General features: G+C 36.2%; 7 protein-coding genes across 18 annotated transcripts in view; 2 read left to right on the top strand and 5 right to left on the bottom strand.

Annotated features, from left to right (window-relative positions):
• Window positions 1-6,064: 6,064 nt before the first annotated feature.
• On the top strand, window positions 6,065-7,477 carry prss59.1 (serine protease 59, tandem duplicate 1). Its single transcript, XM_067408585.1, has 6 exons — window positions 6,065-6,221; window positions 6,331-6,481; window positions 6,561-6,811; window positions 6,911-7,047; window positions 7,137-7,238; window positions 7,327-7,477. Exons 1-6 carry the CDS (start codon window positions 6,182-6,184, stop codon window positions 7,372-7,374), a joined length of 729 nt encoding a protein of 242 aa, XP_067264686.1. The 5' UTR covers window positions 6,065-6,181; the 3' UTR covers window positions 7,375-7,477.
• Window positions 7,478-10,685: 3,208 nt separating this feature from the next.
• mrpl17 (mitochondrial ribosomal protein L17) lies at window positions 10,686-12,989 on the top strand. The gene is made up of 3 exons (XM_067395147.1): window positions 10,686-11,062; window positions 12,480-12,548; window positions 12,668-12,989. The coding sequence occupies exons 1-3, from the start codon at window positions 10,889-10,891 to the stop codon at window positions 12,926-12,928; spliced, it is 504 nt and encodes a 167-aa protein (XP_067251248.1). The 5' UTR covers window positions 10,686-10,888; the 3' UTR covers window positions 12,929-12,989.
• Window positions 12,990-13,699: 710 nt separating this feature from the next.
• tmem145 (transmembrane protein 145) lies at window positions 13,700-37,218 on the bottom strand. Its single transcript, XM_067408560.1, has 15 exons — window positions 36,907-37,218; window positions 33,184-33,258; window positions 31,389-31,466; window positions 30,894-30,980; window positions 30,515-30,616; window positions 27,081-27,165; window positions 25,936-26,007; window positions 25,642-25,710; window positions 25,321-25,401; window positions 24,378-24,456; window positions 24,024-24,117; window positions 21,819-21,991; window positions 19,587-19,707; window positions 19,309-19,494; window positions 13,700-15,660 (listed from the first exon to the last, which is right to left on the bottom strand). The coding sequence occupies exons 1-15, from the start codon at window positions 37,000-37,002 to the stop codon at window positions 15,424-15,426; spliced, it is 1,635 nt and encodes a 544-aa protein (XP_067264661.1). The 5' UTR covers window positions 37,003-37,218; the 3' UTR covers window positions 13,700-15,423.
• Window positions 37,219-37,419: 201 nt separating this feature from the next.
• lipeb (lipase, hormone-sensitive b) lies at window positions 37,420-67,732 on the bottom strand. 3 transcript variants are annotated; one of them, XM_067408529.1, is made up of 13 exons: window positions 67,617-67,732; window positions 56,652-56,893; window positions 56,033-56,317; window positions 54,793-54,883; window positions 53,206-53,351; window positions 52,116-52,301; window positions 51,314-51,466; window positions 48,138-48,282; window positions 46,566-46,793; window positions 45,160-45,300; window positions 43,013-43,257; window positions 41,434-41,694; window positions 37,420-41,349 (listed from the first exon to the last, which is right to left on the bottom strand). In XM_067408529.1, exons 1-13 carry the CDS (start codon window positions 67,702-67,704, stop codon window positions 40,942-40,944), a joined length of 2,619 nt encoding a protein of 872 aa, XP_067264630.1. In that variant the 5' UTR covers window positions 67,705-67,732; the 3' UTR covers window positions 37,420-40,941. The 3 variants fall into 3 exon arrangements, with proteins under 3 accessions (XP_067264630.1, XP_067264640.1, XP_067264648.1); XM_067408539.1 differs by lacking the exon at window positions 67,617-67,732 and adding an exon at window positions 64,887-65,618; XM_067408547.1 differs by lacking the exon at window positions 67,617-67,732 and adding an exon at window positions 61,386-61,404.
• Window positions 67,733-68,184: 452 nt separating this feature from the next.
• On the bottom strand, window positions 68,185-71,092 carry cd79a (CD79a molecule, immunoglobulin-associated alpha). Its single transcript, XM_067395136.1, has 5 exons — window positions 70,978-71,092; window positions 69,937-70,266; window positions 68,804-68,919; window positions 68,629-68,688; window positions 68,185-68,538 (listed from the first exon to the last, which is right to left on the bottom strand). The coding sequence occupies exons 1-5, from the start codon at window positions 71,018-71,020 to the stop codon at window positions 68,422-68,424; spliced, it is 666 nt and encodes a 221-aa protein (XP_067251237.1). The 5' UTR covers window positions 71,021-71,092; the 3' UTR covers window positions 68,185-68,421.
• Window positions 71,093-71,263: 171 nt separating this feature from the next.
• Window positions 71,264-121,504, bottom strand: arhgef1 (Rho guanine nucleotide exchange factor (GEF) 1). 10 transcript variants are annotated; one of them, XM_067408481.1, is made up of 33 exons: window positions 121,194-121,504; window positions 106,977-107,041; window positions 101,657-101,743; window positions 99,490-99,603; window positions 98,630-98,728; window positions 97,100-97,142; window positions 96,886-96,991; window positions 96,565-96,705; window positions 92,616-92,645; window positions 90,080-90,197; window positions 89,923-89,974; window positions 89,576-89,608; window positions 88,780-88,953; window positions 84,561-84,705; window positions 83,559-83,570; window positions 81,258-81,413; window positions 80,876-81,066; window positions 80,608-80,754; window positions 80,391-80,473; window positions 80,134-80,259; window positions 79,799-79,913; window positions 79,402-79,502; window positions 79,067-79,141; window positions 78,897-78,972; window positions 78,625-78,792; window positions 77,056-77,143; window positions 76,807-76,926; window positions 76,611-76,669; window positions 76,373-76,516; window positions 76,178-76,285; window positions 75,461-75,633; window positions 74,169-74,269; window positions 71,265-74,060 (listed from the first exon to the last, which is right to left on the bottom strand). In XM_067408481.1, the coding sequence occupies exons 2-32, from the start codon at window positions 107,001-107,003 to the stop codon at window positions 74,195-74,197; spliced, it is 3,186 nt and encodes a 1,061-aa protein (XP_067264582.1). In that variant the 5' UTR covers window positions 107,004-107,041; window positions 121,194-121,504; the 3' UTR covers window positions 71,265-74,060; window positions 74,169-74,194. The 10 variants fall into 10 exon arrangements, with proteins under 10 accessions (XP_067264577.1, XP_067264576.1, XP_067264575.1 ...); XM_067408489.1 differs by lacking the exon at window positions 121,194-121,504 and adding an exon at window positions 115,449-115,525; XM_067408476.1 differs by lacking the exons at window positions 106,977-107,041; window positions 121,194-121,504 and adding an exon at window positions 115,449-115,671 and having other exon boundaries at window positions 71,264-74,060; window positions 75,461-75,630.
• A 2,190-nt stretch (window positions 121,505-123,694) lies between these two features.
• erfl1 (Ets2 repressor factor like 1) overlaps window positions 123,695-124,082 on the bottom strand; it is an 8,111-nt gene continuing 7,723 nt past the window's right edge. The window contains exon 5 of the mRNA XM_067395129.1: window positions 123,695-124,082. This exon is cut by the window's right edge and continues 436 nt beyond it. Coding sequence (XP_067251230.1) covers window positions 123,695-124,082 — 388 coding nt within the window.

Genomic DNA, 124,082 nt, shown 5'->3' with positions numbered 1-124,082 from the left:
ACTATAACATCTTGACTTTCTTGTTTTTTGCACTGGAGTTTGGAGTGGTTTAGATTTTATCTTTCTGTCTGTATTTTTCTGTCCACCTTGGGGATTTTATATCCTCCTTGGCATCACTCTCATCCTTCAGATTCTTGGGCCTGTCTTTCCTCTTTACATGCTTCCCTAAGAGTCCATTTTTAGGAAGTATGGCATCTTATTTCACTGTTTCACTGTTACCTTGACTACTAATGGCATTTATGTAGATATTAGCCAGGCCTCCCTAACACATTTGCACATGGTACAGAATGCTGCTGCTCATTTGCTAACAGGAATGTGCAAGCAAGAACATATTACACCAATATTGATCTCCCTTCATTGGCTTCAATTTAGATTTTAGTTTTAGTATTTAATTTGTTAAATGAACTAGCACCAAGATATCCTTCTGATTTAATACAGCCACATGCTGCATCAAGACCACTTTGCTGAGAGTTTACTTTTAGTCATCCCTTGAGCAAGGCTGTAGAGCATGGTTGATCGTGCTTTTGCAGTTGCAGCCTCAGAACTTTGGAATAATTTGTCTCTAAGTGTTAAAACGTGTATTTTTACTCTGTAGCTGTTTTATGATTTTGTTCTTGTTTTATGTTTTGTTGTATATGTTTACTGTTTTATTCTAATTTTTGTACAGTATTCTGGCAAACAAAGTGCCTCTATAAATAAACTTTGAGTTTGAGTCTCTCATAGTCTAATCTAATCTGGCATCTTACTTGAACAATTACCTCAAGTATTTTTTACATTTTCATGGTTTAACAATAATTGCAGCAATAATTACATAATGAATAATGACAAATGGAAATTGTACAGCTCTATACAGTTAGATCAGAGACAGATGAAGGGCATAGGTTTGATTGTGATATGATATTGGTGGGACCACCACCCCACCCCGCCCGCACTTTTTTGCCCGCAATTTGATGTCATCAATAGCGAATATGGCAGCCAAGCCAACTGACTCAAAACTAATAACATAATTTTGATTGTTAACCAACAACATTAGCTACAGTTTAGCTTTGTGTACTTTATGATATAATATTTGAACAGTTCAAGAAAATGATGAAAAGGAAGCTTTATTAAATTTTACTTTATTAAAGTGCAATTGTCAACATCTCTTATCAGCATCCGAGTAAATATACATCATTTAGGCAATATAGAGCACTTACTGCAAATTACACAGTGTTTTTGGGGTGTCAGAGCACTTGTACATCACTTTGTTTTAATAGTAAAAGACCTGAACCAGTGATGATTCTGAAAGAAAATGTGACCAGTAGTCTACTGTTTCTGCAGAAACAAGCACAACTTTCACACATGCTTAACCGCACACTCTTTTTTTCAGTGCTGTTTTGTGTGTGTGTGTGTGTGTGTGTGTGTGTGTGTGTGTGTGTGTGTGTGGATATTTCTGCTAGCAGTTTCCTTTGTACATTCAGTTTAACAACATTAAATTAAAGTTTAAGTCTACTTTAAAAAGTAGGCTATATGTCCTTGAAGGAGCGCCGTTGTCTTACATATTTACTTTGGCTTCTCTGGTATGAACCATTTCACATGTGGCCAAAATTACAACAGCAGTGGTTACATAAATATATTTCAGTTCAAAATTATTGCTATGGACAATTCATTAGGCACTGGATATTGTCAGGGACATGTCACGAGGCAACGCAACTAAATTCTATGCCCTTGGATGGTATGCTGTTTCCGTGCTCTTTGTTAAAACTATTGTAAAAGTATGAGATATGCCTTTCACAAATATCTAAACTGACCAGATTAGAAATGATAACCTCAAGGGGGAATTTACAAGGAAGTTTTAATTTGCACTCACTGATAGCACTGTTATGCACGCACTGTGCTTGTTATTTTAAGGCCCAATTCTCCATCTTGTGGGTTGAGCTCTGCTTCCGTGTCTCTGTTGTAACAATGTGCTCCCCATATTAAAGTGTTACTGAAATTGCTAGTAAATTTCACAATTATAAAGAAATGGCAAGTATCACATTGAATTAAACATTTTTAAGTAGAAACAGTATTTTCTTATAAAACATAATCCAATATTACTTTTTATATACAACTTCAAAATTATTATTATTATTATTTTACAGTGTATTAAGGCCCCCAAAAGGGCAGCTCACAACAATTAATTGAATAAAAATAAAATGTGTTAAACATTTTTACTTTGTGCAAAAAACATTATCCTGGGGACTAACACTACCGAGTAAATGTAAATGTTTTTGATTGTGTAAATAGATTTCTCCTAAGCCATCTAAACACTATTATTTACAAAGAACAAACTGTCTTACAGAGATTCTGAATCAGACTGCAGATACAAAAAACGAACAAAACAAAAAAAAAACCTTCTTTCAGAGTGCAGAATTCACCATTTCAGAATTTAGCACATCTTTAATAATTTTCAACATGAGACTTACTGACACCTGCTGCATGTATGTTGTACTGTAACTGTGCATGTGAATTGCCTTGACCAAAACTGCTGTAAAAGTATGACTTATATGTGTTAAAGACATCTGAACTAACTGGTCTCAGACAGGAAAACTTGCTGGAAAAGAGAGAGTTTATGCAGTAAACTTCATTCCATTCAGACTTCATAAGTGTTTTAAAAGAAACATGTGACAAAAACATGCCTTAAAGATGCAAATAATCTGCTTGCCAAAGGCTTTCCTGACAGATGGAATAGCCTTCTGCTTACTGTGTAATATGTACACTGAACACAGTGAACAGAACTTATTTTACATAAGTTGACTGAAAAACAATATTAAACATAATTGTAAGATAATGCATAACAGGTCCATTTGAGTAACATGAAACTAGGCCTGTATAGCCCTTTACAACACAAGCAGTCATATATAGGATATATTAAAAAATACTATGAATCCCTTGATTTATGATCTGAGAATTTATGATTTAAGTTTAGAGATTGAAGAATATTTGCACTTTGTCAGTATGCTTCTCTAAGAGGTTTTGACTTTTGAGAAAGTCAGTTGTGAACATTAACCTAAATGTTAAGTTAACTGCTGCCTGGGGTCTAATGGAGAGTCTCATCAGAGAGTCAAATCTTAAAATTAATGGCAAATTAAAATAGAAAAGCTATTCTGAAAGCTATGTCCCTGGATACTAGAAAATGGCAAGAAAAGACTAAAGCCTACTGAATTTTTGTTCTTTTGTTTATTGGTTTAATATGAAAAGCACTGAATTTACTGAATTCTGTCTCCCAATACGAATCCACTTGTAGGAGTAAATACCCAACATTTCAAGATAATATAAATATAGAGATCTTGCCTCTTACCCTGTCCTTGGATTTTTCCTTTGACTTTAAAAACAGCATCTGGGTGTTTCCCAGCTTATAGTAGAAATTTGGATCCACATGTTTGGTAAAGCCTTTTATAGTTTTACTACATATAGCCATTTCTACAAAAAAAGGACTAACTATATGTTATTTATATTGATAATAAGGATTGTTAAGGTATTTTTCAGCAACAATATATTTTAACTTTAAAATAATAAACTACTACTTTTAAAGTAAAAATACCTGATTCTGAGAGGAGACAGTAGTTTTGGAATTTTAGATTTCAATATAATTTTTTTTTAAACATATTAATTAACAAATTAATTCTCAAGTACATTTTGATGTACTTCACTCAGCATAATTTTATACAAGAGCTAGGAACAATACCTGATAGTAGTTCAGCGCGTTAAAAAAAAAACTTTTATTTTTTTCATTAAGAAAAAATATTGAGTGCAGCTACATGTGACAATTTAACAAATCTAATCATAACCCATTTTTCTATGTATTGTCTGAGGTCTGTTTGGGTGAGCACAACATTCCTGAATGAGGGTTCTGAGCACTTCATTGACTCTGAATGTGTCATCAGTCACCTCCTCAGTTATGACTACTGGAACATCATCAGTAGCCTATTGCTCTGCCCAGCATCATATGCCCCTGCAGGCACCATTTACAGTGTAACTGGGGGAAAGACCATGAGCTCCATGTGAGTAAAAGCTTTGAGTCAGATTGTTTCCAATTATGAAGTGTTAAGATTGTTTATTATAGAGTAGACTCACTTTTTTTTTCTTTAGCTGCTCATTCCAAAAAGGCAGTGTCTGACATTCCCATCAGGCTTTACATGACTGTGCTGTGCTGCATATACTTGGAGGAAGACAAGGACTCTTGTCAGTTAAAGAACAAGAGTCATTCATAATACATTTAAACACAAAATGATTTGCTTTGAACTGTTTGCCTAGTTAACCTACCAAAAAGGACCTTAACAACCACGAAATACATTTTAGATTTAATCCACGAATCCTGGTGATCCTCGACTTTATATTTAAAAATGTGACCAGCAATGTCTTCCAAAGTAACTAAAGAAATAATAAAGAATAAACGTATTCCTGCAGACATTTGTGCACTTTTTTCTTTTCTCCAAATAATTAGCAGGAAAAATTCTGCACACTTTTATAAGATAAAAACAAACAATACAAAATGTAAAATATATAATTAATTGTAACTATTTTATTGTTCTAGAGGAAGTAAAAATAATGCAATGAACACTGATGTTAACAGTGTGGAGCCAAGAAAATAACAGAATATTATAAGCAAAGGGTCATTTACTCTGCCATTACTGCACTCGAAATTTTCAAATAGACCTGTACATCTATTGTTTCTAGATGATTTTATTTGTGCTACTTGATAACCTGTGTCAGGCTTTAGGGCACAATGCCATTAACCAATTGTCTTATGCATGTTGCAAATAATTTTACAATAATTATTAAGTGAAGGAGCTGCAATGAATCTGTAATGGCAGTGAACTAAATAATTATAAGTCTTGGTAATTAATAAGCAGGTGCCTTTGACTAAACTTAACAGACAGGCTATAACTGTGCAAAATCAAAAATCTGAAAATACACTGAGATCAAAAGTGTTTTGCAGGAATCTTTAGATCGCATGTTTTACGTCATGTGAATATATGCACATATAGTTTACAACAAACTGAAAGAAAAAAACACATGCTGCATGATTATATCTCTCCTGCTGAGGTGACTCTAGTTGAGTCTATTAAATTAATTATTATTTTAATTTTATTTGATAAATGACTTCATAAGTTAGATATTGCAAAAGATAACATTGTAACAATCTGTAGTGTAATTTCACAGATAAAATAATCTATAGTTAATAAGATTAGCATAAAAAAGCCACAACAAATAGTTGCATGCAGCACAAATACTGAATGCATTTGATTTAAACACAAGTAATACACATCAAGAACATAAATGACTTACCAACTAGCAATGAAATCAATGACAGAAACATTACAAGCAAAACAAACTGGCCACAAATATAATTGCATGCTTGTTAAATTGATGATTGCTACAGGACCTTTAGAAATACTGCTCTATTAACTTAAAAGCAGTTTTCGTGAGAAATATTACCTGGAAAAATTTACTGGTTTCTGACTACATTGTGAAATAGTCAGGGAGAAGTACAGATGTAAACCTGGGTGAGAAGATGGACAGCTGTTGAAAACTTGTTTCAGAGTGGAAGCCTGCGGTCAAGGTTACAAAGCCAACAACACAGCTGCTGCATCTCCCTGGTTGTATCCAAAACTGACATACCGTCTTCTCTACACACTGTCAGCACTTTTTTCAAAATGTAATTTTGGCCACTAATATGTTTCTCAGAATGTTAACACTTCTGTACTGCAGGTAGATTTTCACTGTTAGGTTAAGTAGGTTTTAGGAAAATGTATGACATAAATATTTTACCTTTGAGAATATACACTAAGTAACCATAAAAGCAATATATTTTGTTACTTTACATGCTCTATTCACTCGAAAAAATGCTGGTTTGTTTCAACCCATATTTGACCAAAATATGGATTTAATCAACCCAGCATTTTTTAGAGTGTACACTGGGTGACATTAGAGTGCCAATGCAGCCCCTAACATGTTCTAACATTCAAGTAATCAAGATGTAATACTGTATGTCTTCATGGAAACACAATGATATTGACTTATCAGACTTCAGATAGGTCTTTTGGAGCTGATTGGTCAATGGCAGACCCCTGGGGCGTGGATCTATAGGCTGACAGTCTCATAAATACTGCGAGTGAAGAGCGAAGCTATCATCGAACAGATTCAATCAGCAGTCATGAGGTCTTTGGTGTTTCTGGTGCTCCTTGGAGCTGCCTGTGAGTAAAGAGTCCATTTTATAATAGCAATTATGAACTTTGCACATTTTACGAGTAATGATGGAAAAGGTGAGTGAATATACTGATGATTCTCTCTCATTGTATGTAGTCGCTCTGGATGATGACAAGATTGTTGGGGGATATGAGTGCGAACCCTATTCCCAGCCCTGGACAGTGTCTCTGAACTCTGGCTACCACTTTTGCGGTGGCTCTCTGGTCAGCGAGTACTGGGTTGTGTCTGCTGCTCACTGCTACAAGTCGTAAGTGGCGTCTTCTTAGAGTAGCTCATGTTCCGGTCCATTGGTTTCCTCAGTTCTGAACAGTAGTTTTGTCTTTCAGACGTGTGGAGGTCCGTTTGGGCGAGCACAATATCGCAGTTACCGAGGGTTCTGAGCAGTACATCACCTCTCAAAAGGTCATCCGCCACCCCAGCTATAACTCCTGGACCATTGACAGTGACATCATGCTGATCAAGCTTAGCAAGCCTGCCACCCTCAATCAGTATGTGCAGCCTGTGGCCCTGCCCAACGGCTGTGCCGCCGCTGGCACCATGTGCAGAGTCGCTGGCTGGGGAAACACCATGAGTTCCAGTGAGTGACTGAGTTCATGATGTCACTTCCTTTGCACTTGATGTTCATAGCACTTGAGTTTACTCTTTCTTCATTGCTGTTTTATTCATTTCTTTGTAGCCGCTGATTCCAACAAGCTTCAGTGTCTGGAGATCCCCATCTTGTCCGAAAGGGACTGTAACAACTCCTACCCTGGCATGATCACCAGCACTATGTTCTGTGCTGGATACCTGGAGGGAGGAAAGGACTCTTGCCAGGTAGAGGATGAAAAGAAATAGTGTTGTCACACAAATATTATCTGTGAATATCTTAAAAATAACCATCGGTTATCTTTCTCTTTTTTCAGGGTGACTCTGGTGGCCCTGTGGTGTGCAATGATCAGCTGCATGGTATTGTGTCCTGGGGTTATGGCTGTGCTGAGAAGAATCATCCTGGTGTCTATGGCAAGGTAATATTGTTAATCATTGTTACAAAACAATATTTTTGGTATGATATGAAGGACTTACAAGATTTCTATGAATTCTCTTTTCTTCAAGGTCTGTTCATTCAGCCAATGGATCGCCGACACCATGAACAGCAACTAAAGCTGATCCAAAGTCACATACCCTCCAAATCTGCATTCCATCATTTTTTTTTTCTTTATTTTGGAGTTTAAAACTTGTGTGAAAATAAAAGCATTTAAAAATATCCTGCTTTTTCAAAGTGCTTCATTCATATTTGTGCCAAAATACTGAATATATTGTTGTAAGGCCTATATTTAAATGTACAGTGCTCTCAACAAACAATTGCTATATCAAAGCAACACAATTTTGTTTTTACAGGAATCTTAAAGTTTCTAATACTAATAATAATTAAGAAAAACTATTTATCAAGCCACAGTTATTCCACAAAAAAGACATCAGGAAAATTCTTACAAAGGAATTGTTAAGCAGCTATCCCAGCAAACTGCAAAAAATGCTTTTCTTACTTAGAGTTTTTGTCTTGTTTCTAGTCCAAATATCTAAATCTTAAATGAAGAAGCATTTTCTAGACAAGTAAAAAATGTCTTATTTTTAGAAAAAAATAAGTCAAAATTAAGTGAGTTTTTCCTTAAAACAAGCAAACCATTACGGAAGAGGATTAGGGCCAAGCAATAATAAAAAAATAAAACCATCTCGAGATTAAAGTTGTTAAATTTCGAGAAAAAAGTCAAAATAAAATGTTGAGAATAAACTCGTTAAATTACAAGAAAAAACTCATTAAATTTCGAGAAAAAGGTCGAGATAAAATGTTGAGAATAAAGTCATTAAATTACGAGAAAAAACTCATTAAATTTCGAGAAAAAGGTCAAGATAAAATGTTGAGAATAAAGTCATTAAATTACGAGAAAAAACTCGTTACATTTCGAGAAAAAATGTTGAGATAAAATGTTGAGAATAAAGTCATTAAATTACGAGAAAAATGTTGTTAAATTACGAGAACAAATTTGTTAAATTTCGAGAAAAAAACCCGTTAAATTTCGAGAAAAAATGTTGAGAATAAACTCATTAAATTATGAGAAAAAAGTTGTTAAATTACGAGAACAAATTCGTTAAATTGCGTAATTTAATGACTTTATTCTCAACATTTTATCTCGACTTTTTTCTTGAAATTTAAATAGTTTTTTCTCGTAATTTAATGAGTTTATTCTCAACATTTTATTTAGACTTTTTTCTCGAAATTTAAAGAATTTTTTTTTTTCTCGCAATTTAACAACTTTTATTTCGAGATGGTTTTATTTTATTTTTTATTTTTATTTTTTTATTATTGCTTGGCCCTAATCCTCTTCCGTACTACCATGCCAATGGGGTAAGCAAAATAATCTTGTTTCAAACCAAAAAAAAAAAAAAAGATATTATTTTGTTTACCCCATTGGAAGATTATTTTGCTTGTTTTAAGGACTTATTTTTTACTGAAAACAAGACAATAGTTTTTACTTGTCTAGAAAATGCTTCTTGATTTAAGAATTTTTAGATATTTGGACTAGAAACAAGACAAAAAATCTAAGTAAGAAAAGCATTTTTTGCAGTGCAGAACTAGTGTTGTAGTCAAGACCACCTAAACAGAGACCAAGTCGTACACTTTTACGGTATGAGCCTCAAATGAACTATAAAAACGAGAAAAAAGTCGTGTCTGAAAGCTGCAATCAAATGTTTATTGGTTAAAATGAACAGAGAATGTCTCGTGTTTTTTTTCCGTGAGTGCTCCACACGGAAATGCTTAATCATGCCAGAAGAGGTCCCAGATAGGCGAAAACTCATTTTCCCTGAGCCACTGAGGCAGCAGCAGAAGTCTCAAGCTTCTTTTTTTTCTCAGAGAACGCTGCCTGACAACATATCAAAGAGGCAAAAACTAAAAATTCCTGAGCCTCTGAGAGGAGAGCTTATGCAGCTCAAGGTTCTTCTCTTCAGGGAACACCTGTGCCTGAAAAGACCTCAAAGCGGAAAAAAATATAGATTCTTGAGCCACTGAGATGAGAGTTACTGCAGCAGAAGCTTCAAGTTTCTGTTCAGGTAGCACTGCCTGACAACATCTCAAAGAGGCAAAAACTCAAGATTCCTGAGCCTTTGAGACAAGAGCTTCTGCAGCCGAAGTCTGAAGCTTCTTTTTCTTTTCAGAGAACGCTGCCTGACAACATCTCAAAGAGGCAAAAGCTCAAGATTCCTGAGCCTATAAAACGGGAGCTGCTATGACAAAATCCTCAAGCTTCTTCTCTTCAGGGAACACTTGTGCCTGACAAGACCTCAAAGAGGCAAACATTAAAGATTCCGGAGCCACTGAAGAAGGAGATGCTGCAGCAGAAGTCTGTCAGTTGCATACAGGGAGCACCCGTTAATGACAAGATCCATCAAAGATCCAAAAAACTGAAAATTCCTGAGCTGCTAAGAAAGGAGTTGTTACAGCAGAGGTCCCATACAGGGAACCATGCCTGCCAAGTCACCACAGGATACTCCTATACCTGACAGGACCCCAGTGGGAGCTCCTGTGCATGCCAAGACCCCACAGGAAGCTGCAGTGCCCGTTGGGTCTCCAAAGGGAGCAGACATCCCCTCGAGGATCCCAAAAGGTGCGCTTGTGCATTCTGAGACCTCACAAGGAGCACTTGTGCCTGCAGGTTCCTCACAACAGGTAGAAAGCTTCATAATCCAAAAGCAGCAGAGGCAAAAGCAGAGAAAGCAGCAGAGAAAGCAGAGGCAACAGAATATCCCAAAGGGAGCATCTGTGCCTCCCAAGACCTCGCAGAGAGTACTTCTTCCACCTTGTTCCCCACAAGGAGTGTCCAAGTTTCAACAGGAAGCACTTAAGGCTGCCAGTGCTCCACAAGCCGCACCAGTGCCTGTGAACCTGCCCCTATTCCAACAGGGGACCCCTCAGGGAGCAGCAGTGCCCGATACCATAAGGCAAGGGAAATGGTGAATTCAGGTTGATTCTGACAATTTTTCCCAGTAATCTCAGTGGCAAAAAGTGTCCCAATCACCCTGAATTCACCCCTTTATAAATATGCCACTTTAAGCCAAAATAGATAATCTTCTGTCTCTGGGCTGATTAAATGTTAAAAAGAAGCTATACATTCAGCCAAAGGATACCATTGTAACAACATATATAATTCCTATTTTCTACAATTTATGGCTGAAGAAAATGGTTGTCTTAGAGGAGAACTTTTAAGCTTTGGGCTAAATATTTTCTGAATAAATGATGATAACATTTAGTTATCTCAGTTCTACTCAATATATGACAAGAAAAACTGACATAAAGCTTTTCAGTGGTAAAATGTAACCTTATTTAGTGCTTTATGTAATCGCTTTTGTCAAAGCTTGCATGCGGAACCTTATTCAAGTCTCGTTTTTCATTCGGGACTCTTCAGACCGACGTACCATCACACATGTATCGCTGCTGTGCTGTCATCTGAACGTACAACCTTATACTCTAGGTGAAATAAATGCACTTGTTTATCAACAGTGGGTGCAGTCACTGACCACAGCAGTGCTCGTTTGGTTTTATTTGTTTTTGCAATATATACAACATTTTGTAACAAAGGGGATTTATTTTCTGGAGTAGTGTCCTTCATCGCTTCTTGAAATGCGACTCACCCTGCGGGCTTTGATTTCCCATGGCCGGGTGGCTCGTCGAATGGGGCTCGGACCTGAGTCCAGAATCAACATTCTTCGGAACATACTCACTGGTCTGGTTCGACACGAGAGAATAGAGACAACAAGAGCTCGAGCCGATGAAGTTCGCTTTTACGCTGAAAAGGTGAGTACAAGAAGGCTACAAGTTTTCAGTACCTTGCTTTTCCATTTTTCACTGAGGAACATTTTTGACTAGTTTTTTTTTTTTTTTTAAATAAATGAAACGGCGTCAAACTGTTTCATCTAGGATTTATGAAAAATATTTTGACAGAATAAAGATTTGATCGCGATCGTAAAAATGATTAAACTAACTGCTGGTCTGACTGCCATGAGATCTTGTCACATTAGAATAATAGAATAAATATGAACTTTTTTTTTTTTGTAGTTTCTGGGCATTTAAGAATATATGTATGTATATATATATATATATATATACACTACCGTTCAAAAGTTTGGGATCGGTAAAAATTTTAATGTCTTTAAAAGAAGTTTCGTCTGCTCACCAAGGCTGCATTTATTTAATTAAAAATACAGTAAAATCAGTAATATTGTGAAATATTATTACAGTTTAAAATAACTGTTTTCTATTTGAAAATATTTGAAAATGTAATTTATTCTTGTGTTGGCAAAGCTGAATTTTCAGCATAACTACTCCAGTCTTCAGTGTCACATGATCCTTCAGAAATCATTCTAATATGCTGATCTGCTGCTCAAGAAACATTTATTGTGTATAATTGTACAAAATATTTGTGTACAATATTTTATTTCAGGATTCTTTGATGAATAGAAAGTTCAAAAGAACAGCATTTATTTGAAATATAATCTTTTGTTATATGTCTTTACTGCCACTTTTGATCAATTTAATGCATCCTTGCTGAATTTTTTTTTTTAAATTTCTTTAAATTCTTCTCAAAAAAATAAAAATTCTTACTGACCCCAAACATTTGAATTGTAGTGTATTAATGTTACAAAAGCTTTGTATTTCAGATAAATTATGTTCTTTTGAACTTTGTATTCATCAAGGAATCCTGAAAAAAAAAGTATACAACTGTTTTTAACATTGATAATAATAATAAATGTTTCTTAAGCAGCAAATCATAATATTAAAATGATTTCTGAAGGACATAACTTTTCTATTGGAATATAATATAAAATGTAATTTTAAATTGTAATAATATTTCATAATATTACTGTTTTTACTGTATTTTTAATTAAATAAATGGAATCTTGGTGAGCAGACAAAACTTCTTTTAAAAATCTTACCTATCCCAAACTTAGAACGGTAGTGTGTATATATATATATATATATATATATATATATATATATATTTCACACACACACACACACACATACACAAATGTCCAAAATTGTGAAATTCTGAAAGATTTAACATTTGAAGAAAAAATTAGAAAAAATAATTAGAGTTTTGTGGTTTTAACACAAATAAAAAGTCCATTTGAATCTGTTCTTTAAAATGACTATTGTTTTGTTTCTATTTTGGCTTTTTATTTTTTTTTAACATTTGTGTTCTTTTTTTTAGTTGATTGATTATGCTAAAAAAGGAGATACTAATGAAAAGTCAATGAAAATGGCTGATTTCTGGCTAACGGTAAGTTTTCAGTCATTATTTAAAAAGTTCTAACAATGTTCTGTGTTTCTAACAATTAAGTGTAAAGCAAATCTACATTGATTTTGATTTTTAACATTTTTTTATAATACTCCATTCAGGAAAAAGATTTGATCCCCAAACTCTTCAAAGTTCTGGCGGCAAGATTTGAGAATCAGACAGGTGGATATACGCGCATGGCCCGCATTCCTAACAGAGAGAATCTGGACCGCGCAGCCATGGCTGTCCTGGAGTACAAAGGCAACCCTTTCCCTCCTCTGTTCCCTATGAAACGAGTCAGTGAACTGAGCTTGGTAAACCAACTTCTGAAAGGATACCGAGAAGAAAAATCTCAAATGGTCACTGAGAAAAAGGACTTATAATCTTTCACTGTATTTGTACATTATTTTTCATGAAATAAACCTTAATTAAAATCTCTGTTTTGTTCTCAATCTTGTGTCTGAATGATTGATGCCTAACATGTCCATGATTTTTTTTAGAATAAATATAACTGTATAAGATAAGTGTGTCTGGGGTCCTGTAACTGGTCATAAACATCTTATTTTCACCATTTTTAATTAGCATTTTGTCTTCACTAATTCATTCCAGATGGTCCTGTGTTGTGACAAGTGAATGAGAGGATACATATTCCAAAACGCTGTAAATATTCATAAAAAAAAATAATGCTTGACACATTTCAAAAGAATTAAAATAATGTTTAGTATTTTACACAGCAGAACATGTCAACTGTCTGTATAAATATTTAACTTGGCTCCTGCAGTTCTAAAAAATGTGGGATGAAACGGGCTTAAAAAAAAAAGGGTTTGTATGAAGATAGTATTTTGGATGAATCTGTTCATGTTCTCATTTTTGTTTGGGTACAGCCCCCTGCTTTTTTTTCCCCCTTGCCTTCCAATATGGGTCAAAATGCTCGTTTTTATTATGAATATTGTAAAATTTAGGATTCACTTTGATGAATAAAGGAATGTGAGACTACATAGTTTTTAACTGATTTTCAGCCACATAACAATTTGTTCAGCAGTTGTATGTACTTTAGTAGAGTAGTAGGGTTACAATTAGCTACCTTCATTGCTAATGTAAATGCAAAATGAAACAAACAAGCCATTGTAATAAAACAGACCATTTTAATTTGGCAAAAAGTGTATGCACTGCCAAGTCATTTGACACTATTAAAATGCATTCAGTATGAACAGTGCAACAGAAATGTGCTTAACTGAATCTTTCTGTGCTCCCGAATATGATGTGCTAATATCTATCATACATTCAAAAAGTGTGCTCTCTCTTCTCTGCTAGATGTGCACACTCACTGAAGAGATGGAAAAATCATGGCAAAGCTTTTTAGAATAACCTTTTCTGGTGGCTTCCAGATAAAATCAATTTGCAAATCAAGTGTTTCAGGCCCAAGTCTTAATGCAAAAAAACTAAACCACAAGAACCTAGCTTTAATGATTCTTCAAGTATGGTTCATCTCTTAAAAAAAAAAAAAAAAAAATATTTTGAATATAAATATGTCATTATATACATAACCCAGGATTATATTTAAAACAAGTCAATTTCAGATGGAGATTATATAGGATTTGTTGATATATATAACATAAATACGATCCAGTTTGTTTTGTTTTTTAAATAAAACAAATACAGCAGTGATAATGGACATTTTACAAATAAAACCTTCAGATTTTACCTGTACATTTGTCATTCACTCTATTGCATTATGATTGCATTTTCAAGGGTCTCCGATGGTAATGAAATGCGTGTTTAAAAACAGTAAAGTGCTCCATGCAGTCAATACAAAGTGTTTCTGTAAGAGCAGAGCTATATTTTCATCAGACACTCAAGTAAACAAACCTTACGACAACCCCAGTGGACTGAATGATTCTACTTTCTACTCACAGACAGAATAAAAGTATCTGCTCCATGATCGCTGTGAGCATTATCACATGTACAAATGTATAACAAAGTTTGCAAAAAAAGGAGAAAGAATCTGAACTCCACAAACCTCTGCACTGTATTATCTGAACTAAACTGCTATTATGGAATACACAATACAGAAAGACCAGGATGAATATGAGGATGTCATTATTCATTGTCTGCTATAATATTCTCTACATACTGTGGCTATAAACAGGGTGTACTGTATACAAAATTAAGACTGCTAGTTGTAAAAACTAGACACACCCAAAATTACATTGAATATATCAGAATGTAGACAGAGCACAAACATGCATGGTATACAAATACTGCCTAATTGTTCCACAGTTAACTTGCCATTGCAGTTTAACATCAGTTTGCAAAGTCTAGCTGTATTCAATGTGAATAAAAATATATAAACCCTAAATTATCTCAACTTTACAGACAAAATTTGTAAATAATAATAATAATTAAAAAAAAAACATTAAAAAATTAGTGAGGGAGATGAATACTTGGTTCTGTTGCATTAAAATGGCAAGGAAATACAAATATTAACGGCACCACTTGAAATGAGCAAAGCATTAAAAAAATATGTCAAGAGCTCACTGTACTGTTACTGTACACATCGCTATCCTACCGTCACATTAAGCTTGAAATATCTATACTCTAGATTCACCGTCGTGTCCTGTCACTCCATTGCACTGCCTGAATATTATCTCTCTCCAGTGACTCTCTGTCTTCTCGCTGAAATATTTATTGCTTCTTATTTTTTAGGAGCACTGTGAGCAGGTTATGCCCCACTCTCTTGATGTTCTGCAGCTTGCATTTCTCTTTACAAATTCAAAGATACGGATGTTTGGTAACTTTTTTTGAAAATGGCTTTACTTTTTCACGCTTGCCTTAACCTAATCTATTGAAATATTGAACCCTTTTCCACCTCATAGCTCTAGGCATTGGAACCCATCCCCGTGGCCCCTTGCATACTAAAATACTCAGTGAAGTGGGACGTTAATCTAGGAGGAGGAGGAGGAGAGTGTGCAGAGCTGCGTGGTGGAATGGGAGGAGGAAGAGGGGAGAATGTAGACGACAGGTCTGCCGTCGTGGTGATGATCTTGTGCTCGCTGTTCCTTGGCACTTCTTGTCCCTTCCGAGCCACCGTCTCATCTATCGTCTTGACGGGGTCCTTAATAGGGAAACATGACATGGAATATAAGAAATAACACAATTGAACACTTAAAAATAAAGGATCTTCATTGGCATCTATGGTTCCACGAAGAAACTTGGCCCATGGAACATTTCCATTCCACAAAAGGTTCTTTATAGTGGAAAGAAGTTCTACACTTGAAAAAAAATGGTTCTGTTAGAGGATTAGTTCACTTTAAAATGAAGATTAACACAAGCTTTAATTACTCATCCTCAAGCCATCCTGTATGTATGTGACTTTCTTCTTTCTGATGAACACAATCAGAGTTATATTAATAAACATCCTGATGCATCCAAGCTTTACAGGTGCTGGTCATATAATTAGAATATCGTGAAAAAGTTCTTTTTTTTTATTGTAAATTATTTTTAAAAATAAAACTTTCATATATTCTAGATTCCCTACATGTAAAATAAAACAATTTTTTTTTATTTTGATGATTAGAGCGTACAGCTCATGAAAGTCCAAAATCCAGTATCTCAAAATATTAGAATATTTCCTAAGATCAATCAAAAAATGGATTTTCAAAACAGAAAAGTTCAAGTTTCTTTAAAGTGTGTTCATTTGTACACTCAATACTTGGTCAGCAGCACATATTACAGCAAATGACTTGCTCCTAGCACAAATTACAGCATCAGTGAAGTGTGGCATGGAAGTGATCAGCCTGTGGCACTGCTGAGGCACTACTGAGCCTTCAGATCATCTGTATATTGTTGGATCGACTGTTTCTCATCTTTCTCTTGAAAATATCCCATAGATTCAGGGGTCAGGCATGTTGGCTGGCAATAAAGCACAATAATATCATGGTCAGCAAATAACTTGGAAGTGGTTTTTGCACTGTGGGCAGGTGCTAAAGTCCTGCTGGAAAAGGAAATCAGCATCTCCATAAAGCTTGTCAGCAGATGGAAGCATAAAGTGCTCCAAAATCTCCTGGAAGATGGCTGCATTGACTTTGCACTTGATAAAACACAATGGACCAACACCAGCAGATGTCACGGCCCCCCAAATCATTACTAACTTCAGAAACTTCCCACTAGACTTCAAGCAGCTTGATTCTGTGCCTCTCCAGTCTTCCTTCAGACTCTGGGACCATGATTTCAACATGAAATGCAAAATTTACTTTTATCTGAAAAGAGGACTGTTCACTGTCCAGTTCTCTTTCTCCTTAGCCCAGCTAAGATGCTTCTGACGTTGTTTCTGTTTCAGAAGTGGCTTGGTAGTCCTTTTCCTGAAGATGTCTGAGTGTGGTGACTCTTGATGCGCTGACTCCGGCTTAATTTGACTCATTGTGAAGCTCTCCCAAGTGTTTGAATCGGCTTTACTTGACAGTATTCTCAAGCTTGCTGTCATCCCCGTTGCTTGTGCACCTTTGCCTACCCAATTTCTTCCTTCTAGTCAACTTTGCATTTAATATGCTTTGATACATCACTCTGTAAACAGCCACCACATTCAGTAATGACCATCTGTGACTTACTCTCTTTGTGGAGGCTGTCAATGATTGTGTCCTGGACCATTGCCAAGTCAGCAGTCTTCCTCATTAGTGTGGTTTCAAAGAACAAGAGATACCCGGAATTTATACTGTAGGGATGCTCATTTAATGAAACTCAAATGTAAATATTCTAATATTTTGAGATACTGGATTTTGGACTTTCATTAGCTGTACGCTCTAATCAACAAATAAAAAAAAAAAAAAAAACTTTTGAAATGTTTTTACTTTACATGCAGGGAACTTTTTCACGATATTCTAATTATATGACCAGCACCTGTATAATGGCAGTGAACGGGAAACAACAAGTAGCTCAAGAAAGTGCATCCATTCAAAGCAAAACGTACTCCACACGGCTCTGGGGGGTTAATAAAGGCCTTTTGAAGTGAAGCGATGCATGTGTGTAAAAAGAAATATCCATATTTAACAAGTTATAAGGTAAAATATCTACCTTCCACCTTCTGTATTCATCTTACGAAAAAAAAACAACGCAACTGACGTTGCATCAGTTACACTTTTTTTGTAATTTGAATATGGAAGGTGTAGGACGTAGCGTAAGCATTTTAAACTGCGAAAGGCATTATACTTCTTCTTAAGTTGAATACAGAAGGCAGTCTGTTGGAAGCTAGATATTTTAATTCATAATTAGTTAAATATAGATAGTTTTCTTACACAAACGCATTGCTTCACTTCAGAAGGCCTTTATTAACCCCCATGAAGTATGTTTATGATGGTTGGGAGCACTTTCTTCAGATTCATATGCGGTCTTATGTTCATCAGAAAGAAGAAAGTCACTATATAAGAGGTCTTTGTTCCAGTAAAACATCCTGCAAGTTTCATAGCTTAAAGGGTTAGTTCACCCAAAAATGAAAATAATGTCATTTATTACTCACCCTCATGCCGTTCCACACCCATAAGACCTTCGTTATTATTCAGAATGCAAATGAAGATATTTTTGTTGAAATCCGATGGCTCAGTGAGGCCTCCATAGCCAGCAATGACATTTCCTCTCTCAAGATCCATTAATGTACTAAAAACATATTTAAATCAGTTCATGTGAGAATATTTTTGGTGCGCCAAAAAACAAAAGAAAATAACGACTTATATATTGATGGTCGATTTCAAAACACTAAAGCTTCAGAGTGTTATGAATCTTTTGTGTCGAATCATGATTCAGATCGCGTGTCAAACCGCCAAACCGCTGAAATCACGTGACTTTGGTGCTCCGAACCACAGATTCGATACACTGATTCATTATGCTCCGAAGCTTCCTGAAGCAGTGTTTTGAAATCAGCCATCACTAAATAAGTCGTTGTTTTGTTTTTTTTGGCGCACCAAAAATATTCTTGTCGCTTTAACATATTAAAATTGAACCACTGTACTCACATGAACTGATTTAAATATGTTTTTAGTACATCAATGGATCTTGAGAGAGGAAATGTCATTGGTCCCTAAGCAGGCCTCACTGAGCCATCGGATTAACAAAAAGATCTTAATTTGCGTTCCAAAGATTAACGAAGGTCTTACGGGTGTGGAACGACATGAGGGTGAGTAATAACTGACAGAATTTTCATTTTTGGGTGAACTAACCCTTTAACATGTTGTCCTCATTATAAACAAAGCATTTATTTCATCAAGCTCCAAAAATGGCTCGTTTGGATATTGTAGGATTTGTGACATCACACAAGCAAATATAGGCCCCGCCCACTGGCATTCAGTTTCTTAATGGCTGACATTTGCCTACACTGGATGTGAATGCTGATAATTAGTTTCTAATATAATCTGTCGACAACAGGACAAATGGAAGAGTGAAAGAATGTTCGTTTGTGTGGCTGTAGAGACTTCAGAAGGATCCCAGCAACAGAAACAAGTGGATGGTCTATTTTAATGGCGTCACGGATCACGTCGGAGGATTACGTTTGTGTGGAGTGTTTTGTTTTTTAAATGAGGCAGTGTAATGGAGAGTTCGCAAAGAAACATCAAGGAACATATTAAAATAATAAATAAATCCATGCCATAACCCCTTTGAGAGTGTAGCTTAATCATTTGTAAAGCTGCCCGGCCTGATTATATTATCATTAAATTAAGTTAATTTATATTCAACTCATATTTAAATCATTCCAACTACAACATCTAATACTCACCGAGTGGATGGAAAAGAGCTCTGTGAAGTTTGGCTGAGAGTCTCCCAGGAAGGAGCTATTCCCATAAGCATGATGTGGGAAGCTTTCTGCCCCCATGCCTTTAGGACTGGAGAGAAGGATTCCTATCTGTGACGTCCGCACATGGTAAGGAAAGTTCTTATTGGCTGCTGACGGACGTGTGATGGCCTAAAATTACAGTATTAGTCACATGCAGGGCTGTTTAATCATACAATTCACTTTAATAAATTAAACAATAAACAACAACAACAAAATCTTACAAGGAAGACAATATGGGCATAGAGATGGATGCCAAGTTGGATGCCGTTCACAATCTTTTCCCTGGCCCAGCGAGAGATGCCAAAGTTGGCAATTAGAGCCATGACTGGCACAGCAAAAAACCTATGAGTGAAAAAGTAATGGATGAAAAGTGGAACAGCAGCTTTATACTTCCAGTCTTCTTTTACAGATTTACAAAGGCTGTGGAGAACTATCACAAGATTTTTTAGTCAAAGTAGAGACAAACAGTTTCAGCCTGGTGAATATGAATATCATGAATATGTATACTCATATATACATTCTTGAAAATGATAATGTGCTACATTTTATTGTGATTTACATATGAAATGTCTACCAGGTAGCATCAAAAATGATTCAAACCCATGTTTTTGCCATTTACTTGTGCACTATTCTATGCCGTTTTTTAGTATAAATGGTGTGAGTAATGCATTTAAAAAGTGCACTTCAAATACCTGGATGATGCACTTAATTAACTGAAAATGAAGTGTGGAATGTTGGACACTTCATGCACTCAACTGTCGCAGCTTTCCTTGCATAGCGGAGGGAGGGGCTATCAGACTCTGATGTTGAACAACAAAATGTCCTTATAAAATTCATAAACTTGATGGTTGAGTACACAGTGCATCATGTAAGTGCACAGTGCATAGTATGTATTTTGGGACACATCTAAGACTTGCGTGAGGTGTTGAACAAAATATTTAGATTGGAAAAGTTCACACCAAAGCCAAGATATTGTATTTGCTCAGGCTGATGTTTTCGACTGTCGTCAATTCAACTGTAATTCATGTAATGAAAATACTATACAATAAGTAATGTTTAAAACTCTATTAAAGTCGCAAATGAAAGTAGCGACAAATCTTTTCTTCCGTATTGTGACATACATCCAAGTGAAACGGATATCAGAAGAAAAAAAAGAAGAAGGGTGGGATCTATCCATCAGTTGTTGACTGGATGGAAGCAGAACTGAATGCGAGCTTGCAGTCATTGTAAGAAAGGGGCCGTCTTTAAGCAATTAAATGACTGGAGAAGTCCCGCAAACATGACTAGAGTCAGTCTGTCATTTCACCAGAAGATGAAATTGACAACATTTTGATTGAAAATTATGAAGTAAAAAAATAAATAAAATAAATAAAACGTGCACAGTTCACTTTAAAAGGTGCCGTAGAACGTCTATTCAAAAGATGTAATATAAGTCTAAGGTGCCCCCTGAATGTGTCTGTGAAGTTTCAGCTCAAAATACCCCATAGATTTTTTTTGTTAATTTTTTAAACTGCCTATTTTGGGGCATCATTAAATATGAGCCGATTTAGGCTGCGGCCCCTTTAATTCTCATGCTCCTCCGCCCCCGGAGCTCGTGCTTGCCTTAAACAGCATAAACAAAGTTCACACAGCTAATATAACCCCTCAAAATGGATCTTTACAAAGTGTTCATCATGCAGCATGTCTAATCGCGAAAGTATGGTATTTACTTGGATGGTTACATTTGATTCTGAATGAGTTTGATGGTGCTAACATTACACACTGTTGGAGAGATTTATAAAGAATGAAGTTGTGTTTATGCATTATACAGACTGCAAGTGTTTAAAAATGAAAATAGCGATGTCTCTTATCGCTCCATCTGCTATTTTTCACTATTGTCCATGCTTGCTTACCTAGTCTGATGATTCAGCTGTGTACAGATCCAGATATTAATACTGCCTGCCCTTGTGTAATGCCTTGAACATGGGCTGACATATGCAAATATTGGGGGCGTGCATATTAATGATCCCGACTGTTACGTAACAGTCAGTGTTAGTTGAGATTTACACAAGGAGGAGGAAACAACGGTGTTTGAGACTCACTGTATGTCATTTCCATGTACTGAACTCTTGTTATTCAACTACGCCAAGGTAAATTCAATTTTTAATTCTAGGGCACCTTTAAGACCCATAAAATGCATTTAGAAAACATATAGGGTAAATTTCATTTCATTTCATGCTGATTTTAACCAATCATGTTAAAATGGGAGTAAAAGTGTTTTTTAGAGCCATTGGACATTGCAAATATCAAAACAGTATGTTTGTAACCATTTATGTTTCCTCTTGCCCATTTAATGGCAAGGTTTTTTTATATTGAGTAAATTAAGCAAAGCACCTAAAAATATATTAAAATGAGCTTCTGGTATCTGTACATACACTATATTTTATTTATGGCATCTTTATAGCAGAACTCACCACAGAGTGTACGCAGTGAAGAAGGGGATGTAGAAAGGTTGTTTTTCAGGGTAGTGTTTGAGGGACACCAGCACAGCATAGCAGAACCAAACATAGGCAAGCAGCTGCAGACCCATTAGACCGTACCCTGCAGGGCTGTCATAAGCATACAGCACCTCGCCTGGATCAAAGAACTACAAACACACACGCAGTGGGAGTGGGAACAGGGAAATCGCCGCCCTTGGCATCCCATCTGTATGAGTGATGGTTTTAAATCCGACCATGGCACAATCTGTTAGGCTGCATAAGTGGAAACTGGCGGAACATTTCTCAAATCCAAACATCTAAAGCTGCATTAGACTAAAGGGTGACACTGACACAGGATGCAACAGGAGCTGTTCCATGATACTGCACAAGCTTATCTGGGTCATTCTCTTTACCTGTCTTTCCCTCGCTCTATTTATCTGTCTATCTGCTGGGTTCCATTACACCAGGCTACAGCAGAACGACATGCTCTTGCTGAGTAACTTCATCTCACAGCCTTACATTATGTATAGAGCAGAGTAGCTCTCGGGTGCAGCATGAGAAAATGCAGTTGATAGTGTTGAAAGGTAATGAGTTTTACACATTATGTAATATGGAAATTAATAGACATTTTGAATATATTTCTGGTATGATATATTCTGATATCTACAGTACTGTAACTACAAAAATTATAAACCTCAATATTTTTTAGCATTATTTGATATATACATATTTAAAATGTATATTATGAACACATTAATATTTTAACAAGTTTCTTTTATAAATCATATTATTAATTTTTAAATAGTCAGTGTATCAAATTATATTCAAAAATGTATGGAAGAGGATTAGGGCCAAGCAATAATAAAAAAATAAAACCATCTCGAGATTAAAGTTGTTAAATTTCGAGAAAAAAGTCTAAATAAAATGTTGAGAATAAACTCGTTAAATTACAAGAAAAAACTCAATAAATTTCGAGAAAAAAGTCGAGATAAAATGTTGAGAATAAAATCATTAAATTACGAGAAGAAAGTCGTTAAATTATGAGAACAAATTCGTTAAATTATGAGAAAAATGTCATTAAATTTCGAGATAAAATGTTATAAGAATGTAAAATGTAAAAAATGAATGTAATGTAAAAAATGTTGTAAGAATAAAGTCATTAAATTATGAGAATAAAGTCATTAAATTACGAGAAAAAAAGTTCATAATTTAACGAATTTGTTCTCGTAATTTAACGACTTTTTTCTCATCATTTAATGACTTTATTCTCAACATTTTATCTCAACTTTTTTCTCGAAATGTAACAAAATTTTTCTCATAATTAAACGAATTTGTTCTTGTAATTTAACAAGTTTTTTCTCATAATTTAATGACTTTATTCTCAACATTTTATCTCGACATTTTTCTTGAAATTTAACGAGTTTTTTCTCGTAATTTAATGACTTTATTCTCAACATTTTTCTCGAAATTCAACGAGTTTTTTCTCGTAATTTAACGAGTTTATTCTCAACATTTTATTTCGACTTTTTTCTCAAAATTTAACAATTTTTTTCTCGAAATTTAACAACTTTAATCTCGAGATGGTTTTATTTTTTTTATTATTGCTTGGCCCTAATCCTCTTCCGTAAAAATGTAATGCAAAGACTAAAATACAATAAAAAAAACAAAAAAAACAAGGCATGCTTAACTGTATTAATTACTGCCAGCAAAACCATCAGAAACACACTACCCTTCAAAAGTTTGGGGTCATTTTTAAAAAATGTTTTGAAATAAGTTGCTCATTTATTTGACATTTTAGTATTACAATTGAAAATACCAGGTTTCTATTTTAATATATTTTAAAATGTAATTTATTCCTGTGATGGCAAAGCTGAATGTTGTGTCACATGATCCTTCAGAAATGATTCTAATATGATGATTTGCTGCTCAAGAAACATTTCTTATTATCAATTTCGACTTTTTTTCAAGATTTTTTGCTGAATATTAAGAATGGAATTTATTTTTAAGAAATCTTTTTAATGTAATGTTTTTACTGTCACTTTTGATCAGCTGAATGCATCCCTGATGAATAAAATACATTTCTTTAAAAACAACAACAACAACAAAAAACGGTAGTGCACTGTATATTATGATTCTCGAGCATATTGCCCAGCCTCAGCATATGATAAAAGAAAAAAGATAAATGCAAGCAGGTCTTACCTCTGCTTCATATATGAAGAGAATGATGTGGGTGATGGTGAACACTGTCATATAAATGGATAGTTTAACAGAGCCACTGTGACTTATTCTTGCCCTGGGAAGCAAAAAAAGAAACACTATCATGTCATTTTCTTCGAAAACATGAGTCAAAAGACACACTGGCAGATGTAGTATCACCTGCATACCTAAAGAACACCAGCATCAAGAGTTAAGAAGCACGTTCATCACCTAATTCAGTACACACTCTGAATGTTTGGGAATTTGGATACAGAATTGTCTTCACATCTGGGTCACATTAACATGATTAACCTTGTAAGTCATTACCCACATTATGTGAGAAGTAAGGCCTCCTACCTGGTGACTGTGAATCCCTTCCCCAAGAGAATCAGCATGAGCAAGAAAATCAGGAAGCTCACAGAAAAGAGTAATTTCCCTGGTGAGAGGGAGAGACCCACAAAGAGATACACAAGTGACCACAAGTAGGTTACGAATCAGGTCAGCATTTAAGAATTAATACAGTCTCACTCACGTGTGATGCTAAAACCAAGTATGTTTAGATATTGTATTGTAATATTGTTTAGCACATTATTTGTCTGGAATACCTCATTCTCATTGGTCATTTATGGTTTGATCAAATATTTTTACAAAACCATGTTCCTTAAAACAGACTTCAAACACTTTAGACATTCAACTGACTATAAGCAACTTTGCAACTACATGTCAACTAACTGTCGTTAGAGTATTAGTCGTCTGTTTGCTTAATAACTGCTAACACTTTATTTTGATACTCCTCCAACAGACATTCTACTGACTGATAAGTAACTTTACATGTCAACTTATTCTACTAACCCTAAGAGTCCTAAGAGTCGACTAATACTCTAATGAGAGGTAATTGACATATAGTAATAATAATGAAATTATGTGTGGAAATGGCTCAAGGGCAGATTTTTTTCTAGCAGTACAACAAAACTTATGTGGCAATGTGTTTTTTAGGGATAGCATCATTACGCGCACCATTTTATTTGTAAAAGGCCAAATGGAAGGAACAAAACAGACTGGAAACAGCAGATTTCGCAAACTTTTTTTACAGATCACTTTGTCGATAAAAACTGTATGGCTAATGAAAAAAGTGCATTAATATAGAATGCCAATTAAACTGACCTGGAACCTATGCATTAAATGGTTTTACTGCACACCTTCCAGCCAATCAGGATGGAGTATTCAGACAGACCATGGTATAATTGCGATGATAAGCACCTGACTGTGTAGTATCCTTTACATGCAGTGCTTTCCTCACCTAATATCTTGAGGCTGCCATTCCCGACGCCATCCCTGGCATAAAGGCCCCAGTAAATGCAAAAGAAGAGCAGGCTTAAGACTGAGAGGAAGGAATCAGAAAGTGAAAGAAAGGATGCCAGTGATAAGAGAGAAGAGAGAGAGGGAGATAAGTCACAGTAGCAGCAGTGAGAGCATAGAAAAAGAGGGGAGGAGATAAGGATGAAAGAAATAAGGGATGACACAAGAGATATTGTTATGCATCCAGTGTTGCAAAGCCCAGTGTCATAAAAAGTGTGCGCTAGTGTTTATCTATATGAATGTGTTCAGTGGCCTTTCTCACCCTCCACTCCAGCCGCAGTCATAAACATCTTATAGGTCGTATGGAGCAGCTGTCTTCCCTTTAAATTATCTTAAAGGATTACACAGAGGGAGAGAGATTCAGAGGAAACTAATAACTTAAACAGAAAGACTAAGAAAAGAGAAGAACCATAGAAACATATCTGTATGTTGTGTTATCTGGATGATGGAAAATGGCTAAGAATAGCCTTTAATTTAAAACTAAATAATAAAACAAATTATGTACTGAGACTAACACATTTATGATCTTTTATACCTCCAGGACATGGAAACTCACAAGCAAAATAACAAGACAGTGTAAACACAGTGGCGAATATAACCAAGAATGTGATGTCAGTCTCCAGGATGCCTGAAACAGAACAAAACAAGAATAGCATTCAGTCACAGTGTAAGCATGATGAATGTCTTAAAGGGTTAGTTCAACCAAAAGCTAATTAAGTACTAGTGTCCCTCTAAACCTGTGAGACCTTCTTTCATCTTTGGAACACAAATTAAGATATTTTTTATGAAATCCAAAAGGTTTTTTTATCCCCCATAGAAAGCAATGTAATTATTGTCATTCAAGGTCCAGAAAAGTAGTAAAGACATTGTTAAAATAGTCAATGTGACTACAGTGATTCAACCTTAATGTTATGAAGCGACGAGAATACTTTTTGTGCGCAAAAACATAGCAAAAGTTACGTTGACCGTGTTAACGATGTCTTTACTACTTCTGTAGACCGTAAATGTGGTAAATTCGTTGCTTTCTATGGGAGATAAAAAAAAACTCTCGGTTTTCATCAAAAATATCTTAACTTGTGTTCCGAAGATGAACGAAGGTCTTGCGGGTTTGGAACGATATTAGTACTTAATGACAGAAATTTCATTTTTGGGTGAACTAACCCTTTAAAGAGAGTTTCAAACCGATATGACTTTCTTTCTTCAATGGGACACAAAAGGAGAAGTTTAGCAGAATGTTAACACTGCTATTTTCCATACAAAACATATTATTATTTATTAGATGTTTAATTTATTAATTAAGCAAATATTTTGTTTGTTTCTTACACAAAGCTGTCTTATCATTTCAGAAAACCTGGAATATAGTGCAAAATTGTATAGACTAACATTATGGTGCTGTTTTGCATTTTTGGAGCCTGCCAACTACTGCATTCACTTTCATTACAGATGAAAAATGACACTGGTTTGGAAAGAGGGGTAAGTAAAGAGGGTAAGTAAATATATTCTTTATGTTTCCTATTCCTTTAAGTCTAAATCGAAGATCACATTTCAATGATAACTGAACTGGTATTTTTCATATGACCAAGTTTAAGAAATCGACATTGTTTTTCATACTATATATAGTAAAATATATATAATGAATATATTTTGCCAATCTTTCACATAATACAAAATAAATTCCTTCCTCTTTGAGCTGTGTCTCACCAAATTCATCTGCAGAGAAATGCTGGGTCCAGAAGGACTGTCCATTGGTTAATGTCATTTCATATTCCAGCTGCAGCCCATCTCCCTGTGTTTCGTGGCAAAAGAGAAAAAAGGGGAATTCAGAGGAGGGGAAAAGCAGGAGGTGTAAAACTGATAAAAAAATCTGAGTGGGGAGCTGCAGAGACCATACAAACACTGAGTGCACAAATAGATCTTTGGGCTATAAAAGACTTCAAAGCAGCACAGTTTCTAGCTGTTGAGAGGATTTCGGCCCAGCTTAATAAAAGAGAAACACTTTGATTTCACTTGGTAGGAAAAACCCATTCCCTTCCCCTCACTCCAAAAAGGTTAGGCGCATATGAAGCTTGCCCTATCACCAAATCAATGTGGCCAGAGATGGAGAGGCGAGAGAGACAATGAGCTACAGAGGGACAGAGAAAAGACTGTAATATACAAAGTGAATGAGCATAAAAAAAGGCCGAAGTGAGTAATCAAAAACTGGAACAGAAGTTGCGAGGTACAGTAGTATACGGCTGGCCAATGAGAAGGGAAGTATGAGGGAGATGAGAAGAGAAATTGGCAGCAGGCACAGAGAAGCTCCCTTAGGGGCAGAGCTGAGAGCTTGCTGCTCGGAGACAGTGCTTTACTTTAGTCCAACAGGATTTAGCTTTGAGTCCATCAGCCTGCCTCCATCCATGAAACAAGCCTTTACATTTTGCCCCATTTATCTGCCTAAAATCCCTTCACAGCGTGTACCTCTCCAACACTACATGTGCATCACTTTAAACAGCTATAACAAGAATCACTCACTACCTCCTATAGAGAGCCCAATTCAGCACTGAGGTCCCGTTTACACCTGTTATTAGGATGCATTTTGGTCGATCGGATCACAAGTAGACACCTGGTGTTTTAATCTGTCGCTTTTGGCCACTTGCTTTGTTGATTTCTTTGAGAGGAGCGTTTATTGGAGGGGTAAATGTCCCATACATGTCCCATACCCCCTTTTTAAGATCTTTCAATCTAATGGATGAAACAAGCTCACGAAATTTAAATATGAGCGTGAAAGGAGACAACTGAAAAACATACTGGAAGCAGCAACTTTAGTTTCTGCTCTGATAGCCGAAAGACCACGATGAACGCAGTGACTGTGTTAGAAATCAGGAATGATGAGAGAACATTGTGCTTGGTACATTTTTGTCTTCAAACTAGGGCTGGGCGATATATCGAATGCTTTTGTCACGCGCATTTCTTCAGTAAAGCCGGTTCCCTGATTACCACTAAATCGCCATCACCTGCTTTCAAATGAAGCGGCATTTAATAGACAGAGCCGTAGTTCACTGATAAGCCACGCAATATCGCATTCAATATCGACGGCGATTCATATCGATATTGAACGCGATATTGCGTGGCTTATCAGTGAACTACGGCTCTGTCTATTAAATGCCGCTTCATTTGAAAGCAGGTGATGGCGATTTAGCGGTAATCAGGGAACCGGCTTTACTGACGAAATGCGCGTGACAAAAGCATTCGATATATCGCCCAGCCCTACTTCAAACCAAACTTGGGTCTTCAGCCGACAAAGTTTAACCCTTTGAGCGGTACGGTCCCACATATGGGATTTTTATTTCAGTGCCCCTGGGCGTACGGTACCACATATGGGATTTCGAACGTTCAGCGACGTCACATAACTGCCAGATTCAAACTGTGCTTTCGCGCCCTGGCTGTGAGACAGACGCGCGCACTCTTGTCATATATCACAGCTATGCAGTGTTTTCAGCCACATAATGTTTATTTTAAGGTTTCAGACATTTAAATATGCATAAGCACCATTAAAACAATACATTAAGCGTTTATAATTTACACATTGATGTCCGACATCAGTGGAAGCAGCAATAACAAATATAATTTGGCGACATTTATTCATATCAGACACACATAATGGGCCTAAGTAACTATAAAGTTTACTCTATTATTCTTCCAGTTCAACAGCCACTTACTTGCTTATATTTCGGGAGAAACTGATGAATTAACCTGCTGTAAATCCGACAGACAGGACTCTGTGAACTGCAGCGCAAACTAAGATGGCGGCACCCATCTCGCATTATAGATCAAGATAAAGATCATTTATAAAGGTTTTAAAACGACAAAACACACTCACTTACACATATTTGAGGATCGGAATATCAGATAGTTGATGACATGGTAAGCAATTTTGCGAATATTTTAAATAAAAAAGGAAAAACTAAATAATAGCGATCAATCTGTCATACAGTGTTATTGTTGCTGCGCTCAGCGCTCGTGACACGCAAGACGCGTCGCTATGGAAACATTAAAGGCGAACGTTCTAAAATAACGGTCGCCTTAAAAAAACTCACTCTGGGGGGACAGTTAGAATATTTTAAACTCACGATCGAAAGGGTTAAATCCCGTCTGGCTAGCGCCTTCCCATAATGTTTATGCATTAGGTCAGTAGGCGAAGAGTAGGCAGTCTTTTGTGGCTGTTTGAATGCATTTGAACACATGAGCGATGTGTTTTTGACTACCTCTGGAAGTGGTCAAAAGTGGACAAACTCAAAACATTTTAGGCCCCAATTACACCTGTATTTAGATTCGTCCACTTGTGATCTGATTGACCAAAACACATCTTAATACCAGGTGTAAACAGTACCTAAGCCTCTTTATCCATCAAGAAATCCATTGAAACAACTTCTCTTACATGCCATATATGGAAGCAGTGAATTATATTGTAAATTCATAATCATAATAAAAATGGAACCTGTAGAAAAAGCATATATTGTAAATGTAATGTCTATTCAAGCAAATATTTTAGTATTAACGGCCCCTCAGTATCTATCTCTCAGTATTCAGACAGAATCAAATGTTGGCCAGAAGTGTGTTAACATTTTAGAAATAATTCTAAGCCATTTGTAGTTCCCATTTAGCAAATATACCTTTATCTGAAATAAATAAATGTTAAAAATGATCAAACTAAAATAAATAGATTGTAACCCCAGAAGAAGTGTTATTTTAGTCATTTTCATATACTTGTATTATTTATTAAAACTTTGAATTAGCTTTTTTTTTTCAAAAGGCGAAAAATATGTATGATATAGTATCTTATTTTAATGTTCAGATTTTTCAGAGTCTCGCAGTAAAAGGAGACAGCAACACGGTCATCCGATTTGAATTACATTGTCATTTTCATTCACAGGATACCATACCACTTTATTCATTCTGGCTTCACAGACTAACCATTATGTTTTTTGTTCATTAAAAATATTGTTTTGCCCTTGTCCCATAATCAGTCAAACGTATTATTCAGTAGAATTAGCTATTCATTGTGAAGTCATTAATCATGCCTTTGTGAATAAAGTATTCCGCTTTAGGCACATTCTTAGTCACTACATATTGTTTACTGTATCACCACCACTCACCCCACACTTGCTGAGCGCAATGTACCACCATCTCTCTCTGACAGAACGAAAACTTCGACCTCCTACACAACTCAGCATCTCTTCATTACCTTCACCTTCCACCTGATAGAAACAGATATAAAGAAATGAGATTACAAAAAGCAGCAGCTCTTCATTGTGTAATTGTACAGCACTGATTTAACAGAGAATGCTTATAATTTGATGTGTGTAATTCATTTATTTCTCCTAAGCCAATTATAAAACTGTGAAAACACAAATCAATATGCATGCATTTTGTTTGTTTGAGTTGGCAAACAGGCAGTGTGTTTGGGAAACTAGTTTGCAGTATTGTTTGGTTGTGCACACAGACTACTATATGTAAGACTAGTTTGTTTCTTACCATACAGCCAGACCAGGTGTAGCGGGTGGTCAGGTTGATGACCTGGTTATTTTCAGGCCTCAGTACAGACTCTTTCTGGTAGCAATCCTGTAGAGCACATAAACCCTCCATTAACAAACATGCTCTCTGTGGGATTTCAGACCTATAACAATATCAAGCTGAAGTACTAAGTAGCAGATTATGACTGAAGGAGTGTGATGAAGAGCAGGGGCTTCCTAGAGTCCCGCAATGCAGATCCTGCCACAGAGGGAGAAAATGTGCTGTATTTAAATACACACATGCACTAACACTCGTGTCTTTTTTGGAGACTGGATTTGGACTCCTAATCCACAGAGCCCTGCTGACACTTCTCCTTTAATCCTCATACTTTCTACTTCTGATGTGTAACACACATTCATACTCTCTGTTTGTCCACACACACACACACATGCAGTTTGTCGGTACATTCAATATTTTCACACACACAAACACAAAGTCTGTCAGTGTGTGTCTCACCTTGTCCGGCCTCTTGTACACAGCTGGCCACTGAGAGCTTTCATCAAAGTAGAGCAATATGTTCTGACAGCATCGGGACTTTCAGTGAGCAACAGACATAGTGAGAGAGAGAGAGGAAGACAGGATAGATGGAGAAATAGATAGAGATAGGGGGAGAGATTAATACTGGAACTGTCTATGTCACCTAGAAACTTAAAAGATCTATTGGATCTACGGAGAGAGTGACTGATATATACACAAAGAAGAAAGGCGCAGTGTGTCAACATAATTTAATAGTTACATGTGTATAGGTTTTTTTTACAGTGTACATTTGGTAACACTTTATAATAAGGTTCATTAGCTAACATTAGTTAAATACATTAGTTAACATGAAGTAATAATGAACTGCACTTCTACAGCATTTATTAATCTTTGTTCATTTTAATTTCAACATTTACTAGTACATTAAAATTAGTTAATGCACTGTGAACTAACATGAACAAACAATGAACTGCTGTGTTTTAATTAACTAACGTTAACAAAGATGAACAAATACAGTAACAAATGTATTGCTCATGTTAAGTAAGCAATAAGGTACTCGAGGCTAGTGCTGTACCGTGAATACAGCACAGCATTCCGCTTTGCAATGTGCCTAACAACGCCCTTCAGCCGTGACTTATGCACAATACAGCACTAGCCTCAAGTACCTTATTGCTTTTATAAAATGTTTACCACACAATACAAATATCAAAGCCAAAAATATCCATCAATGCAACTTTCATGAAGTAAACTCTTACTAAAAGCCTTCCTTCGGCCGGAAAAAAATAGTCCCTGACCATGAATAGCAACAGAAGTTATATTATTACGCCATTAGATGGCGGCAAAGACTGTCTTTATGAGTGTGTCAGTCGATAGCGAAGACTTTTACATTGAAAAGACTGAATTGTTGTGAACACGGAACAAGACGCAACTGACAAATGCTCTGACTAGCGTTGTCAGTCACGGGAAAAACCTTTAACTGTTAAAAGGACAAGATAATACATCTGACATTTAAACAGATATTTTATTATGAACATAGGACTGACTTGAAGGAAAATGCAAAATCTGAATGCAGGTAATAAACTCGCTCACTCGATCTCTTTCTCACAATACTTTTCTACATCAGTAAGCTTCAATGAACAATATCAATTGAGAACAAACAGTTTACATTGCTAAGAGTGGTAGTGATACATAGAACTACTGGGTGAAGCGGTCATAGTGTTTTATCGTGAATAAAACACAGCTATTGACCAATCAGATTTAAGGACAGGAACTGACCATTTTATGACTTATGTTAACAAATGAACCTTATTGCAAAGTGTTACCGTTTATTTACTTCTTTTTTTCCCCCAGATTTTCTATCGGATTCAAGTCTGGGCTCTGACTGGCCTATTCCAAAACATTAATCTTTCTTTGCTAAAGCCATTCCTTTGCAGATAGTATAAGCAAGCAAATTATGTCAGAAAAATCTTACAAGAATAACTTAGATTTATTTGGAGTTAATCAGAGTCACTTCAGGTGAAAACAGGTGTGTATTATTTCACTTTTTTTATAATGTATTTTTTTTAAATGTAATTTTCATATGAAAGGTGCAAAAGTTCAAATATGATTTCTCTTGGTTTCCTTTTCTACAACAGAAAAACCAGCTGTTTTCATAGGGGTGTGTAGACTTTTTATATCCACTGCATCATGCATTTGAGAAAGTATTCAGAGATTTAGTACAACATCAGTAATCCGGTCATGAGTGAAAAATTCAAATATAGGTCTTTAATCTTACCTTGGGGTATCGGAACTTAAAGTTCAATCGGCCAAAATCGGTCAGGAAGCAAAACCTTGTGAGGAAAACCCAGTCCTGTGGAAAAAAGGGGAGGGTAACAAGTAAGGAAGTAAGAAGTTATGTAGTGGCCGCGTCTGGATAGTAACCCTCATTTTGTGGAGAGTCTTGTGGGATTCACTAGCGACATTCATGCACTGTTTAATTGGAGTCCCGCAGCAACCGTACCCCTGCTAGCAGCAAACACAAACCTTGTGGGACTCACAGAATGGCGTCATCATCTAGACATGACATCATTTGGCAGACAAAACAACTAACAGTACATTTATTAGAAGGATATTTTCCCTGGAGCTCGCTCAACAACACAATAATGATGGCTCACAGCTTGAGGGATCAAACCAGCAATCTTCTCCTTCCAAGCCCTGAGCTTTACACCACATAAATTCATAAATTCAATCTTATCTAATAGAAGTCTGATCTAATGCACTGATAACAGTTTAAAGACCTCCATATCACATTATATGATAATAGTTGCAGGGTTAATGAAGTTCCCGCAGTGTTTAAGACTTCAGCTGGGCTTCATCTCACACACTCTCTCGAACTTGCGCTGACATGCAAGCAGTCAGTGAAGTGTAAAATGGCACTAAGTGCGCTCTAGCTTTCAGCTCCTTGTCCATATTAACTTCCCCTTCAGTGTCTGCTGTTAGTGGTTTCTATAACAACAGGTTTCCTTGACAATACAGACAGCAGCCCTAAGACTCTCTGACCCAGAACTGAGCCCAAACAACCATTAAGAGCCAGGCATCACATGACCGAGCTTCTGAAAGACCACCTTGTCTCTCTAAAACAGAAGTTAACGTAAAAGAGCACCTATGGTCAGTCAGCAAGTTAAACACCCACTGAAAAAAAAAGAAAAAAAAAAAGCCCTCACTGAAACAAAAATCTCAGTACTATTGTCATGGCAACGGACACATAATGCACTTTACAGCTACTATAGAAACCAGGAGAGGCCCGACTCTGTCTAAACTCCCTTATAGCAAGAACGACTGTCATCTAATCCTGATTTTTAAAACTAAAGGACTTCATAACATTGTTTTTTCCTTGTTCACATTCCCATCTGTTACGTTTTCTATGTGATTGCACAGCCAGAAGCATTTATGCGTGTTAAAAAAATACTTTCATTTTTGGTGGTTAAATATTCGGGGTTCAGTACAAGTTAAGCTCAATCGAGAGATTTTGTGGTGTAATGTTGACGACCACGAAAAATTGACTCATTCCTCATTTTATTTAAAAAAACAATCCGAATTACAGTAAGGTACTTACAATAGTGAATGGGGCCAATACGTAAACGTTAAATAGCCACTATAGTCGCGAGATGTGAACAATACAGTATGTGTGTTAGCATGATGTAAAAATGTGCTTACCAACCTTTTCTATGTAAAGCTATATCCAATTTTACTATTATATTGCTACGACAATGTAATAGTAATAATAACTATTGCTTATAATGGGTTACACTTTATTTTAAAGTGTTCTTGTTACAGTGTAATTATACATTTAAGTACTGAGTAATATTAATTAACAATATACTATAGGGTTAGGGTTAGAAGTAGGGTTTTTTGCATGTAATTATGTATAATTTACTATTACTACAGAAATTAACACATGTAATAAGGACACTGTAGCAAAGTGTTTCATATAATTGTACAGGTATAGTAATTGTTAATACATTAACCCCAATTCACCATAACCTTGATTTTTGCCTTTTTTAAAAGAAAATGAGGGATGAGTTCAAACTTTTTTTGTGTGATCAACATAATGCCACAAAATTCTGTTGACTGAGCTTAACTTGTGTTCAAGAAGATTGAGAAGATTGTATATGTTTATAAGGGTAAACTCATACTCGTATACTGGCTGGCTGCACAACAGTATGTGTGTGTTGTGACGTAGAATGGGCCATAAAGAACATCACTATTAATCCTTGCCATTCGTCTTATCCCCCACAGATACTGCATTGTAATACAAAGTCAATGAATCAGCCAACGGGAGGATAAGAGACACGGCGCACAGACCCTACATTAAAAAAACACTATACCCAGATGCGGTATCCGGTCACTTCACCGAATCAGTGGTGGCCTCACCTCTCACTGTCTTTCCGGATCTCTGTCCGCTCGCTAAGCCTCATTAAGAATTAATCACCAATCAACTATAGTCATGTCACCCCAGGTCCACCGGGTTTTTAAATGATTCATTACTTAAGTTACACAACGGAGCAACAAATAAATACACTCACATGCGCTTACACACATACTGTATACACTAACACACACAACACGTCGACCTGAGTTCCCCTAGAAGGAGTCTTATATGCCTGTGGCAATGTTAGTTACCCATAAGCAGTTACCTGCACTACCTTCTGGCTAGACACAATTCAGAGATTTGCTGGAATGATGTAGTATTACATTTATGTTAAAATTAGAGCTGTGCACACACACACACACACATACATATTTATGTTTTAAAAATTAAAATAAAGAAAGGACAATTATGTTTTGTCTCTGTCTCCAATTAAGTTTTGATTAAAGGGGCAAATGTCTCACACAACCAAACAACCGGTAATGTATGTGCGCATGTGTGAGTGTGTGCATGGCAGTGTAAAAGAACGACCTTGTAAGGAAATAAACAGAAGTGAGATTAATGGACTGTTTGACCATCTCACAGAGACCCAAAACAGAGCAGGATCAGCATTTGGATACAGGCAGGAACAGGTTGTTGTTACTTTACCCACAGGAAACAGAAGACAGAGCTCATCCACAAATGCCACATTTAAATTGAAGAAAGAAAAACCTACTTAAACATGATTTGAATGACTTTAATTCAAAAGAAGTATCTATGGAAGTTTTTAAGAAATAAAAAGTCATTTTAAGCAGTTCTTTCTGTACTATAGGCTTCTATGCTCTGGATTTTTAAAGGAAATGTAATTGTTCCCTCATTTCTTCATTTTTGTTCATCAAATCAATGTGATGACTATTAGCCTACTTTTTGCAGAACAGTCAGAAAATTTACTTTTTACACTACGTATGCGTCCATCAAATAATAATAGCCAGTAATTAATTAATAATTGTAATAAAACTGCAAATAATTAAAATAAAACAGCTATTAAGAAAATGACGTACGGTAAATATGGACAGCAATATATGACTCAAATCGTCTGCTGTGCCTTATTTCCACGTGAATGTTGTGCAGAGTTGTTGTTTGAATTATGTCGAACATGCACATTAATGCACATCACTTATAAGCACAGCTAATCAACCTTAAATCAGTTTGGACACAAACATCAGTATGCGATAAATGTCACAATGCTCTAATGACACCATCTAACACACAGAAGAGCATCTTGGTCGACACACACCTGTAAAAGCGGATGGGAGGGTGTAAGTTGGCTGTCGGCAATACGCCGTTTAAAATGTTTTTTTTTTCTTCCGTGCCTTGAGGAGGAATTATTAAGCTTTCATCGGCTCAATAGCGGCGAGTGTAATGATCTTGGAAACGCTTAGCCTATTAAAGCATCAGGCTTCCAGATGCGCGCGAATGCAGAGGCGTGAATACACACTTGCTATAAGAGCCCATTAATAACAGACATCAGAAGATGCGCAGCTGAAGAACGCCGGAAAACTCAGAGCCATTACCAGCATAAGAGTAATAAAATGTAAACACTATACTCACCTCTTTTGTGTTGACGATACCTTTGACGTATTTCCCCAAAACCGAGCCGACACATAACATACTGGATACCACGGCGAGTCCTAATACTTTCTCCATCTTTACCTGTCCACTGTAGCGTTTCCGCGCTCTCCTTCCTATATCGTGTAAGCAGGAAGGCTGGCGGTGATCTGCCTAGTGTGGCTGCCAGACGCGCGTCCTCGTTCTTCGCCTCAAACGCATGTATCCCCCAGAATTTTCGCCGGGAGCGCGCCTTGTATCGCACGCGCTTTGTCGGGAAAGCGTGAAACGCGCGCTGCCGATATTTTATTGCGACATAACATTACACAAATATCTACTCCTTATAGGCACTTTTTATCGTTTTAATCCCGTTTAATTCCATTACAGAATTATTAGCCATGTTCTTGCGTTCTCCATCCGTCACAAGGTAAACACAGAGATGCAGAGAAAATATTTATTCAAATATAAATCAACACAGGGAAAATACATACTGCAGAAAAAATACTCTCATTTATCATTGTAACATTCCTACAGTCCTCACAAGTCTCAAAATACTCTTTTAACAAAAAAAAAAAAAAAAGACAACTTAAAAAGTATAATTATGGTCTATACAATTAATGTCATCTATGCATATACAGTACATTCCAAATACACAGGTTTGCACTTACGGTGTCTTTACATGAGGAAAAAACATATTAATAATAATAAATATTATTATTATAAATATTACTATTATTATTAATAATAGTTATAATTATTACAAATAAAGAATCATATAATCATAAATTAGCTAACTCTCAGTTCCTGAATGGCAGTGAGGGCACCTGAAAGCTCCCTCACACGCCACCACAGATGCTGCTATAGACTGAACTATAAAGTGCTTATTAGCTGAGATTGTCCTGAAAACATCACGTCTGACTGAATGTGAGAAAGTTCGCCTAGGACATACAGTGCAGTTTGTATCACTCAATATATCACTCATTGGATTTTTATCACTCAGTTACGGCAGTGAAAATGAGGAGAGAATAGACATCAGCACCCTCGCAAATGATACTGCAGTGGTCATTAGAGCCTGCACTTAAAGTGAGCAACATCACCGTCGGTGGACTTCAAGAGGACAGGAGCTCAAAAACCACTCGCAGCAAATCCATTCCGAGACAATGAAACAACCTACCGATTAAAGCCCTGAGTCAGTGACAGATTGACTATAACTCTTGAGAACAGATGTTAAATGCAATGACATGACTCAGTGGACTTGTGCCTCTGATGGGAGATGATGCAGCACGGTTTTGGCTGCTTACACCTCAGTAATAAGTGCAGGTATGGTCGTTTAAACAGAGGACTAAATTAACATAGTGTTTTATATAACACCCTTGAGATGAATGAGTAATCTCTCTCTGAGGGAGGCGGTTTGAGAGTCACACACACACACACAAAAAGAAAAAAAAAAACAAGGTGGAAATGCTCAAGTGCATTCAAGGTTACATTGTCCTACCAAAACTAAAAAAAAAAAAAAAAAAAAAAAAGGCTTACAGAGACAACTCGACTGGAACGGATAACCAGAGGGTGGCAGAGTGTCTTATCGTTCCTCTCCCAGTTCTGATTGTTTTAGTCATGGTTCCATGAAGGGACTACACATAATGTAGAATCAAGAAGCACAATGGCATTGAGAAGCTTTTCCAGGCTGAGCTGACATAACTATAACACAAAGTGTGACAAACAGACAGTTTCTGAACACAACACATACAGAATCAAGCTGACCAAAACAGGCTGACAAAAATACCTAGACAAGTATTACATATGAGCCATAACAAAAACTGCAGAGTAACCAAGACTTGTTATTTCAAATCCATCACCAGAAGGGAGCAGCTTTGACATGGTGAAAAGAGCAAGCAAGCAAATCTTTTTATATCGTGACACTCTAAGAAACTGACTCTCAAATGCTGCAATCAGCAGTAGATGGAGTATTGTTTTCTCTCAGCAGATAAAGCCTCACTTCAGCTCTGGCTTAATCCAATCATAGACACACCGATAAAGACCATGCCTTTGCCGAGGATATATACAGTCCCAAAAGACATGTCGTGCTGTGCCGCTGAGCACAGCGAATCTTAAAATGACAGCAAGTGGAATTATAACCCATTGTTGTTTCAATAATAAGGTCGACAATACTTTAAATAGGATATGTGCGCTATATAAACACGCTGCGGGAGGTCAGGCCACTGTCACGTAGCAGAGCTGTGCACACAAAGGTCCAAACCTCCCATATAGCACTAATACATTTTATGGAGGGCCAAATTTTTGATTCAGAGAGTCAATAGAGTCAATTAGTGCCAGAGAGAGAGGAGACCTGATTCAAATAGAGACATGCTAATCACAGCGGTATGTATCACACATGTGCAGGCTGAAAGATTTCATTGGTTCAAGGTTGCTGGGTGTTAAGGGAGTCTGCTTAAAATACCTCTAGGACGAGCTGGGTGAGAATTGAAAAGTGTGCTCAAAATGGGTCAGCATGCACGGGGAGAGACGACACGACTGTGAACAAGAGGGAAACAAACTGACTGAAGGAACGAGGGAGATGGAAAAATAATGGAAGCTTGCGCTGACATGCCGACTAAGAGGGAAAGGCAGTGATGTAGAGGTAACAGCCCGTGTTTTTTCTCTCTAAGCTCTTGTCCAGTTTTCAAACCAGTATATATATTTTTTTTAATCTAATCTAACAGATAAATAATGCGATTATAATATGATTATAATAAACAATCAAATCTTAATAAGTCAAATATGCTATTTCAACGCCACTTGTGACTTAAAGATGTAATTCATCCAAATAATGAAAATTCTGGAATTATTTATTCACCCTTGTGTCGTTCCAAACCTGTATGACTTTCATTGTTTCGTGGAACCAAAAAAAGAAAAAGAGAAGATATTTTTTTTAAAAATTCTGTTTTTTTTCTCTTGCTCATACAATGAAAATCAATGGGGTCCCATGTTGGTTTGTTTAAGACCCCAGTGGTTTTCATTATTTGAGCAAAAATAGCTGAAACGTTCTTCAAGAAATAGCCATTCAGGTTTGAAACAACATAAATTATGACAGAATTTTTGTTTTTGGGTGCACTAGCAATTTTAAGCAAACATTTACAGACAATAAACACAATTCTCCATGCCACTACAAAGACAATATATGAAAGTAGCAAAATAGACTTTTATCTTGACTATAACAAGACTGGACACCATAGAGCACAAGTAACACTATATCACAAATTCGGTGCGGTTTTGTGTAACTTGAGCTTTCCTTCCACAGAACGCTTGTGGAAATTTGATCACGATTAATTGCATTTACTAATCATTGAACTCTATGAGGACAAAGCAGCATCAGAAATCCCATTCAAACACTAGTCACACAGAATGTCCTCTAGGTGCCAACAGACAGATAGATTAATAAAGGGTGATTAACATACACAGTAACACCATATTATAATTTGGTGTCATAAATATTTCAAAAGCTACTATATAAATTCAACCATTAATAAATGCTTTCGTCAGTTAGCCCCAGGATGCCTAGCAGCAACGCATTCTACGGAGTATAAATTCTAACACACAGGTATAATATTGAATCACAGTTTTTAGACAGATTTCATTATTGTATAAGAACATGTAGTGCTATAAGGAGTGAGGTTTGGGTTTATACATCCATTTGTAATAATGACGTTATGTGCTGGGATGTTTTTGTAGAACAAGGCAGGATATTAGTTTTTGTGCTGGTATAACGCAACAAAAGGCAAAGTGGTATAATAGATGTAAAGGGAGTGCATGTGTACGCAATCACATTTGAATAATAAAGCTAGAGGTGTATTAATTTGATTTTTTCCTCTCTACAACTAAATATATTTCATTGTCTCTTTTTTAAGTTATCAATTAATAATTGGTTAATTACTTTATTTTTCTCTCTATACTCTTATCCACTATAATCATTCACATAATATGACCTTACTCTGGTCTATGCATCTCTTATTTGGTATCATTCAGAAACCAGTCCAAAATCTAAGCTTGAATCTTTTCAGATTCAGAATTAGTGGGAGGGTAAAAACCACTAAGTCCCTCCTCATCCACAATAGAAGCCTCTCCCCCAACAGATAACCCCTCTTCCTCCAGCACGGTCACTTGTGAAAGTTGAATGTGGTCTCTTTTGGTAGCAGAGGGCATCTGATTGGTCCGTTCCAATTTGCGGTGTTTGCGCATCTCTGGCGGAGGGTCTTTCATAGTGAAGACATCCTTGATTCGCTCCATGCATACGTTAGCAGCTTCTCGAGTCTCCCTCGAGAGCTGTGACAGGCTGAGGAAGCCATGAGGAAGGTCATCCACGACGCATAGGGTCACTGGCTGACCGACATTTCGGAGCCTTTTGGCAAACATCACAGAGTCGTCTAGCATGGGATCCAGATGACAGGCCTGAGAAAAGGGGGATAAAGAGGAGTCTTAAACTTAGGCAAACAAAAAAAATGAAGTACCAAGCACATCTTCGATCAGTCTTACCACTATGTGTATGGGAGGTAGTCCCTTTAGCATGCTGTCTGGAGCCAGAAGGGGGGACATGTAGGGGTTTCTGACGATGGGAGAACTCTGTACGTTCATTTCTGCTAATTGCTCTGAGCGCAGAGGCTCAAAGCCGTCTGGAAACTCCCGGGGTTCCTCAGAGTCCTCCTCACCACCAGGGGGTGGAATGGCCACAGTAGAAAAGGATTCTGACACAGCGGGATCCACCTCTTTGCAAAGGAAGAAACTCACATCCTCGGGCTAGGAGAGAGGTGGAGGTAAATAAGATGTGAACATGAGGCGACAAGGTTCATCCAGGGCTGATGAACAAAGTGAAACATTACCATGACCTGAGCTGTTCGAATTTCAAACATTTCTGCATAATGAGTATTATGTTAAAAAATTGGGGTCGGTATTTGATCACACATACAGAAACTGTAATAATATTTCACAATATTACTATTTAAAATAACTTTTTTATTTCAATGTATTTTAAAACGTCATTTATTCCTGTGATGGCAAAGCTGAATTTTCAGCATCATTACTCCAGTCTTCAGTGTCACGTGATCCTTCAGAAATCATTCCAATATGCTAATTGGCTGCTCAAGAAACATTTCTTATTATTATCCATGTTGAAAACAGTCATGCTCATTTTTTTATTTCATGCATTATATAGGGCAGTGGACATTTGTAAGGAACATGGAGGAACGGAGATGGGGAATGGGTTCAGGAGAAGCTGAGATGACTCATTTGAAACAGGCAGTAAAAATTAGTGTTTCAAATCCAGCAATTATTCACACATCTGATGTCATCGTATCATGGGATTCTCAGCAGGATTTTAACACATACTTGAACAATGGCATACAAAATCCAAGTGACATCATTGCAGCATAATTCTTTGCAAAGAGTTGCACAACTACTCTCCGCACTACCCTTTCCCAATCTGGATAGAGGGGAATACAGTGAAATAATTGTGTAGAATCAAAAAAGCTCTGTGATTTATTTGCACACAGTGTTCCAGACTAAAATAACCAGATCAACAATTTACCGCAAGCTATTAAAATCAGGCAGCGTTAAGAGGCCAGTTAATTCTGTGCATTAGACAGCCTGCGTTCTGCCACAGCTCTGACTCTGATGCTAATTATGGCATAACAAACTCCTGTTTTTCTGCCACCAATGGCAATTTAATCCTCTGTACGAACATCTGTGCTGCACTCCAGCAAACATACCAGATTCTTACTAACAATGGCACTGTCTGTTATTTAAATGCGATGTTTGACTATGATATAAGCAACACTGTTTAATTGTTGAAGGCTAGGTCATTCTCACTCTAGAGCAAATTAATCAGCGCAAATATTGGCATATGTTTCACATACTCATAAAGCCATGAAAAACAGCCTGATGGATGCTGTGTAGCAGAGATTGGCACCCTAGTAGAATGCAAATCAGTCAGATGATTAATATGACTCACTGTTGCAATCTGTAAAAGAGAGACCTTCGACACCAAGGGAGCTTTAGGAACATGGTGGAAACAGAAATTTGATTAAATCCTTCTAAAGCACAAGACGAGGAGCTGTACCTTGCTCTCGGGTGTCAGCGTGATGTCAAGGATGGAGCTGTGGTTGGTTGTGGTGGTGCTAAGATGGTTGGCAGTCTGGCTGTCATTTTTCTGCACGTTGCTGTTAGCGTGGGTGCCCAAGTCCTGGCATGTCTGGCTCCTCTGAGACCCTTTCCCCTGGGAGTACTCAGACAGTTTGGCGGATACCGGAGGGTCTGTGTGAGGAGAGGTCAGAGACGCTTCTGAAACGCTCTTTCTCACAGAGTCTGAAAAGAAAAAAGGGGAGATATTTAGAACGTTTTTAGAGGAAATACCGACAATGAATGTCATTTCAAGGTCATCCTGGTGATGTGGATGTTTTAAAGTCACATATATTGACTGACGTTGCACTCCTGTTATTATTTTGTAAGATAATGTCTACGTGAGATATTAACGGGCCCAAAATGTGATGGTGGAAAAAGAAAACCAACAAAACTAAGGTAATCTTGAATTCCCAAAGCAAGTTTTAAGCACGCTATCAGGAAGAGAGAAAATTCCTCTTCAAAATCTTAGAGAGCATATATGCTTCCAGAAACATTTCTTAATGCAAATATGTAGAAAGGCAAAATGAGAAAGTAAATAAATATAAAAACGATTACAAATGGACAGAGGGTAGGAATTTTAAGCAAAAGGGGTGGGGGATTACAAAGACCCTCACACAGACATTGGTGGAGGCTGTTGGCGAGGAAACAGTTGCCAGGGAGAGGTAAGGCATGTGACTGTCTGGTGTGAAGTGCATGTGTGTGGCATTAAACAGACATTCAGGAAAATATTAAGGCCCTCAAACTACCATACAAACAGACAACTGACCAGCCACAACACAGCTGTCTTCCCCATAGCCATAATCTTTTGAAAAACTATTCTCAGCTATGCTGGCATAGTTAATAATGAATTCATGGCCATCATGAGGCAATTAGAATGCTTTGTGTTGTGTGTGACACCACACTAATGATGCCTTTTAGCCACACTGCATTGACATCCTGCACAGCCCTACTCTTTCTCTCTCTCTGTGTGAGCTAATGAACTCAAATGATATGAGATCTGGGGTTGATAGTAGCCCATTTAAACCATTGACTTAAAAACCGATGAGAATGTGGCACAACGCAGTATGTGAAGCCATTAGAAAGGGCTTTGATTGAAATGGTTATTATCAGCTTTTCAGTTCAGCTGTGCGACTATGCAACCAAAACCACAATAAAACAAGAATAAAAATGCAGATACAGTCAGAGGTGAGCATTTGTGACACATATCAGTACAATATCCATTATTGGCCAATATTAGAGTTTTTTTAATTTATCAATATTGCATATTAAACTGTGCCTGCTCATTTAGATAACCTTTGCTGTCATCTAATCACATATTTAATAACACTGTTATGTAATCTTTAGCAAATATAAAACAATTCTTATACTGTAATATTGTGATGCCTTTAGTGTTTAGTGTTTTATTTTTTTATTTTCATATACAAAACAGTATAGAATTTTAATATAATTATAACAAATTTAAAGTAATTTAAACAGTAATTGGTAGCAACCAACTGAAGCGGGGGAGGCGGGGCTGAACTACAGGTGTTGGAATATCATGGGGAAGATCATGACTTGCTGAGTTAGTAACAATTAATACTACTGTAGAGAGAAGAGGAAGGAATTGTGTAGTTGTGGCACAAAAGGCAATTGGGTTGTGGGACCTTGCATACATTAGCCTTCCAGGTATCCTTTAACAGCATGTTTAGATGATGGATACAGACTGAATCAGGGCCTCCGTTCAAAAGCATTCAGTCAGCACATGCTCAGAAGGACCACTTTCCACAAAACCATCTGTGGGTCACGCACCACAAGCTGGAGAATGAGTTCAGAAGCTACCACATATAGCTCTGAACAAATGGCTATTATCACCATGGAGCCAATTATATCAAGCAAAGCAGAGTGCTACGAGGGATTTGTGTGCCTTAATTTAAACCTAATTAAAACAGATCAAATAATTAGCCAGCTGCACTATTACAAAGGCATCATCATCAGTGTATGTAGGGATTATAATCATAAAAAGACATATTGATAATGCCGCCTTAGACACACTCTGCACAATGAGTACACAACAGAATAAACTCTATTTCAGCCCTATACATGTACCTGCACTCCCTTTATCCAGCAGAGAATGGATCCAGTTGGAGGCCCCCTGTTTGAAGTCTCGAAGCAGCAAGGCAGTATCTCTCCTCACCATGCTAAAAGTGCTCACCTTCTCCACCTGCTTCTCCACCTGCGGATCTGTGCCTACACACAGCAGAGAAGGACAAATGGGAAAAAGCAAATAACTTACAGTAGGATACAAAAAAAATCCAAATCGAATGTGTAGGATTCAATCAATCAATATATAAACAAACAAACAAATTAAAATGAAATTAAAAACAATATATAAAAATATAAAATAAAGGAAATGACATAAAAATAAATAAATAAAAAATTCTGCTTTGTTTCTAGGACAGTAATGAATTAACAAAATTTGAGACATGCATATGTACTAATTTGAACAAAAGGAGGCCTTTTGCCAGTATTGAGGGTAACGTATTACAAGTAACCTGAGTTAAGTATAATCAGATTACATTTTCCAAGTAACTAGTAAAGTAACGCATTACTTTTTCAATTTACAACAAAGTATCTGTTACTTTTTCAAAAACATTCAGTATTCCTCAAAATGAATAAAAACAGTGAAATGCAATCTCAGAATTGTATGCAAAACTGTAAATACGCATTATATTTATTTCACTTTTGGTGCAAAATGGCCTTTAAATTTATCAAAAACATAACTGTTTTTGTTGTTATTAAAAACAAACCCATTACTTTTCATTAAAAATGACTAAGTAACGAAATTAGATACATTTTTTAGGGAGTAACGCAATATAGTAATGCATTACTTTTAAAAGTAACTTTCCCCAACACTGATTTTTGCTTCTGCTGAAGCACAAAGTGTTTTTTGAAGCATTCTCAAATTATGCTGGAGAACATGTTCATTAGGTTTTACTCAATCTTGTGGAGATCATACAGCTTGAGTGTTGCTGTCATTAAAGCAAAAAGGTGAGCAACTAAATGCTAAGACATGCTGATATTATAATCTGTAGAAAAAATTTAAAAAATAAATGTAAAAAAAAAAAAAGAAGCATTTTAGATACCATAGACATTAAATATCCAGTATTATAACAGAACAATATTGTTACAGTTCACCTGCAGAAGAAAAACAATACAAGCCGTGGGCCACTGATTTGACTTCACCATTACTATGATTGAAAACACTACTAATCGAATCATTTATAACAAAATACAAAGCAATTAATCTATTCCTGACGTGTGTGGCTTCACTTAACTTTACTTGTTGAAATCATTCATCATCATTAAGGTGTCTACACTCCCTAAATTGCGAATATGCTAAACTTTTAGCAGCGATAAATTATGCGTCGGACCTGACCATTCCAGCTTGCTAATAACCCGAGTCACAACACAGCACTATTTGTCATAAAATCCTATTACGGTTCCAGACTGACCTGCGTAAGCACTGAGGCAGCGTGAGAGAACACTGAGGGGTAACAGAGGGTCTATGAGGGTGAGCAGGCGGGATGGCGAGGCATACACGGTGAGCAGGGTGGCGGGGTACGCGGCAACGATGCCATCCGGCATGCGCACGCCGTGAGCAGCGGCCCGCATCGACACAGTCACACACAGGTTTCCTCCTGCGCTGTCACCGGCCAAACACACACGCTCACCGGTCCAACCTGAGGAAGAAAGGGGCCAAAAGAAGAGATTTAGGAAGGAGGCACAAGCAGAAGAAGAAGTAATGAGCAATAGATCAAATAAAAAATGATTTAGAGAATCAAGAAGATAAATACAGTCTATAATTCTTAAATGAGGTCACATATTTATCACTGATGTGGTGTGGTTTTCACACCAAAGACACCAAAAGGGAATTATTAGAAGCGCGTGATCTGCGTGATGATCCTGAGATAGATAGCAGAGGTGAGAGAACACTGAATGATGAATATGTTTACGCTGCTGTAGTCAGACCGAGTGTGAGCTGAGTTTCAATAGGCATCTTTGTTCCCTGTGGGATCTCGACACCAGCACAGTACAACAGTATGAAAGATCGTCAAGTCGTCCAATTTCACTTGTCTTGTACCTTAATCAGTTTTTTTAAGGACTAATCAAATGACTGAATGATACAAAAAAATTATGAAAAAATAAATAAACTAAAATTTAAATGAATAATGTAAAAAGCAGTCTGGTAGATGGATGATGCAATTACTATAAATGTTGTATTCAGTGTTTCATTAAAGTGGTAATAAAACTAATAAAAATTAAATGAATAAAATAAAATATTTCTCCACAAAATGTGTTCTGACATTCTGTAGGAAACTCATTTATTTATGCGAGTAGGAGTGCAGGTTTTGCACTCATAAAAGCTGAAGGACCACGTAAAAGCTAAATGCCGTTTTATCGGTCGTGAATAAAATCACCTCCGATTGGTCAATCATGTCAACCATGAAAAGACAATCATGCCTGATGTGTGCAAGCAGTCGTGCATGAGAAAGAAAAAAAAAAAGCTTGACAAGTGCTGCCACCTCCCACTCAAAATGAATGAACTGTGTACCATACAAAGGAGGTTTAAAATGGGCATGCAATGAAAATTCACTCCATTTTCATCTGTGCATGTTTTATCTTTTAAAAAAATTTGACCTGTCCTCATAATGTTTAAATCAAAAGGTCATAACCAGACCTTCTGCTGGTGACATGCGTATCACTTTTCAAATCATTTAGTTTGCTTAAACCCCACTCCTGCAAGCTCACGTTCACCTGCCTCCACTTTTCACTGCAACACAGACATCCCAAAATCCAATCAACAACCAATGGATAGAACCAAGTCCCCGCCCAATATTTTTTTCTTGTTTTGACAAACTGTTACATTTGGATGTACATTACAATACAGAAAATAATATCTGTCGCTACTTCCATGTCATCACGACTTTAAGAAGCAAATATAAATCACGATATCATGGGAAAGTATAGGGAGTATAAGGAAGTATAAGCATAAGGATGTATAAAGAAGGGGCTATTCTTCTCACCAAGCAGGTTGTGGTTCTTGATGGCCCAGCAGTAGGCATAGAAACATTCCTCTAAAGCCCGAGGAAATGGGGCCTCAGGGGCCAGAGAATAGTCCACTGAAAGGACGGGGGCATTCAGGTCTTGAGACCAGCTCCTCAGATATGGCTGAAGAGAGAGAGAGAGGAAAAATAGAATCAAAACTGCTGCATTTTTAGGTATTAGAAATCAAAGACAATGTCGAAAAATTCACACTAGGATTTTCAGGTTTAGTTATTTCTTCTTTTTTTCCTTCTCGTTTTATATGGGACATTTGTCGTTTTATAGGGCATTTGTTTGGTTTAATGTCAAAATCAAAATTGACAATTCTTATTTTTTATGGAATGTTGCAGCATTTATATTAATTTATTTTTTCAGTCCACATTGCTTTAATTCATGTTAAAGGGATAATTCACCCAAAAATGAAAATTCTGTCATCATTTACTTACTCTTAAGTTCTTCTGCTGAACACAAAAGAAGATATTTTGAAGAATGGGTAACCAAACAGTTGATGGGCCACATTGACTTCCATATGGGAAAAAAAAATACTATGGAAGTCAATGAGGCCCATCAACTGTTTGGTTACCGACATCCTTCAAAATATCTTCTTTTGTGTTCAGCAGAAGAAAGAAATTCATACAAGTTTGGAACAACTTAAGGGGGTGAGTAAATAATGACTTTCTTTTTTGAGTGAACTATCCTTTTAATGTTTTTTTTTTTAAATCAAAAACATTAACATGCCCTCCCCCTCTGAAAAACATCCTTGATGATATGTACTCCGGTGTGGGGTCTGGCCCATAAGTTTTCAATCCCTCCCCTCCAGCAACCTGTCATTCCACAACCACAATTTACTTAGAAATATGCCACAATAGTGAAGAAATGTTTGTTGTGATTTACAATTCATGCTGACTTTTTGTTTAGCATTTAATTGCCTGTTTTACATTAACTGAATCTCTCAATAAATGGCTCCAAATCCTCAACACTGTACTCACTTATCCTGAGTCTGAATATGGATACTTACTTGATAGTATGTGAAAAGCAATACATAAAATGTGTAGCATGTCTAAATATGCGTCTATTTCAGTGGGCATACAGTATGTAACCCAGATTACCTACTTTTCCACCAAGATTTTGAAGTGTGTACTCAATGGACACTATTATCCACATGAGGCCACATGAGGTGCGTTGTCTTATTTGTAAATAGCAGGGAACAGTGTCACAGCTACAATTGATGATAATGCCAACATATCACATGTAGTATGTTCAAATTGTAATTGTAGTGCACTTTATTAATGAACTAAAAGTATGTTTTTTTCTAAAAAATAGTACATATTATGATTATATTATGGCTTTATTTCACTTCTGTCAATTAAGTAGTTCTAGTGTTACTAAGTGATGGCAAAGACCCCTATATAGACATAGGCATAGACACCCCTAATTCCTTTCTGAATCCTGACCTCCTGTAGTTTCCAGCTTTAAGACAGTGGTTTCAGTGTGACTGCAACTCCTGAAAAAAGCCTGAATAAGGGTCCTCAACCCTAAATGCTCATTTCAAATAGCTTCTGTCATCCTGAATATCCATCTGAATGTGCCTCACCACCAAGCATTAAGAGAAAACATGGTAACACTTTACAATAAGGTTCATTAGTTAAACATTAGTTAATATTAACTAACACAAACTAACCATGATCAACACATTTGTTACTGTATTTACTAATCACACAGTTGTTCATTGTTTGTTCATGTTAGTTCACAGTGCATTAACTAATGTTAACAAGATTTTAATAATGTATTAGTAAATGATGAAATTAACATTAATAAAGATTAATACATGCTGTAGAAGTGCAGTTCATTATTAGTTCATGTTAACTAATGAGGTTAACTAATGTTAACTAACGAACCTTATTGTAAAGTGTTACCGAAAACACAGGGAATGAGCATATTTCTTCTCAGACATTTCAGTATCTTTGCATCTTTTTTTTTGTTCTCACTCTCTCAGTTTTGTTTTGTAGTTTAAAGAAATGATGCGTGCTGACAGGCGTCACAACATGTTGCTCTGACTGCCAGTTACATCTCATATCAACGTGTCCATTGTTGAGTGGCGCTCGTTCAAGCAGCTAATGCAGTATGTCAAGAGCACAGGCTCCCGCTGGTGAGACTTTGTGTGAATTTTGCATGAGTGGAGTGATAACATGATACTTTAACAGAGCAGAAGTCTTATACTTTGCACAAGACATGGGACACAATCAAATACAAATGACCAATATCTCATACTGCTTGCCAAGAAGCTACTCAAGGAGAGGCACTATTAAAACCACTAAATGAATAATCAGACATAAAAGTGGAATCCTGAGTGACTACAATCAATGTTTAAAGACAATAAAGTATTCAAAATTGTAATAAATATGCTGTGAACAACTTAAGTCACTTAGGATGAATCTAACGGTAAAAGATGCTCTGTAGACTCTAGCTTCTTGATATTTCTTTAACTATGGTCACCTTTGTGAAAATAACCTCTTATAAACAATTTAATTTGTCCACTAACAATGTCCAACAGTGGACATACATGAATCACAGGAGAATTAAAAATTCTCACCACAATGTCATTTCCACCACAAGTGACGTATTGTGTTAAATTACATTCTGTTGGAAATGGCACTTTAAAAAAAAAAACACTTTTACACTTTTAAACACTTGTAAACTTTTATTTTGCTACTGCTAATTTCACAGCTAACATTTCATGTATCATAAATACACAAAATTACATAATTTTTCACATTTTTGCATCATTTGACAAAATTACAGCTTAAAATGACACACATAAATATATGTGATTTTACCTTGATTTCACTTCACTGGTCTCATTTTTCATATCAAGACACAGTTATCACAATAGTAAACAAATATTTCTTTTACAAATAGAAATTATTAGGGGAAAATTGTTGTGGTGGAAATGACTGTCTTATTTTTTTTTTTTTTTTAATCATATGAAATATAGCAATGGGTTATGTTTATTTCACAGTTTATTCCCACCCCAAGGCTCTATGATATTCTGCTTCCTAGATTTAAAGTAAGTCTATAAGATTTGTCTGCCTTATTAAAGGTAGGATAAAAAAGGGGACATATAGAGAGTGTAAGGAGAGAAGAGGCGAAGTGATACCTCATGTGATTTGGAAGTCTGTGCCACAAAGCCTCCTCCGTGGAAGTGCAACACCAGCCATGGGGAAGGAGGACTGCGCTTCGGCTTTAGGCCCAAAGAAAGAGATATCGGGCCCCCCTCTGAGCGACACAGTGCTAGTAATTTCTCACTGTCCTGAAGAAAATAAAAAATAAAATGGACCACAAGCACCATAACAATGAAGAGAAACCAAAAATTGTAAAAAGGTGAAAATTTCAACTTCCTGAATAATACTTCATTTGAATCTCTTTGAAGCTCTGTGCCTCACACAAAGACAAAAAGAGATGTGTAATTAAACGCTACAGACGCGTGGTTCTTAAACACGTTTACGCCTCAGCTGGATCAATAGGAGTTCAAAGGGTGTGAAGCAAAGTCAAATAGGCTTTTTTAAGCACCATTACATCTTACTCATCTATATTGCAACCAGTTCAAGTCCTCCCATGACACAGAGATGTATATCAGGAATTATAGGGCTTAAAGTAAAGGATACAAGGAGATAAAAGGATAAAAGCTCAACCACTTCATTTAGCTAAGCACACCTCATTATGAATGGTGGTGATTTCATTCATTCCTTGCTATCTGTGCATAGTTATTTATTTATTTACTGTCAAGATAAGAGCATATAGAGTGGAAAAATGACTCTCTTTCAAGAACGAGGTCAAATTAGGATTCAAATGAAAAGTTCATGTGTGAGGAGGAGGAAGAAACATAAGTGAGAGATGATTATCATTCAAGACTAATTTAAGATGGTCAGTGACATCAGTATGAACTGTTCAGTATGTACCTGTCCTTCTCTCAGCTCATATGAGATCAACCTCATCAGCACAGGGCCTGGGCCGATATGAGCTGCTGGAGGAGACACGGTCACCATGTGGGTGGGATCCGCCACCAACGGCAGGTCAAAGGGCATAGGGGGCACAGAAAGAGCTCGATTCACCTTCACTGTTGTGGCCGTCATAGACATCAGACCCTTGATAGAAAGAAAGAGAGATAGAGAGATGAGATAAAGCACAGATTTATTGCTGTTTCACTACTATGTGAATTGAACTTTGCAATATGAGAACTTGGACAGGTTATTATTTGATCTGATCAGCTGTAGCAAAAGATTGTCAAGTATATTAAAAAGACACTGGTGCATGGAGTAGATGTCAGTAGAGTTTTACCTGACAAACACTGTTAATTCAATTTGAACTTTTATAAACAATTGATAGCTCTTGTTTCTGCTGAAAGAGCTAAGACATCAAGACCAAAATGTTTTGCCCACACTCTGCTGTCAATATACTTTAAATCTGTTTAAAATTTAAATGTTTAGAAAGAGAGAGAATCCACACTGGGCCTAAATTTCAAATTGGAGTTTTAGGTCCACTTTAGTTGTGATAGGAATTCAGCCAATGTGGAAAATTAATATATTTTGTCGACCCCAAGTGGACATTTTTTTAATGAGCCTTATTTAGCTTTACATTCACTTTATTAAAGCCCAGTTCAAATATAATATAATATAATATAATATAATATAATATAATATAATATAATATAATATAATATAATATAATATAATATAATATAATATAATATAATATAATTAATATAATATAATATAATATAATATAATATAATATAATATAATATAATATAATATAATATAATATAATAATGTCCCACTTTATATTAAGTGGCCTTAACAACTATGTACTTACATTTAAATTAATCATTTGATACAATGCACTTATTGTGTACATACATGTTTTTATATTGTACTAATATTTTAAAAACACCTGCATGTACTTACATCTGTAATTAATTTCTGTTATTACCCATTTTCTTTCAATTAATTGTGATGCCCTAAGTGAAACACACAGATTGTCAATACTAACTGATAAAACTTCAGTCTCTGTAACGTTCCAGAATGTCTTCCAAAAATGAACATCCAGGTTCTGAGTGATGCGTTCATACTCCTGACCTCTCAGTTCAGGGTCAATGGCATACTTCCCAGAGGTGAGGAAAGAACTTGCTGCTACACCTGAGAGAAACACAGACAAATAGACAGTTAGATGAATGCCTGTCTACATAACTAGCATATCACACCAGGACATCATACTTAGACAGTGATACAGAGGGGAAAGAAGTGAAAGTGGGTTCCCGACAAACAGAAACACACAAATAACAGTGACCTCGATCATCTTACCTTGCAAACATGCGTAAGCAATTAGTTTAACATTTACAAACATCAAGACATAAAAAAGTAAAAACTGATCTGTAACCATTCCAACCAATTCCCGTTCTAATGCTGATGCACAGCTTAGGAACTAGGGGTGGGAGAAAAATTTAAATATATTCTCAGATGCACAACTGTTCTCTTTTCGCACTTCAGAATTGCTCCAGAGCTTAGTTCCCGCCCCCCCGCATATGCATGATGGCACTAGAGCAGGGGTTCTCAACTCTGGATCCTCTTTCCTGCAGAGTTTTGCTCCAACCTTAATCAACCACACCTGAATAAGCTAACCAAGCTCCTTAGGATTACTAGAAATATACAGAGAGGTGAGTTTGATCAAGGTTGGAACGAAACTCTGCAGGAAAGTAGACCTTGAGGGCCAGAGTTAAGAACCCCTGTATTAGAGATAGGCATATTCTGCCTGCTGCCAAACACACACACACAAAACCATCGGAAAGTATATAAACTTGCATAAAGTTTCATGAACGAAATGCAAGAGGTTGGAATCGGAATAAAAGGGCAATCGCAGGCTTTGTTGCACAGGATATGCGCTGTTAGAAATGTATTTCAGTATACATATTTCAGGGTTTTCTTTTCCAAATTCTCTATGAAAGCATAATTTACGCTGATTGGAATGCAGTATATATTCGATACAAAACCCACTTACCAACAGGCAACTTCTTTTAAATGCTTATTTTAAAGTACTTATAATTATATAAGTAATTTGATAAAAATGCACAAATAAATTTGATATTTAAAGTCGGTAAACTAATTAATAAAAAAAAAAAAAAAAAAAAAAAGAGATCACAAATTGTTTTGGAATCAGATTGTGATTCCCAGAATCAGAATCGGAGGTGCCTAAAGATTCCCACCCCTAGCAGGCACAGGCACTGTTCATCTCTATAGAGGAAAAAGGTAATCTACCAGAAGAAAGGATGACAGGTTTGGTAAGGACACAAATTTCTCTCATCCATGCCGCCCTCTATAAGAGAGCTACTCACCATATGGTGCAATATCTCCTGCCTCCACTAGGGTGCAGCATTGAGCACAAGAGACAATATTAGAATGCCTCTGCAGGTCAGAATGTATGCAACTGCACTTTTGTGTCCTAAATTAACACAAGAGGAAAACCTGCTGTGCAGACACTCGCAAAGATAAAGCAGCGTGAAATAGTGACCTGTTCCCATAAATCGGGAGGCACATAAAGAAAGGTTTATCAGACTAGGCTGAATGTGACAGCTCTACTGACCTATGCCTGACTGATGCTTCTTGTAGTTGTCTCCAAAGGCAACCAGGCTAATAGCAATTGACTGCAGGAATGGACGGATGGCAGGAGTAAACTAAAAGGAAAGAGAACAAGATATTCACCTTAAAACATGACAAATATGGAAGAAAATTCCTTGATATACCAAGGCTGAAATACAGTAAAAACAGTAATACTGTGAAATATTATTACAATTAGTGTTACAAGATCCATCAGAACTCACTCTATTATGCTGATTTGGAGCTCAAGAAACATACACTCAGATATGATACATTTAAACAGCTTTCTTTGGTGCTCAAGAAAAATGTATAAAATATAAAAATTGCAGTTTATTTCTTTGTCTCATTATATTATAAAAACATGTATGGGAAGACCTGTCGTAATTACCTTAAAACAGATTTCTGGTTTTAGTTCTTACATTAAAAGTCTCTGGTGTCCCCAGAATGTGTCTGTGAAGTTCCCTCTTCTGGAAAGCAGCTCCGGGCCTCTTTCCAGAAGAGGGTGGAGCTTTAACGACTCACGTTTCGGTTGCTCAACAACAACAAAGCTGGAGAATCTTACGCAGCCAAAACGACGGTTGTCAGTAAAAGTGTTCCGCCTTACATTGTTCAAACTGGAATCGGACACTGATGGAGAGACTCAGGAAGAAGTTACAACTTATAGAATGCATCTGGATGTTTCTGAAAGGTTAGTGGATAAATTTATGTAGTTGCTGCTGTGGAGTTGATTCAACTCATCGACTAGCATGTGCCTGACCCTCGTTTGTGAAGCAGTCTGGGGTAAAATGGCGGCATGGCAACAACACTCTACTACAACAACTTTTCTTCTTCTCTAAAGCAGCCCAACATGGCCTAGCCCCCTTTGTTGCGTGTTCTCAGGGGCAGGGTTTATGTAAATTTTAGAGTTAGTGATGTCACCAACCCGGGAAGAAGTAGTAGTTGTTGTAGTCCCTACCAGCCGTTTGTTGTAGCCCTTAAACGGAATTCTTTAAAAGAAAATATCTACCTTTTCATTGAACTTTGAGCGTTGTTACTTTGTTGTTGCTCTAAAAGCAAAATGACACACTGACTAAAGTTAAAAAAGTTAAATCATAATCAACCACCCCAACAACAATGTTTTTTTTTAAATTACTTCAGATTCCAACCTTGAACTAACAGTAGAAATGTGATAAACATTTATCAATGGAATCCTGTGATCAATCACAATCTCGTGCTCTTAAACAAACCTGAAATCCAACACAGCGGCCATAGAAGCAACCCTTATGCATGGAGGCATACTCTCTCAGGAAGCTCTGACTGAGGCCACTTTCCTCCTGGAAGAAGAGGTTGCCATGGCTATTGTCATGAAGCAGTCTCTGAGCTAGATAGAGCAGCGCCCTGAGCTGACACAGAGCGCTACAGTATGCTTCCATCTCTGCAGCATTGTGGCTGGCACGGAAAAAGATGCTTCGCCTGTTGGATGTGATATAGCGCCCTTTGTGGATGATGTGGAGGAGGCAACAGCGCACCACCTGAGGAACAGGATGACAGAGTGAGATGAATGGACGAGTATGCTGGGAAACGTACGCAAATGCATCATGCAGGAGAAAGAAAGTGCAATGTAAAAACTGCTTATCGAGAGAAACGTCATAGAAAGGACAAGAGTGGAAGGACTAAAGAAACATTCCCTCTGCGGAAATGAGCAGAATATGCAAACCAGATAACGGTGATGACTAATTGCTGAAAATGATGCACTTGAAGCAGCTATTTTCAGCAGAGAGTGAACTAAGAAAGAGGCAGGTAGGGAAGACTTCTCTTGCCCTTAAGCTAACTCATTAAAGTCATTAAACACAGTCAGAAATGCACCTTAACAAGGGAGCGATATCCATTGGCGGGTATATGAGGATCAAAGTCAAAATGGTGGTAGATGGCAGCGAATCCAGAGATGACAGGCTCCAGGCTCCGGGCATGTTCCTGGATGGTGCTCATGGCGTCCACCAGGCGCTGAGCTGCATCCCCAGCTTGGCCCTTTGTGGCCCCAGAGAAAAAGGCGACATTTTCTTCACAGACGTCATACAAGGCAGTAAAAACTGCCTTGGTGTCCATCACTAAAGTGGATCAGATGGGATAAGGACAGAAGAATTACTTCAAATTGGCACATATACCGAAATACTTTAAAGCCAATATAGAGTGATTAAGCTCAGGACAAAAGCCAAACATTTGTGTAGACTGTGGTTACAAACAGCACTATAAACATTTTATATATCAATCAATCCCTCAGCCAAAGTATTTCACTTCAGAAAATCATTTTTTTCCATCAGTACTTTGTCATGTTTCCAGCACAATAGCTAAACATCCTTAAAACAAGATAAATGTGCATGAGAAAAATTTGATATTAGGGGTTGTTTTTAGAGCACACTACTGTTCAAAGGAATCAGTAAGATTTTTTTCTTCAAGAATGTAATAGTAATTTAGTGGGATAGAATGTAGTTTGTACAGTACAAAAAACCATTACGCCTATGGAATGTCCTCACTTTGATAGCAAAACAAACCTCTGTGTGTGTGTGTGTGTGTGTGTGTGTGTGTGTGTGTGTTTTGTATTGCTGGTGTGGTGAAAGATTGTAATAAAATTGAACATTGTTACGAAAAAATCTATTTCAAATAAATGCTGTTCTTTTGAACATTCTATTAATCATAGAATCCTTAAAAAAATGTTTTAGATTTCAACAAAAACATTAAGCAGCACATCTGTTTTCAACATTGATAATGGTAAAAGGATCACATGACACTGATGATTGGAGTAATGGCTGCTTTGTAAATGAAAATAAATTACATTTTAAAATATATTCAAATAGAAAAAAATTCAAAAACATTATAAAATGTACCGACTGTAAAAAAGAAAATCTACTGCCCTTCAAAAGCTTAAAGTATAAACCTCAATAAACTTTATTACTGTAGATTTAGCGATTTTAAGAAAATGTATTGTTTTAGGGATGTTTTCACTTCAAAATAAGACTAAAATACTGTTTTAAAAAAAATAATTTTCACTGTCCAGTGTTTATGAAAACAAAAACATACTTAGCTAAAAGGTACTACGACTATCACACATACAACAACACAACCAATAGCCTCTATCAGAACACATTACAATACAACACACATCTTACAGATGCTGACTGCTAAGAAAACTACTGTTGCTTGTTTTCTCTACACGAAAATAAGAAACAGTAAGTGCAGCAAGCTACACAGGACAGAAGCTTCAGATAAGATCACAGGACATATTACTGAGTAACCAGTGACAGGTGGTCATGAGCCAGCTACTGTACAGTCATTCATACACTCATGCACATTTATCTGATCAAGATTGACATGCCAGATACAGAGACAATACAGGTGAGTAAGGTCTCTCAGTGACGAGATTATGACAGGTGACTACAGGTCAATCTGTTGCACTCTGTGTGAGCAGCCTGACAACTGAGAGAGTCACAAGCAAATTCACAACAGCAGGTAATGCCAGGAATAGCAGGACCCTAAACAAACCTTCAGATTTATATGATTTCATACAAAACCACAAATCATTTTCTTTTTTTCTTTTTTTTTTTTTACATACAGTATATAATTAAAGATCATATATAATCATTTATATAATTAAAGAAAGGGCATTTCCCCACAACTAAGGGTGATCAAAACCTAAGCAACAGTTAAAGACAAACATACAGAAGCTTGTCTTACTTGCCATTGTGGTGGCAAGATTTTTTATAAACAGCAAAAACAGTTGGGCTTCAAATGTCTAAATCCAAAAGTGCTTACTTTGTCAATGCAACATTTTTTTCTTACATGCATTACATTTCCAGTGTTATTTAGAGCTGAATTCCCAAGATATCCTCTTATCTGCTGTACATTTGGGTTTAAACAAGCCCTGGCCCTTTGCTTTCTGCCCTTTACCCCAGATAACCCCACCCATCAAACGTCCAGTCATTCTCTTCTCAGACTTTCCAAACTCTCCCTTTTTCAACTGACAAAGTGTCCTATGTTGCGTCTCTAACTGTTAACTATTCCCTTCATTGGCAAAAACAAACATTACATCTTCCTCCCTCAAAAAGAACTGACCTCTCTTCTCTTCTATTTCTGTACCCTGTCCTTATTCTAAAGGCTGTAGCCAGACCCTGAGAGATTACTGTCCTAATCTGCATGGGAAACCAAGTATGATACTGTGTCACCACTCAAATCTCTTCCATTGAAAGACAATAACTACCGTAAAACTAGTTTGAGTCTTGTAGTTTGAGAAATGACTTTCACAGCTGTGATGGGTTTCAGTTCAGAAGCTATTCAAGCATTGACTAAATGAACCTCATGGTTGTTGTGGATTATCTAAATCTTTCATTATGGAAACATGTGCAACAAGAGAACCTACCACCCAATCCTTTTGCTTAATGATAGACTCCCCTGTACCAGTTTACCACAGCAAAACACACACATGTACACCTGAAAACACTCTACACTTAAGAATTCAAGGCTCTTGGCCCATTTATGAAGGAAAAAGACTGACAAATCTATAAAAAACTATTCACTTTAGAGTAATGTTGAACGTTATATATGAAATAAGCTCGATTTCAATCCAATTCATCCAACAACAAAAAAGTTATTAGAAATGCCCTAACAATGGAAGTCTAAAGGCAATATGGGGTGCGTTGTCCTCATAGAATTTCTTTGTAAGCTTGTAACTGCCACCACACTGTTTTAATGCTGAGAGAGTAAATCTATACAAATTTAGATTATAGTAGTTACATTATAAAAGCTATAAATACATGTCACTTCATTTATACTAATATCTTACAACTTTAACTGAAAAGTTTGGGGTCTTTGAAAGATGTTTTTCAAAGTAATCCCTTCATTTTCAGTAGCCATTACTACGGTCTTTAGTGTCACAATATCCTTCAGAAATCATTCTAATATGCTGATTTGCTTCTCAAGAAACATTTCTTATTATTATCAGTGTTGAAAACAGATGTATTTTCTTATTATTTTTATGGAAACCATGATACATTTTTTAGGATTCTCTGATGAAAGAACCACATTTATTTGAAATATAAATCTTTTGTGTCATCATAAATGTACTGTCACTTCTGATCAATGAAATGCATCCTAGCTGAATAAAAGTATTAATTTCTTTTGAAAAATCCTGCAATGGCTGCAGATGATGCAGAACTGGGAACTAGGTATGTGCAAGACTAGTCGACTAGTTGATTAAACTAGGGCAATTGTGGCCTAATGGTCAGAGAGTCAGACTAATTACCTGAAAGTCGCAGGTTCGAGTCTCAGTACCGGCAGAAAATATAGATGGGGGAGTGAATAAAATGTTTCAAATCAGTGGTTCGGAGAATGTATCAAACTGCCAAAGTCATGTGATTTCAGTAAACGAGGCTTCGTCATGTCATAAGTGTTTCAAATTTCAATGGCTCAAAACTGGGGGGCGTGACTTTGGCAGTTTTGATACACGCTCCGAACCACTGATTCATGAAGCAGTGTTTTAAAATCGCCCATCACTAGATACTATACGTTACTATACGATACGTTATTTAGTTTTTTTTGACGCACAAAAAAATTCTTGTCACTTCATAACATTAAGGTTGAACCACTGTAGTCACATGAACCGTTTTAAATATGTATTTAGTAGCTTTCTGGGCATCTGAAAGTGTTAATTATCTTGCTGGCAACGGAGGCCTCACTGAGCCATCAGATTTTTATCAAAAATATATTCATTTGTGTTCCGAAGATGTACAAAGGTCTTACAAGTGTGGAATTAATGACTGAATTTTCATTTTTGGGTGACTAACCCTTTAAGCTTGCATATAGGCTTGTTATACTACCAGTTATGAGGAACAATATGGTATGAAATTTTACATCGGATTAAAGGAGAAACATTATGAATGAAACTTACTTGCTGCTATATTATCCTACTGAAGAGAATATGCTTAAACAATGTATAGTTGTCAGTACACATCAAGCTTTTGATTCGATTTTTCCACCCGTCATGTGTACAAATTTCATAGTACAAGAGAAGCGTGTTCAAACCCGTTTAAACGTTAAAGAAATTAGTCGTTGCGCATATCCCTATTTGCTACTGCTGGCAAATTCAGTTGTTGGACAGAAGATGGTAAGTAGAACATTTATCAATCAACACTATTCATTCCAATTAGTACCACAACCCCACTGGATCAATCAATCAAAGAACAAAGACAAAAGCCAGAAAAACAAAGAATCATTCATGCTTGCAAAATAGTCATCTTCTCAATTCATCCAAATACAGTACATAACCTACAGCCAAAGCCTGGCCTAACCAGCTAAGTCAAACTACTGCAAGGACACCTGCTACTGCAAGGGCACCTGCTTTTTCAGTGACATTGCGTTAAAATACATGAATACAATTTACCCATACAGCACAACCCACAGCAGAGGAGCAACAAGACACTTGTAAGGGATACAAGGGGCTAAAGCAGAGCTTAAGTGTGAGAATCTACAACCTAAGAACATGCAAAACAGAGCACAAACACACACAAAAACACACAGGGACTGATCCCCGGAGAATCTGAACATTACCCTCTTCTGAACTCATGCTGGAGTCCTTGTGCGTCCTGTCCCCTCAATACCAGCACAGCCATGGAGCCAGGGAAATAGAGACATGGGAAGGGGGAGGTAAATAAAAGGGGAAGACAGTAAGATAGAGTGTTTCGATTGGACGCTCGCACTCGCCCTCCCTCCCACCTGTTCGCCCCCTCAGAACATGACAGGACATTCTGTCACTTTCTATTTCATCGCCTGTTCTTTTTGGTGTACTTCTCCTTCCTTTATTCTCATTCCCCTCATTCCCTGGAGAGAACAGCTTTGTTATTTTCTGCCATACCAACTGTCCCTCTGTTGTAGTGAGATGGCTTTTCACCCAGTGTGCAATGAAAACAAATTACTCACTGCAACATGCACACATGTGCCACACACACAGTGTTTGCAGTTTAAAAGGATCCAGGCTAACTGTGTCCTAAGACCACAAACCCACAATTGCCTAAATAACCTTTGTTTCTATCGGTTGTATCATCCGGGGGTGGCCACTGGCCAGTGCCCTTCACCCTAACTGGACGATCCAAAATTGGTCCAGACAGACACAAACAATGACCTCTAAAAATATATACGTATTTTTTTTTCTCATTGCTACACCAGAAGTTGTGGGTTACATACCAATTTCAATTAGGTCATTTAGCAATGGTTGTATTACATCATATGGCGAGACAGTAATATGCATATCACAATGTATATTAAATTAATTATTAATGATATTTAAAATAATGTTAATTAAAAAATAAAACAAATTAATTATAAAAACAATGCTACAAGCGAATTGAGGCATCACAATACATTTTAAATGAGAAAAAAGGGGATTTATACAAAAAAATTCATTTGACATTGTTAATAAATTATGTTTTTTTAAAGATTAACTTACTAGGTTCATGTTAAATAACAGCAAAAGAAGTCAAAATATAAAGTTAAAAATTCTCTCTTATGGCTATCAATAAAAAAAAATAAAAAAAGCTGTATGTATGTTCTCTGTGTGTTTAACATTTCTAATCATGTATCTAATGATGTCTGACCTAGCTAGAAATGAGAAGTATACTTTTTTATTCAAATAGTAGAAAATTAGAAATTTATCTAATTATTGTTTAATACATATACAAAAGGTTTGTGTCACTTTGCTCACGTAATGTAAAATGTATGCACCATTTCAGTTATAAAAGTACTTTACTGGAGATTAGTTTCTAGCAAATCTGATTTCTTCAGATTTGTTGCGGTACAAACCAAGTTTATTTTTAGCATAAGCTACAAAAGGCTTTTACAGTTAACTTGCATTTCCCATCCTCGTGGTTCAAGGACCACACATTTCTTCTAAGAATATCTGGCAGGGACATTAAGACACGAACCAAAGTAAACTGACAAGATCTGAGCTTTCTCTTTTTGTTCTACATGCATCAAGAACCACTTCCTTTATTCATTTGGCTGGAAGTAAGGAACAATGGAAGGATCTGAGCAGACCTTTGTCCCAGATTATTTTGTAAATGTGGTCAAATCATCTCAACAGGAAAAGAAAAACAATGCACTGGCCCTGAAATCAGTGAAGAGTTTCCTCTGACTCTCATCCAAACATGACAGCAGCGAGTAAAACAACTTACTTATACCAAAAATACATTATGTAAACAGCCTGATATAGTCAATACATGAATGCACAGGACTACAAATCTTTTCAATGGCTGAGTGAGGTGTTTACATGGCAAATCCTCTCACTGATCCTCTGTACGAGGCAGGGGACTATGGTGAAAACTTTAAACCAAACAGCCAGTGACACTCTGGCCGTTGCAACACAAAGAACACGGGAAGCTCTCGTACCATCTCAATAACAGTGTGGTGAAATAAAAGGTTATGTAAAGGCCCACAGTAGTTTTTGATAACAGTCAAAACAGTCGCTCTTAAATGAGGTCAAAGCATATCTTCACAATCATTTTAAAGCGATAGTTTGCACAAAAAAATACATTTCTGTCATTTACTAACCCTCATGTATCAACTTTTTTTCTTTTGTTTTCTTATTTGTGGAACATAAAAGAAAATATTTTGACACGTCTCTGTCTCTTTTGTCCAGTGATGTGTGGTGGCGTTTTAAAATGAGGAGGGAAAGTCCCCATATTTTTTTTTTTATATATTTCAAATATAAATTTATGTCCCTGTTACACTTAATTTTCCTGGTTAAATAAACGTTACATAAAAAGGAGAGACCAAATACAATTCTATTTTGTATTTTTACACTATGTAGTGTTCTATTTATTAAAATCAAGTATAAATTTAATTGTGTTTTTACGCATTTTCACATTCATTCCAAAATAATAACTAAAGGCAGTAACAATTTAAAAAATATATATTATGAACGAAGGTTCAGCTTTTCTTTTTAATAGTCAACTTATTTCAAGCAGTCATCAAGCTGGTATACACTAGTCACAGACAGACACAAAGATATACCTTTAATTTTCCCAAGCTGATTGCACTAATAAAAAAAACAAAACAAAAAAACACGTGTTTTCAGGCCATTTCAAAATCTCAATTTTGATGTGACAAAGTGGTGATATCTAAGTGGCTGAGCTGTTTACTTACTTTTTAAACTAGTCTTCCTATTAACGGCATTATTGTCTTCATTTAAGCCGATTCGAGAATGTGCACGAAATCAAGAGGCGGGCTTTATCGCACAAACCCATCATAACCGATCATATCCAATCATAGTGTAATGAAGGCATTGCCTTCACACTTTAGGGCATCTGTTTGAAGTCAATGAGCTCAGGGGAGACAAGCCTCACACTGTAACTTTACCTGCGAGTATAGTTGTTGAACAGTGTTACTTTTTTTAAACAAGTGACTTTTACACATTTTAATGTCACATTTTGTAATATTTGCATGGTTTTATTTTTGTAAATTGATTATTTTCTAATCCAGTTTTTTTGAGACACTGCCTCTTTTGCCTCCTCGGAGGAAACACCCCTTTTCATACAATGAAAGTCAGTAGTCACCAAAACAGCTTGGTTACCAACATATCTTCTTTTTTGTTCCACAAAAGAAAATATTTAAAGGGGGGGTATCACACACAGTTTCTGCCAATCTCATGTTAATCTTAAGAACCTATAGAGTAGCAAGCATCCTGCATATCGTCAAAAAGTCTTTAGTTTTATCATATTTATAAAAGATACATACGCTGTACCGAGTCTTTCTGAAAACATCCGAGTGCCTGGAGGCATGTCGTTGTGAGCGGAGATAGAGTAACGAGCTGTCACAAGCATGCGCAGCTTTTGCATAGAGATCGGCTGCAAGCTATCAATGGTCAGCTAAACAAATACATTTAAACACATGCAATACACCACCGCGTTGGATAACTTTTGAATCACTATTATGAATATAGAATATAGTGAATGATGAATAATGAATTTATAAATTCACTACGTTTGTGTTGTTTACATTATATGCACTTAGGCGCCTATTGCCAACAAAACAGACATTTGAAGCAGTTTTACTCACCACCTGTGGTTCCCACTCATGACCGCTGTGACGGCTCCATCTTTCAATTTCAAATGATCTGTAAATCCAGTGTAGAACTGGACCTTGTTTATGAAACCATAAGCGCCAATCCTGAGGGCTCGAGCAGCCATGGAAAAACACAAGATATTCTCCATTCATTTTAACCAATAAAAACGCGATTGTAGGGCCCTATGAAATCCGTTTTATTTTTTCCCAAATTCCATTTTATTTTTTCCCAAATTCCGTTTTAATTTTTCTGGATTCCGTTTTTTCTGTTTTATTTATTTTTTGACTCCATTTTAATGGTTAAATTAAATTTTAGTAATCAAAAAGCAAAACAAAAAAAATAAATAAAAATTTTTAGGGCCCCATGATAAACGTTTTATTCTTTCCCCTCAAATTAATTTTTACCAAATTCAGTTTCCTGGATTCCATTTTAATGGTTTAATTCCATTTTAATAATCAAAAAGCATGTCTAATTAATTGAATTCTTAAAAACAACAATATTTATTTATTAAATGTATGTAATCTATTCCTTATGTTCTATTTTTATTATTCTTTTTTATGTAAAGCACTTTGAATTACCATTGTGTATGAAATGTGCTATACAAATAAAATTGCCTTGCCTTGCCAAATGTATTTATTTATTAATAAATTTTTATGATTTATTTTTTCAGAAGTTCTGTTGTGTATTTCAATTTTTCTGGCAATCAAATGAACGCATACCATTTAATTTATCTTTTAATCATGAAATTAAAGTTTTTTGTCAAACAATGTCCTGCACAACAGAGCTTTACTGTTAAAATTAAAACATGGAAGAAACATTGAGATTATTGTTTAAAAATATATTTTAACAATTTATCGTTAAATTAATGTAGCTAAATTCTACTGTACAACAGTAATATGTTTCTGTCAAGTTAAATCGAACTTTTATTTTGACGGTTTGCCTAGAGAATTGAGTTTCTCTGTGTTTGTGATGGTAGTTTTCTCAAACGAAGCGGTTAAATGCTGATGAAGTGACTTTCAGAGCAGCTCTGGAGATGAATTTGTGCGTTCATATAGTGAGGCGACAGAGGACGAAAACACCACGAGCGCTGTGCAAGTGCTTTAGCGTGCGTGCGTGCGCCCCCGCGCGTTTGTGTACATGTAAATGAAACCGCTTCTGCATCATTCATTTCAGAGGCACATAGGCATGCAGGATTCATGTTTAAATAGTCTTTTTGCACTATGGCGATTGAATTTAAGTGTACAGACCTGCTTTTAATTCATTCATCAAAAATTTGACAAATTCCGTGACATTCCTCGTTATATAGTAAATTCCGTTTTTATGAATGGATTCCACGATTATTTGAATGGATTCCACGAAATTTTAGGGCCCTACGATTGCAACTATCAGTTTCTATGGTTATTTTAATGACAAATATTGAGAGTACATCAATGTAATGCTGAGAACAAAACTCTCAGCTCCGCTTAATGCTGGGTTCTTTGGGAAGCAATGTTATCTTTCCCTCACAACCAAGAACACACTTTGGTGACAATGTTGATTTTGTGAAGCCATGTGACCTGTGCAGCGCTGCCGACGACTTCCATAAAGCCGAACGCGCGTTGATGGGCTTGCTCTTGCTCTCTCGCTCTGGTCGACATGTGCGCGCGCCTTTCCGGGAGAAGTGCCCATACAAGGAATTCCGCCCCCATTGACATCACTCAGGCCCATATTCGAAAAAAAAAAAAAAACCCTGAAGTTCGTGAGGATTTGGAAGAGTATTTTTGGCACAGAAATACACCGTCATATGTCCAACTCATGTTTTGAAACTTTGGCATTGTTTAGCATGATAATCCAGTTCTTTAACAGTGTAAATAAGTCAGAATGCATAAAATAGCATTATACACCCCCCTTTAAGAACATCTACACTCACTACACACATCTTCACTGTGATTTAAGCTTAAAGGGACAGTTCACCCAAAAAAATTAAAATTCTCTCATTATTTTAAAGAATATAGTTAACCAAACAGTTGATGGACCACATTGACTTTGAGAGTATGAGGGAAGAAATATATGTCAATGGGGCCCATTAACTGTTTGGTTACTGACATTCTTCAAAATATCTTCTATGTTCAGCAGAAGAAAAGAAATTCATACAGGTTTGGAACAACATGACGGTGAGTAAATGATGACAGAATTTTCTGGTTTAACTATCCATTTAAAACCACAGTCTCGATCATTCATGCATCCTAAAGCTCCTGATGTATTATATCAAAGTTTAGGCAAATACTCACAGGTCATTCAAACGTAACGTTATATTCTCTCCTGTCTAAGAACAGTGAAAGCGTGCCGTCATCACAGTTTATGTAAATGTATTACAATTTAACACAGTTTATTACAATGCACTCAATTTAAGTGGAAATGTCATATCACTACTACACTACAGTGTTACAGTAGCCGATGTATTGCATAACACAAAATAGTTCAAAAGTAATAAAAGCACGTTGGTTTAGAGCTACAGCCTCTTGAGAGATTTCAAAATGTGTGTTTACATATTAATAAGGAAATACCAGTGGTCATAAGATGTGGTACATTGGTCCAGCATTATTGTACACAGTAAGCGTTCGGGCTTTAATCTTCTTTTTGACACTTCTGGAACTATCTAACTTAACCGGGAGCGCGGATGTCATTTACAAGCAACAGCTGCCCCACTAAAAAGCGGTTATGTTTATTAAAAAAGAATATACCTATTGGAACTTCTTTGTGCTTTGAAGAGCGCCTCCTGTTTGCTGCTTTTTCAAGAACACCGCTCCCGGACTTCTTTGCAGACGCCATCTTCCTCAAACACGAATCATTACCTCCCACCTCTGCTCTGTCTGGACATACCTTACAGACGGCCACGCCCACTTTAAAATCTATAGCCAATAACGCGTCAGAGAATGCTCAAAGCACCTATCACATAGTTTTTACTTCAAAGTACCGCCCATCATGCTGCCCATATGTAGTCAAGTGACGTTCCTACAATGTGTGTGACGTCAAAATAAATAAATAAATAAATAAATAAACACCCCAGTTTTCTTTCTCTCACTTAGTCTACTGCATTACTATTTAATTCTCACTTTGAGTATCCATTTTTTATAATAATAATAATTATTTATTATTTATAGGCTACTTTTATATTATTATAATTATAAAAAATGGATACTCAAAGTGAGAATTAAATAGTAATGCAGTAGACTAAGTGAGAGAGAGAAAACTGGGGTATAATATAATATTACTTTATTATTATTGTGACATACATCAAAATCCACACAAAACAACACAAATGTTTTATACAATTTATTTAAATCATTAGCAGATATTTTCGATTTACCACTGCAAGACACAAACAAGCTTATATTCAAACTATTAGACAGATGCAAAGACATACTGGCACAGTAGGTTCATGAAATGCTAAAATTAAACAGTTCATCTCAATTGAAACAGATTTCACCCTTTTCCTTGTTTGTCTATCATGTAGACCTATCAAATTCCTTGTTTCTTCGTATCCAGCTATGGCTTCTCCAACTGAATGTCTTCTCCACAGCTGGCCACATCCTGATAAGGGCCTTGCTGACTGGAGCGTTGAATTTGATGGTAAGCTGAGTTGCAGTCATCCAGGTTTAGACCCTGTGGATGGATATTTGAAGGTCTCTTTCATAAATACGCAGCATGTTAGTAAAAAGAAAAAAAAAAATAGTTGACAAAAAATGGACATACCTCATAGATATTCTCCTCCTCACGTCCTTTCTTCTTGCTCAGTTCATTCAACGTCTTTGACTAGAGAAAAAAAAATTGTGCATACCTATGATTTTCGTGGAATCACTCTGTTTATTGTTTGGTGTGGTGCAGATATGTTTTCATGTCGAATCAACATTGAATCAACATGTCTGACCTTGCAGAGCAACAGAGTGCCAGGGATCAGCACACACAGCAGCAGCAACACCCCTTCTGCTGTAATGATGCTGTTCTTCACACTCTCACTGAGGTTCAAGGTCTTCTGCAAAGGTACTAATAAAAAAGAATATGTTAGCCCATGAAGATTCTTAGGAATGACAAAAGCACTTCATTGCAAGTAGATCAAACTGACTATGGACCATTGTCTCGAGAAGAAAAATCCAACTGAAAAAAAGGGATCCAGGAGCTGACATGTTTACTTCATCTGACAATAAATCTTGCCTGTGTACATGTAAGGAGAGTTAAGTAACACAAACCTAGCATGAATGAGTAGAATTTGGCTTTATGTCATTGAATGGGCTATTTGTTTTTGCCTAACTCAGCCAATTACATGATTTGTGGGGATTATTGCACAATGCAGCCTCTTAGAGAGCTTGAGTGCCTACATTTTTAAGTTTATGATTTTCATATATTCATGTAATGAAAAATAAACAGTTGGCCTACAATAAATTATGTACAGTATTACAATACAATGCATAATTTTAAGTTACTGACTGTATATACAGTACATTATATATTATACACTATTGTTCAAAATTTAGGGTACATTTTTAAAGATATTAATACTTTTGTTCAGCAAGGTTGCATCAAATTAATCAAAAGTGCCAGTAAAGACTTTTACATTGCTACAAAAAGTCAAAAATCAAATAAATTTTGTCCTTTTTAATTTTTCAAGAATCCTGAAAAAAAATATCACTGTTACCACAAAACATATTAAGAAGCACAACATTAATAATAATAATAATAAATGTTTTTTTTTTTGAGCACCAAATCATCATATTAGAATGATTTCTGAAGGATCATGTGACACTGAAGATTGGAGTATTGATGCTTAAAATTCAACTTTGTCATCCAGGGAATAAATTAAATTTTTATATATTGAAATCGAAAACATCTATTTTTAACTCTAATAATTTTTTTAAATCAAATAAATGTGATCTTGGCAAGCATAAGACATTAAAAAGATCTTACAAAATTTTGAACAGTAGTGTATATTATCTGAAATGGTTTTTGTAATGAAAACAAGAAATAAAATCTAGAATTCTTAAACATAACTATGATCTGACTCACTGTATACTTGAAGAAAGGTACCATGGGTAAAAGTCTGAAGTGTGCTATGATGCAGTTTACACTGGTAAAGGCCGGTATCATTGAGTTGAGTGCTCTTGAAAAACAAATAATGGCATGTGACTCCATTCGTTTTATCTTTTGGCTTGAACATCACATTCTTGGTCTCATTTACTACTTTAGACTCAGGTTCTTTGATGGCATGAACATGCTTGAACCACAAGACCCTGGGGTTCTCCTTCCAACGGTAGCAGCAACTGATTGTAGCTTCATCGGTGACGGGCACACGCTGCAATGGCTTATCTGCCTCCAGTTTCAGGTCTTCTTCAGCAGCTTATGCAAGGGACATTAAACCAAAAAGTCACATAATAGTTAAAAATAATATGCTCTAATTCTAGGTGGCAAGACAGCCAAACAAAGTATTCCAGTTTAAAACAGTTAGTGACTTGTCCACAGTGGGGGGTTTCCTTTAAGATACGGCCATAAGTGATTAAAAACCTCTTATATCAAAGCAGCTTAATATGGGCTACAGCTTTAGTCTCCCCCAACAGGCATTCACTTCAATCCACATGATATCAGCAGGTTTAAATCTATTAGCTAAACCGTACACTTCCCACCCACAAAATGCTGTGTAGACAAGACTTAAATTCATACAGTGAAAAGCTACACAATACAGCGTAAAATTAAATTAGACCCTTAAAATTGAGAAAAAAAAAAAAAAAAATCTACACACTGCTAGCAATAAGATACAAATTGTAACAGCTGCTCTGAGAGGAAATCAGCTTCACTGAAGCAGAACGCAGACGTGCAGATGAAAATTGTGTGTACTTTGTTCTTTTGTACAAGATAAAAAAGTTTAATAATCAATTTGAAATGCTATGCTTTCTAAAAACTCTAAATTTAGATTTCTAACATTTTTGTGTTCAAAGAGAGCCCATATTACTTTAAAAACAATTAGTCACAATGAATGCTGAACAAATATTAACATTCCATATTAAAACCAACGCTACATAAAACACATTAGATTTATGTTTGGACACCCACCTGCTGCCCAGAAACACAAAAAAATGACCAGTCTGAACTTCATTTTCTCCAATAAACCAGACAAACTGAAGAAACCTTCTGCTGCTTGTGAGTAAATGCACTGTTTGAGTGTTTGTCTTCCTTTCCTGTATCATCTACACCCACCCATTCTTCTATTTCAGTTTGTGGTACACACACACACGTGCATTCTTCTCTTTTTTGGATAAGGTGGTAATCTGTTAATATCAAGCAAATGCTTCTGAAAATGATGACAATAAAAGCTCAAGTCATTTTCAACCATTTATTAAAAAAAAAAAAAAAAGAAAGAAAAGAAAATTATAATTAAAAAAAAAACGTACCTACATTTTTCTTATGTATCTTACATATAAAATCAAAGCCCAAATACACAGAATAGTCCTTGCATAATCAATTATATAGACAGACAGCAATGGAATGCCTGTATCAAGTGGACTCCTGTACACAGAATTACATAAAAGACTAAAAGTTCTAGATTGCAGAGGATTCTAACAAAGAGCACTCAGACATTTTAATATGGGGTTTGGAGCAAAATATCGGATCAGCATTTAACATTGAACATGGTTAAATGAGGAGATGGCATGTCAACAAACCCAATTTGCACAAGGCACCCTATAAATAGATTTAAACATACAGATATATCAGTATATATACGTATATGTGACCGATACACATGAAAAGTTTAAGGAATGAGAGAGAAATGACCGCACCCAAAACCCTGTCTTCCCAATTATAAAGAGTTCACAAGGGATATCCATGAAAATCACTTTGTAATCGAGTTTAAATTGTGGTAAAATCCTTGTCATTAAAGTGAAAATCAGTCAAGAATTTTAAACTATGGTTAAGGGGATGTCTCTCTCAGTCCCTTATTTATAACAGGCAATGCATAGTACTGTAATTCGTTTTCGAAGACTCATTCAAGCAAACGCGAATGAAAACACTGTGCAAAAGGACTGTAGGAAGTCAAGTGGGTAGAACAGATCTTGCACCTTGATAGTTTCATTACCAAACTTTAAGCATTATCATTTGCTACTTCTAAAAGGTAAAAAAAGAAGAAAAAGTTATGATTGACATGTACTAGAAACAACACTGCTGGCCAGAAAGCAAGACTTCTGCCAAGTTGTTCTGGTAAACCGCTTTGTATAAGACCTACAGACAAACAAGGCCTTACATAAATCAAAGTAAACAACACAATTACAACATAAACGTGAATATAAATCACACTACGTAACAAATAAGGTAACATAAGTTGCATAATTTGACAGTTTGCGGGGGGCAGAAAAACCTGTTGCAGTAGCATCATGAATACATAAAAATAATTACAGTACTGGTGTGAAAACCTACTGTTGTGTTCCTGTCTTCAAACTCTGAGATAAAACACTTAAGCCCCTGCAAGTGCCTGATCCTCTGTGGTCTGGTTTCCTAATAAGATAGCAGGAGAGAACAAGCTGGTCCCTAAAGCTGAAAAACATGGACTGATAATGAAATCCAGGATACAGCTCTATAATTGATACAGCAATTCAGTCCTGACAGTTCTCACTTTTAATTCCTTCTGTTTTAAATAGAATTATAATCTATCACATTTACAAGCCAATCCATCCACCATTTTCTGTTCTGATCCGAAGCTAAGGCAAAGTTTGGAAAGGGGTGGGCGACTAGATCCCCCTTTCAACCCAGTAAGTCAATTCCAATTTACAGCTGACCTCCCTATGCAAAACAAAGACTGTCATATCTAAATATCATATCTAAATTTTGTCCCGCTATCATATCTTTGGTCCTGCTTATATAGAAAACTACTCCGTAAAATAAAATAACTGAGAAACAATAAAATTAGCTATTCCAGAAAAAAAAAACCACAACTTTTTTTTTTTTTTTTTTTGCAAACCAGGAATATACATCCATAACATAAAAAACTGAAATATACTAAATGACTGAAGCCTTTTACAGCCGCACCTCATGAATTTGCATAGAGGTTCAAAAATAGGCAATGTGTGATGATTATCATCAGATCTGTGTAAAATTACCACAGTACTATCTGCAACACCTGGGTTGGAGAATGTTATACGTTGTGCATGCTTCATATGTCCATATAACAACACCGATGTGTGGATGTACCTACAAGCTGGTCTGTGTGCATTGGTTACATTCAAGCTGCTACCTAATATGTGCATATTTCCTCAAACCCTGATGACATCTCTCAACATCAAACATTGCCACGTCAAATCTTGCATCTCTCAACATCAAACCTTGCCTGATTTCACTACAGAGGGGTCAGGCTTAATTTGAAGCAAGCCCAGCTTCCCCAAACCTCCTCTCTACTTCCTTTCCTCATCCACGTATTGATCTACCCTACTTAGCATTTCTTTTCCTATTCATAATAACAGGACTTCTGGTATGAAAACAAACAAAACAAAATCAAATCAACTCTCCATTTTACTAATAAAAACTACATATATCCATTTCAATATCTGTAAATTTTGAAAATACATGTAATGTACTATGTTAATAAATATTAGGATGAGCAAACATCTTGAAATGGCAAAAAAAAGAAGAAGAAAAAAGGGGGCACATTATCTGTTTGAATTAACTTGAAATTAAACACCAGTCACACATATGCGTCAGACTGCATTCACAAATATGCAACTATACTTTCCTATGAATATAGATAGTCTTTTGATACTAAATTACTTTTGACATGCTTAGACAGGTTAATCTTCGTGTGCGTGCATGTTTGTGTATGTTATAATGCATCCACATGCACACTTAGCGTTTCGCTCTGATATCTCTCTAGGTGTTGCACATTTCTTTGGCATTTTTTGGTAAGACCGTCTCTCGCACCTCTGAACAGAAACACATACACTTCTCATTCATGCTCAAGTATCACTAGAATTTCTCAACACCCACTTCATTTCATTTCTCAGTGGCATGGAAACTGCTGGAGGCCTGCTGTCAATCTTCTGAAAGGACAGTTGAGAAGCGAGATGAGAAAGAGCATGAACATTTAGGCAGCATTAGTCAATCAACGAAATCCCCCGAAAGCAAATCTCAAGTCCAGCACATACAGTGATCTGAGGACAAAAATGACAGATGATAGAAACTGAGCTGCTTTACTTAGAAAAAACAGAATGGCACTATATATAAATGAAGATGGATTTGTATTTAGTATGTGGTCATACCGTGTAACAGCAGGTTGTGATGTTTCTCAGTTCAAATGGGCACCCTGAAATGAATATTTAGCAAGAGCTTCTTGCAACTTATAATGGTCCTCCTCAACAGCCTGGGAACAAACAGAACACCAGAGATACATATTAGTAAGGAATCCCTGATTCGAAACAAAAGATTCGTAAAGCTACATGAAGCAATGATGTTCGCCCATCACTAGATATTGTCAAAGTCGTTATTTTGTTTTTTTTGGCACACAAAAAGTATTCTCATCGCTTCATAACATTAAGGTTGAACCACTGTAGTCGCATGAACTGTTTTAAATATGTCACTTTCTGGGCATCTGAAAGTGTTAAATGTCTTGGTGGCAATGCAGGCCTAACTGAGCCATCGGATTTTATAAAAAATATCTTAATATGTGTTCCGAAGATGAACGAAGGTCTTAGGGGTGTGAAACGACATGAGGATGAGTAATTAATGACAGAATTTACATTTTTGGGTGAACTAACCCTTTAACCTTCTCAATTTGACAACCATGTGTATGTGCTGCACAAAAGCACTGATGATCTGACAACACCCACAAGTTTAGCGATGATCATTGTGAAATTCTGTCAAACAGCCAGACTTGTCTTCCTTCATGAGGCCGCATGTGCGATTTGCTGCTACAAAATCTGTGAGGAACTGTAATAAATCCAAACATGATTCTTGAGACCATACTGTTTGCTATTACAGTTGGAAAATAATGGCGGCTCTGTGCTACAATACAAAAATGCAACATAATTTGGAATTATTGGAATTAATATTAGGAATTACAGTGTTTTACATTTTAGCTTTTGAGAGAAGCTTTTACCAGTTTTCATAAAGCAGTTTTCATAAACTACAAAGCTGCTTCTGTTTGTAAGTATTTAGCCATTTCAAAGATGAAAATGGTTAAAAGAAAAAAAAAGAAAAAACATGACGAGTATTGCTCATTGAGGTCTGTCTGTAGGAATTTGCATTTGTGGAGCGATCTAAATCTGTGGTTTCAGTCTCATTTGCATATAAACTGCTTCTCATAAAATATCTAATGCGAAGACAAATTACAAAGCACTCACCAAAACCATGTATTACCATAAGTTGTATTAATGGTAAGTAGTGTTCAATTTACTCTTATCAACACAATTGTAATCAATTCAATTTTTTTTTGTATTTGACTTCCTGTTATCAGATCCATGTGCCATCTACAGGCCTATTATGTGAAGTGTAGGCTGTTAGTACACCCTGTAGTGCAGCCCTAGTTTCACAAATGCAGTCGATTCCTCCTCACCTGCAGTCTCTTCAGTTGCTCCTCGAGTGCCTGCAGTCTCCTCTGCACCTCCTCCATGCGTTCCTGAGAAAGCACGAGTGGAGCGCTGATCCCTCTTTCCTCTTCTCCTTTATTTCCTCCATCTCCTCCACCCTCTTCTCCTTCAGTTCTTCCTTCTGTGCTGGATTCCTCTACTAAGAGGGAAAAAGGCATCAAGAATTTCAAAATGTATCAGAAGAAACACCCCCAAGTTTCACTTAAGATTGATTCTCCCAAGTTCCACTTACAATGTTAGTAAAAAGTGTATTGCATCCTCTCTCTTATAAACAACAGGCTGTTTATTGTGGCTGTTCCATAAAGACTTATGTAAATGCCCTCTCTTTGCATATATTTTTTACACACACACACACACACATACATACACACTACATATAAAATTTTTCTTTTTAACATACATTGTTAGTAAGTGCATTAACTAATGTTAAATTATATATATATATATATATATATATATATATATATATATATATATATATATATATATATATATATATATATATATATATATATATATATATATATATATTATAGAGCAACATTTTTTACTAGGATTCATCACAGACCTGAATGAGGATTCATTTCTGAACAGTTTGGATAGGAGGGATCATAGCTGTACTTGATGATTAAGTGTAAGGCTTAAAACCTAAAGCAATTTTTGTGCAGTACTTGACGACTGACCTCCATCTGCCTCCTGGCTTTCAGGAGCTGTCCCTCCATTTTCCCCAAGAGTCTGAGAGTCATCTGACAGGCTAATACTCCCAACCAATAGTCTCTTCAAATACATGACTACAAGCAAGAAGATTAAGTTAGAAATTAAATGGTAGCTGTTCAATGCAGTCTGTTAGAACTGTATAAAATTTCATAAATGCTTACCTTCGTCCAAAGCACCATTAGCAGACTTATCTGGAGGGGTGTGGCTGTGGGTGAGCAGGTCAAAGCCATGTGCCGCTAGGTAGTCTATGAGTGAAGGATCAGTTTCTCTACCTTTCTCATCAGTAAGACTGTCTTTAAATCGCCCTATGGTGAAATAAAACACACAGTCACAATAAAATACCACAGTAAAATTTCTTGGATAGGCTTAATATCTGTTTCCAAGAGCCAAAAATCTCACCACTGCGACTTTTCAACAGGTCTCCTCCGTTCTCAGTAGGGCTAAGAGGAGGATGCATACTGGAAAAGAGAAATGGAAAGAGCTTAAATGACTGAAGTTGGCTTAGAGTAGTCTAGTAGGATGCCACCCTTAAAGGATGCTCGTATTCTCTTATGGGGCATTGACATTTGCCAAAAAAAAAAAAAAAAACACTCACGCGCTGTATGCAGGTCCAATGGAGCTACTGGGCGTGCTGCCACCTCTGTGTCTATCCAGCTTGTCTCTCCCACCCCTCTTCTTCAAATCGTCAATCGCAGACTTAATCGCCTCTGTCCAACTGGAACATTAAAAAGACTGTGTTAGATCAAACTGCATGCTCTGGATTCTTGATTGATCAAAAGCAGTTTCATACAATCTGCCTGTCAGTCATTCATATAAGTGGCTTTTATATGGTTCACATACTCACTTTTTCCTCTCCCCTACGGACTGAGCCACTAATTCATAGATCTGTGCGCCACTGTCCCAGGTGAATATGACGTAGAGGGCCTTCGGGTCTGTTGGAAAGAAGGAAAGTTACTGCATATTAAAATCACGTTCTTCAGAATACAACAAGCTTGGAAGAATTGTCTTGCATTTTGAGGCTTAAAAAAGGATCTATTAATAACATTCATTAACACCCCTTGTTCTATTGTTTATTTTTCCCTGTATTTCCATGATACTATTGGTACAACCCTCTAGTCTATCTCCGTGTTCTGTTCTGTTTGAGGGAAGTGTTTAGTGTGTATTCTGTCTAGAAAGAAGACTGATTCCTGCAGACACATTACCACTACACCTTGATGGTCAGCTGACACCTGCAGTCCTATTTTTGAATAATTTGAGAGTGTTTTGTGTGATTGCTTGTGTGTTTGCTTGAAAGATAGTTTGTGTGATTGACTAGTTTGGACATTTTGTGAAAATGACTACAGCCTGTTTACAGACCTTGACTTTGGTATTGCTCTTTTCTGATTGTTCGCTTGTCTTTGTAAATATTCCATTTGTATATGATGATATATAATATTTGGGAAGTAGGGAATCTGATGCCATTTGTTTTTAACTTAGGGAGTCATGGACGGAAGAGGATTAGGGCCAAGCAATAATAAAAAAAATAAAAACATCTTGAGATTAAAGCTGTTAAATTTCGAGAAAAAAGTCGAAATAAAATGTTGAGAATAAACTCATTAAATTACGAGAATAAACTCATTAAATTTTAAGAAAAAAGTCGAGATAAAAGGTTGAGAATAAACATTAAATTATGAGAAAAAAACGTGTTCAATTTCAAGAAAAAAGTTGAGATAAAATGTTGAGAGTAAACATTAAATTATGAGAAAAAAGTCGTTAAATTATCAGAACAAATTCGTAATTTAACGAATTTGTTCTCAAAATTTAACAATTTTTTTCTCATAATTTATTGAGTTTACTCTCAACATTTTATCTCAACTTTTTTCTTGAAATTTAACGACATTTTTCTTATAATTTAACAAATTTGTTCTCGTAATTTAATGAGTTTATTCTCAACATTTTATCTCGACCTTTCTCACGAAATTTAATGACTTTTTTCTCATAATTTAACAACTTTATTCTTTTTTTTATCCTTTTTTTTTATTGCTTGGCACTAATCCTCTTCTGTAGTCATGGAAGTTAATTTTCTTTTCTTTTCTTTTCTTTTCTTTTCTTTTCTTTTCTTTTCTTTTGTGAATTAGGTTTAGTCAGAGGCAAGTACTGTTCAGCTTTTCTGTTTGATATTTTGGCCTTGTCGGCTCCTAATTTTAAAATCCATTTTTCATTGCCATTAAAGCACAAACATTTTTTTCAAAATCTTTACAGTTTCATTCTAAAGTCTTTTTACTTTTCATGTTGTGTCTTTTACCCCTAGGCAGGGCGTAACAACTATATAAAACATTTTCTTGAAAATCAATAATAAAAATTAGGTGTAAAAAGAAAGGAAAAAAAAAAAAAAAAAGAAATGACAAGCTAACTCACTGAAACTTTCACTCACCAGTAGCCACGTCTCTGAGGAAAACAGACTCAAGTTTGATGATTGGACTCAGCATCAGTTTGCCTTCTTGAGCGGCGATGTTGCTTTTGCTCTGACACTTCAAAACCATCTTATCATCCTGCTTTTGAAGCAAGACCAGCAGGTCTGACAGCAACACACAGTGCACATCTGCAAACACAAAAATAGGGTTCTTGACTATAGACACACTGAAAACCATCAAATTTGTCAATTTGTAAGAAACTCTTAATTTGGGGAATGTGTTGACAGGTTACCGATTGCTTTCTCTTTGGTCACCCTCCATGTCAGAGGCCCTTCAAACAGCATCTTTCTGCTGGTCAGATCAATGTTCTGATGAATAGAGAAAAGAGTGGATATCATACCAGTTCGAGAGTGCCTTCATTAGTAACCTAACTGATACACGAGACGTCAAGGTTTTTCTCACCTTGTACTCACTGTAGAGGTCATTGCTAGGTTTCAATCCTGAGGTGTCCAGTCGGCGCTGGTAGTCTTTCAAAATCTGAGACGAAAAATGAGCAGATATTTAGGAGAAAAAGAATTGAGAGAGGTGGTGGGGAAAATGCATATTAGAAAATGTGACTTAAGCTTAAATTATCTATAGAGGATGGGCAGTATGAGTAAAATCTTATATCATAGTATGAGCAATTTTATAAAACACTAAATAAATACATCACAACATGCAGGAATGTAGTAATGCATGTATAATGCCGAACCACACAACCCTGTTTTTGTGAAGGAACTTGTACTGAATGTTCTAACCAGCAGGTTCTCCATGAGTTTGACTTCTTCATTGACGTGGTTGAGGATCTTGCGGCAGGATTCGGCTGCTTGGTTAATATTCTCTTTTTCTGCTTCATCCTCTGTGAGAAATGGACATTGGTTATAAACTTTACATTTTTTTTTTGTCTAATATACTGCAGTATTGTTAGTGCTGTCAATCAGTTGTAATTGATGTAATTACATGATATGCCGAATAAGCAATCAAATTAAGCATAATTCATTGCATACACTGTGTCAATTGTTGAGAAAAATCCCCAAAGACAAAATTTTATGACAATAAATTTTTTGTGGCAGATGAGTTCATCATTGAATAGGTTGCACTATTTGCACAGAAGGTTTAATAGAAATAAAGTATGATTAGATTTGAAACACACACCTGTGTCCTTGGCAATGTTGGCCAGCAGAAGAGGGTATTTGGTTAGTCTTTGCATCTCTATGGGAATGATATCCTTCAGCTGTAGCCTCCGACACTGTGGCTTACTCTCTGCGTCCTACAACACAAACAGAAAAGAATCCATTTACCAAAAGACATTTTAAGAGAAAATAGAACAGATTAGAATAGAATAGACTTACAATAGACTTTTTTATATATACATGTCTTGGATTACAATGACTACAAGATGCCAAGTTAAAACTTTTATCCACCACAATCAATCTGTGTCTGTTGACTACTAGCAATAACATGGACAAGTGTTTTAAGTGTAAACGTACCAGTATGAAAGCATTAAAACGGGGGTCCTTTTTCTGTCTGCTCTTTATCTGCTCCAGAGCCCAGGACTGGTAGCTACAGAAGCGTGCGGTGAGCTTCTGAAACCATTCTCCTTCTGATCCACTGAACTACAGAGATAAAGACATGTCTACTTGTATAACAGCTAATATACATTCAAACATTCAAGAAGAATGCTGAATGACTCAGTGTTCAAAAAGAACAAGAAAAACTAGCGTTTAGCACACTCTAAACCACTTACCCTGTTGAGAAGTGGCGTGCTTATGATTTTGACAATGTAATCATTTTCCTGCCGCAGTTTTTTCAGGTTCTCATAGAAAGCATCTAAAAAAAGAATGAATTTTTTTTTATTTATATGAAGTCTGTTGTGAATATTTAACTTAACTATTTCTGTATACAAGACTTGACAGGCAATCAAATTATTTTACTGTATTAATGCATTTTATGTAGTTACGTACAGTGCATCTCTATGATCTCATCGAGGCTGGGGAAGATGGTGGCCAGCTCAGTTACGCTCATAATCTCTTCCCTCTCCAGTGGACGAGAAAACACGGTCTGCAATACGCTCAGCATACGAACATGGGCGTGCTCTGTCGCAAACAGCTCTGAAAGACACAGAAAGAAAAACATGTTCATTGCACCCGGCTACACTGCAGATCCAACAAAACAATAAGGCATCTGAATGTGCGTTTTATCTATTTTTTTCAAAGATCTTGCTTTTATTACCATTGATGACTTCTTGTCTTTTGATTTCCTTCTTGCTCAGTTTTTTTAAGTTCTCACTGGGAGCTAGTTCCCTCCAGTTGGGCGGGTCCTGCTCGAGTTCCAGTAGGCGGGGCTCTATTTCCTCCTGCTGAGGGAAGGGGCCAAAAGCAGGACCAGTGAAGGGGCCATCAGACAACAATCCACCTTCCACACTGAGATAGACAAAGGGAACAAAGTGAAAAGGGATAGATACATATTAAGCATTGTGAAAATAGTTAAGGTAGTGATGATCATAATCTCTGAACTCTATGAGTTACTGAGAAACCCCTTGTGCTGCTGTCTCCTGTGGACGGTGTGTATATGAGTGTTACTGAGTGTGCGTGACAGTTAGTTTTTGCCTTACGGGACTGAATGATGTGGGGAGGGTGAGAGGGGGTGGGAAGTGGAAGTTGACTGCAGGTCCACGTCGCTACGGGAGCGAGACTGCTTGGCCCGGGTAGAGCCACCACGACGAGAGTGACGGCGCTCCACACAAAGGCTCTCGCTGCGCCGCACATTCCTGAACACCCAAGAGATGGGGAGGTTGAAGAGAAGAAAATGATGAAGAAGAAAAGGAAATGAAAGGAAACAAATGAAAAAGGAAAAGGCAGAGAAGCAAAAGGAAACAGAAAGGAAGGAGGAAATCAATAGGCAAGGAAAAAAGGAAATGTAAGAAAATAAAAAGGAAGAGGAAGAAGAAAATAGGGAACAGGAAAGAAAGGGACAGGGAAAGTAAAAAAGGGAAAAGAAAGAGGAAAGGAAAGGAAAGGAAAGGAAAGGAAAAGAAAAAGGGAGAGGAAGATACAGGAAAGGAAAGGAAAGGAAAGGAAAGGAAAGGAAAGGAAAGGAAAGGAAAGGAAAGGAAAGAGGAAGAGGAAGATACAGGAAAGGAAAGGAAAGGAAAGGGGAAGATACGGGAAAGGAAAGGAAAGGAAAGGAAAGAGGAAGATACAGGAAAGGAAAGCAAAGGAAAGGAAAGGAAAGGAAAAAGGAAGAGGAAGATACAGGAAATGAAAGGAAAGGAAAGGAAAGGAAAGAGGAAGATACAGGAAAGGAAAGGAAAGGAAAGGAAAGAGGAAGAGGAAGATACAGGAAAGGAAAGGAAAGGAAAGGAAAGGAAAGGAAAGGAAAAGAAAAAGGGAGAGGAAGATACAGGAAAGGAAAGGAAATAGGAAGAGGAAGATACAGGAAAGGAAAGGAAAGGAAAGGGGAAGATACGGGAAAGGAAAGGAAAGGAAAGGAAAGGGGAAGATACAGGAAAGGAAAGGAAAGGAAAAAGGAAGAGGAAGATACAGGAAAGAAAAGGAAAGGAAAGGAAAAAGGAAGAGGAAGATACAGGAAATGAAAGGAAAGGAAAAAGGAAGAGGAAGATACAGGAAAGAAAAGGAAAGGAAAGGAAAAAGAGGAAGATACAGGAAATGAAAGGAAAGGAAAAAGGAAGAGGAAGATACAGGAAAGGAAAGGAAATGAAATGAAAGGAAAAAGGAAGAGGAAGATACAGGAAAGGAAAGGAAATGAAAGGAAAGGAAAAAGGAAGAGGAAGATACAGGAAAGGAAAGGAAAGGAAATAGGAAGAGGAAGATACAGGAAAGGAAAGGAAATGAAAGGAAAAGAAAAAGGAAGAGGAAGATACAGGAAAGGAAAGGAAAGGAAAGGAAAGGAAAGGAAAGGAAAGGAAAGGAAAAGAAAAAGGAAGAGGAAAAAGGAAGAGGAAGATACAGGAAAGAAAAGGAAAGGAAAGGAAAGGAAAGGAAAGGAAAGGAAAGGAAAGGAAAAAGGAAGATACAGGACAGGACAGGACAGGAAAGGAAAAAGGAAGAGGAAAAAGGAAGAGGAAGATACAGGAAAGAAAAGGAAAGGAAAGGAAAGGAAAGGAAAGGAAAGGAAAGGAAAGGAAAGGAAATAAGTGAAAAGGAACAGGTAAGGGAACAGGAATGAACAAGAAACATAAAAAGAAACAAGAAAAAGAAAAGGAAAAGGAAGAAGAGGAGGAGAGAAAAGAAAGGAAAGGGTTGAAGAGTGGAAAGGAAAGGGTAATGAAGTAGCAAAAATGTTTTAGTGCATGGAAATGTTTGAAAAACAAACAAACAAACAAAAAAAAAAAGTGGAAGGGACAGATAGAGGTCAGTGAGGTTAGACACCACAGATCAAATGTAACATGAACAGATGATAGAAATTGGAAATTTAACAATGATGAAGTGAGAAACAAAGAGTGAAATGTGAAGACAAATGATGTTAAAAAACTATATAACATGTTCATCAGTTCAGCCCCAACAGTCAAAACCCTTCTGAGATCCACATTAGAAAAACAGCTCCATCTCTTTCTAAAAGTATCATTTATAGCATTTTAGTGCATTTAAACACCTACAACACTACTGGCATGTAATTGGGCTCCAATCGTGCAAAGAAATCCAAAAAAGCAGATACTTCTGCCCTGAAACCCTACAGCCCAAAAAACAGTAGAACCATACTTAGCCATGCAGTGAGTGTCTATGTGAGTCTGTATGTGAATCTAAAGCATAAAAAACCATGCCACTCATTTTACAATATTTCTACGATATGAATTATAAAACGTAATGTCATCTGTATTTGGTAAGAGAGCATGTGTGGATCAGTAGCAGCTTGAGGCTGGCAGAAAATCCCAGAGACATTTGTGCAGACCCACCTAGTCTTCTTTCTGTAAAAACATAGGACAACGAATAGTTAACAGCATAACTGACAACAAACCGTTTATCAACATACACCAAACCAAAACTTACTACTATAAACCAACTAACCTCAAAGCAAACCGCATCTCAAGCCTAACAACAAAGCGAGACAGAGTGTACAACAACGGACAACAGCAACAAACAATGCTTCCACATGAAGGACAGTTGCACGAGCAAAATAAAAATGCACAGCTAATCCAGTGATGCTAGTTTTATGCCATACACTATAAACAACAAATAAAGCAGCTATATTATAATAACTTTAAGTTTAAAATCTGGTGACCTGAAGGTTGCTGGTTCAATTCCCTCAAGTAACTATCACCACTGCAAGACACCAGGCCAGGGTGCTCCAACAAAATTTTCCCCGTCATATGTGCACCGTAAGTCACTTGACGACAGCTTCTGCTAAATAACAACCTACTAACTACAGAGCCAAAAACATGGGTGGTCGTAATATTTGCCCAAATCCCACAATCTGCTTATTTTGATAGCTCTGTGCCTTGGCGCGACATTGCAGGACACAGCGCTGGTTGGCTGCGAAGAAATACTGCGGGACGAGCAAATCGTAAAATGAAAGCTTACAAAAATGACTCACATAGCAGTACATCATGTGGGACGAGGAATAAACAGACAACGTGGAATAAACAGACAACAAGGAACAAAAAGGAGGCAACAAAATGCAGAGAAAGAAGTGAGTAGTGGGAAAAAAGGGTGTTAGGATAGAAGGGGAAAGGGAGGGAGGCGGTATGCGCAGTAAGGGATCGTCTTGGTCCTGGTTGTCCACAAGAAGGGTAGCGTATATTGCGGGCAGCAGCAGGAGCAGCAGCACAGGAGGGACACAGCACGCTCCCCAGGACAAAGCAGACAGGGAGTTTTACCACACTGAAAAGTATACTAACTGTCTTTTTAGTTATTGTGGTCTTTATAAGCTCTCCTCATTCCTTTTCCAGCTTTCTTACTTGCCACTGTCCTGATTGTCTTCTGGAGGGATGTCAATGGGAGAGAGAGGTTCACAGATGGTAAGACTCCCACTAGTGCTGACAGGAGATGCATCACCCCCCTCCGAGACTGGTTTGGTGGGGTCTGCCCGATTGTTATTGACACCTATAGGAGGAAAGAGACAACATTTCTGCAAATGAAACACTAGGGGACATTCAATAATATTAACGTCCACGTATAGCATTTATTTATATGCATTTAATTTTACCAGGTTTTTTTTAATTTATTTTTTTTACTAAAAATTAAAACTATTACAATTTTTAAATAATTATTTTTCAAATTATAGAAATAATTTGAAAAAAAAATCTGAAATAATATAAAATATAAATATAAGATGAAAAACTTAAACTACATGAAAATTAGAACTGGAGCCTTGGCAACTTACTGAATCACTAAAATCCAAACAAACACTTCTTTATTAATCCACAAAGGAACATACAGGAGATCACAGGAGCAAACTAACACACAACAACATAAAACAAAGACTATACCGGACAATGAAACAAAGGGAACTGAGGGCTTAAATACACAGGGGAGTAATCAAGGTAAAACAAAACAGGTTAAGGAACTAGTTAACAACCAGGAAGACAGGAACACAGGCAAAACAGGAACAGGGAAAACGGAACCAAAACACAATGAAACAAAACAGTCATAGAACTACATGTTATAATACTATAAAAAAATTTACTAAAATAACACTGAATTGCACATACTCATTTCCTTTATTTGTACATTTTGATCACTAAATGTTAATATTTTAAAAATAATCTAAAGGGGCTATATCAAAGAATTTTTAAGCATCAATCGCTTTTTTTTTTTTATTGCCAATGTGTGAACAGATTGTAATGAAAACTAAAAAATTACATCATCCCTGAAGACTGATTTGTATGCGAAGGACGTTTTTGCCAGGAAAATCGAAAAGATGTGACGTTTACGCATGCTCCCTAGAGCCTCTCTTCCATTCAATGACACACAAACTGAATGCTTACAATGTTCAGGATAATTCCGAAAGAGCTATTCTGTAGTGTAATTTCAATGTGTTGTGCAATAAAAAGGGATTAATTCAAACTATAGTCTCACATTGCCAGATCTGTATAGTCTATCCACCTTTTTCCTAATGAGTGTGTTTTAGGCATTTCTGGTTTGGGGAAGCTGAAGCTCCACCAAAGACTTTCCACTCAAAAAGACTAAAACAAATTATTTAAAATCATATAGTTGCGCTACAAATAATCCTTACCCGTCAGTTTGACTGAATGAGCTGTAATATTTTATACTTTATGTTCTATTTTCAGACATCAGAAGAATAACGTAACACTTGGTATTTTAATATGATATGGTATAACAAGAATATCTATGGCAAGAGCTGTTTTAGGTCACTGCATTCTTTTCCTCCTGATTGTTTTCTTTTCCCCCTTTGTATTCTGCTGTAACAGTATGGAAAAAGAGACAGCATTTACTGCACATTTGTTGTGTATTCTGCCCATTTAATTTATAATATATACACCATGAATAACTCACTGGAATGCACTAAGAATATCTTGCTTTTCCCCCCTAAATCCTCATCTCTTTCCAGGTTTTTTTTTTTCTTTTTTTTTCTTCACACACAGGTGCTTGTCTTTCCTTTTCACTTCTAATCCCTATTAGCAGTGTTTACTGAAGTGTTTCTAAAGCAGGTAAATACAATATTTGTTATCTGTCAAAATGATGGAAATCATTGAAATGTTATCACTCAATGTTCCAGTTAATGAACTTTTTTGATTAAGACAACATGTGTCACATAAAACTACAGTAACATATTTATCACATCAGTAATAATGCTGCGTAAATAATTTTGGTCTGTTGTAGTGATTTGTTAATGCTTTTACACTTTTAAATGTCCTTTTAAATGTTCAATGGTTAAAGGATGAACAGAACAAGTTTTTGAAAAAAGCTTATTGTATTCACAGAGCCAAACTTTCCCTGATTGTTTACAGTTTAATGGAAGTTACTCCCACAATTCGCGCAAAGTGTTATGGGGTGTAGGAAAAAGGTGGATAGTCTCGAATATATACTTTAAAATCAAACTATCATAACAGTGCAATTTTAATGGCCTCATCTGTCGACACGATGCCGACGCAGAGCTGGTGCAAAAACATCCACATCGCTATGATCAGATGCTTTTTTAATGACTACTTTCTCACCGCTGTCATCTTTGTTGTGTCTATTTTGTTATCGAGAGAAAAGCCCACAGAACATACATTTACATATTTATCTATATGTACATATTCATACATATACATATATCATCTAAACATCGCTTTCAGCAACATGGATGGTATTTGGTATGTTTTTTAACAGTATATCACTGCAAAGGTATTTCCAGCTTCTTTTTACTTCTAAGCAAAGAATGAGAAATATTATATATTTATATTTATATATATATTACACACACACACACACACACTACCAGTCAAAAGTTTGGAAACATTACTTTTTTAATTTTTAATGTTTTTAAAGTCTCTTATTCTCATTAAGGCTGTATTTATTTCATAATAAATACAGAAAAAAACAATAATATTTAAATATTATTACAATTTAAAATTATGGTTTTCTATTTTAATATACTTTAAAATATAATTTATTTTTGTGATGCAAAGCTGAATTTTCAGCATCATTACTCCAGTCTTCAGTGTCACATGATCCTTCAGAAATCATTCTAATATGCTGATTTGATGCTCAGTTATTATCAATGTTGAAAACAGTTGTGTTGCTTAATATTTTTTGGAACCTGTGATACTTTTTTCAGGATTCACTGATGAATAAAATGTTAAAAAGAACAGCATTTATTCAAAATATAAATCTTTTCTAACAATATAAATCTTTACTATCACTTTTTATCAATTTAACACATCTGTGCTGAAAAAAAGTATTAATTTCTTCCAAAAAAAAAAAAAAGAAAGAAAAAAAATTACTGACCCCAAACTTTTGAATGGTAGTGTATATTGTTACAAAAGTCTTCTATTTTAAATAAATGCTGCTATTTTAACTTTTTATTCATCAAAGAATCCTGAAAAAGTATCACAGGTTATAAAATAATATTAAGCAGCACAACTGTTTCCAACATTGATAATAAATCAGCATATTACAATGATTTCTGAAGGATCATGTGACACTCAAGACTGGAGTAATGATGCTGAAAATTCAGCTTTGCATCACAGAAATAAATTATATTTTAAAGTATATTAAAATAGAAAACCATAATTTTAAATTGTAATAATATTTCACAATATTATTGTTTTTTTATGTATTTATTATGAAATAAATGCAGCCTTAATGAGCATAAGAGACTTTGTTCAAAAACATTAAAAATAGTAATGTTTCCAAACATTTGACTGGTAGTGTATATATTACAGTCAAGCCAAAAATTATTCAGACACTAGGTATAATTTTTTATATTTTGGGTGCAGGACACTATAAGTGAGAATAGCAAAATAAAGTAAACTGTGACATATTATACCCAAAAATTCTTCATACAGTGGACTACCATTAAAACTGATAAAAATTTGGGACCAAAAATTATTCAGACACTTTGACCTGACCATGTTTTGCTTCAGTGTTATCTTATTAATTAAGATTATTTTTTTCTGACACAGTTTAACTCTGAGATCTTGCAATATTTTATTACCATTTTGTAAAAACATATTTTATATATATATATATAATATTATATTATATTAATTATATATATATATATATATATATATATGCACAACATACTCGCCAGGAGTATAAGTCGCTGGCTGCACTTAATGACCACCGGTGTCACTAATAACAAGACTTTTTGAATTCTTTAATAAAATGCTTACATTTAATCTTTAACAAATGTCAAAATGAAGATTATTTTTTATACTGTGCATTACACTGCATAAAAATTCACATGTACCGTAGCATTTAAAATGATTGATTTTAGTAAGTGTTGTATTTATTTTTTATTTAGACAAATTAGTATAGAATATGAATATCAGCTATTAAGATATTGCCTAAAACATGAAAATAATAGTATTTTTAATATTGGTGCCTCCCTGAAATGTGTTTGGTGGCAATGTAGCTTTGTATTAATTATTTTCATATAACTTTATATTCCCACATGTCCAATGTTCTTAAATCTAAAACACATATGAGACATTTTCTGATCCTTACCTGTGTCACTTTGAGAGTCGGGGCTGGGAGTCACGCTGACGCTGATGATCAACTCTTCATTGCTCTCCAAGCCATGGGTGCTACCTGACCCTGCCACACCAGCTTTTCGCCCTGGAGTGGTGTTGCCATCACTTATGGATGCTCGATGAGGTGGGACAGGTTTGTTTTGCTTTACTATACCAAGAGAAAATGATAGAAAACAGAGAGAGATAGAGAGAGAGAGAGAGAGAGAGAGAGAGAGAGAGAGAGAGAGAGAGAGAGAGAGAGAAATGAGAGCAGCATATCAATCATGCGTGACTGCAAACTATTATTAAACATGGACATGATCGTTGTGTGGTTCTAACAAAAAAACGTAACAACTAGATAAAAGGAGAAAGGGGGCAATCAGGAGTTTGATCCAACAGTGTTAGTCAATCATTGGGAAAAGAAGTTTTCAGGGTCCGCCAAGCCCAAAAATGTTGAGTAAAGGGGAAACCAAACATGGACAAACATCACACACGAAAATGGTGCAAAGTAAAATCTATTGATAAATACGTCACCCATGGCATATTCTAATGGTAAGATCAAGAAAAGATTTGTAGGCAAGCATTAAAGGACACTTTTTTTTTCATCACAACAAAGTCATCTCAACCAGAAAACCATATCAAATTTGCTAAATGGATGGATAAAGAAACGAAAGCTACAGACAAACCCATGTGTTTGAAGTGGAACATGCAAACATGCATTAGATTTGTTTAGCAAGGGAATGTACCATCCAAGAAAAGAGGATCTACACAAAGAGAACAGACCATAATACCTTCAAAGTCCAATCTAGTTTGCTTACCATCATCTGCAAGAGGAAAACATAGCAACACAAACAAGTTCTTTTAAATTCTACATCAATCTTTGATCTTGCAGGTATTTTAATGAATATATGCAGAAAGTTTCTCATACTATAAACTACAGAAGTGCAGTCTTGTTTTTGTGTACATTGATCTCAATTATCTTAGCAGGTGTCTGAGATGTTATGGGTAATTAGTGTAAATGGCAGAATGGAAATCGATGTGCACAGCGAAATAATACAGGTTTGGTCAATGAAAGTGTGATGTAAGTAGGGCATGTGTTCTGAAGGAGGGGAATGGAGGGATTCCGTTGAATACGTACGGCTGAATAATGGTTTTGTTGTGTTTTGCCTGGGTTTGTTGGCTCCCCATGGCTGTTCAACACAAATAGAAACAATACTGTTAGACAAGATAATACAAATACAGTCCATACAGTGAAAAACAGAGGAATTTATGTTACATTAATGAACTCATCTAACCTTCAACACAGAAGGGACAGAGGGCCGCCATCCTGACTTAGTCTTCTTGTTGTCAAGTGCTCTGGTCTTGACGCCAAGGTGCTTCATATAGAAGGCCACTGCTCCAAAGATGGAGTTACTGAAGGATGAAAAGAACGGAAATGCTTATAGAGAGTACTGAAATTTGAAAAAAATTGCTTTTATAGTCTCAGTTTCATCTGTTTCTCCATGAAATCAGACGGACTAGATGATGGTGAGATCAGATGTCCGTGTTGAGCACCGTCTGTTGTCAGACTCCTTGTGTATTCAAAAATCTCACTGGATTATTAAAGTTAATGGCAAAAATGAATGTTTGGAAATGTGAACTGATATTTCCTACTGACACACTACAACAATATATAAATAACTGGCTTAAAAACCTTTTTTGGGGGTGAAAATAATGACATGCCAAAGACTTTTGCACAGTACCGTATATATTTTATATATAAAAATAAACTACAGTTCAAACGTGTTTTTTTCAAAGATTTTAAAAACAAAAAAGACTTTTACGCTCAGCAAGGCTGCATTTATTTTATTTTTTACAGAAAAATAGTAATATTGTGAAATATTATTAAAATTAATATATTTTTATTTTTATTTATTTATTTAGAAGTATAATTAAAATGTTTATTTCTGTGATGCAAAGCTGAGTTTTCAGCAGCCATTAGTGCAGTCTTGAACGTCACATGATCCATCAGAAATCATTCGAATATGCTGATTTGTTGCTAAAAAATCATTTCTTCTTATCAATGTTGAAAACTACGGAAGAGGATTAGGGCCAAGCAATAATAATAAAAAAATAAAACCATCTCGAGATTAAAGTTGTTAAATTTTGGGAAAAAACTCTTTAAATTTCGAGAAAAAAGTCGAGATAAAATGTGGAGAATAAAGTCATTAAATTACGAGAAAAAAATTGTTAAATTTCGAGAAAAAAGTCGAGATCAAATGTTGAGAAGATAAACTCATTAAATTACGAGAAAAAAGTCAAGATAAAATGTTGAGAATAAAGTCATTAAATTACGAGAAAAAACTCGTTAAATTTCGAGAAAAAAGTCAAGATAAAATGTTGAGAATAAAGTCATTAAATTACGAGAAAAAAAACGTTAAATTTCTGAGAAAAAAGTCGAGATAAAATGTGGAGAATAAAGTCATTAAATTACGAGAAAAAACGTGTTAAATTTCGAGAAAAAAGTCGAGATCAAATGTTGAGAATATAAACTCATTAAATTTCTAGAAAAAAGTCAAGATAAAATGTGGAGAATAAAGTCATTAAATTAGGAGAAAAAAACGTTAAATTTCTGAGAAAAAAGTCGAGATAAAATGTGGAGAATAAAGTCATTAAATTACGAGAAAAAACTTGTTAAATTACGAGAACAAATTCATTAAATTATGAGAAAAATGTTGTTAAATTTCGAGAAAAAAGTCAAGATAAAATGTTGAGAATAAACTTATTAAATTATGAGAATAAAGTCATTAAATTATGAGAAAAAAGTTGTTAAATTATGAGAACAAATTCGCAATTTAACGAATTTGTTCTCGTAATTTAATGACTTTATTCTCAACATTTTATCTCAAGTTTTTTCTCGTAATTTAACAACTTTAATCTCAAGATGTTTTTTTTTTTTTTTATTACTGCTTGGACCTAATCTTCTTCCGTAGAAAACAGTTGTGTTGCTTAGTCCTTTTTTTCCAGGATATTTAATGACTAGAAAATTCAAAAAAAAAATTTTGTAACACTTTAAATGTCTTTGCTGTCACTTTCTTTGAAAAAATAAATAAATAAATAATTCTTACTCACTCCAAACTGTTAAATGGTAATGTATATTTGGCATTCAGAGTTCACTATACAAAATGAATAATGACTGTCACACCATTACATTAAGCTGCTGTATGTGGATAGAGGTATTTTATTATGACTGCTGCCATATATTGACAAAGTGCAACTGAAACAATGTGATCTGTGACTTGTCAATGCAACCCCCGTAGCATACTATGAAAAAGTACCTCAGGGGGATCTTCAATTGGCATCAAGCCATTTCCTTCCCTCTAAAAGAGTAGCAGAATCTCCAGTGAAGGAGGAGAAAGAGAAGAGGGAGGGGAAGGAGGGCTGAAAAGAGGAGGGACAGAAGTCTGGAGGTGGAGACTGCACATGTGTGCATGTCCATTGTCTCATGCACACATGGATTAAATGACACAGCTGTGCATGACAAAATGAACAACTGCAGTAGCTTCAAGTATCCACCAACAGCTTCTCTCACGGACACCAACTAACTTCAGCCAAAAAAATGCATTAATTTAATTTAAAAAAAAACCTGCAAGAAATTACTGATATTTTCATGAAAACATTCCCTTAAAACAATTTTTAGTCGAAAAACGTACTGAAAAGTGAATATATAGTTTTACAACTACATAAAAGTGACTATATAATAGTTAGAAAGTAACAAAACTACAAAGCCATCAATGCAACAATAACCACACAGGAACATGCAAATGACTTCTGCAAAAAAAAAGGACTCACCCTTTGTCCTTGTCGGCAACAATTGAGGGGCTGCAAAAAGCAAAACAGAAATAATTAAAGTGATATCAAAGGAAAAATGCAGCACAATGCTGGTCTAATGGACTCACCGTTTAAAGTTAAGTAACATTTTTTCTTCCTCGTTCTCGACCGGATTTTAACTCTGTTTTAGGACGGTGGAATCTGAAGCGCTCACGCTTTTCCTGACTCAAAATGACAGTAACTGTTGTATTGTTTGTAGAATCTGAACTAATGAACATATTCTGTAACTTGCAAATGAAAAAAAAAGAAAACTAAAATAAAAAAAAAGATCTAAAAAAATTGTGGTGCATTAAATTGCACTCCAAGCAAATTATGACAGACAAAATTATGCAAAAATAAAGTTCAGTGAAAATCTCTTGCAAAACTAGATGTCTAGAAGTCTGAGCTACACTATCTTCTCAAACTGCAAGCACCACGATGGAACTCTCCTAAGGCACTGAGGCTTTCCTACGGCGATGTCCACAAGCAATCAAAGTGCCCCGGCGTTACTATTTAACTGTGTTTTTGTCTGATGCAACAAGCATGCAAGAACATCGAAATCGGATCCTTGTGTTTTCCTATGATAATACAAAAGGAGGAGTGCGATAAGGAATCCCCAGCTTCTGGCCAATCAAAAACGTTGAGCCGCCTCTCAAATTAAAAGTGCAGCCAATGAGAGCATCTGTAAGTGAGGTCATTACTGTTATACTGAGGGAGGAGAATGAATGAGGGAGCAAAAAAAAAAAAAAAAAAAAAAACTGTGCGAGAGGAAGCAGACAGTGTTTGAGAAAACAGAGGACGATTGTGTGAGTGAATATGAAGACTGAATAGCCATATTGAGACTAGACATAAAAAGAATCTGTGTGAAGTCTCTGAAGACACATTATGCCACTGATTGAGTGAGAGACAATGTTTTACATGCATTTGTTTTTCAATGCAGCCTTGATATCTCTTTACAACATTACTTTACCCTGGTGGATCTGGTATACATTAACTATTCTGTCTCATTGCAAACTGTCTTTTGTCGCTTGCAGTCTTTTTTCTCCCTCATGCCGGCCTCAAACTTGACCCCCGTCTCATCCCTCTTTCCATATTTCTCTCTGGCAGAGAGCCAGAAAGCAGAGACTTCCTGCCAGCGTGGCACTTCTGACTCCATCATCTCTCTACCACTTCCTCTCTGTTTGCCACCGTTTCTTTTTTTTGAGGCGGATTCCGTTGTAACGTGGTGTATGTTTTTAACAGAAATAAATGGTGTGACTAGGCAGAACATTCATACTACAGTGCAGGATTCACAATTGTAAAATAACTTTCATTTTTAGCAGAGTCTGAATCGAATGTTATGATATAAATACTGCAAAATATAATGGTGAGACAACATGTCATTCTGTCTAGCTGCACTAAGAGAGCAATTAGTGTGGATTCATGAACAAATGACTCCTATAAATGAGTTATTTTAATGAGTCACCCAAAAAGATTCACAAGTGTTCACTTTGATGGATTCTTAGCAGTTACTGAATCACCATCTTACTCTCTAGTCTGGGTGCTTTCATTGGCAGGATCACAAAGGGTCGATGAGTGAAGTAGATTCACATTAAAGGGTGAACGTGGGTTTGTAGGCATTAATATATTACACCCCCTGGGCTGTGAGGACCCCCATGCAGGAAGTGAGACAAGAGGAGACTGCTGAGCCTTTTGCTTCTGCTGCACACTCTGCCAATCTGGATTCAGATAATTATTTCTGCACAATGAAAGACAGCAGGGAAAATCTGGCACTCAATGCACACTGTACAGTAAAAGAACCACACATTTCCCTCTGATGAAAGGTCTATATATGAAAACAACAGTAATGTACATACATTACCAGTTGAAAGTTTGGGGTAAGTAAGATTTATTTATTTGAAATAGAAGTTATTTGTAACATTATCCAAGACAAGGCTTTGTCCCAGACTAAAATGCATGTTTGAGCTGTTTTAACTGAAAGTAACTTGCACTTACATATCTTAAAACATGTCAGTGCCATTGTTTTGTCACAAGATGCACATCAGTAATGTGTTTTTTTTCGCTAATGGTTAGGGTTAGGGTTTTTACAATGTATAAAAGCTACTTAAATGTCCTAATTGAAATAAGATCTAATCCTGGTTTAGGCTAAGCCCTGTCTGTGAAACCAGGCCTATAATTGTCACTTTTGATCCATTTAAACGTGTTGTTGCTGAATAAAAGTGTTAATTTCTTTCCAAAAAAAATAAATAAAATAATAATCTTACAGACCCTAAATTTTTAAATGATAAAATAAATCATTTTAAAGTAAATTTAGGCATGATGTAACAATAGGGGAACTGAGCATGCAGAGCTAAATATCCAATATTGACAAAAACCAATACATTTATTTAAAAAAAATCTGTAATATCGGCAGATAACCAATAAGGTACCGATATACTATGCATCCCTACTTAGGAAAACTAGGAATATAGCACACAAATCATGGCCTATGCTTATTATTGTTTACATTTTTTGTCCTTTTTGTTCTGGAAAAGAGCAGCCTGATCATTGTGCTAAATATCTCCTTTTGTGTTCCATGAAAGACAAAAAAAAAAACATATTGGTTTCAAACATGTTCATTTTAGGCAAGCATCCCTTTAACTTTTGCCTTACATTTTCAAAAGGTGACTAAACTGCATTGAGTTTAAGCAAAGAAAGGCCCTAACCAACAACAAAAGAACAATTTTAGAGCCGAAAATGAAACTTCAATGGATATGTCAGCTGGTCCTTGGAGTTAATTGAACTGCATATGAAGCACAACAGTGAGTGGAGTGAATTCTGATACGACTATTATAGAATTCACTGCAAGGGGTCAAGCAGCCCAGCAGCAAGAAGATCCTGTGCAGTATGACAAATTCAATAGGCATCAGTTAGCAGCCAGTGAGTGAATATCGACAGAGACTCGGGGGTTCTGATCCACTGTGAATGCAGATTTGACAATAGCTGTATTCTGTCCAAGCAAATTGAGAGGGTGAGTACTGTTTGTGGAAAATTATCCTCTTCCCCACTGTATAGATGGCGTTTGACAAAAATCACACAGCACACAGTAAGACATTAGGATTGGATTATAGGCTAGGCAGTAGACACTACGGAGGGCAGCAAAAACGAAACGTCTGGCTCTGTGTTTCAGAAGAGATCAGCGCACCCCTGGTTCTTTCACAACCATGACACCAGAGTCAAAGGCCCTGTTTACACCTGGTAGTAAGATGCGTTTTGGTCGGTCAGATCACAAGTAGACGAGGGAGACACGCTCCTGTTTACACCTGGTGTTTTAATCTGTCTCTTTTGTTCACTTTTGACTACTTTAGTCTTGATTTCATTGAGGGGAGGTTCTATGAGTGGGCACGTATATGGGCTTCTTCAGATCTTTCAATCTAATGGACGAAATAAGCTTGCGCAATCTACATATGAACGCAAAAGGAGACAAAGTAAAACAATACGGAGAGCAAAAGCTTTTGTTTCTGCTCTGACAGCCAAAAGCTAAAGGTTTGTCCAAAAGTGGACAAACAAAAAACATTTTAAACCCCATTTCCACCTGTATTCAGCGTTGTCCACTTGTGGTTGGATTGCTGAAAACACTTCTTATACCAGGTGTGAACAGGGCCAAAGAGAAAACAGACACCCTGTAAACTGACCATAACATATGGGACAACTCCACCAAAACTAGGGATGCATAAATCCAAATAATAGTAGGGTTGCACAATCAATGGAATGACTAATAATTCCAAAATGTTTTTAAAATGTTTCTGTTTCATTGTATAACAATCTCGCTGAAATTTATGGTGCATAGTGCTCAAAAATAAAACTGTTTGAAAAATAAAATCTGGTTGAATAAAATAAGATCACTAGTATTATTATTATTATTATTACTATTATCATTAACAGTTCTTACTTGGCATCAACCATCTTTTCCAGCAAGGATTCAGCTACAGCCTTCTCCTTCATCTCCCTTGGGATGCGGTCAGTGGGACGATGGGATTCCACGTCACTTAGTTCATGCTCATTGGGAGTCATTCCCATCATCCTCTTCTGCCTAATGAGAGAAACAAAGACAAGTATGGTATTGGACCACCAGGGATAAGATGAATACGTGTTACCAGGGGCTGACATTTTATTTAGCTTCTATATAGTATGTAAAAATAATATGAATTGTGAATGCAAAGTACTCCAGGTTCAATTTATTTTGAAATTCACTTGCCGGTCACTGACTCACCTAAAGTCTTCCAGCTGCCGGTGTATCTCTGGACTCTGTGTGAACTTTACTTCAGTAACATAACGTCTTTGTTGATCTTCGCTGCAAATTTCTGGACGCAAGCGATCTGAAGGAACACAGTGGAGAGACAGAGGGACGAGTGGATTTAATGAAACAATATCAACATTAAGTGCAGCGAGAGAAGAACTTTCATTTTTCCTGGTGAAGACCTTACCCAGTTCAGACGCTAAGTTATTTGGCACTGATACTTTGAGAATCTGGAAGAGAGAAGGTATGAAAAGAGAGAAAATGTGTTATTTCCAATCCAAATCCAACAGTAAGGATTTGGTATATTATATATGTATATATTAAATAAGGAATAATTATAAATAAATTACAAATAAATACATTTAGATTTTAATAAATGAAATACTGTTGCATTATATTAATAAATATAATATTCAAAAGTTCATGTTTTTGTCCTCCGGTGTAGAATGTAATTCAGCACAGCACCACCAGAGGTCACAACAATCTAAATAACCAGATATTGGTTATTCACTATTTTCTTTCATTTAGTTTCCAACTCAATCTACAGGTCCACGGCCTTGATGTCATCTCAAAGAAATGTGCAGAGAGTAAAATATCCAATAGAATAGGAAAAAAAAGACCCAACTTAAAAACATGAAAAACAAAACAGTCATTCATCAGGGGGGGTCATTCCCATGACCCAAAGCAGGAAGTTAGGGTCGGACAAACACTAAGATGAGACAGAAAAGGAGAACATGTCTAAAAAGAAGGATAAAGAACACACCAAGAAAATGTTACATTGGACAGAAGGGATGTGCAGACAGACTGGAGGGAAAGGACAAAGACAAAAACAAGTCTAAACCGAGATGGATTTGGGGAGAAATAGATGAGCCGGGAAATGACCTGATATACAGTATCATGAGAAATAAAAGAAAGAACTGGGTAACATACTGCCCATCTCTAATGACTATATTAGGGGTATTCAAAATAGTCATAAAGAACCATAAAAATTCACTCCTACCAATGATGAAATGAAAAAGCACTTGTTATTCACTCAATTTACTGCAAAATAAAACCCACTTGGAAAAAAAACAAATCTCATCACTGTAAATGCAATACAGCCTAGTTAGACAAAGATTTCAGTCACTTTAATGCAAATTGCAAGCCATATGCTTGTAAAAATCATAGCCTAATATCATTTTAACCAGCTTATTGTGAATTATTTTATAACTATTATTCATGCTGTTTATGACCATATAATAATTAAAAAGTTACATGGAAAATTTGGCTTTTTAAAAATGACTATGAATTATAAATGCATTTTAAAAAAAATTGATAAATAAAACGACATGGGCATGTGATGGTTATGTGACACGGACATGTGATAGTTATGTGTCAACTACCATTTTGTATTACAAAACTCTTGTTTTTGTTCACTATACATTCCACATATGATTTAAAGTTAATCTGCCTATTTCAGAAAACAACAAACAAAAACAATTTCACCACTCTGAAAGACAACAAGCTCAAAGATAAGATTGACGGACAGCAGATCATCTGTTTTGATAAATAAAATAAAGCTTCAAAAAAATTCCCCAGCATTCCTTTAGGGGGTCTAACAAAAACGTGGACAGTAAAATGAAGGGCGGACTGAAAAGTGAGACAGAACAAAGGAAAACTTGTAAAGAGATATACAAACTTGACAGCTGAATGCCTAGAACTCTTCTTGTTCACATACCGCTCCTTTTTCAAGGAAAGTGTTGTAGAATTCCCCAAAGTGCTTCTTTGTGTCTTTGGCACTGAAGTTCTTGAAGAGGTCAGCATGAAGGTAGCATAGCTAGGACAGGGGAAAAGAGAGAGAGGACAAAGGAGGGAGATTAAAGAAAACAAGAATAACAAAACTGACAGATTTAGACACCAAAAATAGAGGAATAGTGATGTGTGCTATGTTAACCTATACGTTAACCTGGACTTTACTGACTGAATGGAGAGGCAATTGAAAATTTTAAAATTTCAGAGTCTCTTTTAGAGCAGTGAGAAAAGTGTATCAGGAGAAATGACAGAGACAAATAGACCAATCTAAAATTAATGAACACAACATAGTACCTGTTGGATCTGAAACCAAACATAACTGGTCCAACTCAATAATACATTAAAGGTACACAAAAGGAAAATAATATAGGGAAAGATGTCCACCTTCAATTTTTCCCTTGATCACAAACTTAATGAATGGTTATGCTCCTACTAATTTAGATTTTCATCTGAACATTAACATCTGTGAGATGTATTATATCTGAACATTTTTTTTTTTAGGTTAAATAAAGTAAGACATGAAGGATTTGGGTTTGGGAGACGGTACCTGGGGTAGATCACATTGGCTGCATGCCAAACAAAGGAAGAAATACTCATGCTTTAATCACATGAAAAGGGCTTTATCTAAATATTAATACATACATGACACCCCACCCCCTAAACACACACAACATTCAGAGCTGAACAAGAGATAATGTAAGAAACACAAAGAGCCTCACATATTAAAATAAGCGCATGCATGCGGACTGACAAAAATAAACTGGCACACATTCTGTAATTTCTCACCACAGGAGCACAGTCAAACTGTAACATGACATGATGAATGAAGACCAGCAGGTGGGTGGGCCTGGACTTCAACAGTTCAATACTGTTAAAGTGACTGCACTGATCATCCACCATCTGAGAAGAAAAGTGATTACAGAAATATATTTTTTAAAAAAAGCAGCAACAACGTATACATAAATATATTTTATTTAATGTTTTTGAGGGAAGTCTCTTATGCTTACAGAGGCTGCATTTATTTAATCCAAAATACAGTAAAAATAGTAATTCTTTGAAATATCATTACAATTTTAAATAACTGTTTTCTATTAATATATTTTAAAAATGCAATTCATTCCAAAGCTGAATTTCAGCATCATTACTCCAGTCACATGATCCATCAAAAATCATTCTAATGTGCTGATTATCAATGTCAAAAACAGTTCTGCTGCTTAATATGTTTAAAGCTGCAGTCTGTAAGTTTTGCCTCTTTGTCCCCATCTCTGTTTGAAACCTGCAACTGCAGTTATTTGTGGAATTATCATCTTTACATGAGTTGTGCCTCGGCACGGCTCCTCAGCGCGGATTAATCTAATGTTTGCCGTCAGTCACCACACAGGTATGGATACCGTACTTCAGAATCACAGATTCTACGTCTTGGAAGTAAGACCAAAATAAGAATTTTCACGGGAAAATGTCATCTGAGCATGTAAGTAGTGGGAGGTGCGCTACATGTTCTGTTCATTCATCAACTGAAAACAGACTAGGATTTAAGAATCGATATCGGTTCATAAAAATGAGAATCGATTAAAATCGAGAAATCTATATTTTTTTACCCAGCCCTAGTACTTCGTGTATATTAGCGTCACCTGAAGAGTTCAATTTCTGTAGCCACTCCGCAGTCAGAAGCCTTTTGCTTTTAACTACAGGTGAATCACAAGTTGTCACTGATGATTGTCATTTGGACCTTTCTGGATTACAATGCGCCATCAAAATAATAAGTTTAATTATTGCAGCTGCTGTGAGAAAAGACTATAAATGATCTGCCACCTGTAGCATCCTCACATGCCATTTAGCCTACTATACTAGCTGGGACTCCTTCTCTATATAAACAGACGTGACGCAACGACGCAAAGACGAACGGCTGCATGCTCGAATTTCCGGCAGAAACCCACCAGTACCATCCGGATTAGGAAACATTATTACAAGCTTACCGTTGTGAATTGGGCTAAGGTAAGGAGATAGATTTGAACACTGGCTGGTTATGTACTTACTCAAAAATTGATTTTGGATAATTGTTAACTGCAGCTTTCAGGAAACCATCATAAATGATTCTTTGATCAACAGAAAGTATAAAAGAACAGCATTATTTTGAAATAGTTTTGTAACATACACTATCCAGCCAAAAAAAAGTCACTGTTTGGATTTTAATAGGCAAATACTTAGGAGTCTATGGATGGATCATTATTACAGTGATTATTATTTTTGTAGCATGTTATATGTTTGGCAACGGTTCTTTTAACCCTAAAAGATGGAGTGTGTAGCTTTTCATTTCTTTAACAACCATGTATTAAGATATATCATGACCATATTCCAAGATGACAATGTCAAGATTCATCAGGCTCAAATTGTGAAAGAACTGTTTGGAGGGAGCATGAAGAATCATTTTCACACATGAATTGGCACTGACCTTAACCTCAGTGTGAGTTTTTGGGATGTGCTGGAGGAGACTTTACAGAGTGCTCACCTCTTGCATTGTCAATACAAGATCTTGACCAAAAAATGATGCACCTCTCGATGGAAATAAATGTTATGATGTTATTTCCATTAAGAGGTGCATCAATTTTTGGTTCATGTGTGAAAATGATTCTTCATGCTCTCTGAACTATTCTTTCACAGTTTTAACCCTGGTGAATCTTGACATTGTCATCCTGGAATAGGGTCATGATGTGTCTTCCTACATGGTTGTTTAAGAAATTAAAAGCGACGCACTCCATCTTTAAGGGTTAAAAGAACCGTTGCAAAACATAACATGTTAGAAACATACTAATCAAGTCAGTTTACTTTACTGTCAGTTTTGATCAATTTAATGCATATTCCAAATATTTATACCTCAAATAAAAGAATCATTAAGGAAGCAGAATCTTTACCATTCCCATCCCTACTAGTTCTGAGCTAATGTATCACTCACAGGTTGCTCATCATTCTCAAAGTCTTCATCCTCTGCTCCAATTATACTCATGGCTGGATTTGAACTCTGAGCACCTGACGGCCCACGCTGTGGAGAGAGAAAGATGAGATTAGCATTACCAGGAAAGCATTAATAGAAATAAACTACACAGTACTTCACACAATAATAATAAAGAAGAACAATTCCCTCCACCACACTATAAAATTGACTAATAACAAAGCCCTTATTAACAAACGTTACATGTTGCATGAAACATTATACTGCCTATGAGATTATTTCTAATTAAAGGAGAAGAATTGAAAACATTAAGTAGCTGGCACAAATATTCTGACTTGAGGCTAAATTAAAAGATTCATGCTCTGAACTGGAGCTCAGGGAGCCATGGAGAACATTTAAACATGGAGGAGAGTGAATTAACATTCTTACTGCACCACCTAAATGAAGCTCATTCTTTCACACAAGGTAACATCAGGTTAAACTGCGATCATAATTCTATTTCTTTCTACCTGTTGATAAGAAACTAAATTGAATCAGAAGAATAGTCAATAAACGGGGCCAATGCATCTGGCCAATGGCTGTAAATGTAACAGTGTTCTACTGTGAGAGTTGTTAGGAACAAATTTCCTCTGTCGCTGTTGTGCAATAATTACTCAATGGAAAGAGGCTGAAAATCCCTGTACAAGTCAAACTCCAGCAATTCAACAGACTAACAGTGTTTACTTCATTAGAAACAAAAAAGCAATTGTGATACTACAAGCACAAATTGAGTTAATGGTTTCTCAGTGTAAACGTTTTAATTTCAGATGTTTACTAAACATTTAAAAGGATAGTACCCCAAACATGAACATTGTGTCATCATTTACTCACTCCTATGCCGTTACAAACCGGTATGACCTGTATCAGAAGAAAGTTATACTGGTTTGGAAAAATAATGATGACATAATGTTCATTTTTGGGTGAACTTTGCCTTTAAGCAAAGAGAGATACACAAACAAAGCCAGTGCTGGATCAACATTTGCTCAAGCCAGAGTAGCAGTAGTTGTTTCTGAATGAATCAATGTTTTTGAACAAATCGATTATATGAATGATTCAGTGACTCACTCATAAGTCCGTTACTTGTTGCCCCTACTGGTGTGACAATGTAACATGAAATAAGATTCACTACAGAAAGGGAGTCTGATGGAGTCCCATACACTGTAAACCAGTGGTTCTCAACCTGCGGCCTGTCACAAATGCAAATGTGGCCCACGATATGCTGAACACAATTAAAAAATAAATTAAAGTTTTACAATTCATTTTTGTTTTTAAATTAAATTGAATTTAAGTTTGAACTATAATGTTTTTTTGTCATATAAAATCATTTTGGTGATCATGTATTATTTTCAGACATACACAGACCTACTTAACAAACACAAGCGTGCTCTTTGGCAGAATTCCAATAGTAGCCATTATTTTTGTACATTTAGGGATTAAAATGGACAAATTTGTTATTAGAGCAGAAAAACGAAATGAGGAACATACCAATGAAGGAACACATTGCAAACAAGAAGAGTCGTAGCGAAGGTAAGAAGAATGGAAGAATCAGTTTGTGTAAATGAGCAAGATGGGTAGCCTTTGTTTGCTCTGTAGTAAAGTACATGGCATATGCAAAACATACAATATCAAAAGACATGTGAATTCGATGTGTTTGTTTGATGTACTTATATTTGAAATTGATAAAAAAAAAATAACAGTGCACCCGCGGAGGGATTGCGATGCAACAGAATTCTTCATATCGTCAGAGATTGTAATAAAGTGCCCCAGGGATGACGCAGTTTTGTAGGCAAAACCCGGAAGCGAGTTAGCATTTTAGGACTTCCGGTTCCAATGCCGTAAAGTCTATGGGTTTTTTGAATGAGTTTTTGCTAAATCGCCTGAAATAAGGTCTGTGGTTAACAAAGCCTCTAAATATTTTCACGTTTTGATCTATGACATAAAACACACCAGTTATAACCCGCTTGTGATTTTTTAAACTTTTACTGTGTCTTAAAATCGGCGGTTGCTAACAAATTGCTAAAAAGGACTACTTCCTTTTGGACTTTAGACGTCATCATTAAAAACGGGACATTTGGACAGCATTTCTCATGAAAAAGTGGATAAGTATTCATACACAGCACTGATCATAATCAGTGAGCATGTTTTTAAATAGAGATGTTTTTTAAATAAAGTTTGAGGAAGTTTGGTGGTGACGACGTTGATCCGTGACCATGGTGTGCTGTAGTCCGTTTATAGCCTACTGTTAGCCTATTATATCTGATGACTTTATTTAGGCTTCAAAGTCTATAAATGTTGTGTTAACTTGTAAAGATTATCTTGATAGACAAAACGTGTAAGTGTCATAACCCTCTGTTAAACACAGAGCTTATTTTCTGCGGTCTATGGGAAAAATGAATAGGCTTTCAGTCGAGGGAACCCGTGCGCCGCTAACTTCCGGGTTGGCCTACAAAAAACGCGTCACCCCTGGGGCACTCTATTATAATGCGCTCTATGTTGTCTGTAAAAAGAGTTGAGTAACAGCTTATTAAGGCATTTGTGGCCTATATAACATTCTATCATTGTTTGGTGACTGTTACAATGCTGTTGTTAAAAAGTTAGTTAAAAGTTTAAAGAGTTCAAAAGTTAGGCTACTTAAAGTGTTTATATAGATCTTGTGTATGTTCATTGAGCATTATTATCTGATTACTGTAATGCTAATGTCAGTAAGTTTTATTTGGTTGAATTCATTGTTCTCATTTTCTGTGACATACTGTATATCAGGGGATTGTGTAACGTGAGTTTATTGAACAAGAGAGTTTCACTTTGATATGAAGAAGTCATACTTCCAGCCATTTCAACACAATGTGAAACAAAAATGAATTTCTTATAGTATTTGCTGATTTTGTGACAGAAAAAATACTGTATGTGCCACCAGAAAACACTGCCTCTTCTGTGTGTGCAACTTCTAGGTATAATAATAATAATAAGTTTTGCTAATACCACAACATTTAATCTGATTGGTTTTCATTGGATCCGTCATATGTAAATGATATGCGGCCCGTGACACTTGCACTTGGACCATAGTGCGGCCCACTGGGAAAAAAGTTTGAGAACCACTGCTGTAAACCATAATGCTCAAAATAATTTATTGGTTTGAGTAGGGAAAATTAAAATTAAACAAATTAGTTCAATCAAATTAACTTTTATGAATACTTAGAACTTTCTTTTTTTCTTTTGAGTTCACGAAACTGACACATTTTAAGTAATCTGGATTGTTTAATTTTTTGAGTTCAATTAACTTGTTTTCTTTTAATGTAGACAAACCTAAATTTACCTGAAACTGGGCTGGGATTTTTATTTCCCCGTATGCTTTGCCATGACACTCGAAAGGGAGAAAAAAAAATGCTAAAATTAAATTTTATACAAGATTAAATGTTAAGAGAGGGATTTAATGCTTTTCTATCCTATTTTAGCAGAGTTTCTGTTACATGTTTTTTTGGGGGGGTTATCATCATGGTGACGAGTGGAGCATGAGCCTAGTTTGAGAACAGGTATACGATAAATGTTCTATAATGCCGTACACTTTCAGCAATTGCTATACTATGCTAATGTTATCAAAGATTGTGTTACCAGTTAGCATTTGCTGAATTAGCTAGTTATAAATTTCCACTTCTAATAACATGTTGAGATTACATGATAATTTTCAGTTAAATGCATGAATTAATTTACTCAAACATTTCAAGTTAAGAGCAATTAAAATGTATGAATAAATAATTGAAATCTGCCAGTTCTGCTTACTTAATCTTTGAATTTCTTAATTTAAAAAATTATGTAATTGAGTTTTGCCAACTTTTTCTGGTTTACAGTGTACCTCTGCTAGACTGCTACACTTAGGGCTTGACCATTGTACTTCCCAGACTCCCTCAGAAAGGTCAGACCTCCTTCAAGCTGGTAAGAATATGGAGAAGTGTAACTCATTGCACAAGACACTCAGAGAAGAGTCAGCTGTGCCGCCCCACCTACTACAGCACACATTCCTGATTTTATTAAGCATCCAGAAACATTTGCGTCTCGGCAGCAGCTGTAAATGTCAGACAGTGTATGCTTTTGTGTTTTAGTGTATTCATTGTCCATAATCTGATGTGAATTTGATCTAATAACACAAATAAAACTACTACTGTTACTACCCCTTCGATAATACGCATTTCATGTACAAATGGATTCAATAATCTGTGTACTCAAATACAAGAGGCATAGTCCATCACCTTATTGTCATTAAAGTCAAAGAAAAAGAAAGCGTAATAGTTCAGATAAAAGTTCATTCATTTCACAATATGTGAAATATTATGTGAATATTAAAAAATAAAAAACATTAGAACATAAAAATGAATAAAACATAAAATATAAAACATTTATATTTTCATTGTACTAAAGTAAAAAGAAATGATTAATCTTGATTAATTTTATATATATATGAAGAGTTTGGTTCCAAAACGCGATAAACGCCATTTTCAAAAAAATTGAGTTTTCGCCAAAATCAGTATTGTATCTGGTCGGTATTGAAATGTCATTTATTAATTTTACGCCAAACGCGATATCCGTCGTGTTATTCTGTCATGTTTTCTCCCTTTCTTTCCAAAACGCGACAAACGCCAGTCTCCTTTCTCTGCAGAACACAATATATCCGCTCTCAACCAAATCACAGCGCTCCATTCCACCCACTGTAAACATTGAAGGCTTTTTTTAAAAGCCGTTTTTAATACCAATGTACTCGGCAAATGTGTTTATTTAACCGTACGGTGGCGCCAGATACTCTTTAATCGGTAATGACAAATAATTTATAACATTAACAAGATTCATTTTGGGAGTGACGGCTGAATGTATTTTTAGTATTTTTATAAGATAAATATTGGCAAAATTTAAACTCTGTCATGTATATGAATCAACTTTGAAAAACATTTGAAAAATAACTTTTATATTGATGGATTAATTGCATTTTGAAAAAAAAAAAAGTTTCATGGATTTATTGCATTTTGGGAAAAAAAATAATACGTTTTTATAATAAACTTTTTAAAATAAAAATGTAGATTTGAATTTTTAATTTTTTTATAACCAAAAGATACTATTTGAAAGTTTGAAACAGAAAATAGTGGTTTTCATTTTGCCACTTTCTTGGTAAAGAAAGCACCTTTTTACTCAAATTAATCAAAATGGAGTTATTGCGTTTTGGAACCAAACTCTTCATTATATATATATATATAAATGGCGTAAAATTATATATATGAGGAACTTCAGATGCCTTTACCCCATTTTGGGCGTCTTCATAATCCATGCTGTCGTAGTTCGCACCAACACTGGTTAACCGAGGTCCTACAAAGACAAGTCATCATGAATAGCTAGAATGGGCATCCTTTGTCAACAAGACCAGACAAAGCAGAGCACATACAAACATACTGCCAGCAACAAAGCAGATTGGACGATCCAAGTATACAGAATGGATAACAACAACATCAGGACCAGCCAATAAATCAATAATAGATAGAACCATGTGGAAAAACTAGAGCCAGATACAGCCTATCAATGAGGATGGTTTTGAATGAATAACAGTGACTTAATTTCTCAGTGGTCAAAAGATCTATAGTTCAGTTTATTTGTGTTCCTTATCCTCTGCCTTCAGAATAATAGATACGAGATCTTTACCGCAGAAGAGATTTTTAAAAGGTTTGTTCGCTGCTAATGTGTTTGTCTACTCATTCTCCGATATAAAACAAAGGCTTCCTATGATCTAATCTCAATGAGCATCAATACTGGCATTGGGGTACTGTACTGCATTGAGTTTCGCAGTGAAAGTGCACTAACTTTCAGAAAAAAGAAAAAAAAAGCAGATAACAGGGGGATGTCTTTGCATACCAGACTACCGTATGCAGCTGTTGGGACAATGGCCTTGTCCTCTGCACTGGAGCAGTGTGATAGCAAAGGCCTAAAATAACTGCTAATGGAGCAGTGTTTGTGTTCGTGTTTTATCAGCTGCTTTAATCAGCCAAGTCTCTGAGATCTTCAAAGCTTTCCAAAAAGCTGCGTCTACAGTGCAGGCAAGCATAAAGAGACAAGAGAGACAGCAAGAGAGAGAGAGAGGGAGGAAGTGGGTGTAATTTCCTCAGGAAACGATCAGAGCCATTTTTTGTCAACCTGTCTGCAAAAAGTCATGTTCAGAGTAACAGAGAGCATAAAACAAAGGAAAAAGACAAGAAGGGACAAACACACACAAGTGTATGACACATAAAAGAGAAAGGTGAAGAGATTTATGGCACCTTCCACAAATAGGATACACTTCGGTGTCCCATTATTGTTATAAAGCATTATAGGCACAAATATGTTTTCATTTGGAGTGAGGACTATTATAAATGTTAGATTTAGACAAATTTAAAATTAATCTAGTATGAAAAGTTGCTAGTGCACTATACATCGAATGTCTGAAAACCCCAACAGATTTTGGTCTGCCCCACATCAGAGGTCTTGACCTTCTCAACTCAAATGTTTAAAATCTAATTTAGAAATTCTGTTAAATTTGAAAAAAATGTTAACCATTTAGACACTCTGGATTTAGAAAATTTAGAAAAAATTAAAACAACTCATATAATATGAGTTTGACCTCCTGAGGTTGCAATCGACATTTTATGAAGGTGAAGAATCTCCTTTCACTGTGAGAAAAGAAAAGCATTTTTGTTTCAAGCTCTATTTTGTATCCAATTGATGGAAAGCATATAAAGTGCAGGACAGATGATGATGCTTTCTCTCTTTTTTTTTTTTTTTGAGACTTTGTCTCTGTCGCAAAGAGAAACATCATGACATCAGCGGAATAGTAAAAATAATAATAGAAGGAGGAAGAGCTAGCAAGAAAACCAACAATAGATGAAGTCATTCATGAATGCATATGAAAGCAGCGAAATAAACTTGTTTGAGCTGTAACCTTATTTGAGCAAAACAAGTCCAGTGAAAGCAATGACGTAGGATAAGAGAGGAAAGAGGCACTGACATAAATAAAAAAGTGGGTAGAAAAATGATAAAAGTCATAACTGTTCTAGACATCACAAGCATTACTCAGACAGGACTCTTCATGAACTATCAGTATTACATGCTAAAATGCGATTTTGATAGATGACAACCTAAAAGACATTTAAATACACCCACAGCTTTTAATAAATCATCTCAACAGCTGTCAAGATCAATCAGCAAGAGTCTCTTCAAGGAAGAGATGAAGATCTGCATGGTGGCTAAAGACAGTGTGTTTCATCTCAGTTTAACTGAGAATGAGAACATGGAGCCACTGGGGTGTTACAGGTGGGGTTAATGAGGGCTATCTCCTCAAAAGTATGTAATGACTGCACTCTCTCTCTCTGATTCTCTCTGGACTGTGTGGTATTTCAATACTGCAGGAGATTAGAGATCTCTGAGCTTCTCTCAGTCGTTCCAATAAGAGCAGAGGAAGGGCGGTGTACAGGCATGTGGCCTCGCTGACCATGCGAGCGTAAAGTGCAAAGAGAGAAATAGAGAGAGGGAGAAAGAAATAAACAGTGTGACAATGTTTAGAGCAAAGGACTGTAAGGATGTGTGACTGAGAGGTGTTAACCTCGAATAAACATCACACATTCTCCTCCCATAACTTATTTTTTTCTTGCCATCAGCGTTCCCATTTTCTCCTTTATCTAGGTAATGTAAATTTAAATGTAACTTATTTCTGTGATGGCAAAGCTGAACTTTCAGCATCTTTACTGCAGTCTTCAGTGTCACATGATCCTTCAGAAATCATTCTAATATGATGATTTGGTGCTCAAGAAACATTTCTTAACACTATTATCAATGTTGCTGAATTTTTTTGTGGAAAACTGTGACAAAACATTCTTTACACACATAAAAAAACCTCCTACTTCCTTCAACTCTCTATTCCCAAGTATAGTAAGAATGCTTGAAACACCATTAATCCCGAAAAAAGGAAGGAAAAAAGCTTGTTATTTACCCTGCTGCGCACTTTCATCTCCTCCTGCTTTCTTTCTATAGCCCCAACTTCCCATCATTGCTAATAGACGTAAACGTTGCCTGGAATAACCCGGAGGCATGCGTTCTGAACACACTTAAAGGTAATCAAGACCCATTTCACTACATTTCTTAAAATGCCAATTCCTGGATGTTTCGTCCAGGACATATTTCAAGTATATCTATTACTGCTGTAATATCTGAGGCATCCATAGTATTAAAAGCACCTGAATAAGAATCAGAAACACTGTTCCCTGACAAATATGTTTCCCTTGTGATGGAAGGCAAAACACATTTTCAGCCTGTTGCGTGAGGTTGGCAAGCTTGTGAATTTTCCGATTGCATCCCTCCTTTAGATCTACCACTTTCTATCTTCTCGTTTTCGTTCATCCTCCATTTTGTACTTTTTAACAGTACTTGAAATGAAAAACTGACAAAAATGCCCATCCCCAGCTGATATGCGCACTATTGACAAGCCCACAAGCTCTGCAGCAGACTTCTACCCGACAGTCAAAGCGGCATTATGTCACGAAAGTGCGGACTCTGAGGAAGATTGCGAGGGCTTAGGGTTCCATTTGGGACAGGGCCGTAATAGAGCAGACCCTCATGATTTTGTTTAAAGGTCATTAAGGCTATTGAAATATTAGATAATTTTAGCTTTTTTATTACAAGTAGGGCTGCACAATTAATTGAGTTTTTAATCGCGATTATGGATGCCACTAGGGCTGCACCATATATCGCATGAGATTGTCACGCGCATTTCGTCAGTAAAGCCGGTTCCCTGATTACCGCTAAATCGCCATCAAATGCTTTCAAATGGAGCGGCATTTAATAGACAGAGCCGTAGATCACTGATAAGCCACGCAATATCGTGTTCATTATCGAAGGCGATACATCTGCGATATGAACGCGATATTGCGTGGCTTATCAGTGATCTACGGCTCTGTCTATTAAATGCCGCTCCATTTGAAAGCAGGTGATGGCAAATTAGCGGTAATCAGGGAACCGGCTTTACTGACGAAATGCGCGTGAAAATCGCATGCGATATATCGTGCAGCCCTAGATGCCACGATTTCGTAATCGTTCAAAGGTGCGATTACAACAAAAAATATTCACTTTACATTATTCTGCGCGCTTAAAGAGTAGGACTGCAACGATTAATCGCAATTAATCGTTTGCAAAATAAAAGTCTGTGTTTACGTTATATGTGTGTGTTCTGTGTATAATATATGTATATATAAATACACACACATTCATGTATATATTTAAGAAAAATGTTATATTTATATATAAAATATTTATGTTTATATGTAATATAAAATATATATAAATATATATATTTATAATACATGCATATATTTCTAAACTTTATACCTGTATGTGTGTATTTATATATACATAATTATTTTACACAGAACACACACATATATATTACGTGAACACAGACTTATTTTGCAAATGATTAATCGCAATTAATCGTTGCAGCCCTACTTAAGAGGTGTGTTTAGAGCATGTTATGCTGTGAGAGGCAAATCACGACTACTTAGATGAAAATAATCTTACAAAATGGAATTACTTTTGATCAAATTAATTAACGAAACCGAGGTATCATAATATCAACACCATAATGAGAAAGCAAATGAAATCTAAACACCCGTCGAATGAGGAAAGACAGCTGTCCATCACTGCATTCACGACAGGTAAACGCAGCTGTAAGTTATCCCCGAGTGAGCGAAGATGATAACTTAACTGATAGCAAAATGATTTTGAGACATATGCTTACTTTAAATTTCGTCGAGGGAGATATATTTACGAACAGAAAACAAAGTGCTACTGATAGAAACTTAGCTTAGCATTCAGTTATGTATTATTATTTTTGTGTCTCTGCAACGTCTGTCAGCACGGCTCGTTTTCTCACCCGAGCATGTGGATATTATTGTTTTTCTCAACGTGAACATGTGAAACAATATAAACACGATAACCATATACTGACTCGAGTGTATTATGAACATTTTGTACAATAACCGGCGGCGCTGTCTGCTTTATTAGTGTTTTTCTCGCTCGCGCTGCTTAAGATTAAATGCTTTTCTTAATATTTTCTGTTTACACATATTGTTTAATGCTTTGAATTAAAAGAAAACCTTAAGATATAATAAGCTTGTTGTGTATATTGCCTAATCGTAAGCTTGTTCAGAAATGGCTACAAAATATTGATGAATAAAACAATAAAGTCTTTCTCGTTTAACCTCACTTAAATAAACGAATATCCGAATATTCGTTTTTTACAAGCCCAAATAATTCGAATACAATATTTTGGAAAAATGCCCATCCCTAATTGTGATCATCATAATTAATTATTTCAAGGGAATAATCGACAATTATGATTTTTGTCATAATCGTGCAACCCTAATTACAAGGCATAAAAACATAACTTTCAAAAGTTAACTTTTTCTAAAATACATAATTTTTTATCTATAAAAATGTTACTGTTTTTAACTTTATAAAAAATAATTAAGATGTGGTTTAGAATTTAGCTGTTTTTTTAAATATTCATGAAAATTGTATAAAAACATTCTTAAATCAGCATGAATACAATTTTTTTTCTTTATCTAAGACACTTTTTGCAAACATCTGCCAAAGTTATCATCAATATCATATGATATTGCTTGTAAGGAATGGGTTTGGGGGCTAAGCGGTGCACTATTGTCCAACGGGTGCAAATGCTGGGTGAGCGAATCAGTGCCGCACCGCAGAATTGATTGGTAGAAGCCGTGGCAGCCTGCAATCTCCCTCTAACCGTTTCCAAATGTGGGCTGCGAGTCCAGGGAGTAATCAGCCCGCTTCAAACACAGAGCCCTTTGACTGCACACAAACCTGGCCTGTCCGGCTGCCCAACAGACCTGCTCCACCTCTGGCATGCCGACCGGGATTCAGCAAGTTTGTATGTGTGTGTGTGTGTAAGAGTGAGTTAACGTCTGAGTATGCATCTGTGTTTCAGTGTGTACACGTGTCCACGTATGTTCTCACGTTGAACATCTCTGAACGGAGCACAGTTATTCAGGAACTTTACATCATGTAGCGTTTGTTTCCAGTGGCTGAGCGCTGAAGGGGCAGGGAATGCCAGGAAGCTCCAGCACTGTGATCAGCAGCCAGGATTCAACCCACCCTTTTTTACGGAGCCAACCACATTTAGTCTATATGCCTAAAACACACTCCCAGAAACAACTATGAAGTCTGGTAGATCATCCAACTTTAACCTCCATCTTGAGTCAAGTCTGAGAGATGACTATATCTGTACCTCTTGAATATGTGCCAGTACCAACAGGAAAATGCTAGAATTCAGTCAAAACAAGTCGTCTCAATGGAGACAGGTGATCACTCCATAGCTCAACTCCAGATCTGAACACTGGCATCACCCCACATCAAATCATTTTCCTGCCCTCCACCAGCCTCGCTCGCTTTCCCCTCCACAGTCCTGTCACCGCATCCATCATTCTGTCAGTTCATCACTCCACCCTGGGCAATCTGACTCAACCTGACTGCAACTCGCTTCTCTTCAGCGATTCCTGCCTGCATCACGTCTCGCCGCCAAACATCTAAGAAAGGATCCTGGAACACCACATCATTTTCTGACATATGCCTTTGCATCAAACATACAACACAGTGATGGCGATGAATAATTCCACCAATTTTAACCATTCATTTAGTCTTTTGAATTGTACCTAGTTGCAATTAAGGGAATTACCGTTAACTAAAATTATCACGATTCAAATACTATTAGTGGAAAAATGTTAATAATAATATGAACAAAAACAAAATGGACACAGATGACTTCAGAGAAACAATGTAAAGACCATGCGAATTGTTTCATTGATCCAAACTGCCTCAAGCTAAATGAACATAGGATTATATGCCATTTACTTGGCAAATCCACCATATAGTTAGCGTCCAATGCAGGCAATCTGACAAGATCTGAGTGGATCTATCTAGTCCATACTGTGGAAACATAAATGCTCTGGAGTTGCTGAGAGTGATGATTGTAACTGCTGGATGTAGCAGTAATGGCGCATTTATTGCACAATCACTGCCAGTAAGTACTGCAGTATAGTGTGTTGTTGTGATTTTCGACATATAAAACTTTGTTCACAGACTCTGATGCTATTATTTTGTGTATGGTGCAGTTTCTGATGAAATGCAGTATGCATCACCACAAAGAGATTGAACAATGTGGTGCTATGTGCTATTTTTCGAAAACAAAAAACTGAACTTAAACACAAAAAGTAAACTTTTTAAATGACAATTAATTTAGTTTAGTTTTTTTAAAATGCAAAACAAAACTTGTTTGCATTATAGAAATATATTGGATTAAATCCTAATTGGATTCTAGGTTAATACAATAAGATCACAAAGATCACAAACCTGCATCAAAAGTAAAAAATACTATCAGTTTAAAGTGTTACTTCACCCAAAAATGAAATTTCTGTTATTAATTACTCACCCTCATGTCGTTCCACACCTGTAAGCTTTACGAATCTTTTGTTTCGATTCAGTGGTTCGGAGCGTGTATCAAACTGCCAAAGTCACTCCCCCCAGTGGTAAACCATTGAAATTTCAAAACACTTATGACGTAACAAAGCCTCGTTTACTGAAATCACATGACTTTGGCAGTTTCTTACATGCTCCGAACCACTGATTCGAAACAAAAGATTCATAAAGCTAGGAAGCATCATGAAGCGGTGTTTTGAAATCGCCCATCATCGCTTCATAACATGAAGGTTGAACCACTGTAGTCACATGAGCTGATTTAAATATGTCTTTAGTAGCTTTCTGGGCATTGAAAGTGTTAATTATCTTGCTGGCAATGGAGGCCTCACTGAGCCATCGGATTTTAACTAAAACATCTTAATTTGTGTTCTGAAGATGAACGAAGGTCTTATGGGTGTGGAACAACATGAGGATGAGTAATTAATTTTCATTTTTGGGTGAACTAACCCTTTGAAATGTTCATTTTGTATGGTTAAATTACAAAGGAGAAAAATTTAATGAAAAATTACACAATTAAATCATGCCCACTGATCAATACAAACATTCAGCAATTCAAGTACCACCATCATGTTTTTGTGAGATTATATCATGTACTGTTCCTACTCGATCGCTTAATCCAACTGATCACAGTCTGCTCCTCCATGAATTAATGACTTTGAATTTACTGTCAGTGTGAACGCACCTGAAACACACAACAGGCAACTCCCTGTGCCAGACCACACTGAGAAGAAGGACGAAGACAGGCGAAATTCTGAAGAAGAACAGGGATCTTGAGACACACTTTTTTTTTCTTTTTCTTTTTTTTTTTTTTTTTAAAGTTGACAACTTTTAACTTGACACGCCATCTTAAAAAAAACAGCGCCCGAAGCAAGAGATGACACAACAGCCAAAGACATCAACAAAAGTCCTGTTCTGCTGTCAATGACTACCAACTCACAGAGACTCTATTACAAAAAAATCCTTTAGTTTCTCTTTGGTCAATTTAGTCAATCTCTCTTTCATTCTGTCATCTTTAACTTTCCATTTCCACATTTCAATAGGACCTATTCATTCCTCTCTATTTACTTTGAAGACATATCTCTCAGTTATACCTTCTCTTTAAAACTCTGCATCTCTGTCACTCTTTCAGCTTTTTAAAACATATTTAGCTCACTTTAAGCTTTATATTTTCCATATAACAAGTAACTTTTCTACACACCTGGTTGTATCTGGATAAAGTTAATAAGTTAATCGTCCTTTGCTTCCTAATAACATACAAGCACAATTCACACTGTGAACACATCCACTGACAGCTTCCACAAACATACCTCCCAACCAGACATACGCCACTACTATTACTCATGACAAGACATAGGGTTCTTTGTTAATGGGTCAGAGAACACCAACAGTTTCTGTTGCTGCCTCAGCAAAGTATGCCAAAAACATCACATTACACATATACACACATCCCCAGCACACTGTGAGAGCTTTGTCACTGCATAAACACACAAACAGGGGACACTCTGCTGCTGTTTGCACTGGCCTTCTGATGTCTCAATTCAGTCGATATTTGCAAACTTGACTCAACAGAAAACAAAATTAGCTCATTTAAAGCTCCATACAATAAAAACACATAACAGAACAACTTTTTTTATTCCTCTGCAACAAGAAACTACTTGATTGTGTTCACATTTTCTCACCTGCTGCACAGACATACTCACAAACTTGCTGCAAACACAAACTTGCTAGGAAAAATATCTATATTGTGATTATATACACCATTATCATGAAACAGAATTATACACTTTGGTGATATCGCCCACCCCTATTGGACCCCACTGACTTGCATATACATTTTTTTCCATGCATGTTTGGAAGTTGAGTAAATTGACAGAATTTCCAGGTGAACTGGAATATGAATATGAAAAGATAAAAGGGTCCAATATATTAGATATGATCAAAGTCTAATATCTTGATGTGAGTAATTTTATTATCGTGATATGAGTAATTCTATTCTATAATAGTAATTCTAATTATATTTCATGATAATGGTATATAATCACATATTTTTCTGTAAATAAGTTTGTAAAGATGCCAACATTGCAGATGACATTCAAATTTCACAATTCTCTATGATTTCAATACCACAGCAAAAAATAATATTTAGCCTAATATAAGTAAAAAGTTCTCAAACTTTTTGAAGACAAGTAAAGAATGATGAGTAATTAAATAGTAATAAAGAAACTTATTTCAATACAATAGAACAAAGATAAAAATGAAAAAAATGCTTTAAGTTTTTCAGGTACTGTACGTCTAAGAGAAATATTAACAAGAAACTATCAAGAAATAGCCTACTAAAGGAACTAAATAAAGTAATAAAAACACTGCACAATCATCACTGCAGAGTTTCCGTTGTCCGGTAATTACCGGACATTGGCTGGGAAAAAAATTAAATGTCCGACAAAATTAAATCTCTCCGGTCAAATTGTCAGATTAAAACTGCCTAATAATCCCGGCCCCGCCCCCCTAACACAATCTGAATCGACCGTTTGAAAGTTTTTAAACAACATCGCATGTTGCATTTCAAATAAAGCACACGCTTAACGGCTATAATATAGACCTAAACCATGAACTATTGAGAGACGTTTCAAATATGGCCAGGCCCAGGCAGACTAGAAAAAAGTTTTTTTCAGAGGCCAGACGCGAAGGAGGATACTGAATCAGGAACGCCTGAAGCCTCAGATGTCCAGAGCCAGACAGCTCCGCCACCACAGGAGAAAAAGCCGAAGTGTAGGGCGTATCGGTCGGAATGGAGTGACAAGTTCCCATGGCTAAGATGTGAGGTAGTTGATGGTAACGAAAAAATGTTCTGTTCGCGCTGCGAAAAGGCAGGACGACGCAACGGATTCACAAGAGGGTCGAATAATTTGAGTTTTTTTCTGTCTATTTGAAATTTAGGCTAATAAACATGTTGCATATACGGCCTGATTGTCATTTTTTAAGTTACATAAACTGCTTTCAGTTTTCCTCAACTTGACTAATTAAGAGGCGATATTTGACCAGCATATCATCAAAATGTCCGGAAAACGAAACCTCTGCCGGTCACTTTGACCGGCACCATTTTTTTCTAGCGGAAACTCTGCATCACTGCATGAATTAAAAATGGTTGCTTTTAAAACTGCAAAAGTTATTCAGTCAAGAGCAGCGAGTGATTTTCTCTTTTTCTTTATATTAGGCTGCTGTCACTTTAAGACCTAATGCACGGATCTTATATACTGACACGCATCTTCTTTTCTCTCAAATGCGCATTGTGACAAAACTTTGTGCCCTTGACAGTTTAAGCACAATAAACTGAAAAAGAGTGCAATTCAGTACTCAGTTAGTTCTCACAGTTGGTATTGCTAGTTTAAAAATGGCTTAAATATGCATGAAAAGGATAAACTTTTGTGACACCACAGCACTGTGATCATGTCACATGATCATAATCAGGATAGAGACAATCTAAAATCAAACCTGCTGACATATTCTACCGATTTATCGTGTCTATCAGTATATCGCCCATTTACGGTGAATCTATTAACTTGCATGCTTGAATTTACATTTTTCTGTTTGCCACTTGTTATTACAAAATATAATTTCCCATAAGCAGCACACTATAATTCCTATGGTCTAATGACATTATTCTCTATTCCAGGAGTAAACACAAAGCACAATGTCTACCGAAAAACAAGTGTATGAGAGGAAGTGAGACACAGTGAGAAAAAGGCAGGTAAAGAAGTGATACAAAATGAAATGGCCTGCATTCCTTCAAAAGAAAGAGTCAGTAGCATTACTCTGGACAAGACTGTACTTGCCTCTCTGTATGAAAGTCAGAGAGAGAGAGACGAGAAATGTCAGAACAGGAAGAGGAAGTGGTAAGGCACCTCTATTGTTTCAGTTATAATCCACCAAATGACAAATCTGGGAGCAAGCACATCACACCAACTTATACTGAGCAACTTATCACACAGTGTACAGGTGCTAGAGTAGTGACATGATGCCCAAGCTTTGAAATATCGGCAGGGACACAGTATTTTCAAAAAGGTAGTACTGTGATGCATGAGTATATTCACAAAGTGTCCCTTCATTTTCTGTATAAAAAATTGTAGTGTGATAGTGAAGAAAATAAAACAATGTTCAGTATATTATTTATGTATTATCTCAGCAATAATAATAACAATAATAGTAATAAAATCTTGTGCAAACTGTAAATAAGTAATACAACAGAATAGCAATAACATCTCATCCCCATGATAAAAGAAATATTGCATTACTACTTGGTAGTGACAACCCTGACTTATACTAATCTAAACAGCTGAAGCAACTTATAGGATCATGTATAAAAAATATCAGTGAAAAAAGTGTTTTTTTATACATTAATGTTCAAAAATGTTGGTTCAGTATTTTTTTTAAATTAAATTAATGCTTTTATTCAGTAAGGATGCATTAAATTGATCAAATGTGATAGTGAGGACATTTACATTGATACAAAAGATTTCAATTTCACATAAATGCTGTTCTTTCTATTCTATTCTATATATTTTTTTTCAATTCATCATAAAATCCTGAAAAAAATCATGAAGGTTTCCACATTGATAATAATAAGAAATGTTTCTTGAGCACCAAATCAGCATATTAGAATGATTTCTAAAGAATCATGTGACATTGAAGACTGGAGTAATGATGCTGAAAATTCATCTTTGCCATCACAGGAATAAATTAAATTTTAATATGTAATAAAATAGAAAACATGCATTTTATATTGTTATAATATTTCACAATTTTACTGTATTTTTTATTAAATAAATGCAGCCATGGTGAACATAAATGTCTTTCAAAAATGTTAAAAACCCATATGGTATGTATTCTAATAATTGATATTGCACACATTGCACAGAAAAAAAGGATGATTAGATTGTAGATTAGAAATGCTTGCTTTGAGATTTTCAATACAAACAAGCTTGAATCTTGCAGATCCTGTACAAAGCCAATCCAACTGGCTTTCGTGACAACCTAATCATTCCAGCTTTTCCACTGAACTAGAGTAATTAGGAATCTCTTTGTGATGATTCGTACCATTTGAAGTCAAAAAGGCCTGAAGGGCTTTATTGTTGACTCAAACATTTTTGCGTCTAAGTGACTTGTCTTTCTGTTTTTCCATTATGATCTACAGTAACATGATTCCACAAACTGCTGCTGCTGCTACAACAACAACAACAACGCTTGTGTTTGGCCATTCCATGTGTTAGTCCTACATAACAAAACATGACTGACACTTAAAGAATTATACATTATACAGTGGTTCGTTTCAGTCCAAATAATACAAATAGTCCTAATTATTTTTAAAATGCAACAACAAGCAATGAGAATGTTTACATAAAACAACAGTGGGATGAAACCCGAGCACTATCAGCTGACAGAGAAACACAGGCAGGTTAACTGATGACTGCAATTTCTCTTCAAATGCATCCAATAAATATGAACAAGGCTCACTCCATGAAGGTTAAACTAATCTAATCCCAGTTCACTCTAGCTGTCAGACGGTCGTAGCTAAGAACTACATCAAGACTAACGATGCTTCTTAAGTGCCCCTTGCCCAAAAATGTAATGGACTACGGTGGTTTTCTACACAACGAATTACCTGGAAGCCAAACATAAAATGTAAACAATGGCCTACATCAATTTACCTTGACATTCGCTTATATAACGACTGCAAAAACAGAGTTAAAGATAATTTATGTATTGACAAGTACAAGGGCTACAAATTGTACTCAGTATATCAATAAAATTCATAATAAACTCCATGTTTTCTGCCTGCCAGGGCTTATTATAAACGCATTATACAGCAGACTCACATTTGATTGGCTGAGTGGTGTTTCAAGAGTGTTGTCATTTAATATAACAGTACAGGGACAAAGACTGGAGAATGTGAGTGGTGTAAAGTTGAAACAAGGGAAGGAATAAGTTTTCTGAAAGCTTAAGTTACTGTTTTCTCTCACGAATAGAAGCAAACGGTGTGATTCCGCTTGAAGCGATTAGGTGTTTCTCTCACCAGTGAAATACAAAACACGGACTGGAACAAAAGCCCATTGATTAGCTAGCGAAGGCCTAGAGCAAGGATGGGAAATCCACTTATAAATGCTGATCCAGACCAGGCTTTCACTTTGTCCGTTGGTTGGAGACAAGTAAAAGTTGTTGCTTTGGTTTATTTTGTAACCATTTTATTTACATATTAGCTACTTGAGTATTGAACTGTTGTATAAATGTATTATGACAATCGTAATCGTGCGGATTTACAGCAGTGCTAATATGCAGTACATCTCTCGCTACTCATGTGATATTGCTTAAAATATTAATACAGTTCATCATAAAAAAAAATCCAAACTCGTGTTACCTGCAAGGCCTTACATTTCTATCACGAACTAAAGTTGATATAATCAGCTTATTATAAATGTATGAAATTACAGTAGCGCTATAACGTCCTGTCATTGCTGATCAGGCAGAAATATCAATAACAACGCAAACGGTGGTTATGTTGACATTGCTTTTGCATGTAATGCAAACATTTTGTCGAGACATTTAGCTGTCAAAGATCAGAAGCAATTTCCTTTACTCATTCAAAAGCATCTTGCGAAGAAGCTAGATTCAAATATTACCGTCGCTTTCAGTTTGTTGAAAAATAGAGGCGCGGGTCGACGGAAATAATAGGAATGCAGGCAAAGGTTATATTGTAGCCAAACACAACATTCCGCTCGCTGAGCAAAGGCAAACTGGCAGGATCGGATCGCTCGCGGATCATGCTAGTAATCAAGCACGCGAATGCTCCCTCTGATGACAAATCACATCATTGCGGACAAGAAAGAGAATAAAATGCCTCAAAATCAAAACAGACCCTGTAATCTAGATGTTTAAGCTTAAAACTTACCTTCTAAAAGGTGAGAAGGAGTGACAAGCGCCTCTGAAGGCTTCCTGTTCTAAACTTGTCGTATGTCGTTCGAAAAAAACATTGTACGCGGAAGTGGAGACAAATTCAAGCGCGCGACCTTTGACAGCAGATATAAAAGCAGGATTAAATCATTCTTCTCAGTGTGCGGATGATCATTAAATGTGTTTAATAACCACCGAGTGCACTCGACAGGAAGCTATGTGTTTTTTACGTTGGAAACGTAACTTTTCGCCGTCCACTGCCTCTTCCTGTGTGACTTGCGACCACCAGAGGCCGAAAGATGTCCAAAAATCGTTCATGTATGTATGCCCGTATGGTTCCGTGCAGTGTTACACTAAATTTGTTCCCCTCCATTTGTATGGCTCTTAAACGCGTGTTCAGGGACACTATGGCTCCCCGTGGCATTATTATACACATATTCACGATTTATGAATGTGAACGGGTATATGGTTGACCTTACGTGAAACTCCACCATCCTAGATTGCATTTTGATTTATTTGTGAACTACACTGCAGTCTTATAGATTTTTAGTTGTTTACTCACCATTTTCATTTATCTAGTTAATCTCAGAAATTCAGCGAGTTTGGAACCTGACAGGATGTAGGCCACCTCATGAAACCTTTTACACAGACAGAAAAAATGAACGAGTATTTTTTTTTTTTATCATTTATAGCCTACTGAATGCCAGAGAAAAATCCATACTCTTACAATTGAATGTCAAGAATATTGTTTATTGCTTTTGAAGATATTACTCTTTGCTCATTTTTTGTTCTAGTCATCCTTTCTGTTTTAAATTTTCACAATAAAACAAAGAAAAGGCTTTACTGTTAGGTAAATGGTATTTTTTCACTTTTCAATGTGTACACACAAATACACAAAGTTCTATGTACAGATGAAATTTCCTTTAGAACGGGTAAGTCAAGGGCACCAACCGTCATGTAACAACTCTTTCAAATTGTTATCTGGAATCAGATAAGAACTTTCCAAAGAATTGTAAGAATATATCCGTGAAAATTGTTGGCACGAGTTTGCTAAATTCATACTTTTATTTTGCCGTTGTATTAAACTTGTTCCCTTTTTGTTCTCACCTTGTCTGAACTGTTTTCAATGGAAAATCCATTCATCAATGTGTGTCATTCTGCTCTTATGCATTGTCTTTACATTCAGATTGAATGTTCATATATCAAACTTAAACATTAGAATGAACATTGGTTAAAGAAATGAGCAGATGCTGCAACTAATATTATTCACACTTGATTAATTATAGTACATCACCACTGGGTGAATGAATTATTGAAATATAAGACTACCGGCATAACTCAGTCCAGTAGGGTCATCTACTTTTCTGAGGTATCTGGAGCAAATTTCCACAGGGCACAATTAGAGGGAGCAAGAGGAATATTTTTTGCACACCCTTTCCGTCTAAACTCTAAACCATTCTTATGAGCAATGTGAAAAACAATTGCTCCATCTTGGTCAACTTTGGGTCACTACACATATACTTATCCATTTCCCTGTCTTATATATCACTCTTCAATTAGGTACAGAGTAAAATGACACCAATACAACTATCCCATATAGTAATAGTAATTAAACATAATGTACACAATAATAAAATATATACAATGAAATAGATACAAACTTTAAATATTCACTGACATGAGCAGTATTGACTCTGTCTCTCATTTTCAGGCTCATAAATTTTTTGAACATTTTAAAAAAGACATGGACTGAACATGAAATTTGAAAGTTAAATAAATAAAATAGATAAGTTTCTCTTAAAAAAAAAAAAAAAACTATGATGGGCTTTGAAAAATATAACCACAAGATGGCAATGTTTGACCATATATTTTTCTGCATCAGCACAATAAAACAAAAGTGCTTTATTGCAACACTGAATCACCTTAAAATTATTATCAGTGTTGCCATTATTGCATTTTGCTTGTGTTACACTGTTCAGCTGAAAACTGTATTGCAGAGCTTAGCATTAACTTATGAAAAAGTCTGTGAAATACACCAAGCAGAACAAACTTCCTGCCTATCTCAGCATGGCCAGAATGCAGTGCAATTCAAAAAGTGGTGATAAAAGATCTGCATATTCCATTACTGTGCTGTCTTGGCTATAAAATATCTCTGTTTTCTAATGGAGATTAGAGAATAAGAATTCTTTAGATATTTAAACATTCTAATCTGAAAAGCTGTTTTGTTTGTGTGTGTGTGTGTGCTGCACGTCTACACTCAGAATGACAAAAACTAAGGTTGCATTGAGAGTCTCATTGTGCGATACAGAAATTGAGGAAAGCAGAAATTGAAAGCTCTGATATTAAGACCGCATGAGTGGCTTCGGAGGACGGCGGAACAGAGGAAGGGGAAACAAATGAAATGGGAATATACAGCATTATTTCACAAATGCAGGAATACACAGACAGAAAAAGAGAAAGAGAACCTGCAAGACATCAAAAATCACACAACAGAACATATTAACTGTGAGCAAGTTTAAGTGTTTCTGTTTCCCTGTGCCGGTCAACCATACTGAGGGAGGGAGAGAGGGATGGAGGCAGGGATGATGGTGGAGGAGTCAGGGGTCCCAGACTTTTGAGGGGATGTGGGGACACAGGTGGAGGAAGAGAAGAGAGAGGGGGCAGGACTCCCCCGAGACCACCGGATTTGGCCTCTAAAAGGTGTGAGCGACCACCCAGCCCCTTCCCTAGAGAGAAGTCCGGTTCATTCTCGTTCTCCGAGCTGCAGTCGCTCAGGTCTGTGATCTCCAGCTCAGAGTCAGACTCCGGATCCTGCTTTACACCCTTTCTCCGCTCGGAAGGGCTTTGACGGCCTCCACCGCCGCTTCCCACGCTGAGCCCACCCAAA

The sequence above is a fragment of the Chanodichthys erythropterus genome, chromosome 2, assembly GCF_024489055.1.
Source record: "Chanodichthys erythropterus isolate Z2021 chromosome 2, ASM2448905v1, whole genome shotgun sequence".
NCBI classification, from domain to species: domain Eukaryota; kingdom Metazoa; phylum Chordata; class Actinopteri; order Cypriniformes; family Xenocyprididae; genus Chanodichthys; species Chanodichthys erythropterus.
This window is presented reverse-complemented; position numbering and strand designations above follow the sequence as displayed.

What these genes read in the sequence shown, in the direction of transcription:
- mrpl17 (XM_067395147.1), top strand. Translation starts at nt 10,889, where the DNA reads ATGCGACTCACCCTGCGGGCTTTGATTTCCCATGGCCGGGTGGCTCGT. An exon ending in TTCGCTTTTACGCTGAAAAG is followed by an intron (nt 11,063 to 12,479) that starts GTGAGTACAAGA and finishes TCTTTTTTTTAG; the next exon opens with TTGATTGATTATGCTAAAAA. An exon ending in TGGCTGATTTCTGGCTAACG is followed by an intron (nt 12,549 to 12,667) that starts GTAAGTTTTCAG and finishes TACTCCATTCAG; the next exon opens with GAAAAAGATTTGATCCCCAA.
- lipeb (XM_067408529.1), bottom strand. Translation starts at nt 67,704, where the DNA reads ATGGCGTCTGCAAAGAAGTCCGGGAGCGGTGTTCTTGAAAAAGCAGCA. An exon ending in GATATCGCTCCCTTGTTAAG is followed by an intron (nt 56,318 to 56,651) that starts GTGCATTTCTGA and finishes CCTGTTCCTCAG; the next exon opens with GTGGTGCGCTGTTGCCTCCT. An exon ending in CAGAGACTGAAGTTTTATCA is followed by an intron (nt 52,302 to 53,205) that starts GTTAGTATTGAC and finishes CTTTCTATCAAG; the next exon opens with GGTCTGATGTCTATGACGGC.
- arhgef1 (XM_067408475.1), bottom strand. Translation starts at nt 115,592, where the DNA reads ATGAGTAATAGTAGTGGCGTATGTCTGGTTGGGAGGTATGTTTGTGGA. An exon ending in TTGAGAATGATGAGCAACCT is followed by an intron (nt 99,604 to 101,656) that starts GTGAGTGATACA and finishes TTTTCTTCTCAG; the next exon opens with ATGGTGGATGATCAGTGCAG. An exon ending in CCTCAGAGACGTGGCTACTG is followed by an intron (nt 77,144 to 78,624) that starts GTGAGTGAAAGT and finishes TCTTTCCAACAG; the next exon opens with ACCCGAAGGCCCTCTACGTC.
- cd79a (XM_067395136.1), bottom strand. Translation starts at nt 71,020, where the DNA reads ATGAAGTTCAGACTGGTCATTTTTTTGTGTTTCTGGGCAGCAG. An exon ending in TTTGTGTTTCTGGGCAGCAG is followed by an intron (nt 70,267 to 70,977) that starts GTGGGTGTCCAA and finishes CCCTTGCATAAG; the next exon opens with CTGCTGAAGAAGACCTGAAA. An exon ending in GCACTCTGTTGCTCTGCAAG is followed by an intron (nt 68,689 to 68,803) that starts GTCAGACATGTT and finishes TTTTTTCTCTAG; the next exon opens with TCAAAGACGTTGAATGAACT.
- prss59.1 (XM_067408585.1), top strand. Translation starts at nt 6,182, where the DNA reads ATGAGGTCTTTGGTGTTTCTGGTGCTCCTTGGAGCTGCCT. An exon ending in GCTGCTCACTGCTACAAGTC is followed by an intron (nt 6,482 to 6,560) that starts GTAAGTGGCGTC and finishes TTTGTCTTTCAG; the next exon opens with ACGTGTGGAGGTCCGTTTGG. An exon ending in GGGAAACACCATGAGTTCCA is followed by an intron (nt 6,812 to 6,910) that starts GTGAGTGACTGA and finishes ATTTCTTTGTAG; the next exon opens with CCGCTGATTCCAACAAGCTT.
- tmem145 (XM_067408560.1), bottom strand. Translation starts at nt 37,002, where the DNA reads ATGGAGAAAGTATTAGGACTCGCCGTGGTATCCAGTATGTTATGTGTC. An exon ending in TGGCAGCCTCAAGATATTAG is followed by an intron (nt 24,457 to 25,320) that starts GTGAGGAAAGCA and finishes CCCTCTCACCAG; the next exon opens with GGAAATTACTCTTTTCTGTG. An exon ending in TTCACTGCGTACACTCTGTG is followed by an intron (nt 19,708 to 21,818) that starts GTGAGTTCTGCT and finishes TTTCACTCATAG; the next exon opens with GTTTTTTGCTGTGCCAGTCA.